This window comes from Pleuronectes platessa, chromosome 14 (genome assembly GCF_947347685.1).
Source record: "Pleuronectes platessa chromosome 14, fPlePla1.1, whole genome shotgun sequence".
NCBI lineage: Eukaryota > Metazoa > Chordata > Actinopteri > Pleuronectiformes > Pleuronectidae > Pleuronectes > Pleuronectes platessa.
Genome location: NC_070639.1, coordinates 8,320,253 through 8,464,431, shown reverse-complemented (window position 1 = coordinate 8,464,431; position 144,179 = coordinate 8,320,253). Strand labels below are relative to the sequence as shown.

The following is a 144,179-nucleotide window of genomic DNA, read 5'->3' as shown; positions in this document are numbered from 1 at the left end:
TTGCCCTTTGAAACGTCCCCTGCTCAAAAAAGTGTCAACTGGAGCAACTGCGTGTCCTTGACCATTTGGTGCACAGACCTGAAAAAGAGTGTCTGGACCTTGAACAGTGGAGCAGAGGGAAAATAGATAGAGCAGTGAAAAATGCCCCTTGTCATGAGACACTCAATCTTCCCTAGTTTGCGCTGACATATTAAACCACGGACCGTAGGGAGGCCATAAATACAGTGGCCATGTCCTGACCCAACACCGCTAACCCTTGACCCCACCTGAGTTCACGTCGGGAGGGCAAACAGGAGGAAGAAGCCGCTGTCAGCAAACTGAGCAGAATGTTGTAATTATAAATCTCTAGAGAGCAAAGAGGTGTGTTTAAAATCAGTGGAAACTCATTAAATTCAGAGCCATTCCTTAAGGTTGTTTATCAACAAGGCTCAGGATGTTTTTTTATTTTAAAGATTTTATGACTGCTTCAGGTGGTTTATGACATAATTGGTTTTAAAGTGTTTAGGGTGTTGGGTGTATAATGAGAGATGGGCACAGGAAAGCAAGGACTGCCAATTTGTCACAGTTGTTTTTTGCTTCATTGAAGACAACCATTATAAAAGGAGATACATTTAAAACTGTTGACCAGACACCTGCACACCTCTTATACACTCACACAATGGACTAGTTTATGGTGTGATTCTACTTATTTGCAGTGTTGGGAGTAACGCGCTACAAAGTAACGCGTTACTGTAATTCCACTACTTTTAGCGGTAACGAATATGTAACGAAGTATTTTTTTTAATCAAGTAGCACAGTTACAATATCTGAAATTTAAATGAGTTCGTTACTCGCGTTACTCTCTTTTGAGAAAACTGAACACATGCAGACAAGAAGACAAGTGAAGCAGATCCCCCGAAAGATGGTCGAGACTTAAACTGATGTTCTGGTCGTTTATTTGAGCCGTCCTTGTAACACCGTACACCTTAATACAACTTTGAACAACTTAGAAACACCTTAAAACAACCGTGGACACCGTAAGACATTTTGCTTCTTCGGAGGGTTGCTAAAAACATAAACCTTTTCCGTAGCGCCGTTGTAGTCATCACAGGATGTCCGCGACTCTACCGGAACCGTTTCAAAATAAAATCATGTAAGATTTTCACAATAAAACATTTTCACAATAAAATAACAGAAGTAACTTAAAAGTTACTTTGCCTAGTAACTAATTACTTTTGATATACAGTAACTGGTGAAGTAATTCAATTACTTTTAAAAGAAGTAACTAGTAACTGTAACTAAGTACTAATTTTCAGTAACTTGCCCAACTCTGCTTATTTGTTGTCATATTCATTGCCTAAGATCATTATAAAGAAGGTTTTGTTTTCACACCTGTTCATTGGTTTGTTGGTTGGTTTGTCAGCAGTACTTTGCTGGGGATTTTCACTAAACATGCATGGTAGAAGGATGGAACATGGATCAGGAAAGAATCTCTGTTCATATTCTTTAATATTACAAGATAGAACTAGAAAAATGTTCACCCATTGCAGGGACGGCTTTGCGTTAGGAGCGGTCTTCCTCTGTACGAATGTGTGTGTGTGTGTGTGTGTGTGTGTGTGTGTGTGTGTGTGTGTGAGAGAGAGAATGGCAGTAAACTGTACTGTAAAGAGCTTTGAGTGGTCATCAAGACTAGAAAGGCTCTATATAATACAAACCATTTCCCAAGGAATGTTTCATGGATCTTGATGAAAGAACTGAGGCACATTCAAGGAACAGATTTCTATGAGTGTGTGCAAGTTGATGTGGCTTGGTGAAGTGACTGATTGGCCTTGGCTATGTGCTCTATTGAGGGCCATTCTAGTTACTCTTGTGATTTTTTATAATTTGACACCTTTAATATTTATGTAAGTAAAACTGGACTATAGGGCAGGATAATGTTTAGCCTCGGGAAAGACGTATACTTTCTATTAACAAAAATCCAACAATGTTATTGTCACCAGGAGCAGAAAACACATTAAACCCACTTTATAATGCTTGATTCAAGGACATCTCTTGCTTTTTTAAAGTTTATTTCACAGGGCAACCAGAAAACTACTTTATTTGGATGAGTCACATGATCGTGCCTTAGAATGACTGGTTTCTGGCTTGCCTCATGACACAATTAATTAAAATGCTAAACTAGCAATAGCATGAACTATAATCCGGATTACACCCATAAATTTCTTCTTGCAGGTGGTGTGAAATTGTGTGATTCCCACTATTCATTCCCCAGACCACGAGATTAAGGGGCCCCCGCCACACTAAGCCAACGTTGAACATCCAGCCCAGACAAATAAGACAAACAAATACCCTGGCTCTCATTGCCTGACATCTTCTCTTAGAAGATGCACATTTAGAAAGCTGTTGAAGGGCTGAATAGAAGCTGGATACACACCACAAATGATAGAGTTGACCAAAAAATATCATGGCTCAAGAAATTCCAACAATTTTCCAACAGAATAAACCCGATGCTGCCCTAAACATTTGCAAAAGATGGAACAAAACCTCATATGCAATGCTGACAATTATTAGGTTCACTTTGACGACCAGCACCTTAAATCTAACTCTGTATATGAAAGGTGCTTTATAAATAAAACTGCCTTTATTGTAGTGATGGGAATTCCGGCTTTCTGGAGAGAGTCAGACCTTATGGCTCTGTTCCTTTCCAAAATCCCATCATCCATTTTTTAAGGGTTGGGGATTACTGGGATTAAGTGTGAAATAATTATAAATAAATCAAATTTAGATATCCATCAATTTATTTTTGAATGTGTTGATTAGGTTTAACAGCACTTGGTAACTTGTATTGCTGGATCCAATATCAATTATCTTCACATTACACAAGGTGATGCCATATTCTCGAGGTGGGAGTCCTGCCCACTTGTCGTTCTCAGCAATGGAAATAGTAGGTTTGGTTGAAGGAAGATGACTGACAGCCACCATGCCCCCACCCCCTGTTCGACACAGACACAGCGATGCAGTCTGCCACGCACAGACTATAATTTCAGTGTCAACTATAACGTAGAAAATGTATATTTATTACTTGTTTTCTGGGATTTCCCAAAACGCATTGTTTCCCTCCCCGACGATCAAAGGCAACAAGCGGCGCCACCAAACTTTTTTATGCCTGTATGGAGGCACACGTCCAGGTGATGAGTTCCAGCGCCGTGGGATGAAAGGAAGCTGTGACTGGATGACTCTGCAACTGAACACAACACCGACGATTATTTTCAATGATACAGTTGCAATTACTTTAAAGTAGGTTAAAAAGCCCAGTGTGCTTGAGTAAAAGGGCAAACTTAGTAAACCGGGAGACTTTAGCTTGGTTGTGCTCTCTGTAGTGTTTTTGTTTGCCGACAGCACCTGAAGGCAGCACCAAAAACTAGACTAGACCTGGGGGACTACAACTAATTGCTGCAGATAAATGGTGACAAGCTGCGGAGCTAACGCCACCGCACTATCACTACCCCGTCCATCACGATGTTTCAGTGCATAGATCTTCATATGCAAATTTAGTTAACATCACCCAACCCTGGTCCTCAGTGTTCAAGTGAAAGGGGTGGTCTGGCTGAAGGGAAGTAAAATTTGAGCTAAATCCCAAACAAAACAGCTTTAGTTTCCTTTGAAAGAGCCTTTGAAAAGAATTGTAAATGAATGTCACATCCACGGACGTAATTTGGGGGGGGACACAGGGGACATGTCCCCTGCGCTTTTTCAAAAGGCCGTTCTGGTCCCCTGCAGTTTTCACCGTCCGGAAACCATGTTACGCTATGGTAAACAGAGACACGTCAGGCACTAGGACCAAGCGGAAACGGCCGCTCGAGCTGAAGCCAGTTTGCTTTCGTTTAGACCTGCCCACAAGCTCCTCCATTGGCTCTGCATTCCTTGTGTGATTGGCCGTCCCCGCTGTCACTCCATCAGGTTATAAACAGCACCAGGACGCACACCGGTCTGCCAGTTGGGGAGGAGGCTGTGTTAATCTTCCGCTGTAAGTTGGGCGTTTGTTTTGCCTGGGCCTCGTCAGCTGGAAGGATTGTAATATCAGAGGTTTCATTTACATTAACGTTTGAATCGGTGTGTGTGTGTTTGGTAATTAGGCGCAGCCAGGATGTCTAAAAAAAGAAAAGTGGACATAAGAGACTTCTTTCAAAGTCAAAGTGTAAGTTACTCAAAGAAATGCGTTACACCATCCTGCGACACCTTCACTGGCTCCCAATAAAGCAGCACGTCCACTTCAAGATCCTCCTCATCAATTACAAAGCTCTCAGTAATCTTGTAAAGTGTATTTGAGTTTTATTGAAAGTGCTGATAAATAAAATGTATTGTTGTTAAAAAAAGGCGCGAAAATTTCTGGAGGAAAGCAGAGGTACCAGTTTCTATCAATCGCTCTAAAAACCCCATTTCCTAACTTTAGCCACATAAAATATATATGCAGACGTTCAGGAAGAGCTCAGGATGCTCACAGTGAAGCCGGTTCAATGATAGGAACTAACTACAGTTTGGCCAAAAATGCTTCAGTTTCAGTGGTTTGTCTCTCAGCGGTGTCAAATGTCACAGGAGCCGCTGCGGGTGACTGCTCTGCTCTGATTGGTGGGCTCCACCAGGCCCTGACAAAATTTCTTTAGAAATGTTCTAGTTGTTGTTATTATTATTATTATCATTATTATTATAACAGTAGAGCCTCAACAATGCAACGGATTTTAAAAAGCTTATATTTAATGCCAAAGAGATACACTTATTTTCATGTATTATTTTTTATGTTGAAAGGCAGCAACATGTTATGTTGTAAAACACTAACAATGAAAGATTTAGGGAAATATACACCCTTTCACACCTTAATTGCCACGATCATCCTGTAAGGCTTAACAAGACGAGAAACTACTATAACTGCCTAAAATGACAGTGGTTCTGTGTTACATTAATTTTAAATAAATTTGATCACTTGACTACTTACACTGAATTATGGACATTTTATTCAATTTCTCCCCACCTGTGATATTCCTGCCAGTTTGACCTGCCCACCACTGGGTAGTGCTATGTAAATGAGGTCTGTTTACCATATATTCCAAAAATAAGTGTAAAATTGGTGCTACTGAGATAGAGTGAAGTTGACTAACAAGGTGAAAAACAGAATTGGGTGATAATGTTTTGCTACATGATTTACAACCAGACAAACCAAAAAAGGGAACAGTAAACTTAGAAGTAGCAACAGAAAACTAGAAGAACTACTAGAAAACACAGTGAACTGAAGAGTTTTATAAAAAATATTTGTGTCCCCCCCACCTCTGAAATCAAAGTTTCGTCACTGGTCACATCACTTCATTATTGTACCAGTTTTACGATTCACTTCAGTACATCTCATTTTCATCTTCAACTCACCATTTACCGCTGTTTAGTTTCTGCCTCCTGTCTCCGGGCACATTTTTTCTTCGTCACCGCTCACGCACTCTCTCCATCCCTCTCGTACTCACTCTCATACTCTAAATCAATCGCTCGCTTTCAGCCATATGGATGTACTTGAGACCAAACAAGGACAGATGTTAAGGTGTTTAGAGGATGAGGAATCTGCTCTAGAGGCAGCGTGGGGCCCCGGAGACGGCGTTAGATTGGTGCAAATGAGGAAATTCACCGCAGTCACTGGTAATCCCTCAGCATTTAACCGAGTTTATCTAGGCTGGTCAGGTGTGAATGGGGGAAAGAGACCTGGACAGGTGGAGGAGAAGAGAAGAGCCAGAACAAAGGGAGTTTGCAATATGAGAACAGCCTCTGCAGTTTATGGGCCCAAATCACTTTACAGTGACAGGAAGACAGATTTATTGAGAGAGAGTTGTTTTGGACTCTAAAACCTTCAATTTATAAATGATCTCTTTTATCATTTCATCACCTGGAGGATTCTTCAAAAGCCGTCACACAAATGGGACCAAACACTGCCCACAATAAATATATAATAATCCCAAAAAGATTTGCGCCGCAACTGGCAATATCACTGACGCCATCTGTCATCTTCTTTCACACTCTGACCCGTAAGAATTTGAATATGCAAAACGTATCCTCACACCCAACGTGATGCCGCTCCCATCACAAGTACGGTCTTCGGGGGGAGGAGATTAGGGAAAGAGTCGGCTGATGATTTGACAGGCTCGCAGGAGGAGTGGGGAAACCTGCGGGGGAACGTTTCTGAGGCACCAGTCTAAGCGAGTGGGTGTTTGTTAGCATCCAGAGAGTGTCTGGGCTTGTCAGTGTTTTTCAGTTTTTATTACCTTACTCACTCACTCGCTCTCTTTTATGTTCCGTGTTCCCTCTAGTTTTTGCTTTGACGGGAGCAGCAGGACTTTGAGAAGGGTTTGTCTTTTAGTGCTCGTATCTGACCATTTCAAGGCTTCCTTAAGATCCAACAGCTCACAGGAGCCATTTACAAGGCACTATCCCACTTTAACTGCTTGCTGAGAAAATTCCACAAATAAAATCAGCTTTAAAACACCAGAACTTCATTTTGTCCTTTAACTGCATTTGATTTCCCTTTAAAAAACAATAAATATAGGTTTTGGCTACCAGATTCCTGTTGCTAGGTAACATGTAGCTAACTAGGAAGGGGTTCATAGGGCACCGATAGTAACAATCTTATTAAGCAGGGGATACATTTTACTGATTAATTACAGTCTGAATAATAATTAAAGAGAATAATTGATCAAACGGGACATTGTTATTAACAAATTCTCCAACCACATGATTATATCGTTTGTTTGTTCCTACCCTCAGATACAACTAGTACCAGCAGCAGGCCCATGGTCATGTTTTAGTTTGCTTTATGATTAAAGTTATCAACCTTTATGTTTTCCCAATGCACCAATATGATAACTTTTGTTTTACAGGATAAACACTGCAGAAAAGATGTGTATTTATTTTACTATTTAAGAATAATTTAATAAGTAAATTTCATTGTTAAACTGTAAAATATCAAGACTCACTTACATTACCTTGTCATAAAGGTTCCATAATGATGTCTTAGGAATAGACGTTTTTCACTCCACAATACTGGCATCATCCCCTAAAATGCATGTTCATCGTCTATGAAAAAAACTTCCCTGCAGTGCATCATTTTGTTTCATCAGTTCTGTCTGATTGGGGTTAAAATAATATTTTCTTCTCTAGCCATACATGTATATGTGAAGAATTACACTGAAAGCCCAGTCCTATCTCAAATACAAAAAGAAAACACGTTCTAGTTCACAACATGATCAAGGAAAATTGCAGGAAAATTTATGCAGGAAGAACTAGAAATTACTCTGAAGATGAATCGTGTCGCATCAGGGCTGGCTGCACAAAGCTCCCACAGCATTTGTGACACAGACAAGATTTCACATGATAAATGTCCATTACCACCCACAAGGTTTCTGCTGCACAGCTACCTGGTAAATCGTCACGACCAAACAAACGCTCTGCGTGCTCCACAGATGTTAACTCTCCATTTTTCAAATAAAGAGCTTTATCCATCACATTAGGGAATGTTTCCTGTTCACTTTGAATGAATGAATGAATGGATGAATGAATGTGTAGATACATGACCCCCCTACTCCACCTGCCCTCCAGAATTCAAGCTTTATCATCCCTCCCACTGGTAAACTTGGGTGATTTGTGACAGATGCTATTAGCATTTGCTCTTGCGGCTTAGGTTTACATGTCGAAGCCTGACGGAAGTTTGTACCGGAGAGGGGCCGACATAACGCTGGGCGGGCACACAGGTGTCACGCTCCAGAGCAGCTGCTCACTGTTGTCAGGACAATGTTTGCCCTTTTCTGGTGTGTCATCATCTCTCCAAACACCTGCTGTCCTGTCACAACCACAGATATCACTCGGAACACAGCTTTGATTGCATTTATAATACAGCAGGAATAATTCCGACTGAAATGTTTGGCATTAAAATGTGAAAAGGTACAAAACCAAGACGGAAGTTTCTAAGCCGGGATTCAAACTGTTGTCTCCACTCAAAAAATTGTTTATTAAATTTAGATTTGCGCCACTTTAAGTATTCGATTTTGCATTTGTCATTATCTGTCTTTTTGTAGGTAGGCTTGCCCTTGTCATTTAATTCAATAATTTCAACAATATAACTTCAATTATAACCGTGCTTTACCATATTGTTGTTTATTATCTGTTTTTACTTCAGCCTCCACATATGAGAACTGATTATAATTGTTTACAAATAAAATTAACACTTAATGGTCTCCTTTTTAAAGAAGTAAACATTGTTGAGCTCTAATTGATTTCTTTCTATCGATCCTGGTTTAGACCAAAGACCATTAACAATGATGTACCTGTACAACATCTTCCACGTCAAACACATTTTTAAATCACACTGATTGGTCAAGCATATTTACCTGCGGCACACTATGTTTGCTGATCACACACTCTGGTTCCAAATGAGAAACATGGCAGTGTTCAAATCGGGAATATTTTGACTTCATGACCGGATAGTGGGAGGAGGTGGAGACGTGCCGTCCATCTTTATAGATGGACTATAGTGGAGACCAAAAGTCCTCTCTGGATCTGTATTGCACCATAGTCCCTTAATGATGCCCACATTTAAGTGAGTGAATCAAACCTACTCTGAATTTTACTATAATCCCAACCCACTCGTTAAATGTGTCACTATGGAAGGTGAAGATGCCTCATCTTCCATTTCACGTTGAATCTACACCTCCATCCGGATGCAGCAGATCCATCAAACGCTCCTTAACAACAGCTGTGAGTTCCCTCACAGCAGGGAATGATGGCTCTGACCAGGAATATTACAGCCCTGTTACGACGCCAGTGTCAGTACTGGAAACTGATTGGTTCGGTATGTTTGGTCACACGAGAAACAAGAGAGACAGAAGCCTCACTGTCTTATGACCCATTTGCTTTGCGGTTGAAACTGCCATGAAATTGGTTAAATAGACTTTAGCACTACGGATGATTAATTAATCCTATTTAAATCTACCAAACAACAAGGCTTTTATAATTAAGTAGCTGCATTGGGAGCAAAACCTGTTATTTCCCTGTTTACAGGAATTGGCCTCTGTGGCTTTAGACTTTTTAGTGGCTTAGGGTTAGGGTTAGGCTTTTATATCTCAGGTGATGGCATAAAAGTAAAGCTATAGGTGGATCGGTTATCTAAAAAATGCAGGTTTAGGGCAATTCACAAAGCTGGATTGGCACTTTCAACCGAGTATCAGGGTTAGCAGGCATGAGGGAATAGGTAATGACCATTTAAATTACTAATTTTGCGATGCATGCAGTTTAGAAAAAAGCCATTACAAATGCTAGTCCCAAAAGGAAATCCTCCCCATATGATGTCCTATGCCGTAATAAGGTAATCTTATAAAATATCAACGAAGGAGTCGAGTCTAAATTAGCTTGGGAGCAGGTGATAGATTTGGTCGGTCTAGTGCTAAAAATGTATTGCCAATTAGTTAAACACAAAAAAGCTCTGTGATATTTAGCAAAGAGAGACATATTGTATACTAGAGGACTCAAATAAACATTCGCAACATGCATTATGACACCAAGACAGCGCATGAAAATCACTCACGCCACTTCAAGTGTGTATGGCTTTATATAAATAAATATGTATTTTCTATATAGCTTGGTGAATTTATATCAAATTAATCAGGATTTCATTATCATCTCTAAGCCTTTGAATAGCAAACGTTTCAGAATCATTACTGCTTGCACTTTCCCTCCCATGTGAGAATCATCATGGAGCTCCTTGACAACAAGAATAAGCTGCACCACCTAATCATAACTGACACACAGCCTACAGAGGCTCTCCTCCCACTGCGACGCCATACCAAACTGGCGAAGGTGGAGAAAATAGAAACTCTGGGCCACGTTAAAAGGTTATGCAAATCCTTAACATGAGCTACAATTAAAACACAGCAGTGGATGTTAGCCAGCTAAATAAAAGGTTATCTGATTAACCTTTTATGTGTTTCACTTAAATTCTCCTCATTACAATCTGGAAAGAGGATCATTTGAATGCATTATTATAAGATGGGTCATCCACGTTGAAACAGGAATTTTAAGAGATGTCTTTGCACCTCTTGCACTCTGGTCTTTTAATAAGAATAGAGATGCGTTCATTTCAAAGGATGTAGCACGCAGAGTAAAAACAGAAGGTTCCGTCCGTTTCAAGTTGACACTGACATGTCTGTGATGTCGACCGCGGCAATACCCAACTCTCCTGTCTCGACTTTCACCATCTATCATCTCATCACCCTAGCTGGACTTCTCTGGTCAGGGAATAGGGACCAACAGTCTCTAATGATATTATCCTGATGGGGAACATGGTGAAACTGTGCTATAGCTAATGATATAATCATTGTATCAGCCGAAGTGTATAAGGTTTGATCGTATGTATAATTAAAAAACAAACCAGTTTTATAGAGTAGATAGACGGAAATAGGATCCCTAAAATAAACCTCAATGAAACAAAGAAAAGTGATTACACCAAAGATTTCCAATTAAAGCTAATTGCCTTTTACCAGCTTTAAAAAAAAAAAGCGGTGAACGCTAAAGTTTTCTCTGAGAGTTTTTCATGCAACATGGCTCGACAAGGTCAGGAAATAACTAAGCAAGAGTGAAACCAGCGTGTGAGACTTAATAAAAGTGGGAGAGGGAACAAGAGACATAGTATGCTGCTGAACAGAAGATGAAACACCGCTGCAGCTCTGGTTAGAAGGTATAAGGGCTATAGGCTACTACCAAAGACAGAAGACACAGTGGGCAGCCTCGACTATTTGTTGCAAGTTTCCGTTGAAAAAACAGACAGTGAAATGATTCAAACTTGGAACAAGAATCATTTGTACAAACTGTACAGTGACTCATCAGACAAATGAAGGATGTTAAGTGGAATCAGCCTACGACCTAGAAAGAAAAATCATTACTGTCATTACTGCAAGATTAAATCAGGGAGTGTGATAATATGGGGCTGGATGAGAAGGAGAAGGTGAAGTAAAGATTGCATTAATAGATGGCTAAATGCAAGTGTTAAATGGTCTTTATTTATACAGCGCTTAAGTCTGGATGACCACTCAAAGCACTTTACAGTAAAGTTTGTCCATCCACCCATTCACACCGTGCATCTACGTGCAGCCTTCAGGCGTCAGGAGGAATTTGGGGTTCGATGTCTTGCCAAAGAGAACTTTTGAACATGGATTGGTGAAGCCAGTGATCAAACAACAGCCGTCTGGTTAGTGAACAACCCGTTCTATCTCCCCTAATGGATGGAAGTCTGTAAACCCAAACACTCAGTGATAAGATGAGTCTCAGGCTCAAGAAGATGGGCAGGACTGGAATCATCCAAACTTCATGAAATGTACAGGTTCTGTATTCCTTGACATTTAAGTCCTCGTGGAATTTTTTTGTCAACTGTATCTTGCACAGGAACAAAAGCAGCTCATTATTTCTGATTAGCTCCACCTTTTCATACTTGTTATTGTTGGCTTTGCACAAACTGTCACTGCTCTGCACACACCTCCATACCGCCAGAATTAGAAGATACGAATTTGAAAAAAGAGGTTGTACGACGACGTGTGTTGACATCCGAAGTTCAACGTTTTTCTGTTACTGTGGCTGAAAAAGGCTTGCTCTGGAAGCTGCTCTGTGTCAGCGAAGACATAGCCGAATCCAACACAGTGTGTTGACGTGTGGGGGGGGGGGAGACGACGGGGTCACACCAGAGGCAGGCAGATGAAGGGAGAGAGTGAGAACACACAAGAAGCCCAGGGGAGCTGAGAGCACACAGGCTAGAATATCAAGTTACCGAGAGGCCTCAGAGCTTTGACAGAGATGATGGAGCCGGCCCCGCATTGGCTTGAGCACACAGCAGCCATCCAATAAAACCTCAGGCATGCATCAGAGGACCTCAGCTCCAGATAAGGCTGGCAGCATTATCCTCCCCTTGACATGAATCTATAAGCTCATTCACTCGCCGTTATTCATCACACGCTACGCAGTTTGTCAAGATAACCCAAACTATACATGATATGATCATATGTGTTTTGTTCTTTTAATGTTGTCTCTGTGACTATTCATCAGCCAGGCCGAGCGTGGCAATGGCTCGGGGTGTTTGACTGGTTACAGCTAAACAGAGACGATGACAGCCGAGTGGCTCCGAGACAACTTATCGTCCGCTTTCACTTTCAAGGTCCTACTTTGCAAATCATCCTGGAAATAAGGGGCCGCTCTTCATTCACTGGGCTCCGCACCGTGCACCCTTTGGAAACCATCATTCATATAAAGCCATCAAAGCTGTTTTAAACGGCATGACAGACCAATCCATTCATTGATGTGCCAAATATGCCACAATAGACTTATTTATATTATAGTTCACATTTATATGCATTATGGCTGTGCCTCATCAGAGAACAATAAGGAGGGGTTCACACATATGACTGTGATAATATGATGCTGTGCCTGAAGAGGGGCCAAAAACTGAACTGGGATGGTTTTTCTGTGGATCAATGGGAGACACAATCCCTCTGTCATACAAGTCCTATTTTGATATAAGAGCTTGATGCTAATGTTTCCTCTTTCTTTATTCAAGGTGGCATGATGTCGCCTCACAGCCAGAAAGTTCTGGATTCAAACCTGACAACCGTGGAGTTTGCATTTTCTCCCGGTGGCTGAGTGGGCTTTATCTGGCCCGCTGACAAGCAGCTTCCATGAATAGGAGTCTCTAAATTTCCCGTTGGTATGAATGTTAGTGTAGATGGTTGATTGGATGTTGGGCTTGTGATGGACTGGTGACCTGTCCAGGGTGCACCCAGCCTCTCCCCCCATGTCAGCTGGGACCAGCTTTTACCCTGGACGAATGGGTCTTTCTTTATTTTAAACAGAATTCCATAAAACAGGGGGAAATATGTAACACAGGCAAAGATACACAAAGCAGCGGATATGGAGAGATGGACTATTTCACCAATTTCCAAGGGAATAATTTCGGAATTTAAAATGAAATTCTGGCACATTAATGGGACAGATATCTAGGAGTGTGTATTATTATAGTGCAAGTTGATTCAATTTAAGGGGACTGGTTTTCATGAGTGCCATTCTAGGTGGGACTGTGCTTTTATTAGCCAAGTAACAATGATAAAGAAAATATTCAAGAAGGATATTCAAAAGATGTAAATAGTGAATGTCCGAAAACAAATGCCAGTGCAAGCATTACTCAATTGCACCCCCCCCCCCTCGTGCTTAAAGTCACTTCACATTTCCTCTCAGACCGTTGTCCATTAAAATAACAACTCAAAACTCAAACAGCCTGTTTATCAGAGAGTGCGGTGGATGGCAATATGGACAAATTGAGGTGTAATTATAGCGTCGGGTTGCTAGAGACTTTTCATCACCGCAGAAAGCACTCCTCGCTAATTATTCAGGATGGAGAGGTGGAGAGAGAGGTTTCACTTGCTGATGCCAGGAAAACAAGCGCCGAGCTTTGCGGCTTCAAAAGTCTGCAGAGCGGGAGCCATTTGTAAACACGATCCCTGGAGAGGGTCATATTTGGAAAGAGAGAGACTCACAGGACAGAGTGGGAAACAGATATCAGATAAGCTCTTTGCATGAGCACACTGGAGACGTCTTACTTAGAAAAACAGCAGCTAACAAAGAATTATCAACATCCTCATGACAAATCAGAATGTATTGCAATCATCAGGAGGATTGAAAATTAATTTTATCCCGAACTTAAAATTAAGCAAAGGAGAGGACAGATCATAAGTAGATTGGTCCCTGGGCACCTGATGGACCAACAGACTAAAAGAGACCAAACAGCTGCAGAGGATTTGGGGGTTTTTTTCCGGCATTTAGCCTCTTTTTGGAAGAGACTCTTGTTCAGAAGGTCAAACATTAAATATGAAATTTCAGGCTACTTCATACATATTACATAAATGCTACTCATAGCAGATTTTCTTGCGTTTACAGCTTAACTGTTCAAATATTCATATTGAGTATTATGTGTAATGGGGGAGGGGTCGCTCAACGTGATTAACCAACTGAAAATCACAGATCTTGGATTTCTATTCAGCTCTATGTCATTGTTTTGGTTATAAGACCCATAACCTGCCATTGCCAGCCTTTTTTTTCTAATAATCACTGAGCTTTTTCCCAGCAACGAACATTAGGCAGATGAAATATCCAACTAGCTGGTGAACACAGACATTTCCCCTCAGACACCTCCAACTCAGCTTGAAGGGAAGCAACATTGGACTTAAAGTGAACCAGTATTATGTAAACAAAAAGGATCATCTGCCTGAAAAGTGACTTGCCATTCAGTGAAAAACTGGCTTTTAAGAGTTATTTTGCATCTTGTGGCTGCTGGTGAATGAATGTACAGTACCTTGCATAAGTATTCACCCCCTTTGGACTTTTCTAAATTTTGTCATGGTATAACCACAGATTAAAATTTATTTCATCGTGAGTTTATGTAATGGACCAACACAAAATAGTGCATCATTTGGAAGTGGGGGGAAATATTACATGGATTTCACAATTATTTACAAATAAAAATCTGAAAAGTGTTGAGTGCATATGTATTCACCCCCTTTACTGTGAAACCCCTAACAAAGATCTGGTGCGACCAATTGCATTCACAAGTCACATTTGCAAGTCACATAGTTAGTAAATAGGGTCCACCTGTCTGCAATTTAATCTCAGTATAAATACACCTGTTCTGTGACGGACTCAGAGTTTGTTGGAGATCATTACTGAACAAACAGCATCATGAAGACCAAGGAGCTCACCAAACAGGTCAGGGATAAAGTTGTGGAGAAATATGAAGCAGGGTTAGGTTATAAAAAAATATCCAGAGCTTTGAACATCTCTCTGAGCACCATAAAATCCATCATAAGAAAATGGAAAGAATATGGCACAACCGCAAACCTACCAAGAGGAGGCCGTCCACCCAAACTGAAGAGTCGGACAAGGAGAAAATTAATCAGAGAAGCAACCAGGAGGCCCATGGTTACTCTGGAGGAGTTGCAGAGATCCACAGCTGAGGTGGGAGAATCTGTCCACAGGACAACTATTAGTCGTCTACTCCACAAATCTGGCCTTTATGGAAGAGTGGCAAGAAGAAAGCCATTGTTGAAAGGGATCCATAAAAAATCCCGTTTGGAGTTTGCCAGAAGCCATGTGGGAGACACAGCAAACATGTGGAAGAAGGTGCTCTGGTCAGATGAGACCAAAATTGAACTTTTTGGCCTCAATGCAAAACGCTATGTGTGGCGAAAACCCAACACTGCCCATCACCCTGAGCACACCATCCCAACAGTGAAACATGGTGGTGGTAGCATCATGCTGTGGGGATGCTTCTCTTCAGCAGGTACAGGGAAACTGGTCAGAATAGAGGGAAAGATGGATGGAGCCAAATACAGGGAAATCCTTGAAGAAAATCTGATGCAGTCTGCATAAGACTTGAGACTGGGGCGGAGGTTCATCTTCCAGCAGGACAAGGACCCTAAACATACAGCCGGAGCTACAAAGGAATGGTTTGGATTAAAGAATGTTGATGTCTTAAAATGGCCCAGTCAAAGCCCAGACCTCAATCCAATAGAGAATCTATGGCAAGACTTGAAGATTGCGGTTCACAGACGGTCTCCATCCAATCTGACTGAGCTTCATCTTTTTTGCCAAGAAGAATGGACAAACCTTTCCATCTCTAGATGTGCAAAGCTGGTAGAGACATACCCCAAAAGACTTGCAGCTGTAATTGCAGCGAAAGGGGGTTCTACCAAGTATTGACACAGGGGGGTGAATACTTATGCACCCAACAGATGTCAACTTTTTTGTTCTCATTATTGTTTGTGTCACAATAAAATTTATTTTGCACCTCCAAAGTACTATGCATGTTTTGTTGATCAAACGGGAAAAAGTTTATTTAAGTCTATTTGAATTCCAGTTAGTAACAGTAAATAATGGGAAAAAGTCCAAGGGGGGTGAGTACTTATGCAAGGCACTGTATATGGGTGATTGATGTTGTTTTTTCAACGTTAAATGCACTAAACCTCAGGAGTACTGTTAAGCTCATTGTATCCTGTACAATGGCAATAAAGCTTTCTATTCTATGCCTCTTCAATTGTATGATATTACTGCTTTAAGTACATGTAAACTGAGATTGGTTACAATCTACAGCATGAGGTTAAAATAATGCAGGGTCCTAATTATTGCCTTATTATCATATCCCACCCCACAATATATCATGTCAATTACAGTCTACAGCTTCCAGATATTAAACATAGGCATCTAAACAAATATGTATCAGAAACAGCAGCATTACTTATAATCAAGTAGTCGGAATGTCAGGTAAACTGCAAACACTGTGATTATTCTTTTACAAGAAAAAATTATTTCAAACAGATATAGATTTAGTAGAACCAGGGACACAAAGTGAAGGTAAGTTCAAGTTCAGACAGCTTGAAGCCCACATTCAACAGGCCCAGTTTGATCACATGTCCAACAAGAAAACACATGATGCAAACATTAGGTCAGTATAATAAATCACTTGACCTGAAAAGTAGAATTTACCTGAGCTGTGGGTGTTTGATTCAATCTCACTGCTGCTGGATCACTTCAACTCCTGCTGCAGATCACTGGTACACTTCAACTCCTGCTGCAGATCACTGGATCACATCAACTCCTGCAGATCACTGGATCACATCAACTCCTGCTGCAGATCACTGGATCACATCAACTCCTGCTGCAGATCACTGGATCACATCAACTCCTGCAGATCACTGGATCACATCAACTCCTGCTGCAGATCACCGGATCACATCAACTCCTGCTGCAGATCACTGGATCACATCAACTCCTGCAGATCACTGGATCACATCAACTCCTGCTGCAGATCACTGGATCACATCAGATCACTGGATCACATCAACTCCTGCTGCAGATCACTGGGTCACATCAACTCCTGCTGCAGATCACTGGATCACTTCAACTCCTGCAGATCACTGGATCACATCAACTCCTGCTGCAGATCACTGGATCACTTCAACTCCTGCTGCAGATCACTGGATCATTTCAACTCCTGCTGCAGATCACTGGATCACTTCAACTCCTGCTGCAGATCACTGGATCACTTCAACTCCTGCTGCAGATCACTGGATCACATCAACTCCTGCTGCAGATCACTGGATCACTTCAACTCCTGCTGCAGATCACTGGATCACATCAACTCCTGCTGCAGATCACTGGATCACTTCAACTCCTGCTGCAGATCACTGGATCACATCAGATCACTGGATCACATCAACTCCTGCTGCAGATCACTGGATCACATCAACTCCTGCTGCAGATCACTGGATCACTTCAACTCCTGCTGCAGATCACTGGATCACATCAGATCACTGGATCACTTCAACTCCTGCTGCAGATCACTGGATCACATCAGATCACTGGATCACTTCAACTCCTGCTGCAGATCACTGGGTCACATTAGCCTGTCTCTCTGTTGCAAACATCTCCAAAGTAAAATAATGTGTTGTTTAATGATACAACGACACTGACAAAGAAGCAACTCGTTCCCACGTGTGGCATGAAAACCTGCGCACCTTCACTTCCTATAAAACCACACAGGGCATGGAGGGGTGCGTTTGATTTATTGTACCCATGTGGGCTGAATGTGGGGTTGTTTGTTTTTTTCACCTCCAAACCAATAACTTTATTGACGTCATTTTTACCGGACAAGGACAAATAAGAAAAAATCCAGACATTTGTTTCATCATCATCATCATCATCATCATCATCCAGAGACTTATTATCTGTTCAGCTGCTTTTAGTTAATTTAATTGTAATATTATTCTTCCTGAATTTTATTTAAAATTTGTGTATGATTACATTATTTTGCAGATAATTTCCTTCTCTCAGTGTCATAAAACATAAGAAATAAAACATCATAAAAACCACGTATCATGTAACTTTATAATGCAACAACCCTGCAATAACTCCACATTTATGAAGTTTATAATAATCTGTTTTTCTCGGCCTTGTCAAAGAAGTATTGATTAAACTCTACTGTAATTGCTGGAGGCTGTACTTTGAGTTGGTGTTGCATTAAATTGCATTTTACTGAAAGTTGTTTCGAGTATTTTTGCCATGGTATAAACAGACTATTTGATAAACCAGTGGGAAAATACTAAAAAGCTGTAAAATGTGAGTTTAAGATGCATGAATAGATTTGTCACAAGTTGATTTGCTTTACATTTTTTCATGAATAAAAATCATTCAGATTCAGCTTGATTTGTCATTTCCATAATACACAAATATACAAGGGAGCAAAATGAGCAGCGTAAAAATGTAGCAGGCAGTCAGAGGACATTTAAAGCGAAATGCAAATGTGAAGATCTGATCCTATATCTGCACTTCCTGTACAGTAAAAAAACATGATTATCTCTTATGAAATTATCTCTTTTTACCTATTATGCACTCTCATTGCAATTTGGCTCCTTAGACCCATTCAAAAAAACAGATCCCGTAGAAACAGAGACTGAATTATTTTCTTCAATCTCCATATTTAGGCTGCAGCTTCTCTTGGGAGTTAAAGGATATGTGGCAGAAAAGGGGAAACAATGTGTGAGTATGCATGTATGCATTTAATTATAAGGAAAAGAAAAAGAAATGCAGAGTGAAGGAGTATAGGGATGGAGGGATTCAGAGGAAGAAAGAAAGAGAGAGCCTTTGTACCTCTTAAGATCGCAGAAGACACAGACCTGAATATTAACTCACAGAGACCCTATGGAGCTTTAATTATTGATTAGCGATGAGTATTCTCTTCCAAAGCCAACACGTGCTCCACTGCCAATCAGCTGAAAGGATATTTTAAAGCGAGGGGATGTGAAGAGTACGGTACATAGAAATTCAAAGAGCAAAAGCCCTTCCTGAAAAGTTTTACACAAGACAGAAATCTTAAAGCAAAATCAAATGTAATCCAGTAAGGGAGAGAGGCCGTTCGACAGAACAGCAGCTCCACAAAGGGCTGGATTACAGCCTGCTGCCACGTGAAGGGAGGAAGTTGTTTGGATTTCAAAGCAAAACCGATTCCAGAGCGACATACAGTGAAGCTCTTTGCAATTGGGCCTGGACCTTCTCCAGTTCATCTTTCATATATGAAGCACACAGCAGGAGATTGTGCAGGTCTGACGTGTTTCTAACAACAGGAAAAGGTCTGGTACAGTGAGGTTTGGGTAAAACATGCAGGAGGCAGAACATGACATGTTGGTTCCACTGAGGCAAGAGGTTGCACCTGAGATTCTGTGTTCACATGCAGATAGGTGTAGCTAGAGATGAGGGAAAATGTCCTCTGGACCTAAAACACCTACATCAAGTATCACAGTTTGCGTTTCATGTGGAGAAACGTTTGACTGGTGCGAAAAGTCAGACTGTAGACAGTGTACGGTGAACAGACTACTGCAGCAATCTGATGTCTACAGTGGATGTCCCAAAGCCGATGGGCTCTGACATTGGCGCCTGAGTGGAGCATGCAGGAGGCCGGACATTACGCATAAATTCAACCAGTGAATTCACGTGTTTGTCTTTACAGCACATCAGTGGTGTTGGCTCTTATCCACAAAAGCTTTCAAATCTCGTTGTATTTCCAAGTTAACGTCTTTGTCAGCATCTGAATGGCTTCTCTTTTTCATCCTGATATTCTTCCAGCTTCAAGTCGGACGCATGAGTTCCATAATATGTCCGGAGCAACCGACTTGAACATTTGCATTCTCACATACAGCCCCCTCTGGAAATGTCTGGAGTTCAGTGCACGTCGGAAAGCAGTTAACACACAGAGGTTCTGATGGTGCTGCGGCGACATCACAGCGACTGTGTTCATCCCTCCGCTCTGCCTCTCGTTAGCCCACTGGTACTGTCACACTGCATCGTGGTGGGAGATTACTAACGCTTAATTTCGTTTGTCTAATTGGAATCTAATTCTCACGCGCTGCAGATGGAGGCTTAAAGTCACTGCAGTGGCCCCAAGGTAACTCAGTGGTAACCACTGCGTTTCATTCCTCGCTCGAGTTCAACTTAGCTCCAGTGACTTCATTTCACACTTCATCTCCCTTCCAGTCACATCCACTCGCACACACAAACAAATCACATATGTGCACCCATGCTTCTGGCTCTCACACACACAGAGAGAGAGAGAGAGAGAGAGAGAGAGAGAGAGAGAGAGAGAGAGAGACTTCAGCACAAAGACGGGACCAGTTGCAGTTTAACACATCTTCTAGAGAACGTTTGAATCATGATTAATCAACCTACACAAATTAGGCCGCTACGCTTGGCAGAGTAGAGCTTGATGCGTGAATTATTATATTACACAGCTGTGAGTGTATTTTCCTTGCTGATATTTTCCTCTTAGACAATGGTTGATCAATTTCATTTTTTTCTTGCCGCAATTAAAAATACAAACGGCGAGGCGAGTGGTATTTTCAGCTTCTTTAAGTCATGGTCTTCAAGTGTCAAACTTATATTAATTTGGCATGGTATTCTGTTTGAAATGTGTGAAACCTACAAACTGGGAAATAATGCTCAGTAGTCCCATTCCATCTGTTAGAGCGCTCGGAGTAGCTTGCACTTGGACTGCTCTCTCTCTCTCTCTCTCTCTCTCTCTCTCTCTCTCTCTCTCCTCATGATGCTGAGAGGCCTCCTGACCCCCGTATGGTCAAATCAAGAGGAGACGGCTCTTTACAGCACAGAGCCACTCAGAACCCTGACCGTCCAGCACATTAAAAACTCTGGCTGGGAGAAGTGGAAATGAAACTGTGTCCATAAACATGGAGCCCAGTCATAATATGGGATAATTTCACTTTAACGTGCCTGTTAATCATTTTACAGACTCAATAATACAACTACAGTATCAAAGGTGACAGTCAGCAATGGCAATCAATGGCTGTGAAACTGAGCAACAGATTATTATAACAAGGTGATGATAAATAATCTTGCATCGTGTTAAATAGATCACATAGAAAAACTTAAATAAAAAGTTAACGAGTCATTTTTCTAATTGTGTTGTCATATTTATATCTTGTTCAATAAACCAAGTTCATTTAAATATTGGTAGCCAGCCAGTAACAGGGAAATAATGTAGAAGCGCAAGCTAACCAAACTTGACCTAACTATTCCAAAGCCAAAAGGAGAACATAATAAAAAATTGTATTAAGTAGGAAATGTGTTCATCATGTTTGTATACGTCTAGAATACATACAATCCATTTTGGTGAGTAGCACTCAATATTAACCCAATCTTTGTTTGTTTATCGGAAAACTTTGCAAGGCATCTTTACAGCACATAGTATCGGGACCCTGGATTTAGCTTTGCCTTGTTCATGTTGCCTGGGATAACCACCACATATGTTTCACACTGCACTGTCTGTCATCTGGGAAACAGTTGACAGACAACTTTTTACCTCTCAGTATAAAAAAACAAAAAAATATATTTCCCCAAATTACAGACTATACCTTTAAGAGGATAGGTATAAGTAATTTTTTTAAGGATTAAGTGAGCTTTTGCTCTGTGGTGTTTTCTGAATGGTGTTTCGTGAATGCAAAACAGGCTCTTAGAGGTGAGAGCTAATCACTGAGAGCTCAATCAAGATTAGGAAGGTGAAGTGATGAAGTGTTTTAGTTTAGCACAAAGGCTCACAGTGTTGTCCTGTCAGTAGTTTTGTGGTTTAAGTCTGGAGAGCAAAAAGTGAGTCATATGGTGCCTGCGGAGTGTGTCCTTCAGGCATTTGTGTGTGTTTGTGTGTGTGTGTGTGTGTGTGTGTGCGTGTGTGTGAGTGTTTGAGTGTGTGTGTGTGTGTGTGTGTGTGTGTGTGTCTGTGTGTGTGCACGCGCCACCATCTGTGGCCTGGTCACCCGCCCAGAGTTCTTGATGCCAACGGCTCTTTTAAAGAATGATTGTGAGGGGCCATGTTGAGAATAATTGACAACTCACACACAAGCGGGCACACAAATCAAATAACAATATCTTATCTTACATCTTATCTTGCATCAGTGCTTTCGAAAGTAAATAATAAGACTGAAAATTGTTTCCGCAACACAAACTTCCAGGGGTCGGAGCTGTTTTTCGAAGCGTGTGTTTCGCACCCATTCTTCTCTCGCCTCTTTTCCTCCCTCTCTCTGAATCTCTCTGAATCTGAAAGCAAGACGAAAGAGTTTCACCCAACTATTCCTATTAGATGAGAGCGGATGAAAAGAGACGCATATGTTTTCTTTTAAAAGGGGTGTCCCTTCATTTCCATTTCAGAGATACATTTCTCCTGACAGCTTTGAGGCTGTGGAAGTGTTTTGCTGAGGAACAGGCCCGGAAATCACTGTAGCGCTGTGTTGGTTCATAAATAGTTGAATGCTTTAAAATTATCTTTTGACTGTTATGGGCTGAGCATATTTCATTATGGGTTTAAGGTAATGCTCAGGGCACAATGTTGCGAAGTGGCTGAGGTTTCGCTGCTGAAAACGAGAAAGGTCCCTGCGCTGTGTTGAGTTTGCTACAGTATGGTAATGGCCATCTGTTGGTGGTGCAGCAGTGCGGTAAACTACCTCTTATAGTCAGACAAGATGAGACACACACTCACACAAATGTCCGACTACTTAAATAAATCCAGACCTTCAAATGCACACAGTGTACGACAATGACCTCTCTACAGTCTAAGCAGTGTGTGTGTGTGTGTGTTTCTCCACGACTTGTGTACACTGCTCTTGGGGGAGTCAGACGGGGAACAGCAGAGGATTGAGCTTCAGCACGAGGACAAGGAGGGTTGTGAATTTACACTTTTGAGACCATAAAATGTTTAGATCACACTCTCTGTCTGGCCTGCACAAGACACTCAGTGGCCTAGAAGTTGGATTTATATATGACTAACTCGCAGAAGTAACATTGGAGGAAAACATTTTGCCACCACTATGGTTCAGCCTGAGAAACTGTACCCAACTCGACCAAAGCGGCTGTGGCCGAGGGGTAGAGCGGTCGTTCTCCATCCAGAGGGTCGGCAGTTCTATACCAGTCTTCCCCATTGAATGTGAGTGAATTGGTTAATGGAAAACTGTACAGTAAAGAGCTTTGAGTGGTCATCAAGACTCGAAATAGTCTATATAAATACAAACCATTTCATTTTATGAAAAAGAAAAAAAAAAAAGACATTGAAGACATTGAAGTTAAAGCGAATTTTTGTATGCTAACCAGAGGTGTAAAGTAACGAATTACATTTACTCACATTACTGTAATTGAGTAGCTTTTTTGTGTACTTTGTAATTTTTTGAGTAGTTTTTGAAATGGGTAATTTTACTTTTACTTAAGTAAACATTAAACATTACACTCACTAATTAGCATGATGGCATATCTGTTAGCCAACATTTTCCCCTTAACTTATAAACTTCGGATTATCTACCAAAATTCATTAAGAATTTGAATGGTTTTTCGTAACTAATGACAAATTGCTGCACCTCAGTGTGTTTTAACCAAAGACTGCACATAAAGATGGACAACACAACTGTTCCCTTAAAGTGAATCCAAAGCATCTTGATCGCCCCCGGGCGGCTGGATCCAGTAAAGGCCATGAATCTGGCCTCATCCATTTTACTGGAGGGGACATGGCCAAAAAGTATATGAAAAACACTTTTATCTGTTTATTGGACGTAATTCTTTCGTGCTGATGTTTGTTAGTACGAAGTTAGTTTGCTTTTGAATGGTTATTTAATGATATGAAAATGACTGATTAGTCCATTTTGGCTCCAAATGCACAAATTTGTATAAGTAGAGTTTGTATCTGGGATATTTTGGCTACTCTGGTTGTGTACCAGAGCAAAATTCAACACAAAAGTTAAAGGACCTTAAATGTAAATCTAGAAGAAAATAATCTTTTTTATGCAATCCGATGAAAAACTGAAGTGGTTTTAATGGCTAATTTTCTAAATGATAAGTGTCAGCTAAATGTAGTGGAGTATGGATCATTTATATTATACAATTTAATTATAGCATTTATTTTGCAGGATATAACATTTTAAATGTTGCTGTTAGATCTTAAATTAAAAGCAGTGATTATAATTAATAATCATAATTTTCTCCTTGGTTTATTCACCTATAAAATGCAATCATTATTGAATTTAACAGATTCAAAGTTTTAGATCAAGATTCAATATAGCTCCCACATCATATGACTGTGGGTGACAGTTTCAGTTTTCTGCCTTTTTGTCTTTTTCTCGTTTTACACAATAAATATATATACGTGAATAAATTCAGAGTACAGATGCAGCAGCCTCATTCCTCAGACATTTCAAATTTAAATTCCCTGTACCTGGTGGTGAGGAAAACGCAGCTTGCTCTCAGCAGTTTGCCTGGTTCATCCGTACTAGAGGCAAATATCTTAAACTACAGTGTGGTATTCTTACAGAGGGAGGTACTGCTTAACGGCGTGAGCACAGCAGTGTTTGGTCTAAATATGAAATTGAAGGATAAATATACTACGTGAGATATTCCCTTTATGCACAAATAAAAGAAAGATAGAAAGGATCGAGCATGTCGGCTGCACAATAGGATTTATTCTCTGGTTACTGCGTCACACAGAATTGATCCGTGCCATTGTCTGTGTAAATAAATGTTTGATTTCTCTAAATATCTTTTATTTCAGGGGCCACCTCCCACGTGATGATAAAAACATGTTTACGCTGCTGTTGGAATGTCACTGATGTGTCGGGAACAATGTGTTACAACCTGTTTCATCAGATGTGGTCATGTGGTCTCCCTGTAGGCAGTGTACAGTAAGAGGGCCAACCCATGTATATCTGATCTTAAGAGAGAGAAGAAATAACCCCTGCATCATTTTGTTTGATCAAACACACTCCCAGTAAACCAAAAGCATCTCACATCTGTATCCACAGCCCTCAGATGGAAGAGGCAGGTGCAGATTTATTGCTTCAGCTTATAAAACGTGAAACCTGTTTAGACAAATTTCTATATTTTTCTTTGATAAAGCTTTGAAGCTCGAGCTTGGTTCTTTCAAGGATGTCGTGAGTTTTGTCTCACGAGTTTTGTCTCACAGAGTTAAATACACGCTGTGGGATGAGATGACAGGGCGGGGGACATAAAATACATGCACATGAAAAAAATCACACACATACTTGTATGTACACTTGATCACACTTGCACATACAGTCAAGCAACAACTTCACACAAATATACACAATATATCATATGTACTAAAATAGATGAAGTAATTTAACTAAGTAACATTCTCTGGCTTCATAAAAGCTGAGTTTTGTGGGATTACGTTGTAGGCTGATGATAATTTACTGTCTGTTGCATTTGTAAAGAGCATTCTTGTGATTTAGACAAATCTTCCAAATGAAACTTATTATCACTGACTCATTAATTAAATGTCATTCCTTAAAGGGCAAACTTTTGATGGTCCTTTTATCAGGTCGACATTTATCTGTTCTTTCCAAGGGTGTTACAAATCACATTTGAATAATGAATCTGTTTTGTTAAGTGCAAACATTATGGGTAAATTTTGGTCAGGTTTGGAACCAAAAAGCCCAGATTTGCCTGTTTTAGGGAAACACAATGGCTTGGATAAAATGTCAATCATGTTGTTGGTCCATTAATCCAAACCTACAAACTTTGTCAGTCAATAACCCAATCACAACTCCCTCATTATGTTTCGTAGTGACTCCATAAGATCGTGAGAGGGCTTTGTCGTATGTAGTGCTATGTTGTATGTCGGATTTGTTCATGGATGTGTAGTACATTCGATGTACGCTTTATTTCATTATATTCTTGTATTTGTTATTGTGGTATACACCTTTGTTTTGATCTATTCTCTTTATGTGAAGAAAATCTAATTTCGAAATCCGCCTGTCATAACAAAGGTTTATGTCTACATGTGTGTTGGGTGACCGTGTGTACTGGTAAATGCTATTTGTGTGTTAGTGTGGTTTTGCCTTGATAGTGTGACCAAGCTGTTTTCTTCCAGGGAACCTCACTGTAAATAAACATCATCTGGCTTCAGCTTGTTGGGGTCAGCACAAAGTAATGAACACAAAGCTGTTGAGTGTGTGTTTGTGTGAGGGGAGGTTGCTGTTGTGAACACCTCTGTGCAGAGAACCTCCTGCCTTGTTGTGCATGTGAGAAAGGAAAACTCTGGGATAAACTCCGTAGCCAATTCTTTGGATTTTACCCGGCGGTCACGTCTGAAAATGGCTAATGGCTCAGATAAGAGGCTCCATTAAGTTTCATGTCTCATCACTGGGATCGAATCGTCATCTGACACACACATGTCACGTGTTATTTCACCTTGTCCTTTGATTCGAACATTGTACTCTATAAATATAAATTATAGATGCTTTCATGTTTTTCCATTTACGGCACAGATGTTCTAAGTACAGTAACAAAGAGAGTCTACAGTGACCTGGAATTGTGTTTTATTGATTTTGTGAATGATCAGAAATGATCTGCAGACAGAACGTTATGATTCCTCAACACCACATACTCCCCAATTCAGAGCTTTTACTTATCAAGGTACAAACACAGACCATGGATCAAAAGTTTTAGCAGGGATGATATTCAGTTTAGATTTCACCTCATGCAGTTCTTTGAGGAAGACTGCACGTCTCATTTTAAATGTCACTAGATGTCGAGCTAAAAACCTGCTGGTGAACTTCAGGACACTGTTTACCTCATTCACACTAACACACTCAGTCAACTCCTCATGGCTCCACTGTGGTTTCTAAACACCTTCGAACTGAACAGCAGGAATCGACACAGAAAATGTGGGGAACAGGTAAAGAGAGGGACAAAAACAATAGAGGCAAGTCCGAGACTAATTTCCCTTGGTGGGCTACGTACCTGCACTGTGCACGTATAGGTGATGTTGACTGATGAAGCCTGACTCTGGCTCACACGTGACGGCCTTCTCACCAAGGTTCTGAGCACAACACCCCCCAGCTCTCCCTGCAGTTCACACACACTACTGCCTTCATTAGAACCACTGCACATCCCAGTCACCGCCATCCCTCCATCTCCACTGCGGCTCCCAGTTTCTCTCTCCCCCCCCACCCTGTGTAATATCCGCAATTCCCATTATCATTATGAGCTCCACTTCTCCATTCAGCCTTTTTTTCTTGAGCACCAGCTCCCACTTTAACCCAGGCAATTTATCACATCCTTCCCCACTGTTCACTTTAATGTCTTGCAGGAATGTACCTCTATGCCCCTGGTGATTAACCCTTTGGAAAATTTACCATAATGATGAAAACATACACATCAGAGTCAACCACATATAATGATTCATTCAGAAGAGGAATATTTTTGATTTAATAATAAGGAGATAATCACAAATTAATCAGCATATACAACTTGAATTTTCCAGGGTCATTTGCCGTGTGTATAAACAAGATTATGTTATGTATGTATATCTGTCCTTCTTTGAAAAAAAACAGAAGCAATACCACATTTAATAACACACCTTATAAAGGCCTAACTAGTCATTTCATATTCTCAAGGTTGTTATGGGTTTTCGAGAAAGAAAAAGGGTAAAGGCAAACATCATTTAATTAGAATGGCTCTCAGTAAAGTGCATATCTCTACCAAGGACCAGAAGTTGATTTTTATTTCACTCACTCAGAAACATCAGTCCCGTAAACATGTTCGTTCACTTTATTAAGATCAATTAATTTTTCTCTAAGAAAATAATATATAGAAAGATCGGGAAAAATGCGATGTTAAAGAAAGTTAAATAAAAAATCCACTTCACACTACAATTCAATGGGTTCTTTCCTTATTAATATTCAGATAGCGGTGAAAAATAACAATTATATAAACAAAATGTAGCTCTATTAATAACAGAATAATAGATTCAGCTGGTGTCCGTTGATAGTCAGTAAAAGATCAGTTGGGACAATCAGTGCTTTTCCATTTCCATCACACACTGTCACTGGGGGGATCACAAATGGCAGGGAGGCAGATATACAAGGACTGAAGTGGTATGTTCAAAATAAAACAGGAGGTTATAAACTCAAAGTACAAACAACTGAGACACAAATTCCAAAAAAACAAACGCAAAGCAGGCGAGGCCAAAGTCCCAAAACTCTTAGAGGGCACAGTCACACATGCATGAATGTGAAGCAAATATCAAGGATCAAAGTTCACCAAAGCTGAAAGTTGAAAGGAAGGAAATGTTTTATTCACCTCCTCGCTTGCACAGAAGTGAACGGGAGGTGAAGGTTTGCCAGTGATACACTTGCTTACGTGTGTCAAACAAAAGATCTACAAAGAAATCAAAAGGCCACAAAGTCTAATGACGAGGGCAGAATCATGTGGAATTAGCCTTTAAAGACAGCAACTCAAAATACTGCATCGTGTGTGTTGACTGCAAATGTCAAACAAAGGACAAATACATCCATCACTGCTGATTGATAATTACAAATTCTAGACGTCGATGATCGATCCTGAAGAGTTAAAATTATTTTAATTTGTGTAATTTGTCTGTACTATTGTTCTCCTTCCAAGAATCCTATTTCAGAGTCTCTTCTCAGATTGAGTTTATACTGGAATTAGAGGTGAAAATGTGACTAGGAATAAATCGACGGCATCCTCTCACCCAGCAAATTGTATTTTCATTTAAGTTACCATCCTGATGATGTTTCCGACTTCGATCGCTGGTTTTGATTCTATTCATGCTCAGACATTTTTCAGCAAATGTGTTTACTTTTTGTGTTTACCTCTCTCTATGCATTAGTTCTCATTGTTAGCTGTGGAGACTGCGATTTCCAGATTGACTCAATTTGCCTCCTCCACACGGGGGATTCACAGGAAATAATGAATGTTTGTAATCCAGCTTTACTCTTTTTAATCTTGTTGACATCAGTCTCACTTTTCACACTTATACAGATGCATCATGCATATATTAAGTTACTGATATATGCCAACAGGACATTTTCTTCTGTTGCTGCGTCAAATTAGAAACATGCAGAACATGGGTGTTTTTTATACTATGAAGCAGTCGCTCAAACTCAGTGTATTTTATACTGAACTAATTTCAGCTACAATAACTTATCTTGTACCTGTTAAACAAGTCGTCCGTCATTTCCAGCATGTTTTCTTTTTGCGGGGAGTAATGGAACACAAAGGAGCTGATAAGTCTGTTTGTATTTCAATGATTTCGTCTTCTGAAAAGCTTATGGATGCTGACAAAAAAGAGGAAATTGTGCAGTACCACCGGAAACTGTATGGGGCAGCGTTGCCAGATTAAAATGTGATACGAGGAATACGTTTTAAAAATGGTAGAACTTTTTGAGGATAAGATTTGATTTGATAAGTTGGAACAACAGTGTTTAGAACAGCTTTTGCCTCTTTCTTAACATTATCGCCTCCATTGTCACCACGTTTGTCATTTTCAGAAACTTTGTGCTGCCCTCTAGTGGATGTACTGCTTAACATTCAGTGTTGGTTAAATCGTATATTTAGGGCCTAAATTTTAGGCAGTATAAATGAGCCATAAAGGGATAGTTCACCGAAAAATGGAATGGTACTCATTATCTACCCACCACTATGCCGATGGAGGGTTGGGTGAAATGTTTGAGTTCACAGAACTCTTCCCAGTTTCATGGGTTAACAGCGTTGCAGCCAAATCCAATACAATTGTAAGTAAATGGGGACGACTTCTTCAAATGTAAAAGAAACAACAGAAGAAAACATAAAATTCCTCCTTACTGCTCCTGTGGTGTGGTGATACCAGTTCTCGCGAACTGCAGCAGTAACTATGAGGAGGATAACAATTTAGGGTAAAAAAAAAAAGATATCCCGGGGCTAACATTCACTTGGAGGAAACCACTGGAGCAGTTTGGAGCAAATGCTGTCTATCCATTAAATTTAAGTTTTTGGGTGAACTATCCCTTATAGATGATCTGTAGAGTGCACACTTCCAATAAAGGAAGACAACCGGATCATGTGGGCAGTTTTCATTAGGAACTGACTTTTTAATTAGAGCGTGGGTTTTGCTGCTCTGTAAACAGATACACCGGTTGCTTCTCTGTTGTGTTACTAGCTGCTTAATCAGTGTTTGATGTTTTATTGAACTGTTCTGTCAAATCAACCAGGGCTTAAATCTTAAGGATACGAAATCCCCAAAAACGTTGATACTGCTTATCAGTTCCTGCAAGCAAGCTTTACAGCTGCCATCAATTATTCTACCATGCCTGTCAATTATTTGTAACGCACACACATCAAGTGTTGTGCGATGCAAAAGTCGACGTGCAGTTGTGAGTGTCTTCGCTCTCTCATCTTTTTGGTCACTAATGAGATGTCCAACTGCGGCAGTCATCTTAAAAGGTGCTTCCTTTGTCATGGAGATATGTGGAAGACAATTTTAGCAACTGAAAAAGACACGTGTCAGCAAGACAGTTGAGGAAACTGCACAACCACAGACACACACACACATACACACACCCCCGCACACACACAGCCATCACATCATCTAGATCTGATTGTGCAGTATGAGGAGGAAGGAGCTGCCCCTCTCCCTTAGCAGTATGTAATTAGCAGTGCCATCTGTATGCTGTGGGCTGTCAGAGACTCAGGGGCGAGGACAGAGCAGGAGGAGCACGCTTGTCCATCCTCATTTACACTCAAATCATTTCTCCGGCCTATTCATTCTCTTTTTTTCCCATTACTCCTCTGCTCCTTTTCCTCGACAAATGCTCTCCCAGATTAAGCCATCAACTCCAAACCGGCTCTATTTCCTGTGCGGTGCCGCGCCACCTCTCCGTCGTCTTTGTGCGCTATTCAACCTCTCAAATGTCAATTCACTGCTGCCGTTTTCACACCTTGCCACATTTCTCTCTTCTCGGCCTCCCTGTGCCATCCATCAAATTTTCATGCATGCGCTGATTTCAAATCTTTCTCTGTCTGTTTTCTCCCGGTCATCGTTTGGTCTCTCTCCCCTCTCTCTCTCTCTCTCTCTGTGTTTTATGTGTCTCTGTTGTTTGCTCATTCTTTCTCTCTCTCATTCCTCCACCTCTCTCTCTCCCTCTCTTTTGCGGGACTCTCAGAGGAGAAGAACAGGTTTAAATGACGGGCTTGTTAACGGGGTCACTGATAATTCTGCTAATTAGCTGGTGTATCACCTTGAGCTGTGGTCCCAGCCGCTAGATAAGAGAGACTGGAGTGAGTGAGCGAGGGGGCGAGAGAGACGATGGAAAAAAGAGAGAGACACCCTCGTATTCTGGCAGTATCGAAGAGCAAGACACCATCGCTCGCTTTTTTTTAAACGATTTTTCAAAAACAGGAGGGGTAGATATAATTACACCGAAGAAAGATTAATAACAACCGCAGAGCTGGTGGTGAAGAGAAAAGTGTTTTCCTGTAAACGTGTCTCTGAGAAAGTATGGAATTAAACCAATCAAATTCGAGTTAATTAAAAAGTCAAATAAAGTTGCTTTAAAAAAAGAATTGAAGTGTTACTTCAGATGGATTAGTTGCCACACTGACAACCAAAACCCAGGACCGAACTGTGGCTGTTAATCATATTGATATATCTATTTAAATGAGCGACTATAGGCACGATTTGTTGAAAAAAAAAAAAATATTGACAAACTGTGTCGTTACACCACGGGGCAAAATCATCCCATAATTAACCTGTTAGAAATCAATACACAGCAGACTGTATCCAAACTGAGAGGACATGATCCTTATTAGCAGCTGATCTCAAAGTGGATCCTCCCGTCGCACTATTGGCTGCTCAGGGAGTCACCAGACCTCCTATTGGTCCAGCAAATTGTTAATGAGCTTCAGATGTCCACTTCACGCAGCGGGATTATCGTGCCATTTAATATTGATATCAGCAACACTAATTACAGCCTATTAATTATGGAATAAATAATTGAAATCAAAAACTATACTCCAGTTAGTGTAATTAAAGAAGGCTAATTAATGCATTAATTGATTTTATGTTAATTTAATTTCCCATGAAAGTAGATGAATCCTGGGAGAATGACGCATACTGAAGTACAGCCCCGTCGAAAAGGTTGATATCATTCGGCACGTTGAGAAATAAAATGGCAGAAGTGTACAAGGTTGCATAAACAAAGGAGGAAAAAGTTATAGAAGTTTGAGTGATGAGGAAGCTCATGTCAACCAAGGATATTCTGAAGACGCACTTGTGTGGCGACCAAACAACAAACTGTATTTGTTAGTTTTGCCTTGCGCTTTTTCCTAATTGGGGAGCGTGCTAAAACCGGATAGTGCCCTTTTATCAGTTGGGCTCCGGAGAGCATCCTCTCCAACTTGGGGGATTTTATCTCCAAAACCCCAAACACTGATATAGTAGAAAATGGAGGAAATGCACAAACGAGTGGTATGGAGGAACATATCAGAGGGCTAGATGAGCCTTTGTTCTAAAAAAGAGAGAGAGAGAAGATGAAGAACCTTCATCGTCTTGGATCTGGGTCAGAGCTCGGCTGCTCTGTGTTGCAGCAGAGTGGTGGAGGTTTTTTTCCCGCTGCAAACTGTAATGACTGTATCTGGATGGGCTATGAGACGAATCACCCTGGCAGAGCATCACTGAGTAGATCAAGCACCCGCACACTCACAGTCTACTGTCATACGCAAACAGCAATCAGAATTAAAATGCTCCCACACACATGCACACGTAGTTGGTGCCTGGTCATGATATGCTGCGCTACAGAGCCAATGAGGCAAGGAGTCATGTTAGGTTATGAGCCGGTGAGTATCTGTTTGAGAATCTGCTCCCCCCTTGTATCGTCTGTTTCCCCACTGAAATACCACAACAGGGATTCTCAGAAGGATTTCTTCTCTCACCTCCCAATCAGAATCAGTCCCCATTACATTAGCAGCGCTGTGAGCTGGCCAACACCCCCCCCCCCCCCCCCCTACTCCAGACTGCATCATGAGATTATGATTTCGCCTTTTGCAGGTCACTGCACTCATTTTTCCGAGCGCGGGACGAAAACGCACACACACTCAAATTCGCTAACCTATGCCGGCACATAAACACATGCAAACACACAATCAGCTGCTGCAGTATAATAGAAGCAACAGAGGCGTTTGATTGACAATAGCACAGCTACTTTAGATCTAATTTTCTCGGCTTGGTGGAGAGGAACAGCATCGGAGAAGGCAGCAAATCGGCCTGTCAGTCAAAGGGGCTACCTGCTACCTGCCCCTGCCCCGGCGCTGTTAGAGAGCGTTCCCCGCAGCAGAGCCACGGCGGGAGAAACAGCAGCACGACAGGTACAACCGTTATGCTGTTCAAGCAGAAAAGATTAATCCACAGGTCGTTATGGCTAATTTATTGTTTTAATTGAGCCAATCACTTGCCGCATTTCTAATGAGTTCAGGAAGACAGACATATTTAGTGAATAGAAACAAACAAGGAGGCATTTATTCTTTACGCTTCACTGCCTCTGAACTCAGTTAGATCTGGTTCAACTTCTTTGTTTTTGAAAAAGATAAGTATGGCGTGGTGAATAAGAATTCGTGTATATTTTTTTATGAAATACACATTCAAACTTTATTGAAAGCACATGCAGTTGGTCCCCTTTATTGAAAAATACAGAGTTCATGAATATTTAAATATGTTTCATTTCAAAGGTTTTTGTGTTAACACAAGTCAGTGCCACCATCTTGCACTTCTGATCTCATTTGGAGCTTGGAGTTCGCAGGATTCCAAGCAGAGTTTTTATCGTAAAAATTAAAACTCTTGTGTAAAGAACTATTATAAATTATGCGTACTTTTTAAGACTGCTGCAGCCAGCCACCAGGGGTGATCCAGATGTTTGGCTTCACTCTTTGGGAACTAACATCTCCTCCATCTTCATATTCAGTCTATTGTTTGTACACTGAAAGTTTTAAGTGTCAACTTCAAGTTGCATGCTGGGTCCCGATTGGCTGCCAAAGTGGTTCAAATCATACTCGGACATAGTAGCTTAAACGTGTATTTAATACTTAAAACAAAACAAAGGCTCTGTCAGTCACACCTCTGGTCCGCTGTGTTGCAAAGCCAAATAAAAGAGTGGCCACTAAAAACCACCATAGGCACAACAAAATAGCAAAAAACATCAAAGCAGCAAAGTAAATTATTTATTTGGTAAATGTGTGCCACCATGTGGTCCGGCATGGTGGCAAGCAACTAGCATGGCTAGCACAGTTTGAGTTTAGCCCATAGACTGTATAAAAATAAGGTGAAGTCATGGTATTCCTGTGGTGGGGATCAGGAAATAAGGAATAAGATTTGTGTGTTAACCGAGATCTTTACATCTCTGTCGGGTCATGTCCACTGTAACTGGAGCAAAATCTCTTTAGGAACAGAGGAGGGCCGATGGTTTCACAGGGAGCGCCCTCACATTCACCAACGTAAACAAGAGCTTAGACTAGCTAGCCTTGTGACTTCATTCTCTGCTTCGGACGCCAACTCCATTGGTCGGGGGGATTCTTCTCCTTTGTTAATGTTTAAAATATTGTAATCTTTAATTTAATCCAATAAAATGTTAAGAATTTTAAAGTTTCAAACTGCACTTCATCAAGAAGGAAATTGACATAAAGCAGGATGTTTTAAGAGGAGGAGGACAAAGAGCTCAGCTGATAAAGAACGAAGCATGTTTTTTTTTAATCTTAAATGTTTATAACCAGGTTGTTGCTGTAAATAGGAACAATGTGTCTTTCCTTTTTTCTCCATGACATGAGGTTATCGACAGGCTTTAGGTTGGATTGGATCGTAGGTTAAGATTGTCAGTTGATTCCTAATCCTACAGACCCTTGGGGGGGGGGGGTTAAATGAGGTGTATCAGATTCATTTAGCTGCTCATAGAGAAGAACTAAGGAAGGAAAGAGGTGGTGCTGTGCGGCCTGAGGCAGACAGAATAAGATCTCAGCGCTAGGTATCTGCCAAATCTCTGCTTTGCTGGCGGGAAAGAGTTTGGTGTCATATGTGCTGTTATCAGCAAAGTAGGACTGCTTCCCCTATCTCTGATATCTCAGTTTCATCATCAGTATAAACAAAAGGCCCTTTGAACAATAAAAAAATGGTTTGCGGGCAAGAATGGCCATCTAACTGGTTTCTTTTCCTCTCGTTCTCTTTCCCTTTCTTTTTTCTTGTCTCAGTGAAGAGAGCGAGACAGGAAAGGCAGCCACTCCACACCGACAGCCCACACAGATTCTAATCTCTTCTCATTTATCTGTTCCTGTCTAAAGACCCTTTGTACCGGGTGAACACAGGTGAAGGACATCAGCTTCTCCGCTCTATCTTGTGTCCTTCTTTTCTCTTGTCCACTTTTATCATCTAATGAAAGGTCTGGATGGACTTTGCAGTCACAGCATGCCACCACATGGTCTTCTTCTTGCAAAATAAAATGTTTTAAGGAAGACTTTGTAGTGGCTTTGGAAATCTTTGTTGAAATCTAATTTTAAGTTGTCAGCTTTAAGAGGATCCAAAATAACTCAAGGCTTATCAACAAGGGCACCAGGGCCTGGACTGCCCGCAAAATCAAGGGCCCCCGAAATTTTTTTTTGGTTATAAGTGAACTGGACTGATTGCAAAATACTGGTTTTTGGATCAATGTAAATATTTAACTGAAACAAGCCCTTCTCTACTTTGGCTCTATCCAAACAACTAAGTTTTTGTTTAAAAATGCATCAAGTCTGCAGCTGATATGCACGAAACCCAGATAACCCTGCACAGAAATTAAAATGAATAAGTTTGGATACGCTGCTGGCCCCATTTTTAGTTTGAAAAATCCAGGACGAGTTTTAGTCCGAAACGAAGATGTCACGATACGATGACAGACACTCACAACCATCTTTTCTGTCAAAATGAGCCTTCACTCATTCGTTCGGCTCCTACCGGAAGAAATAACTGACATTGTCCTCGGCTACCAGTGTAGAGCGTAATAAGGAAAATCAATTAAAGCATTGCTGACCCTATTGTCTTTGCTCAAAGCTATTGTGCAGTTAAACTTAACCACTGTATGCATGCATAGGAGACAAGTTATTATCAAAGCAATCTGCCCAGTTTACCTGAGTGGTCACGTCATATGCATTTTCAGGCGAGTTAGAATGAGCAGGGATTAGACGATAAGGAGCAAAAACACGCGTTTTCAAAGGAAAGCATAGGGATGAAGTCATTATTCGCTTTTACAGTAGATTGTGCCTGAAAGCAGCGCTTTCCTCTGCGTGAACAGTTGTCTCCTTGACTCCTGCTTTCATTAACCTCCCCTTACTCTTCATCAGAGGGAGGCGAGCGTGCTACAATAATATCCTGGTGACGACACGTGGGTCAGGACCCCTCTGATCCTGAGAGGGGAGAATATCTCATTAAGAGGGAAAGCCTCTGGGACACTAAAGCAATTTGGTTTGCCCTCTGTTCTTAGGAACCAATTAAAACATTAGTCTAAACTATCGCAGCAGCCGCTGATGTTGATGCGCAGCCATGACAGTTGTGTGCGTAACACTGAAAAGTCAAAGCAGCAGCGGTGACTCCTGAGGCTAAAACTGTAAATGGAGATGGTGACAACTAGTCTGCATAACGTAAATTAAAACATTAAATTAAAGGAGAGATGCACTTTAGTTATGATAATACTTGTGACTTTTGAATGGCCTGTTTGTTAAAATTTTATAGACGCACCTCAATTAAATCTCTAAAAACGAATGTCTCCTGCAGAGTTTTCACTATATTCTCCATCCCATGATTTGATTCTAGGTTATTAAACTGTGCTTCCAGGCCAGCTGAGAAGTTTAAACAGCTTCATTTTGTGCTAATGAAGCAGAGGCAGTCTTTTTAACCAAATCTTAGTCTATGAAATTGCTAGATAATGCGTATAGAGCCCGGTCCTCATTCTTTCCTCCAATCTCTATCTCAGCTTAACAATTACATGCAAACGACCGAGAAAGGTAAAGGTTCAAAGCACGATCATCCATAGATCAGTTCATCCCTCCTTTAGCTGTGCCCCTTTCCTCTGGTGGGCGGGGGGCTGGAGCCAATGCCTGCTGACATTGGGTGAGAAGGGGGGGGGGGGTCCACAACGGCTCACTAGTCAATCACAGGAGGATCACCCATAGGTCAAAACTGACGAAACTATCAAACACATTTATTTATCTTCTCTAACGTTTACTAAAATTTAACAATCACTGTACTCCGTGTTATAAAGTCGGCACAGAGGATCTTTCCAGTCGTCTTTTCAGTCACACAAGAGATCGCTCGTCATTCTCGAAAATCTCTACGAAAAATCTGATTACTCATGAATATGCCTCCGATGGTGAGTGTATGCTCCGCCGCTGTGACTTTCACACGCTATAATCAGAGGCAGATCTGTCTTTCCCTGGAAAATTATGAGAGTATGCAGAGTCCTTGAGTTAACTCAACTGCAAAACCATGAGGACGTTTCTTTTCCTCATGTCAAAACAATATTTACAACTACTCAGGACGTTGTGACAGAGTGCGGCAAAGAGAAAACATTTAAGCATCACCTCTGACCGCGTGCTCCTTCCCAGGTGATGTGATTGACAGTGCATGAGTGCAGATATGCTGAGTCCACTGAGCGTCTCCCTGAGTGATGTCACCGTGAGGTCATGTGATGACAGTCCAGTGTGGTGGGTCACCATCCCCTGACCCCTGAGCTGAATAAACAGAGGAGATTCACGATGAATGCTGCAACTCACTGGAGTGAATGACAGACAGAATGTGGAGTTACTGGGTTATCCCTGCACCCAAGGCTGCCTACGAGAGCTACAAAATAAAAGCGCCCCAGTGGTACTGAACATTAAACACTTCATCAAACACATAAATTCAGCCAAGAGGCTGCGGAGCTTAGCTAACCGCAGCATTTTTATTATAATTTTTTTTTTTTCTTATCAGTACTGTAAAAAAAATTTGTGACTAGATAAGGTTCCATTATCCATGCAGTCAAACAGGCTGATCGGCGCTCTGGAGGTCACGGGTCCAATCACCCTCAACCTCGGGGGAGATTGTCAGTTGGATGCGAGCCAGTGCTGAGAGAGAGGCTGGCATTTCACCCATAGTGCCCAACATCAGTGCCAAATGTGTGGCTTAGTGCAAGGCCCTCAGCAGCTACAGATCAGTGCCCCAGACATGGTGGTTTTTGGCTGACCCTGTTTACTGTGACCCTGCGGTGGATGATACTGATTTGTGGATGTGATTGTGTATATTGTTTGTCTTGGTGGTAACTATGACTGAAATGTTTCACCAAAATTAATGTCATATACATCTAGAACCGCAGTCAGTCCAGCACATACCTCCAACAAAGCCCAATAGTCTTTCACACATCAATGGATATCAGTCCTGTAAATTTGCCTGATTTCTTAGGAATCAGGGTAAATTAAAAAAAATCGCAATCTCATATTATTTAAAAAAAGAAAGTCCAGAATCCTCCTCCTGACCCGGACCCACACCTACGTATAATGGGTTCCTCCGTGAACCATACCACATCCTTACACTAGGTTTTGTGGTATCCTGTCCAGTACAAATAACTAACCAACAAACAAACCAAAGGACAGGAGCGAAACATTGCTTCCTTGTGGGGGTAAAAATATTGTGAGAAGGAGCACAGAATAATAAAAAATACCACCCTGTAGTGTTATGCCTCCGCCAACCGGCGCAGTTTCCATCTACATACATTTTTTGTCCAGATTCATACGAGGTCAAGATGACTGAAATCTTTTCAGTTAATCTATTGGTCCAAGTGACAATTTAAAGAAACCTTCTCTCAAGGCGGTCTGGAGATGTCACTATCGAGAGGTCTAAAACCTGTTTTGTGAAGCCACCTTGACCTTTGACTTCCAAAATGTAATCAGTTTATCAGGGATAAGTGAGTATTCGTACCAAATTGGAAGAAATTCCTCTATGGCATTGTTGAGAAATTGGTTCACAGGGAATGGGACAGACAGACGGATGACATAAGGCCTCCAGCCACTGAACGTCACCGGCTTGGAGGCATAAAACTCTTTGCGGTATAGTGTTCACCATGTTCCCCATCTTAGTTTAGCTTGTTAGCATTTGCAAACACAATGTATAGCTGAAGCTGCTGGGGCTGGGATTTAGGGATGTGATTCGTTCTGCAGGAATCTGCAGGTATTCGTGAACCAAATTATTGGTTGAAATTTAGAGCAGATGGTGGTGGTTGATGAAAAGCTACTGGGATGTCAAAGAGAAGTGTATCCTGAGGGGGACGTGAATGTTTGTTCTGCCACAGCCCAGATAAAGTGAGTTGGCTACAAAGAGACCACACAGGATTTAAAGCGATTCAAGCTTCTACCTGAAACTAAGATAAAAGCAACATATTGGATGAAGTCAGTGGTGGTTGCTGTGTTGAACATGTGGTTCTATGTAGGAATAGGTACAATAACACAAAATCAAAATGGGTGATGATGGTGTCAGAGAGAGAGAGAATGACTTGACCAGATAAAAGACATCAAGTCAGTTGTCTCAAACAATATCTACCTCCAAACACCAAGAGCGGCAATAACAGACATAACAAAGAAAGAAAAAGTTTAGAACACCCAAAAGACTGCACAATTATTTTTCATTTTGAGATCGACTTCAACTCCTTTTTTCATTGCTGCCAAGTTATCATGTGTTGAAAAAGTTTTGTCTTTTATTATTATACCATTGTGCAATGGTTCTATGATTTGATGTCTTCTCTAAGAATTCCCCTTAAAACATGTTTTATTTTATGATGGATGCGGAGAAAGTTGGAGCCAATCCCAGTTTACTTTGGGTGAAAGGGAAGCTACCTTTCCCCAGCGTATCACAGGACCAACATTCAGAGACCAACAATCAGTAATCAATCAATCAATCAATTTTTATTTGCATAGCCCATTTTCACCAATTACAATTCATCTCATAGGGCTTTAACTCACATTCAAACCTATACGTTAAATTTAGCATCTCCTCTCTACCTAACCCCAGCTTGCATGTCTTCGGACTGTAGGAGGAAGCTGGAGTACCCACAGAAACTCTGTACATATTTAAAAATGCCCGTTAAATTGCTTAGTAACTTAGTTGTCCCATCGAATGACTTCTATTTCCTGCAGAGAGAATGGGTACAAAAGAGACAATATTAAAACCATAATTGGTTTTAATCAGGAAATCGGTTGTGTAACTGATACAGTGCACACACACGCAGACAGAAATAAAAAATCCCCAAGCAAACACACACGTTCAAAGACACATGCACACGGACACACAATACGATCCCTCTTGGCAATCTATGACCCAAATCCTCTATGAGCCCCTCCCTCTTGGCTCCTCCACTTGTGTTTTCTCTCTGTCTGTCTTTCTGGCAAGGGATTGGGAACTCATATATACAGTTACATGAACAGGGACACACGCATTTCTCAACCAAACAATGAACATTTCCTACATCTCTCCGAGCAGAAATCCCTGTTGGTGTCGCGAAAATAGATCCACGATTTTCCACGTGTAGAGACGCTGTCTTCTCGTCTATGTGTAGGGGGAATGTGTGAGAGGACAAAAAGAGCAGCGTCCCTCTCTGTGTGTCCCTGATTGATCTTAATAGTGCGAGATAAAGACCTTTCTTACCCAAGCAGTCTGCTCTCCAGTTGAGTGATTTCCCTCTTCTCTTTCAGAAACATCTCAACCTTTGCACCACATCTCTGGTTTCACCTCGGAGTCAACGGCTGCCTCCCCATGTGAAATAAGAACAGGTGTCCAGGAGGGAGAGAGGCTGCCGGGGCTACAGAGGGTTAAATGCTGGCTGTGACCCCGACTGATCACCCTGCTGGGTCTATAATGCCACACACAGACCAAGGTCTTGGGGAGACACACATGGTTCTGCATCGAGAATATAAACTAGTCGACATCTCAGTGTGGTTGCAGGGGGAAAAAAGGAGGGAAGGGATTTCAGAGAAAGTCTTCTGAGAGATGCCATATGCTCAGTTAGCCCTTTAACACCTGCACTCTTTACCACACAAGGAGGATACTCGCAGAATGAAGAGACACCTCCAGCCTTCAGAACCTTCCTCTTTCATCGCCTGCACAAGATGTATTTTCAATGCATATATATTGCTTCCTCTTTTTCCTTTAAAATGAAATTGTTTGTTGCTCTGGGGGGTATGTAGGAGTAGAAGGGGGAGTTCTCAGTTCCAAGTACTGATATTACTATGTAAAAGTACTCCATTACAGGTCCTATATTCAAAATATTGTACAGGAGTATCATCAGCTAAATAAATGTCAGAAGAAAAAGCTAATTTGCATCTACACAAGTTTACTTTTCTCTGTCCTTCGCTTGGTTGGTGAAAAAGTGTTAAAAAATGCAGTCTTCATACTGTCGTAGAAGCTCAGAGAAGAAATGTGTCAAAAGCTTAACCTGCTTTCAGACATACACTGAAGTCCGGACATTTTCCTGAAGCGGCTGTAAGTGAGGACGCAAATGTCAGAGTCAGGTACTCCGGATATTTCTGTCAGAACCCTCTAGTAAAATGTCCAACGAGAAAGTGGACGTCTTGATGACTTTTTCAATACAAGACACGAAAATGGAAGAATACAAATATCTCAGGATGAAATAGTGGGGGAATAGAGGTAGAAGACACAGCCTAAGATGTGGACATGGAAAGACAATGACAAGGGCCTACATCAGTGTTGACATGCTGTTATCCAAAGCACTTTCCGCAGCACAAAGCAGACGTCATGTCCTGCCTACTGAATGCTGTACCCAGGCACCACCCCTCGAAATCATTCAATTCAATGATGTGTTTTTTAAGATTTGAGTTCTAAAATAGTAAAAAGTGCAGTATGCCCCTCTAAACTGTGGTGTACTAGAAGTGTTATGTAATTTTCTTAGATGCAGTATGTAAGAAGAGGTTTTTCTACTGCATGTGGGCCTCTTCCCAACTTTAGTGATTGCACAAAACAATCCCGACACACACAATAGGTCACAGCAGATCTCAGCGTCCACAGAAACAACAGCAGAAAGGTCAGACTGATTCAACACAATGACTCGCGAACAAACACGAGCAGACCCACAACGAGTCTCTAATCAGCGGCTCTCTGGAAATTACTCCATTACACGGGAAACTCTGTGATGAAGTCAGGAGACGAGCAGCGGGGAGATAATACACCTCCGCACGCTGTTGTACGATAACTAATATCCACTCTGGACTGGCAATGATAAATGGGATTCCTGGGCTGTGTGGAGGTGTATTGAGCGCGAGGTGAGAGAGAGAGAAGGATGTGCAGAACGGCAGGAGGCAGTCGGGTGATTAAGCAAAAGTTGCATGAATGGTCCCTGTGATAGTTATTTCAAACATGTATTGTTACTCCGGTGCTCACCAGTGTTTGAATGAGGGGGTCTTATTATCCTCATGGCAGATATTCATACACGCCAGCAGAGGGAGGGAATTCATTGTTTCCCCCAGACAGTCTTTTCATTGGCCGGCTTCAGTATTAGGTTTTTCATTGTGCTTACAACAAAGCCGTTGTTTTATATATTCACTCAGTAGCGAGCAACATTTTATCACTCATCTTAATTAAACTCAGCCATGAAATTCTGCACAGGGTCTAGAGATTAATGCAGCTTCCGAGAGTTGGAACACCTGCATTATATGTGTAGGCCTCACAGTGTGATAAAGGTTGATATAAATTGTTGAATCATCCACACAGCAAGCCTGTGGTAAACTCAGAGGCAATTTTCAGAGGGAAAATATTGCACTTCTTTTCCACTACTTTTTTAAATCAGTACTCATCGCTTGTAACTTGAAACATTATTGTCGGAAGTCGTCTCTCAAAGCCAAGGACGTTGCAAGAAGACAATTGCCTGGGACCCCGAGAACCCCTTTATGGGAGCACAACAAAACCATGTTTGGAAACCAATGAACGCGGCCCCATGCCACTAGTTTTCTGCCAAAAGCTTTTATCATTTTAGAGGTTTGGTTGCTATAGAGAGACAAACATTTCTACATTCATCTGTATAATGTGACTGGGATGGTGGTGGAGGTTTTCACTTTACAATTATGCACAGTTTTCACATGGCCCAGGTCCCGTTTGTATGTGACCCCCAAAGTCCCTTGAAACACTCCTGCTCGAAGCTAACATTTATCAGATGGTTTAAAGCTTTATCCTTTCTTTGACTATTATTTGTTAAGTGTGTGGAGTTTAAATTACGCTGTATTGTACCATTTGCTGTCTTCAAATACTATTGAATTATTTTGCTTTTTGTCTCAGATCTTTTGTTTTCTTGTTTTTATTTTTTACTTCTTGTTGAAGTACTTTGTAACAGCTGTTTTGAAAGATGCGATGTAAATAACGTTCATATTTACTGTTATTATGACACAAACTGTATTAATTTGTCATTATATTATTTCTATTAAAAATATGTATTTTAAGCATGTTAAATACAATTTATAATAAACAACTTTTGGTCATTTATATTTCTGAAGTCCCTTTGTCAGGTTTGCAATGTCTATGAATTGTTATTAGACCGAACTTTGATTTTACATTTAGAATTTCAATTCATTACATGTCTGAACTGAGAAATAAGACATAGTCGCTAATATATAATAATAATAATAATATACAATATACAGTGGCAAATATAGATTAACTTCATTATCAGAACTGTGGATTAGTTACTAGTTATTTCTATTTCTATGTCTATAAAAGTCCTGAGGTGACATATTGTCTGACCAATAATCCCAAACTGAAATATAATTTATTTGTTATAACATAAAAGGGGAAAAGCAGCCCACTTCATATTTAAGAAGTTTAAACCAAGGATTGATTAACACTTCTGCTCGATGAATAATTAATCGATTCTTGAAAATGTTGCAGATTAATTTCCTGTATATTGACTTCTGGATAAATTGACTAATCTTTTTTGGCTGCACAATTATATACCTCATTGTTTGTCAAAAGCAGCACAGCGTTGGTTTTCATCGCAGCCCTGGGAGACATACAGAAAAGAACCATCCAAATACCTGCAGCAAGTGAGTAATACAGTGTGCAGTGGATGGTAAATGAAAAGAATGTGTCATTCGGTTTATTAGAGGGGAGATGGAACATGCTGTGTGGAGTGCTGCATATTTCAGACATGTGCCTGACACACTTCTGTCTGCTTAAAGTAAAGCTCTTTTCATGTGTGACCTCATGGCTATTCTAAGGATGTGAGAGCACCTTCTCAGATCTATAAATGGGAGCCTCATAATGAGTATGATGACACCCAGCAGAAATACTCCTCTGTTTCATCAGGGAACTCACACAATCTGATTTGTTCTCTTGTTCTGTGGCAGATGCACCATAAGGAACGTCCTTTGTGCAAAAGGGACTTTAAATCACCTTTGGTAAAAATCTTGGAAATTGATGTGGGAGCATCAGCCTTTGAGCCCTGCGCAACAAAGAAGTAGATTTCCAAAGCTGCGCCACGCCGCTATGTTGCATCTTTCAACTTTACTGTGGAGAAGGTTGAATCATTTGCTGCCTTGTGATTGAGGGGACGGGTCTGATGTGTTTACCTGAATCCCGATCAGCTACAAAGGTGTTGCTCTCCAGCTCAGTCTGACCTCTGACCCCTGATCACAGGGGGGAGAGAATGAAAGCATCAGCATCAGAGAAGTCAAACTGTTCCCTTGTTGCTATAATGGTTATATGTGCTGTGGTGATATGTCGATGTTGCAAGTACGCATATCATCAACATTATATACCTTAGGTAGCAGAAGCAATGTTAAAATGTTAAATCTATAGCAAGAGACAATATTTGATAAACGGTTTTTGTATGTGTGGCACGGTGCTGTTCCCCCTGTTCCACGGTGGGTTTTGTTTTGGTACTCAGTGCAGAGACGTGCAGCTCAGGTTAATTGATGGCAATTAATGGCACGTGTTAATGTGAGAGCGGATAATTGTTTGTCTTGTGCTGTTGTAAGTCCGTCCTGTCTGTCTTCAGGTACAATCCTAAAATGACACGTTTAAAATTATATATATATATAAAATTCATTCCTAAAAGAAATAAACTAAGTGAAAAATAAAAAATTGCAAACATACACACATGCTATTATTGATGATGAAAAAAAGAACAGTGGCATCTGATTGAAAACCAACTGCTGACATGTGACACAACAACTGAAAATAATCAATTCATATTCTCACAATCAACTACTCAAAAAACTACTAGTATAATAACTAGTAACTGAAAAATCCACGAAGTACAGTATCTCCCTAAATGTAATGGGGTGAAATTATGCAGCAGCTAATTATTGTCCACCTCTGTGTGATGAAGCTTCCCAGTTAACAATTAAATGAAACAAGAGCGGGGACAGTTATTATGAATGTATTATGCCTCCTCTGTAATCCAAAATTAATATACATGAAGAAAAAAAGAATTATCTACAAAAGGCAAACCAAAATAGAAAATGCTGTTTTCATTTCTAAGCCCGGGGGACACTGTGCCCATTATCACATAAATAAATGAGCTACAGTTATTGATAAACTTGGCTTCAGTGAATGAGAATCACAGTGTTTTATTTCCATCAGAGCAGTTTGTGCATGGAGGGAGGTTATGATTTTAATATTGCCTCTGCATGAACCTGAGTGATGGCGCTGGGGAAACAGGGAGACAAGGACGGGACACCAGTGCTCCGCTGCATGTCTGTGTGGGTCAAGCCAACAGCCACACAGGTTGAGACAGAGGGTGAATGTAAATGGGGATATAGGCCCCTGTGGAGCTTTGTTATCCAGGAACCTTCACTGTCAGATACTGTATAACTGCTTTAAGACATGCCCTGAACTCAGGAGATCCTCTGCACTTTCGCTGCAGGGGCTGTGTGTGTGAACGCAAATGTCTGAGTGAGATCCTCCAGACTTTCTGTGGACTCTCTCCACCTGGGGACCTTGTATAAAGTCAGCAGAAAGTCAAGAGGAGCCGATGTGAGAATGCAGCAGGAGATTCCACCATGGGATACGAGCAAACACCAGTATCAATGAGCTATACAAAAAAAAATCCTCTTCCTGCTGCTCCAACCCTCATCTGAATCCTGCAGAGGATATGTTCCTGTTGTAGAAGCAATATGCATTGTGCATGTGTGGAAGGGAACCTCTACAGAAAGTCCGTACCTAATTATCCTCACTTCTCCTCAGGTCATGTCCGAAAATAGCTCATGTTGCATCAAGACTAACTGTTGTGTGCTACTGGTTAATTTAAATGTTGCACACAGTCCTATCCACAGGTTTAAAAACACACAGAAAGCCGAAGGGGATGGCTGGAGTGGAGAAGTTGGTGTACCGAAGAAGACAAGATCAAACAAAGTCCACTGGAAGGAGTTTTTCAGGGGATAAGTAATGACACAGCAGTATTTGATTTTGCTTCCAATTCTCTAGTCCACCTGTAGCAAATTCAATAAATTGGATGTAGTTTAGAAAAGCACCAGTCCGAGGAACTCTCTGTAGTCTCTATCTGTACTCGCTGAGAATTATGCCAAGGCACAGATCAGGGTTATGGTTTCAAAGCATTTATAAAGCTTTGACGGTTCCCAGGAGAACACTGGCCTTGATTATTGTAAAATGCAAGTGGAACCATCAGGACCCCTTTAAATTTAGGACTCACCGAACTGAGTGAGATGGTCCTCAGTCTGGGATGTGACCAATATCCCATTGGTCGCTTTTCCTCTGTGGGGATTAGAGAACATGGCAGAGATGTGGCCATCTCAGCGCCGCTCCATCAATCACTGAGGCCTGTATGTTAGAGTGGACAGACAGGAAGTGAAAAGCATATGCTATTAAAAGCTCTGTGAGAGCATGGGGAAATTGATGGAAGTAGATTGATGATTAAAAATCATCAGGTTAAAGCTGATCTATTCAAATTCTAAAGGTGCGTTCATGTGTTGTCAGAATAATCAGAAAAAATTGTTTTAGACTGTGAACGCCATCTCAAGTCGTAGCAACAACTCGGAAGGACTGCAAAGATTTTGGTTCACAAGTTGCCGAGTTGCAACATAGTTTAACAATCAGCTTTAAATTGTAGTTTCTAAGGTAAACTTGTCAAATGTTACACTTTTGTAACTTGCAATTAAATGTTTGTGTCTCACTACCACCTGACACCCGACTTTTCAGCCAAACCAGACTTTTTTGTGATTAACGTGCATACATTTAAATAATTCACATGCTGTCCCACCTGCTCTTCTTTATGATGCAGGTATCAGGAAATTGTTGTCGTATAAAAGCTTTAAAGTGATAAACGACATATTTTGTTTACGGCGTCAATATTTTTTCCATATTACGACTGGATAAGAACTTCACAACTCGTGAAAGGGGACCTTCCGAAGGGCAGATGAATGTACAGTTTTACTACCAGGAAAATGAAACCTACTTTACTTATGTAGAAAATCAGTGTACTTCTTCAACCACTCCCCACAGGAACAAAACACTGGTCAGATTAATCAAGTGAAGTGCAATAATTACACTTAAATAATTAAGTGTAGTTAATTATTTATTAATTATTAACTAAGCGCTGCTGGATCTGGGCATTGCTACATCATTATACTAACAAAAGTGCAAACTTCAGGAAAATTATTTTCTTTATCACGTTGTCAACTGCATGTAGAACAAAGGAGAGTAAAGCCTAAAGTCGCTATAAGTGGAATTGTTTGATTATGGGTCAACATATTTCAAACGTTGCCTTCAGCTTTATGGAGAGAACAACTGTAGTTTCTGTAGTGACAATTTGTGCCGTCTTTGTGTTGCACTCGTATTCATAATTCTCTGTAGATAATTCTAAAGCTAAGATCATGGCCCAAAAAGACCGCCTCCTCCGGCGGCTGCGTACAACTTGAAGGCCAATGCGACGGTCTGGTCTACCGAGAATCTCTGTGATCTATTTCACCAGCTCAACCCGCTGGACATGAGAAAGTTTTGATGCCCTTTTGTTTTTTTACATGTGCAACCTTAGCTGTTCGTTTGAGATGAAACGTTAAACTCAAGCATTGGACGTCTTGAAGCTTGCCGGGGCCTTTGAAAAAACGGTTTGTCACTGAACCGTAATGAATCTTAGGATAGGTTGGGCTGGGAAGGATCCACACCTTGGTGCTTTCATTCCTCGACGGATAGAAGGATGGACTTATCTGCCGCTTTTGAGGGAGCCTTTCGAATGGGGCAGCCTTATCGTGCAATCGGTCTTCAAATTCAGCCTGCGAAGGATGCAGCCCGTGAATTGAAACACAGCTCTGTCATCCTCTTTACTCCTGTCTTCCTCTGTCTAAGTCCTTGCTTTTTAATGCATCCCCCTTTTCCCTCGGCATTCGTCCCTCAGTGCCTCTTCATCTCTCGCACAGCAGTGGTTGGTTTCTTTCTTCTGGAAGCCAAGTGTTTCGATCTAGGACAGCTGAGAATTGGGTCACACAGGATTTCTGGTGCCTCAGGCCTGCGTGGACGCCACCTCGGAAGTTTCCTCCTCGTTGTGTCTCGCCCAAGTTTGTCAACAATGACTCAGCAGAATGGACGTGAATGTACAGCCAAGTGTCAAGGTGAGATTGATATAAAAGACAGCTGTCCCGTATAATTCTCTATACTTTCTCGCTATTTAAATCAATAGCATGGCAGCAGGCCAACTCCAAAGGTGATTACAGTGGTTTCAAGTGACAGCCAATTTACTACTGTCTGCATCTGCTTTATATGAAAACATAAATATATAAACTGTTTATTCATTGATTCTTTTTGGGGATATTTTTAGCCACATCTGTGCTTGGCTTAATGGGCAAGACAATATGGGCCTTAAGGTGCTTTGGACCTGACTGAAATATCGCAACTACCATTTAGTGAATTGCCATGAAATGTGGGAAAGATATTCATGTCCCTCTCAGGATGAACTATAATAACTTTTATGATTCATTAACTGGGGATTTATCAGAATAACATTAGGTCAACATTTTAATTATTGCCATTATTTCATTAATTTACTGAAGGACATTTTGCGGACAGCATACCTCCACCAAGCCTTGTTTTTCTGGACCTTCACCAAAATGTAATGGTTTGCCTTAGGTCATGCCATGCAAGATTTCAGTCTATTTCAGTTATTCTGGACTGTTTTTATTCAGACTAAACTGAACAATCTAAAGTTCCTAAACAAACAAAGTAGATTGAAAGCGCCTTTGGTCAAATTTGCTGTAACGTTTGTCATGACGGATTATTTGTAGAGTTTGTGAGCATTTATTTAAACTGTTCATAAAAATAGTGCATGTTGTGAAAGCAGGAAAATGAGTCACAACACCAGGGATTATAAAACAGTGTATTATATTTTGCCTGAAGAGCAGATTTATGGATGTGATTGTATTTGTCCAAACTGCTCGAAATGACCATATTTAGGCTTTAAACAGTTGTTTTCTTGCCTGACCATTTGCCTTTTCAAAGTAACCAAAAAGTCTGGAAATGCACTTAGCTGAAGCAGAGAAGTTTTGCCGTGACCCTCCCTACATGTTATGTCACATTTTATATAGAGATCGCCTGCAGGCACGAAGCAGCCGGATGCTCTAAAAAGTAGAAATCCCTGCTGATCAGTAATGTAGAAAGATAAAAAAAAGGAGAGAAAGGGGGGGAATTTTTGCAAAGCAAAGCTATTGTGTCATAATGAAATGTTGCAGTCTTTCCAGCTACTCTCATGATGCTGCTCTGCTCTGTCCTCACTCCATCATGCGGGCCACCAACAGATCGCGCACTGTGGCCAAGGAGACAGTGATGCAGTGATGTCAGAGAGCACCGACGCACATGGGCTCCCACAGATGTGCCGGTAATTATGGAGGAATGAATAGTGATTTTTTTTAAGAGGAGATCAGAGGCGATTACAGTGATTTAAAGCAATTGAGCCCGGCCCCGAACACACACCTTCTAATTACCAGGCACCATCTCCGACCTCACAGCCAGCCCGACACACTTGTCATGTTTGCAGAATCAAAGTCTGCTGGGTGATATTTATCTTTCAATATAAAAAAAAAAGGACCTGATTCTGCTGGTGCACGATAGCGCGTCAGCTCGGCGTTGTGTTTGTTTCTGCTGTTGTAGCCGTTAATGACTTTGAAGAGCTTGGTGATATATTTAGCTGCTAATCAGACTAAATTAATCTGAAGTCGTTTGGAAATTTTGTTGCATTCCAATAGCTTGTGGGAATGCGTTGGATGGGAGCGCGCGAGAGAGGGGTATCCACAAGAGGCCACAACAGGGATATAATTTCATTTGATTGCCACACTCATCAAGTCTAAATGAAGATTAATGAACGCATGATGGAGGATTGAAAATAATAATATTCCTGTTGTCTTTAGGGCTCTAATTTGTTTGAGAACATGCTGTCACGCTACAGAGGGTTTATTGGCATTTGCTAATGGACTGCTCATTGTAATGGAGACGGGGAGGAGGGGCATCTGTGTACACTACTAAGGCCACGAGCGATGAGGAGTTGAGAGTAGAAGGCGATGCCGCATTCAGATTTATGTGTTTTATAAAGGCTATTCAAGGAGACCGTGATGAAGAGAAACTTCAACATAAGAGTGTGTGAGCAGGAATGAGTCAGTGAGTGAGGAGGGGGGAGGCCAATTCCCTAAATAACTTGTTCATTGATCGCAGCAAGTAGATGCAGTATTGATAGTGTTGTTCGCCCAAAGGACCCAGATCCACTAATAATTAATTGCAATAGAATAAGGAGGCCGAGCGTCAGTACTGCAATGCAGCTCTGCACAGAGCATCGAAGATTCAGTATATAACACTGCATGTGCAACACTGTGAAGACATTACATAAAAAAAAGATAGAAAAGTAATGCAATTATAATGTTAGTATTATTATTATTATATTTTAGTGATGAGTCTACCAAATTGTAATCTTTTTAGATTTTTATTGCATATTTTAAAAATATCCACTCAGGAAATGGTTAAGATTAGAGTTTAATACTGAAAAGAATCAACAGCTACATAACAAGTAACCAGGATCTTTTCTAAACCTTGCATTAAGGTAACCGCATATGGGACTTGGGATCCGTATCCAATCCTCTGCTGCAGCGTCAGACTTTGAGATTCAAGATCGCAAACAATGTGTTCCCCTCGAAAAGACACATTTCATCTGTCGGACAACATGTAGTCTGCTCCTTGGGAAAGAGTGGGGCTGCACTGTCGGTCGAAAACAAGCATAGCAAAAAGCCATGCCAGCAGACCAGAGAACAAATTGGCCTTTACTGAAAGCGAGTGGTGAGAGTTGGCTGCGACGAACTGAAGTAGCTGCAGTGTTGAAGGGACTAAATGGGACCTTCATTTGTTTCTTATTGTTTATTATATATTGTTTTAATGGACTAATGCTGTTATCTTTTCATGTTAGTTCAGCTACTTCTTTCTACTGAAACTGTCGGATTTAGAAATCGTTATTCTGATAGTGATGTCAACGTGATGAAGGTAGTGGCTAATTAAAGGAGCAGCCACTGTAACTTCAGTATGGGGTGGATTTAGAAACTGCTCAATATAATTGACTATTAATCCTGATCAGGCAAGTTAAGCTTAAGATATGAATAGTTGTTGAATAGAAGAGTATACAGTGAATAGCAAACCTGACTGCACATCTGGTCCGGATCATTGAAATGTTTGGTAATTAGACATCCTGAATATTTAATAACATTTTCTTTGTTTTTGCCAAAGTAGCATATTAGTAGTTATTAGTATGAACCTGATAACCACTGCTGCAGCTGTGTTTCAGAGTATGTTCAGTAGCTTGTGGATGATCTTCAACTCTCTGCCAACGTTATAAAGTCTCTCAATCTGTTTTCACATGTTTTCAGGTCATTTAGTTTCCATCTGGGGACATTAGAAACGGTCCAGAACAAAACTGAATCATCGGTGGTTTTCACACACTATTTTAATACTTTGGTCAAGTACTTATCCTCTAGGGGGAATTGCAGGTTCTGAATTACTGCATTGAGGTTGTACTTCGGGGCCGTATTTTCAGAGTTAAGGTCTATCTAACCTGACAGTTTTTATTTACATATAAGATAATATATCCTACATACATTTTGACGATTTAATCTTATTATGTTTTTAAGGGTTTGTTTGGTTACTAGATTCTTATTATATTAAGGTGCTAAATTGTTATTGTTCTAATTGTTCTTGTCATACCACACATCTTTCCACTGCTTAAATTGTTGTTACAGTTATATGTTATATGGTTACATGCTTTATAACCATATAATGTTTAAAGTTATATGCTACATGCTATAGCAGAAGAGTCTGAAAGTTGAAACAAAGTATGTTTATTGTTAATTTCTATGCAACAGAGCTGCATGTTGACACAAATTTAAACAATAATCTTCTCATAATAGACATGTCTTTAATGGCTTTCAAAGGTAAACTGTATTAAAAGCGCAATAGAAAGGCTTTAGGTTTTATCTCAGTTTCTGGGGTTATATATATATATACGATTGTGACGTGTGTTACAGCAGTTTGTGTTTGCTCAGCTCTCCACCCACACACAATGTCACAGGTGATCTCTATTGTAGATGAAGAACACGTATTTATAGAATATTTACTTCAGCGTGACCCTGCTATACTTTACCACAATCGATAATGCATGTGTACTATTTGGATCTCCAGTATTTTTTGTGTAAACCTTCAATACACAAAGTAATGCCCTATTTGAGATCCTGAATTCTAACTCAGGGTCGTTCACAGAGATAAAGCTCCCTATAATGGGCAACAATCATTGTCTCCTTCGTCACATTTATTTAGAGTAAGTGACATTCATTGTTGGAAAAGTGTCACAGCTCAATAACACCATGCTTGTGCGTTATGAATGACAGTGTGCTCTTGATACACTTGCTCTCAGCACTCACTGGCTCTCGCCGCCGCTGCAGCTATGTCTTATTCCAAGAAACATTGTCCGAATGGAAAGCAGAGGCCCCTGAGGTTTATGAGTTCTGTCACAGTCGGGGCTGGGAGTTCACGTCCGACACGCAGCTCAGATGAATAGTGTGATTCGAGAGGAAAGAGATGACATCCCTATTATTTCCTGAGCCATCAGGTATCCACTCCAATACCTTCTGTCTGTCCTTCATCCCATCTCCAGCCCCCTCGCCCTCGCTGTGTGTTTAAAAGTGTGAGCCTACCTCAATTACTATTCTATTAACTTTTCGGTGTATAATCATTGGTCATACAAGAGAGAGACAGGACACAGTGTGCAGAGCTTATCTGCTCTGAGCTGAGTGCTGTGTACAGTGAAGTGTTTATACAGTCTGCTCCAGCCAAAGGTTTATACAGGTTGACTCACACATAAGCGTATTCACAATTATGCACAAAGAGCAAGATTACTATTGCTACCTGGGGATAACGTGTGGGTGGACCCTCTGAACAATTTCACCCGAGACAGAAAGAAAACGTGAGAGGAGGAGAAACAAAGCATTCTGATGAAAGCTTGACATATTCATCACAATGGACATCACCTCTGTCCGGGTTAAATATGTCAGTTCATTCACACACCAATCTGTATTAAAGGGGGTTATTATGGTTTGTTAGTGTTTCTCTTTCCTCCATATGGGTTTTTGATTTACGTAAACGGTTTGAGAAGCCCAAAATGCACTCTAAGAATAGTCCCTCTGCTCCTGAAGTGCCTCGTCAGTAGTCTGTCCAACCTTCCATGAATCACACCCAAAGCAAGTCCCCTAACCAAGCCAAGCAAATCGAGAGCAGAGGCCGACATGTCCTACTCGCATTGGAAGCAGTTGACCAATCCAAACAGAGTGGGCCAGCTGGCCAATAAGAGCGGACTGGACTTTATCAGGGCCATTAAATAGACAGGAGCTAAAACCAAGAGTTTCAGACAGAGGCTGAAAAGAGGAGCTGCACCAACTATCAGTGTGAGGACAGTTACGTGTTTTCTGAATATTAGAGCATGTAAATCTTTTCAGGTACCCTGAATTAAAATGATGAAAATGAGCAGATTATGAAATAAGATAAGATACAAATATTACTGATCCAAACACCAGGGAAATTCAATTCAAAACAACTTTATTTGGAGGGCAACTCTAAATAATCCATGGGCATATGGACTTCATATTTTTTTTTATATGAAGGGTAAATTGGGGTTCAGTATCTGGCCCAAGGAAACTTCAGCATGCAGATGGGCAAGACTGGGATTGAACTACTGACCTTCTGGTCAGAGGATGACCTCTCAACCCCCTTATCCACTGCTGTAGCCCATCTGCTTCAAGGTTCGACGTGTCGTGCGTTCAGAGATGGTATTCTGCATACCTTGGTTGTAACGAGTGTTTTTTTGAGTTAATGTTGCCTTTCTATCATCTCGAACCACTCGGCCCATTCTCCTCTGACCTCTGACATCAACAAGGCATTTTCGTCATCACCACTGCCGCTCACTGGATATTTTCTCTTTTTCTGACCATTCTCTGTAAACCCTAGAGATGGCTGTGCGTGCAAATCCCAGAAGATCAGCAGTTTTTTAAATACTCAGACCAGCCCGTCTGGCACCAACAACCATGGCACGTTCAAAGTCACTTAAATCCCCTTTCTTCAGCCTTCAGTTTGAACGAGTGCAGATTTGAAGCCAACAGTTGACTTTCTAAAAGGGCACAGGAGTTCATCGATGCCCACAGCAACATTAAGCATAAGTACTCCTCCACGTATCCATCGTAAAGGACATGATTTGTCTCAAGCTTGCTAATGAAATGCCACAGCACTGTTTAAGGGCAGCAACTCTTTTGGATACGTCGGGCACTTGCTCCCACTCTTCATTATTCTACTCCCCTCTACCCCATGATTTCCTTCTTTTACTGAAGCCCTAGTTGTTTCTCGCCTTCACACATTGCTGCATTGCATTTGTACAGCACTTCAAGCCCAATCATCTGACCAGCCAGAGGAAAGTTGCAAGCCCTGATTCATACTGAAAAGGCCTTTTTCATCCATCAGAGAGGAAATCTGAGTCCTACATGAAAATGTGTGATGACCCACCTTCAGGGAACCAACACGCTTTCTTAACCCTGAGGTGCTGCTTCACACGATTACAATTAATGTTTTTGTCGACGCTCACACCTCGGGTCTGGCGATGTGCGATTGGCCCGAGGACCGAACAACAGCATACATCAAACCAACAAGCATTTTCAGTAACTCGATATTGATTTGGATCCTTGCCCAATAGAATGATGGTATGTGTCTGTTTGGTTTGGCCGACTGAAACCAGATGGATTCCTTTTTCTTCTATTTTACTACTCCCTTATTTCACTCCTTCTGCCGTCCCGTCCAGGCCAGACTTCCCTGTCTGTCACTTCTCATCCATCTGAGTGTCTCCTCCAGCGTGGAGGGGAACCTGGGAGAGTGGAAGGGGCATCTGAGACATGGCATGGAGATAAGGGTTAGAGTGCTCAGCAGACAGTGTCCGTCTCTAAACGCCTCAGCCAGATGGTCACTGTCTGCCAGGGAGATGGTCGATCCCCGAGGGTCACACGCGCAAATTCAAACACACATAAACACACGCCGAATAATTATTCTACTATAATACTATACTGGAAATATACTACACTTTAGCATAGTACTGACGTGGGTATTTTTAATCCACGTAATTAAAGTACCAAAAATGCATGGTGAACTGTTAAAATACCATCGGATTGGAGCTGCTACATTAGGCGAGCTAAGGTAATGAAGCTCTGCGACAGTAAAAGGTATAAAGACGTCACACCATATGTGTTTCTATTGCCATATGCGGTTTGGTTGTCAGTCCCGTCTTTGGCAAACACTGTAACATATCACATGCTGTAACATAGCAACCACGGAGCGCAAGGCCAGGAAACTGAGAAAGTCTGTGTTCAGTGAAACCTGCCCAAGACTCCCTTCTCTTCTAGGGGGAGCTGTAACGGTCTGTGAGCCCCCCAGATCCACAGACAGATGGAGACTCTCATCTTTCCCTCCTCCTCCTCCTCCTCCTCTCACCATTCTCCCAGGCGGAGCCGATCATCCTGCCCCAGGGAACATATGTGCTGGTTCTAGGAGAAAGTGCAAAATCTCATATGCGGGCCAACTTTGAGATCTGGCATATTTCCCGAGGGGCTGTTTATTGTTCTATTGGACCTTCTGTTTTTGATGGACAGGGTTGGATTGGATGCCCGTGTAAGACAGGGCACACTGAGACCTCTGCTGCGGTGCCAGCTTCAGCAAAAGTGTGTGGGCAACACAAACTAGAGATTAGAACAGAATGACTAAATCAAACACAACACAGAGAAAAGGCTGTAAAGAAACTGTCTGTCAGGAGGTGACCATGATGCAAGTTGCTGGCCCTTTCAAGTTGCTGTTAAAAGCCAATTAACTCAGCTATAATCACATCACTTTTATAACGACAGAGGATAATAACATGGAATTTAAATAAAGGTAGGGGGCTATTAAATGGTACGACCTCTGCCACTCTACAATCAGCTCCTCTGGTTTCTCTCTAAAGAAGAAAGAATAAAAAGGGAGGAATTCAAGTGCAAGATTACTTTCAGAGGAAATTGTGAAATTGACCCAGCTTTGACTTCTGATAGAGGAGGTTCCTTCTGCTTTATTCTCTTTCTATTTGAAAATGTCTCATGCAACTAAAATAGATGGTCTTGTGTCATACATGCAGTTTTCATAAACATTAATAAACTATGATGGACTGTCTTCCCTCTAGTGCCAATTAGTATTTTCAGTATTCAGTGCTAATGATGTTACCGTAACATCAATGATCTTGACATATACCTAATAATCAATAATAATCAATGACAGAGAACAAAGAGAATAAATTGACAAGAGAATGTCCGTGATTAAAATTAAATAAAAACCCTTAGGAAAGCAAAAGGTTCAGTGTCCATAAAGCGAGAGGAGAAGCTCTTAGACACTTCAACATCAGTGTTATTTAAACATCTGCACATTTGCCACAGTTGAACACCGAATGCTTCAAGTTGATAATTCATGCGCTGGTACAACGAGTCAAGTGTTTGAGGATTCTAATCTTAACCCGACTCATTACTTATGACATAGGTGCCCTATAAAGTTCATTATCTGTTGGCTGTTCTGACACCTGTGGCTGTGGTTCATGACAGTTTGCGAATTTGTTTCAGTCGAAGTGAAAATATTTAATTCATGAGCTGCTCAGAGTTCTTCAGTAACGCGGAGATCTTCAGAAGTTGCCTTTCCGTTCCAACCAATCAGGGAGAAGGATGCCGTGGGAAATTCACGACATCAGAAGAAGAATTCCTACTGAACTTCGCTTCATGGTAAACTGGGCTGTATCTGCTGGATTATGAGCCGAAGCATTAAATTATGTAATTTCGTACTTTGGTATACCCTAACCCTACTTAGAAAAAGCTTCCATGAACAAATGTGACTTTTCATTGCGTTTTATTGCAGCAGTGCATCATTTAGTCATCACTGTGGAATCCATGTTGCCGTAGGGCTGAGGCAACAGTAATTGTACTGATCTCGAAACATGACAGTGAAAAGCATCTTCAAACTGGGGAAGGAAACACCAGACACACAAACGTCAGCTGTTGACATATTTATCTCTGACATGAATGCATGCTAACAAACATGAAGAAAGGACAGATTCTGACATTTTTTCTTTTTATGTAATGTTTTATGTTTATGTTGTTGATTAATTTCTTAATATTTATCAAAGCTGTAATTAGCACATACTTTTCTGGAAAAAAACATAATGTACTTCTTTGAACCTCACTGTATTTGAGAATGTGGCTAACTGGACCAAACATTAAAAGTATCAACTGTTAAAAGAGCATGAGTAAAAATATGTTTAATAATATCTTTATGTGTATAACATTAGTCTTTGTTTATAATTTTTTCTATGCTGCACAAAGGTTTAATATAACACAATGTTAAATATGCATTGAGTCATTGAAGTGTGAATTTGTGTTTTTAGATGATATTTTACTTTTTGGCAGAGATAACCATTCTAATTTAAAATGAGATGGAATAAAAGCTGTTCAGATGTCAAAGTTTGGGTAAAAATGAGCAAAGCAGACTCTATTAGTAATATTCTTCAGGTACAGTGGTTTAAAAGATGTTACCGCTGTGTACGCAAGTAAATGCTATTATATATCTTTAAAATCTTTAATAGTCTTACAAATAAGATGTAATGTAATGTTACAAGAACAACCCAGAATTCTACTCTCGATCCCTTTTGCTTTTAGAAAAATAATCAGGAACCAAAGGTTATTAATTTGCCTCAATCGGCCGACAGTGTTGCTGCGCATCAGAGACGCATGAAGGAGAGCGTGTGGTGGGTTTGCGTCGATGAAGTGCGTATGGAGCCTCGACAGATTGAGAGAAACCCTGTGTGTGATCCAAGGGCAGACCTGGGGTGATTACAGATTATACGAGTCATCATGGTTCATGACGGAGTGTGATGCTAAGAGGGGAAAATTACCACACAGCAAATTAACTCGGCAGAGTGTGATTAAAAATATTTTTTTTGAAACTAATTTGCACTTACTGTAGCATAAAATGAAGGTTGCATTGGAACAGTTGGTTCAGTTTTCAGAGGACCATCAGGACTTTTGAAATTTTAATGAGAATCCAAATTGCCGCTTTCTGTCACATCCATATTATTTATTTGTGACAACCAAATGTTGTCTCTATCTGTTAAAGAGCCACACAACAGTTTGGTAGAAAACAGGAAAATATAATAAGCTTCTAGTTGCTGGCTTCAATTACCTTTATTGTGTTTTTTTAATTACTATTCCCAATAGAAATAATAGAAAAATAGTCATTAAAATATGACCAAGTCCCTCCGCTCAGTCTCATGGTGTCAAGAGAATCCCTTGGTTTGAGGGTAGAGGTGAGAGGTCAGCGAGGGGTTAAACGATTGACCTTTCAACTCGCCACTCCATTTTCACCGGAGAGGGTATTAGTAATTAGTAGCACTTTGTTTAGGAATCAAACCACTTCATCATTCGTCCCACTCACTTATTTTTCCCGAATGGTCAGATGGGGTTTCAGGGGAGGAGAGTAAAAAATCCATAGTGAAGGGAATATAATCTTAATGAATATGAATGTAATCAGCCATCGGAAATGGTTCTTTGGCAGAACAATTCTCAGTTATCACAAGTTTTTTCAGGGATGAAGAAGTCTGTCACTCTGGTTCAGCACTGAGCCTGGCACTCGGTGTGTGTGCGGTACCTTTCCCTCGTGAGGCTGACACAGGGATTAGCCTACTTGAAGCGGACGAGAGTGGATCTTTATGAGCTCTTCACAATAAGGCAGGGAGACGTTTGGGTGACGGGTGTTCTAACCCGTCCTCCTCACGGTCACTGTGCGGAAGAGAAATGTTAGAAGATGACAGCAGCGAGAGCAAGCAGAATATAATGATCCTTTACCTCAACATGGCTTCCGTCCAGTGCAGTGGCTGCATGGTCTCCATGGACGTTCACAGTCTGTCTGAAATGACAGAATAAGAGGCCTTGACTGACTTTGATTTGTTACAGGAGAGCTGAGAGCCTGTCTGCCAGCCTGCGCACCGTCTCCGTCCACATCAACAGGAGCACAGTGTGATTATAACCCATTAGTGGTGTTTAGTCTGGATCTATGGGCTCAAGGGGCAAAAAGATCTTGAGCTTGTACAGTGGTGTTGAAAGAGTTTTTAGTTGTAACTCCACCTTTGTAAATCTGCAAGAGAAAGATCTTCTGTAGCGATGACTTGTGTTTGTACCCAGTGCTTTTATAATGTGTATGTCGGGGAGCTGGGTAATTAACTGAAAATTTATCAAACCATTTATAACCTCTCACCGACTTAATCTTGCTCATGTTGGTTGATTCAGTTAATACTTTCCACAATGCCTTCATTCATGAACTGTTGCGTTTCCATTACGTTCATTTCATATTTCTTTATTAATAATAAAACATGAGGTTTATTTGAACATTTACTATCCTTCTATGTCTATGTCTCCACCACATCACAATATCTGTCACCCTTAAATGCGGCTCATGTTCTGGACAGGTAGCGCAGAAATAAGGTCATGAACCATAAAACCACAACTTGTAACCGCAGATCCTGTATCAAATAAAAATGACATTCTACAATGTTACTGACTGATCGGGGCAAAAAAAAACAAACAGAGACATTAGCTCATATGACCATAATGTCGGACTGATTGACGGAAGTGAAACAAAGTGGCTATTCAGTCCGATGATCTAGTTAGTGAGGGCACTCAGCTAAACCACAAACATCAGTGTGTGATCGTGCCACTCACGTCATGTAATGGTTTTTATAGATTTCTGCACAGTACCTACCCCAGGGCTGTGGTGGATGAAGGATTTCAGGACCTGACGGCAGACATACGTGAAGGCAGGTTGGTACAGTGTGGATATTTCATTAAGAAATAAAAAGGCTTACAGATGCTGCGGCTGACAGGTTGGCAGATGCAAATAGAAATCCTAGACTCAAAAGACTCAAAAGCACAAGGAAACGCAGGGAAAGTGAACAGACAAACTGACGAGTGAGAGGAAACACGGGGAATAAATACGCACAGCAGGCGAAGGTAATGAGACACAGGTGAAACACATGTGGGGTGGAGCAAGTAATCACGGAACAGCGAAAACAACAGCAGACACTAAAGATAAATAATGAAATAAAAGAGGGAATACGTCAGCCAATATAAACGGCCAATCTAAGCTCATGTCTTTGTCAAGTCTGTAAATCTTGCACTCGGATCAAAAGTAGTTGATCTCCGCTCTGTGGTTGTGAGTAACCTTGTGCGTACAGTGAGCGAGTCACAGGAGGGCATGTTTCTGCCTCAGGCTGGACACCTGTAGTTGAAAGAGCCGTCTTAAAGGGATGGATATGAAAGCCCGGTGCTATGAAGAGGAACTATTAAAGCGTGTCAGAGGCAGCAGGCCGCTCAGAGGGAAGGTGTCCACTGAAACTTGTTTTACAAGTCCTATGGTCGATGACGATTAACACACAACAGAAGTCAAACTGGAAGAATGAAAATATCTCAGGATGACAAAGGGAAAAGAAATCCTCAAACCAGAAGTCCTTTATTAGACGTCCCTCATGCAATAAGTCTGTCCTGGTTGAAATTCCATGTGTTTAAATGTGTACCCTTGTTTTTTTTACCTTGTCATCATGCAGATCCATTTCTGATTGTTAGTGTTGATTTTGTTTGAACTCATATCTTCTTGATAGAAGACACTGTGTTACAACCGGGAACGATATATAAAAGCAGACGACTCGAAGTGAACCCAAAGCGTCTCAATCCCCCCCTTGTGGCTTGCTGCAGTATAGGTCAAACACAAAAGTTCCAGTGGAGAACAATCTTTACAGTCCCCACAAACTCTGATATTTTCCCCTGTCACACTGTGGTCACTCCACAGGCCTCCCAGCTACAGGCCTGGCTGATTTCGGCTTTTCTCCTCTGTGACTAAGGCTCTTCAACCAAAAGTAAATTTTTAATGACACACTTTGTTATGTGGGTCCATTGGGGGCCCTTAGTGGCTGTGCTTTAATAAAGAAGGTCTCTCTGCCTGCTCCCTTCGGAGAAAGCTTCATTAAACCCGGTGACTGAGAAAAAAAAAGGTCTTTGAAGTCCCAGATTTGAGCCTATCCAAACTTTATATCTCTATCCATCTGTCTGTCGGGTGTTTTATGAGTTTATTTAGAATTTAACGTCAATGGGTCCGATAAACAAACAAGATATTTTGAAGGACAGATGATGTGACCCCCTAAGGGCCACCTCATAACTGTAATGGACACTGTCCTCGGGGGACAGTGTTTGGATCAGAGAGAGAAGGAACAAATGCACCATCAGTCTTCATCAATAGTCATTCATCGTCATCTTATAATATCCAATCTCACAGAACCAAGAGATGCATGACAATGTTTTCAAAGCTGAACTGAAGCCAAAATCGTCACCAAGCTTTTATAACAGACTTCTGATGAGTTTCTAATATAATGGGTGATTCAAGATAGCACCAAGAACTTTTTTACTTGTATATAATATATTTTATATATTAACACTGAACCCAATCACTGCTTATAATATGCTAGGGCTTTTATCATTCTACAACCCCTACAAATGAAGGCAATCAGCCTAGATAAAAACATTACCATCTTGTGCATTTGGAGACAGAGTCTGCACAGTGGCAGTCAGGGGATGGAGCCGCGGTATCGAGGATCGATTTCCGATACACACACTCGACCAATCGTGAGTACATCTCAACTGTCATGACATTCACCCTTTTTTAAAGCAAGTAATTGAATTCAAACTTACTAGCAAAAAATGGAAGTGTTGTAACATTCGTCACAAGCCAATCTGACAACTCTATGAAATAATGAGTTTGTGAAAGTGGATGATTTCATACTCTGAGGAAACCATCAAGGAACAGCAGGAAATTCATTGTGTGCTGCCATGGAAACAAGTAGGCACCCAATCGGTCAGTGGGGTTAATGCATCGTTGCTGTTTTGAATGAAGTGAATGGGAAAAGTGCCAAATGAAAGACAAACTAGCCTGAGCTTTACAGTCGCAGCCGACCAGTACAACCTGCTAAACAGAGAACCTTGTATGATCCTTTTCATCCAAAATCTGTGAGATATGGACTGAACATAGTTGGTTTATTTAATTTATAGATATCACGAGGTGAGTAGCTCACAAGATTAAATACAGGTTGCAGTACCTGTTTTTAATGACTAAGTCAAGTGGAGCTGGTAATTGGTCTCTAATGCTTCGAAGAGTTGTACTTGTTCCCTGCTAGAATGAACCCCTGCCTCTTGGCTTTTTGCTTTAAGAAGTTGTATTTAGTCAGTGAATTAAAAAAATAACTTCTCCAACTGCACAACTGCCTTTAATTGCTGAAATTTATTAGAAGGGTTGTCAGAAGTATCTCCCTTCTCTTCTCTCATCCGTAAAATTATGTAATTTTTTCCCTAATTTCTCTATCAGATTGATGAGAACATTTTATGAATGCTAGTCGTAACCTGGTAGAGAAAATGTCATTATTTCAGGACTGGACAAGTGAGTGGTCTAAGTGAACTAATGGTACAAGAGGACTTTGTATCAGTGGTTGGATGGTTGTAGTAGAAGAATGTTGAGACAACGTAAGCACAGGCTTCATTATAACCTGCACCACTGCCAAAGATGTCATGTTTCATTGCTGTGATGTTGGGTCAAACAAGAACTACATATTCGATTTTCTCTTTTTGGGAAGAACCCATTGAATTTTGCCGCGTAACCTGACGAAGGGGCAGATCTGGGATTTTTTAATAATTTTCTCTAGCATTGCAAGATAATGCCTTTTATGCTGTTTTCCCAGATTTCCCAGGGAATAACTCTGATCTTGAGATGCAGAGTTTGGATATTATACAAAAATGATCTGGAGAGAGCAGTTGTCCAAGTCATTTGATTCGGACATTATGAGTTTGAGAGTGTATACAAAAACTACAAATATCTCTGAATGAAAAAAAGATAGGATACACGTGGACGCCAAAAAAGATGTCAACTTGAAACTATCTTCAAGAGATAAGGGCCGATGCCAGTGTCAAAACTCTCTACTCGTTACAACCGACGAGGAGCATCTCCTGCTGTGTTCGTTATATGAAAACGGCTCAATCCTGTTAACGTACGGACCAAATCGCACAGATTCTGTATCTGTAATTCATCTAAATTATGTTAAAGAATTTCAGTTCAGTCTAAATGTTACAATGTCGGCTTCCTTGTACTGGTCTTTGATTAAAATAAGTGTGTTTTAGAGCTGGAGAAAGGCAATGAGGCATATTCAATACCTATAATAGGCGTCACGTGGCACATGCAGGTTTGCGTGTGCTGCACAGGCACAGCTCTGTGTACCCTCCTTTTATTTCATGTGATTTTGCACTCCCTCCTCGCAGGAGGGAAGAGCTGATTGCAGTGTTCTCCCTGTCTTTTCCAATAAGCCCGGCACTGTCACCTCCTCTTTCCCTCAAACTCATGTGTGGAGTGACTGTCAAGCCGCCAAGGCCCGTTCACTCCAGCACGCTTCCACATCCGCCCGGCTCCCTGCGCTCCGTCTGCACCGCAGCTCCTCCCCAGCTCTCTCTCGGCTCACAGTCGCATTCTGCCACTTTGAACTAGAATTTAGCTCACCTCCAGTCTCTACCCTGCGGCCCGTTTCCACTTCCCCCATGCATACCCGCTCTCCTCCCAATCTTGCACACACACACCCCCTCCCATCGCCACCACCCCCCTCTCAGCTCCACTCGGGGCTACATGATAACACACTTTGGAGGGAACCGCTTTCCCCCCAGAGCGGCCCAAACTGTGAGCATATTCATTCCATCATAACAGCGCTGTAGCAAAACTGCTGTCACGCTGAGTTTGCCATGCTAATGTGGCTCCAGGCGCCACTATCCTGCCTTTAAAGTACTGTGATGGAGGTGTGTGACTGTTTGTGTGTGAGTGTTTTGTTGGTGTTGAAGGGGGATGGAGGTGGGGTTGGGCGGGTGGGTGATGTTTAGAGAGGTTAAACAATGGACAATACATGGGGTTCTGAGGTGGGGAGGGGGATGTATGGAGGACGGGCGGAGAGAAGGGTATCGAGATGGTTCATATCAAGGGAGCCATTCCTCTCAGAACTAAAAGCTGTTAACTCCCAGTGAGGTAAACGCTGAGCGGTGTAAGGAAAAAACACTTGTGCCCACTCCCACAACTCCCACCCTACCCCAATCCTCCCCCCATCAAGCCTTTGAGAGAGGTGAGAGAAGAGGCTTCAAAGGGCTCTGCTGATGCCGGCTATTGCTTTGAACTGTGTCCTTGAACTGTCATACGGAAAGACAGACACTCCCTCTAAGCACACACTTGCAAACATCATGTATCAAGACGTGTACTCAGATGGTACCAACATCTCTGTGCTTCATTCTTCTCCCAGCATACACGCCCACACACAATTCTCTGTTGCTGCAGCGAGCAACTGATGGGACTAACGAGCATCCTACCTTCCTCAAATTTTTCCAAATGAACAATTACTTCCTGCTGACAACACGATGCTGTTGTCTGCGAATCTTTGCGACACCAACGAGGGCAGTCGGCCATTTACCATTATCCCAGTTTTCCAACTTAAGGCCGATATATGCTACTCTGAATCCGTTACGGACGGGCGGACTGACGGATCCGACGGACACTTTTTCATTTATAGTTCTCCGAAGGCTGTGGATGCTGAAAACAATTCACCGCCAGAACAGTAGGTGGGGCAACGGAAGACGAGCTTAGAGAAGCCTACCTCATGACGTTTGTAGAAGAAGTCCACGATAGATTATTTACCTCCTCCCGGCTTTCCTCACACACAGTGAACGATGGCAACTAACAGACAAAGGCTGTTGATGGAGCTGGAGCTGCTTGACATGGAAGAGGACTTGCTTGAGACGTATTTTATGAGACGAGAACACCAACAGAAGAGGAGACGGAGGGAATGAAACAGGAAGTGTTCGGTCCGGAAATGTGAGATGCTGGGAAATGATGTTGTGCGGAGCAATCACAACCAAGGGCTATCCCTAGGCTCTCCGAAATGCCGACGGATAGTTAGAAAAATCAGAGGTGCACGGAGAGGGCGCTCCACGGCCGCGAAGCCGCTCCCATGTGTCCATGTCCGTCAAAACGGAGTAGCATATATCGGCCTTTACAGTTACCCATGTAGGGAATGGTCTCACACACACTCAAATGCAGGCAAATGTCGAGGGGGAAAGTTCACCAAGTTGGACATCCACACGACGCCACACTGCGGATTTGCTTCACGGAAGTGAGTAGGAGGTGAAGGTTAGCCACTGAAGCATTCACATATGCCAGACCCTGTGAAATGCATGAAAGGGATTATGTCTGCCAAGGAGATTTTGTTTTCATCTGCATTGTTAGTACGATTACGCAAAAGATACAAAATATATTTTCGTGAAATTTGGAGAAATGATGTGGTATGAGTCAGAGAAGAACCTATTAAAGTTGGTGATGATCTGCATGGATAAGGGAATTTCCCTCAAATGGTTTCATAAGGGGATTGTTGGGCTTGCTGGAAGTATGTGCTCTCTGAGTGTATTCTAGTTCCTCCTGTGTCTGTTTGCCTCAACTTTGATGTTTCATAAAAGTCAAACTCTGCATGTGCCTCTTGGATGATAGCAGCTTTGTTTCTCGTGTATCACCCTGTAACCTGCTCTGTGCTCTAGGACTTAGTTCTGTTTTCTCATGCAAACAGGCCTGTTCTGAAATGAGTAGCAGAGAGTTGTTGGTTAGACTATTTCTTGGCGAGGCACAGTAACTTAACTGTACAAAGGGCCAAGAAATAATCTGGCACAAATCCAGCAGTGTTGTTTTTACACTTCATTTCAAACATAATACCAAATGTTAATTAATGAACTTTAGAGAGGTTGGTGTAAGCGTATATAAAAAAAGGTATTTTAACCCTTACTTGTTTCATGATAAACAGGGACGGATCCTTCAGGGGCTGCTTGTGAGCTCTTGTTCAGTAACTTTTTAATATTCAACCACCTCCAGCAGCGGTTCATCAACAAACCCAATAAGTCTACCACAGTTTTCATCCAGTCTATATATTGGCCCTCTCATTTCCCTCTCTTTCTTTTTATCCTCATACTGTAGTTACCTCTCTTTTGTTATTTATTATTTTTCTCAAATAATTCAACCAACCATTATGTAAGCATTTAACCAATCATTTTCTTCTTTCTGAATTTGTACTGAAACCAACAGCATACTTTCTTTGAAGAAAGAGTAATTGAAATAGGGTGTTAAAGCGTTATTAAATAAATCTTTACCTGTTGTGTGCACAATAAAACACAACATGTTAGGAGCTATTTGCAACAAGACTTGACTTTGACGGGTTTGATGGACCATGACCCACCTGACAATTAGGGTCCTTGTGTCCTGGTTGAAACAGATTAGAAAGTATGGAGAATGGCCTCCGCACACAGGTACTGGGACTTCCACAAAACGTATGATTTATTTGACCTTAACACTTTTCAACCATGCCATGGCTAGTTGGATGGTTCCATCATATCTAATATAAATAAAACATACAAGTTACTCTGGGGATGATGGCAGCAGGAAAAAAGATGAGCTCCTCTACCTCCTAGAAAATGCAGGCGGATGATGTTGCGCCTCTTGTAACAAGGTGACACAGTATGTCTTAAAGGCACATTTCCCATTTTCAAACCCGTACACCAACTCATGCTTTACAACAAAATGCATGCATACGCATTTATTTTTTTATTTTTATGTGGGTAAACCTGCTTAAAAAAAGCTGTTTTTTCCTCCGATGCATCATGTTCGACGTCACAATCGCACCAAAAACTGAGAAGCTTGCCGACCTCACTGCTTTGCCGTAGGCGTAGTGCATTCAGCTGAGTGTATCATTTCCGTCACTGCCGATAGGAGCCGGAGCCGATAAAAACCTGTGACCACTGCAGAGTCATTTGACCTGGGACTGACAGCCATTTGAATCCATTCCCACTGCAGACAAAAGCCAGAAGTTAAAAGGTGTTATGTGTTCTTTGACCAGTGGAAAGTGGGCTTTATATTGCCGATGGAGTCTGTACAACTGCGGTGGTAAAAAGAATGAAGCATCATTAGGGTTGAAGATTTGGATGGATGTAACGAAGAGCTGTATTTTTGAAGAGCTTACTAAGCACCCTCTGGACAGCTGATTGTGAATTTAGCTAAACGTTAACGTTATGCAGGACACGGCGAGTGGCTCATCATCATAACCCTTCTACTCATCACTTCCACTTCTCTGCATCACCCTTCAGTTGCTGAAACCTCAGAGTCACTGTCAGGGCAATTAGGCTTTTTACTTCAAATCATTCAATTTTAATCTTCAGTCGGACTCCCCTAGTTAAATTGTAGGTGTTATACAACAGCAACCAGACTGTGCAACAGACCGTGTCCATTTTCTTTCCAGGTTGGGTTTCCCGGGTCATTGTGCTGCTCGATGTTAACACCGTCCTCTTTCTGTATATTGACTTGTAGAGCTTCCCACTTCCCGTGCATCGGCTAATGTGTTTGCGTGATGCACAAGCAGAACCAGAAGCAGGTCAGGAGTGAAGTAAACCATCAGGTTGTTGGTGCAATGGAAAATAGATGATTTTTTATTCATGCTGCTGATGAATAAGTGATCGGCTCTAGCGTTGGGGGCCAGGCTTAAAGGCACGGGGCATATGGGGAATGATGAGGGGCACAGATGCTCCTCAGGGCCAGAGGGCTGATAGGCAAACTTAAGAGGGACACAGAGAGGAGAGAGGAGACATTGGGGCAAGCATGAGAGATATAGACAAAATGTAGAATGAGAGGAGAGGCATGTTTACTCTGCCTCAAAAGCAAACTCCGGTCCCACTGTGCAGAACTAACCCCCTAAATCAGCCCCTGAACCCAGCGTATGAAGTGCCAGTTCACTGCAGGGGCCTGAAGAGATGCTCCTTTAAGAAGTTTGCCTCTGAGAATTAGGTCCTGTCCTACTCTGACTCCAACAGAAGTAAACCACTCAAAGAAGAAAACTTCGACACCCATGTGAATGGCAAGCCTAACCTCATGGGAGTGAAACTGAGAGGCGACACAAACACACTGTAAGGGCAACACGCGGATACTGTTATTAAAACTTCCCTCTCCCCGCTTTAAAAATCCTTTTAAAAAACATCAGTGTTCATAATCGCACACATGCAGCAGACACACACGCACACACACACACACACACACACACACACACACACACACAAATGTACACACTCTGCAGAGCTCCAGTGCCCCTGAAGCACTGAGAGGATCTCAGCTCCATCTACTGGTTACACTGGGAATAATCTGCCACACTACATGTGGCCAAGGGGAAATAAACACCAACAGATTTCGCTAAAATCATTTTCTCCACAGTCTTTGCCAAGCCACCGCCTTTCCATTTATTCCTTCTTCAGGCCAAGAAACTAATCTGACATGATTAGTAACAGTTTGCCAGTGCAGCACTACAGTATCTATTATCATCAAAGAAGACCTTCTATTACAGCACAGGAGGAAGGAGGTAGTTTTAAAAATTGATTTTGATCCAAAATTTGATCTTGGGCATTGCACACAGTGACACCTGTTTACAAAAGATTATTGAAAACACACAATAAGCCCCCAAAAACTCACATACTTTGTGAAAGAGAGTAGCCATTGGCTTACATGAGGTATTGGTTATAGGTAAATACCGAACTTCACTTAAATCTTAAATTCGTCTTGGTATTTTACCATTTATGGGGCGCAATTTAGATTTTGTCCTAATATAAATTTGAAGGGCCACTCAACAGAATTAGTGTTGCATTTCCATAATGTTTCACACGGTGACTTCCAAGAGAAATTCAAAATATGGGTTAAAGCTAAAGCAATAAAGCCTGAAATATCCATATCTTTAGTATCACATAGATGTCAAGCCTGAAAAACACTGGATACGTGCATCATAGAAGTCAATGGGGTCTTCAATTAGAGCCTACGTGTCTGGTTGAATGAGAACTAAAGTGAAAACTCAATTCAAAATCCCACTGATATTTGTAATAGCTTTAACAACTAAAAAAAGAGTATAGGTCACTCCTAAACATAAGACTTGAGTCCATGAGCAAGTTGAGTGATCGTGGTTTACTCATTCATTCTTGACCTTCTATGTAAAGTACCTTGAGATAATATTGGCGCTATACAAATAAAATTGAATTGAATTGCATTCACGTCTTTAATAGGACAAGGACAGACTAAACCGTGTGGACGTTACTTAACATGAACATTTGACAATTAATTGACTTTGGTGAATTTTATATATATGGACAAATTAAATTACTATTAACAAGAACATTTTATGGGATCTGTAGTTTTGTTCCTTTGGTTAAATCCTTTAGGTTTCAGGATCTAATAGTAAGAGTTGAAGAACTGATTTGTCCTAAAATATGGAAAGCTTCCTTCTTACACACCGAAAAACTAAGATTTTTTGGCTTCCATCACCATTAGATATTATATTGGGGTTTCTTTTGTTCGTTTTGTCAGACTAGAACCCAAATTTATATAATATCTGGACAGATGTCGATGTGTGTTTGCTTGTTCTGTGCTTGTGTGAAATTAATGATAAGTAAAATGGCCATTTGTCCCTTTGCAATAAATAACAAATCAATCACAAAATGAAAAATCTGTTTGGGGTCAATCAGGGATCAGGAGCTTGATCCCACAATACACTGAGTGTTGATGGAGCTCCTGTCTTTGAGGACAAGGAGATGTTTAAATGTCATCTGAGGTCACAAAAAGTAATTTCCAACTCTAGCAGGACGCTACTGTTATAAACGCACAGCAGAGCTACAGTCGCCTAGGGAGGCTTGAAGCTGCAATCCTAATTATTTTGACTACACTATGTAGATGTGGCACCATTTCTGGTGAGATTCTGCTGGCAGTGTGCTTCTCCTATTCTTATCACCGCCGACAGCGGAACAACAGCATAATAAAATCTATTGTGCAGCTACTTGTAAAATTCTCCTCCCCACAGCAAGAGCTTGTGGGACATTTCCAGAGATAAACTTTTTTTAAGTTGACACAGGGAAAATCCTGCATGACACTCAACATTTGAATGTAAAGGGTTTCAGATAACACTCACGGAAAATGTACACGGGTAAAGTGGGGACTAGATAACCGCCTCTCGGAATCAGTATATAGTCGTTATTAGTCTGTATGTGTGCGCATGGTACCAGGTTCTCTCATCTGCCTAAAATTACAGACAAATACATCAGTTTGTTATCGGTGGAAACAGCTGCTCAAGAGCTGCTTGTTAAATGGTGTTCAGCCAAGGACCTGCAGCAAATGGCGAAAAGACAAATCTACCTCTCAGGAAGATCTTGTCAGAAAACCACGACCTGGTCTCTCACAGGCTACTATCTCCACCTAGATCAGAAAATGAATTGCCGCTGTACATGTAAAGGATTCCCCCTCTTTCACCAACAGTCCTTCACACTGCATTGTTGAACAAAGCATAGCCTACAGCAACACACTGGTCTTCTTTATCCTTCATGAATGCAGGGCAACAACACAGCAGGGTCGAATAGTGTTGTTCGCTGAGGAAGTTGTGTATATGTGTGTGTGCATATGAGAATCAATCTTTCCCTTTTCTGATGAGAAGAACATGATGTACTGGAGGAGCAGAGATTTCCTTGATAACATCACATTTTGCAGCATCACACACACACAGACACACACATACCCACATGCAAAGTTACAGAGGGTGGTAGTGAGGGGCTAATAGCTTCTCTAAGGATGTGATCCAACCTAATTTGCATCATGCTAATTCCCTGTGGTGACTTCACCTACAAGACAACCATATTAATGTTTAGTGTGCATCTGTGGTCTCATTCAGAAATAGTGTTGCTCTCAGGGACAGAAAGGTAACAGTGCACTGTAAAGAAAGAGGGAGAAATAACAAAACGAGAAAGAGAAGTAGAGCGTGGAAAAAAGATGTGATTCAATGATACTAATCTCTTCGATATCCACAGTGAAACGTCCAAATTATTCTTTTCGTCTTTTATTCATGACCTGCGGGAAATCCTGACTTTACCCTTTCACCGCTTTGCTGATAGTCAAACTCGATCTGCATCCCTCTCTCTGCACCTCTCCTGCATTCTCCTCATTCTTTCATATCTCATCTTGTCATCCCCATGTGTGATACCTCACTGAGCTCGTGCCTTCACGAGTGATGGCTTATTTACATAACGTATATAATGTAGGAGCAGTATTGGGGGTTGGGGTAAAGGAAGCAGCCCTGAGAGCATTGGCATGTTTGCTTCACCTTAATTACTGGTGATTATACTTTGATTGAAGTCGTGTCCACTTGAGAAATTGATTATGAGGACTGAATGGATTCTTGCTGTTACATTATAAAAGGACAATTAGCTTCATTAGCTTAGTGTACCCTGTCTTATAATATACTGAAGTTAGACATGACTACATAAACATTTAGTCTGTTATGAGGTTATTTACAATTGAATTAACCAAGAATTTCAGCACATTAGCACATTTGGGATTTACTATTAAATTTGATGTTTGTTTTTTTCCCCCCCAGATTTTTCTGATTCTCATAGATTTATTAGGGGTACATAGAGCAGCGATTATTTCAGGTACAAGGTAAATATTTGACTGCTTTTCTCTCACAACCTGGTGTTACTGAACGTTTTAAGTCATTAATCTATCTTTAGGATGGACTGTGAGGTGAAATCAGGTATTTAAGGTTATACTGTACATACGATATTCACTACCACTATTTTCTCGAAGCACAATGAATGTGGCCCCTCCAACAAGAGCTAACACAACTGAATAAAGCTACCTGGGTGCAGCAGAATCAATGAAAAGCAATCCAGCTATCCGCCGTGGCGAGTCGTAAAATGGCTGTGTTGTTTCTAATCGGCTTAAGTGTGACATAGGGTATGGCGTAAAATTCATATCCGGGTCAAAACCGTCAGGTCACAAGCAAACAACAATGGCAGAACCTGTGAATTATGTGAGGCATCAATACATTCACGTTTTTTTCAGCCAAGCAGGAGCAACTCATTTATTCAATTTAATATCAGTCTTCGCATAGTCATGTCTTCTGTGCTGCCTTGCTAACCCTAGCTAGCTAACGTTAGCAAACATCAGCAAAAGACAAGCTTTGTGTCGCATCTAATCCCATCAGTTCCAACGTCTGTCTTAACGAGCGAATTCACATGTTGGTGCTCCCCTTCAGTGTCGGAGCGTCCACACGTGATGTTTCAATCGATCAATGTGTGTTTTTAAAATTCTTGCAGCCCCAATCATCATACACAACCCTTCCATGCGAAGTAGTTTCCAAACTAAAAGCATCGTGGTGGGCATGTTTATCATGTTTGTCTGTTCTTTGGAAAAGGGCTCAGACACTCAGACCAGGAACCAAAACAAAGGACGAAGAAGATTGGGTTACACCAAAACCACATTTTCTATATAGGACTCTATTACTCCACTGTATCTCGCAGAGCTACTGCACAACATGATGTAGATGGGCTGTCTGGGCTAGAATATCCTCTGGCTATGTTCCTATTGACTCCACAAAGTTATCAAATGAACACGTTCAATGTTTCATAACTGCATGTTCATGTGTGAATACTGGAAGCTTCTTTGTTTGTGCCGTGCCTCAAGGTCTTACAGTCAAATGTGATCAATAGTACACAAGAGTAAACAGAAGTTTAGAAACACAAATATTTATTCAAATGCAACGACTGCGAAAGTTGTTTAGAGTCACTTGAGAAAATGTACATATATACTTCTTTTACTTATGATCAACTATGTTTTCTAATAAGTTTAAAGCTGTTTTGAACCAAGTTGAAGTTTTTATATATGACTTTGCTGATGATGTTATGAAACTATCTCAACTCAAGGGCAATTCAATAGCTGTGTGGGAGATTTTGATCACATCTTACTGAGAAGATGGAGTTTGCCCAGTTCCAGTGGTGGAGGACATTGTCACATTCTTTATTCAAGTCAAAGTTCAATACAGCAGTGTTCAAATAATGTTACAGGTAAAATCTCAAATAAATGTAAATATGTGGCGAAGAAAATTCCACTGTTCAGGTGTCTCACTGCTGTGATAATCTCTACCTGACAGGATGGAACCCTTAGTTGGTGGTGTCTCACTGCTATGACCTTGACAAACGGGGTGTTTCTGTGATGTTTTCCTCCAACTGCTACAGCAGAAAGAAACAGATGATGATCTCATGTCTTTTTTTCATATTTTGTTTTTTGAAACGCCTCTTTGTATAAGTACTGGCTTTTTTTTACTTGCGGCCAGTTCCACTTTGAGCACCCGTGCTTGTAGTGTAACCAACGTATTATTAGTAAATAAGATTTCAAGTGTAAAATGTTTAAGTACTTTTTCTTTATGACATATTATTATCTCTTACATTATTAAACTGTTAATGCATCAGTATGTAAGCTATTGTGGCTGGATGGGCTGGAGCTTCAGCTCGACAGTTTACCTATGGTTTGGACCCCCTACAAATGGCCACAACATAAATCTGAGGGTCATTATATGATAATCGAGTTATGCATCAGAAATTCACTTTTTGCAACAGATGATTCGTTCAGATGTCTCTTTTCTGGAACTATAAACAATTCCTAGATATCTTAATGTCAAAAATGTGAGAGGGAAAGCTGCTTTTTGTAGGTAACTACCAACCATAAATGTATAGAACATGTTTGTTTTTTTACCTTTAACTTTAAATATCTTAATATGAAAGTTACATGATTTTATAACGATAACATAATAGAGAAAACCCTCAGATGCATAGTAAAGGTAGTCAAAAAATAGGCCTAAAGCATAAAATGAAAATACGGGGGGGAAAAAGACAAGTATATCAGAATTGTAATTTAAGAATATTCCATTTTTCTTCACACCTTTTTCAATGACAAAGACACTATTGAAGATTAAAAGTAGAATTGAAATAATATGTTGTTATCACCCAATCTTTTATTAATGTTGTTTAATAAACATAAACTTAAATCCACGGGTCTGCAACAATGGACTGAATCAAATTTGTGCAAATGTCAACTCTCTGTTGTTGACTGACAATCGATGGAGGCAGACGTTTGAGGCATTTGGTCTTTTCGAGTTTAATTCAATAATGTTCACACTGAGCTCCTCAGCAATTGCTATTGATGGCTGCTAAGAGCCCGGGCTCTCACAGACTGCTCAGTAGATTTGTTGCTTCAGAAGGGCTTCAAATATCACGAGAGTGCACTACAGTATATCAGCTTGTTTCACTTTCTCTCTGAGACTTTTTTTTGATTTGACAGTGGAGGTGATTGGATTATTGGATTGTGAATCAGGTTTCCTCAATACAGTATAATATCCACACAAAAGCCTTTGGAAAAAACAAAATGATTCCAAGAGTGAATAAATGCCATGGCATGGTTTGCTTCTGAAACATTTAGAATATATTAATATTAATAACAATATTACAAAATGGCTCTTTGTTTTGATAGTGCGTGGGAGGCTGGTTATCATAGCAGGGGGTCTTGATGAAGCAATATACTGTCGCCATCTTTTGTATTTGTCCCTAAGGTTTTTTTGGGCGTCTCAAATTGCCTTAGCAAATGTGATATTGAACCTAGAATGGCAGTAGAGCGCATACGCCTGCTAGGGTCCAACAGTCCCATTAAAATATTTAAACCATCACTGAAGACCCTCTTCAGGAATATACCGGTTGGGGATCAATAAAGTATGATCGTACTTGGATGTCTGTCCTTTATCCATCTATCTATCTAGTTTTCTCAGTTTTTTTATATTATTATTATTTTATTACTTTTTTAAGAACTTAAGGTCAGACTAAGACTAGAGTTGACTTGACTGGACCTAAACGCGCCTTTCATCAAGGTCCATGAATTATTGCCTGTGAAATCAGTAATTCATCTAACAATGTTAAGAAAGTGATTAAAAAAACTTGCCCAGATCCAATCAAAAATTTGATTGGTTCTTCCCTAGCCCAATCCTTCCACAAAGGTTCGTGGAAATATGTCCAGTAGTTTTTGTGTAATCTTGCTTTTGAAATAAACACAAAACCAACCAACAAAAAAAACAGACAGGGTTGAAAACATAACATTGGCCGAGGTAATAACACCACATCCACCTTCACCGCAGAAGCAGTAACCGATTCACGAGCAACACGTCTCATAGAAGCCTCGTCTCATTTAGCAAACAAGGTGTTTGATCATTTTCCAACTGTCCTGGCCATTCCTCTGCTGGGTCACACAGCGTCACACAGGCAGCGATGTCCCAGTTGACAGGTGTGTTATCCAGAAGTCCCTTCTCACCTTGTTTTGTGCCTCTGTGTCCCCTCTGTGATGAATGCGCTGAAGCAAAAATATGTACGTGTCGCTAAGCTCCTGCCTGTGTGCCCGGAACTCAGCCCTTTAACGCTTTGACTCTCCACGTACCGTGATCAGAGAGGGGGCGAGGTGTCATGTCATTCAGGCCACCCAGTTTCTGCTGTCCGCAGCGCCATCAAGCTGTGTCCATCCACTCCGAGGTCTCACATACACGTGGGAGCTGATCTCCTGTCCCATCTGCTGGAAATAAAAGGTGTGAATAAGAAGACACGTCGCATTTGATATTAAAATGTACAATCCCTGAAGAACAAAGGTCAGTCTTGATCACAACAACTGTACCAGAGAGCTAATAGGTCTGGCAGCATCATCTTCTTTATTTTATTGTTAAGCTAACTGTCAGATACATGACCTCAAAATTTCAATTATAATTTGACAACTGTTAATGTTTCAGTGGCAATGAAGGAGGATCTGAGAATGGGGAGTGGAGGTGTTACTGATAAGAACAGCAGTCTACATAACATTACTGCACACGTTTTGCACATTTGGGCATTATGAGGCTCATTCTGTACAACATTTATTAAAAGCAATTAAATTAAATACCTGAATGTGTTTTTACACAAAAACAACTTAACGGATCAGCACAAAACTTGGTGGTAACGTATACAGTGGTGCAGGTAAAGAAAGAACCCATTATATTTTGTTGCGGATCCAGATCAGGGGGAAATAAAAGCTTGTTTTCTTTTTTTTTTCTTTATCATTTAGATAGTAGTGTTTTTTGACATTGTCTCCATTTTAAGGGCATAATTCATGGAAGTAAAGAAATCTGACATATATAAGGAACTGATATCTATGGGTGTGTGATATTTGGTGCAGCTTGATTGAATTTATTGTGACAATTGGGCCTTGGTGTAGGTGTGTGCTCTATTGCTCTACTTCTATTATTATTTATGGTTCTTAACTGGTTCAGCTCACTCAGTCATGATGGAAAGTTTTAAAAGAAGGGGACCAAAGGCAATATAACATTCTTCTTGCCAAAACCTGGTGGCCACATTACCCATAATGCATCTCACCTGCCAACAGTTATTTCAAAGGGTGAAATGTTAAGTGGCAAGCAGCTAATGTAGCCTCCAGCCTCAAGCAGAAATATGGAGTGCAGTAGTAAAGTCTGTTAAACTCAAGTCTTTCTGACTCCACACTTGCAGATTTTTGACTTCAGATCCAGCTGACATCACTTGCGGCAATTTATCACATCTTCCATATCACGTTCTGGAGCTTTATAAGGCTTTATAACTTTCTCTTAAGTATAGTGTAGCATGGATAAAAAAATATGAAATAAATAGGGCGTCTTCAATCTCTAAGAAAAAAATTAAATTGTTACTATACTTACAACTTCACATATGCAGTCACTGTGAAGAATAACCCATGTTGTCAGTGTTTCCAAAATCCTGGCACTTGTTTCCATCAGCAACATTTCAGCAGCAGAAACACATGACAACATCTCATCATCTTCTCTGCTTTGTGAAGGTGTAGAAGTCGCTGACTGAGAGCAACAGCACTGACCTAATGGAGTTTTGAAATGCAAGCACTTTAATTTGAAGATTCAGCTGGACAGCATCTCATGGGCTGTAACCTCTGAGCTGTCGCTGTACTGACGCTGTACAGTGTGTGGCCTTAAAACTTCTATCAGCTGCAGCCTGACCTACGTGGTCGGACAGTTGGTGAAGCTGACAGTAACTGGGACCTTTGCCACAACGATGCCTGCGCTGAGATAACTTCTGTCCTACCTCTAAACCCCTGACACTTCGACAGGAGGGCAGTCACGCACTAATCCCATCTGTGGCCACAGACGTGTTTACGAACATGAGCAAAACTGATGCTAACAGACAGAAAACTTCTTTCAGACTGGATATATCAATTCAAAGAGGAAGTCTACTGCTCTGGTTTCACATATATTGAACATTGTTTTTACTAGAGTGGTTAGTACTGTAGCCTCGCAGGAAGAAGGTTGTTGGTTCGAATCCAGGGTTGGCAAGAGCTTTTCTTTTTGGAGTTTGAATGTTCACCCAGTGCCTGCGTTGGTTTTCTCCAGGAACTCCTGCTTTCTCCCACAGTCATGCAGATTGGGGTCAGGTTGATAGTATAGTAGTGTATAATGCCCCTCGCCGCTAAACTGATGATGATGGATGGATGTTTTTTTGCCGATTTTGAATATTTCCAGCTTTAATGTCTTCGTTTTTTCATTACAACAGAACACGCACAAAAAAGCCTCAAAAACCAACGAACATGACAGAAAGCAACAGAACAAATGAATATTTGCCAAGTGTTTATAATGCAGCACATCTCCATGCAGGTCAGGCTCAGCCAGCTGCTCATGAATACAGTTGTAACTTGGACTGGAAGTTGTGTGTGATGAAGTTTTAGAAAGCTCAAGGTCACTTCCTGTTTATTTGCGCTCTGTAACATACTGGCTGTCAGACCATTAAATACCTGGCTGACCCCTCCGTTCTGGCTGTGGCACGCTAACATGACAGTTACTGTATTTCATTTCATATTCATTTGAATCATCATTTTCTTCTTTGTCTCTGTAGTTGACTTAATGCGTAACTCTCCTTGGGTTGTCCACTAATTATATGAGGTCACTGCACAATTAGGAAAGTAATAAAATCTTTTGCTACTTTGTGGACTACAAAGAGGACGACCAAGGCATCAATCAAAACAGTTTTAAATTGCCTGCAATCTGGGAGATGTTTTTTGGTGGAAAGACACTGTAAGGATTTTAGATAAAGAAGATCTTTACCTAAGGGCCTACTTGAAAACACAAAGCATGAAAATAGGTAGGAAATAGACAGTTTTGTGGATGTGTTGTAATTAGCACTGAACTTCTTCTAAGCCATAATTAGTCCGTGTCCATATTCGATCGCTCATCCTCCCTCTCGTTCTCTCATTCAACAGAAGGAAAAAATACACTCAGTAAAAGAGAGGAGGATGGCAACTGAAAACAACACAAGTCCTTTAGATCATTAAAATGAGAAAGTGGAAGAACAGCTGCTTACAACAAAATAAACACATTAACACCAATGCTCCGCAGTGTGCAATCACAGGAGCCTGAAGAGACAGCTGTCCGCCTTTAATTACAGTGACGCTTATTTTCTCTTTCGCTCTTCTTCAGCGTTTTCTCAAGTTCCCAGACAGCTATTGACAGTAGTTAGGTATTTTGGCATCTTATATCTTTTTACTTTGTTGCTACCTAAAAATAAATGTGAGACTTTAATCCATTTAAGAAGAATTTAGTTAGAAGTGACCACCAACACAATTCTTGTGGCTTTCTGTTAGATTTAGAACTCCAGTCTGTTAGTTTAGCTTAGTATAGTTCTGGAACAATGGGCAACAGGTAACTTGTCTTTGTCATAAAGTAACAGCTTGACACTTAAACGTGTAACTACTATGGAACTCAGTAGTGTCCATACCTCCTTCAATGCACCTTAAAATTCAATCAAGCAGATTTTTTTCCATCAAAATCCATCAAAATCTTTTCCTGGGAAATTGGTGAAAATGTCTCAAAACACCCCATCTTGCAATGGTAAAATGTAATGGTCTTTTTCTTGGCAAATGTCCCATCCTTTAAAAAAGTTTTGTGGAAATCCGTTAAGTTGTTTTTGCGTTATCGTACTGGTATCAATCTTCTCAATTAACTTTCAGCAAAAAAAACTTGTTCAAAACTTGGAAAAGAATTAAGGATGAAATAGAACAACAGGACAGGGTCATTCAAAAAAATGTAGATAACAAAATATATATTTAACTCTGCATCAGCAAATGCACACAATCGCAATTTTCTTCCATTATCGCCTCTTCAAAAAACCCATCGGTGTCTTTTCCAACCTATCTTTTGTATCTCTCCTTCATTTGCACCAAAAGATCTTTTTTTTACATTATGAACCATCCTCCAAACTTTATCCTTTCAATATGCACTTTTTCTCTCGCACACATGTTGGCTGATCAACAAAGGAAAAACCAAATGTTACAAAATATAATAAGTCTCTCTGAGGTTTAGAGCAAAAGCATTGTGCTTTTTGTTCGGCATCTTGTTTCTAGTAAAAATGCAGCCAAACATTGTGGGAAGGGGACACGAGGAAGAGGCATGTGTTTTATAGGAATGATGCTTAATTACATTCAAAGCTGCCATTTAGCGTCCATTGTTCTGCCTGAATGTTGGCAGACCTCAGCACAATGTGTTGACTGCATCCTTCCTTTCTCCTTCTTGATTTGTTTTTCTTCCCCCCTTTTAGAGTTACACAGCATAACCATCCTCAACCCTTTATAATTTCCCCCAGTAATCAGTCTGTTCTCTTTTTTTCATGGCAAAGCTTTAATCAAACATCTCGTAGCCTCTACCAGCCAGAAATGTGTTGTTCCGACTGAAACACAAAAAAGCATGCAATTACTCCCAGAGGATCTGTCCCTCCTCTCCGCTACAGCTGCAGAAAAGAGGGCACTATTCCAAACACGTCCTCCTCCGTTCTCTCCACTTTCCTCTCTTCTGTGTGTTGGAAAATGAGATCACCCTGTCCAGGCCGTAATGACAGAGGACGTAATGTTTATTTTTTCTTTCCAACATGTAGAAGCACTTAGTTAAACACTAGGTTACTGCTATCTTCTTCTGTGGGAACCTCACCTTATGATAAATAAAAAGGGTTTATCCTGCAATTTCATTTGCCATTTTTAAAAAGGTAAACATCTGATGTTTATAGGCTAAATATGTATAATTAAATGTTAAAGAAAGGAACAGCATCTGAGGTAAAGTGATGTGACTGCAGTCCTTTTTCATTACAGAAAATCTCTTGTAGCAGGTATAATGTGTGGGGAATAGAGTCAAACTAGTTATTTTCATGTGTATTGCTAATCACCACAATATTACTAATCCAACACGATCCATTGTGTCTCCAGTCTTCAGATGATTGAATAGCTATTGAATAAATAATTGTTACCACAACATGTGACAATGTGCTAACTGGAGGGATAGTCTCTAATCTAAATGGCTCTCTTTACTGAAACATGTCCTCATTTCTTTCAACACCAAATACAACAGGGAACGCATTCTGTCTTTCATCTGGCGCAGGATGGAAACAACCTTGCTCAGAAAAAAATTCTTCTTTTGCGCCAAACTAAATTATATGCAAGCAGGCAAAGTATTTAGCATAGATTGCTGCTCTTAAACATTATCATTATTATTAATGAGGTTCTATTTAGGCCTGTTTAGAAACACTGGGCACACAGCTTTCTTTTTGCTTTTAAATATTGGAGATGACTTAGCTTTTTCCAAGCAACCATGACATTAAATATCCAATTAGGAATTCTCGTGGTGAAGACAAAAACAGACTCGCAGCATTGTATATGTGTGAGTCAGATCCTATGTCACACAGTACTTTGCAAATGCAACCACCCATTGCCTTTAAAACAGCAATGGTTCTCCTGGGTACACTCGTACAGTTTTGGCAGGTTGGTTGCTCCAAGGATCTTTGAGATCTTTCCACTGTTTTTCTGCGGTTTTAGCCTCAGCATCATATAAAATTGTTAACTAGAGAAATTTATATTCAGTACGTAAAGTTGTCTAATGCTGTACTTTTGTGGATTTTAGAGATAAGTCTCGCACTGTGTTGCATTTGCTATGCAACCATGATATTAAATGTCTCATTGGGAGATATTTTCTTGCACATCGCATACATTACTGTGACATTGACATTTAGCTGACGCTTTTATCCAAAGCGACTTGCAATAAGTGCATCAACCCCGAGGGTACAAACCCAGAACAACCAGAATCAAGAAAGTACAATTTCTTCAAAAATAAATTAAAAAAAAGGTGCTATAAGTAAGGGCCATTAAATTGCTACTAAATTGTTAGTTTAATTTTTATATATTATATTTTTAAGACTTTGATGCAGGCCAATTAAAAATGGAAGGCGGGCCGCAGTTGGCCCGCGGGCCGTAGTTTGGACACCCCGCGTTTATACTGTTCACGGTGGCGCAAAGCCTCCTGGGATTTTGAGTTCATGGTTCCTGTCTGTGTTTGTCAGCGTGCTGCTTGTGAACGCACCCTGTCGCGCCCCCTCTGATTGGACACACAGCCGGTGAAGACGAAAATGGGGGACGACCTGGGAGACGAATGGTGGCAACACGAGGGTAACTCATTCATCTCATTCAGCCCCGTTGTCGCTACATTTTCACTGTTTTTAAAGCCTTGTGGTCCGGGAGGCTTTTGCTGCATCACGATAAGCCGGTTCTGGACGTTAGCATGTTGCTGCCGTAAGAAAGAATGAACTGTAGCTAACTGCGAGCTAATGTTTGCTAGCCACCTCTGGCTGTGGCACGTTGGGAAGTTTCAGGTCTGTGTTTTACCATGGTGATAACTGTGAAACTTACAGTACCAGGAAGTGTGTTTGTGTTTTTTCTTACCTGCGAATTTTAGACAAAGTTGGAGTCGGTCACACACGTTGTTATGAGCAGAAGATGTGTAACACGTGTGTGTCTCTGTCTGTGTGTGTTAGCTTCACTCTCACGTCCCCTCTCCCTCCACCGAACGTCACAGACAACTGTTTCTCATCCACACACTCAGATGTCGGGTTTTATTTTGGAGCATTTTACCTTCATCTCCACACAACAACAAGAGGAAGCTCCCTGTGGACACTCCACACAGCCTCATGCACTCTGCACACCAACAGGGGGCACTCCAGTTCTTCATGGACTGTTCACCTGAGCATGTTGGGACAGTGTTTTTAAGGTTCAGTGCGAAAGGAATCTATTGGCAGAGATTGAATTAAAAATACTCCTAGTGATGTTCTGACTAGTGTTTCATTTAAATTGTACGAATTGTTAATTTCTTTAGCCTAGAATGGACCCTTCATATTTGAATACTTTTTATTTACATCAGGAGCGGGTCCATGATTTTTACAGTAGCCCAGACTGGACAAGCCAAACACCTTTTTGAGTTTTTATGACAACATAAGGCTACCACAGGTTCTCTTTCCTGATTGGAAGCGAAGGGTGAGGTGTTTCAGCTGGAACCTGCAAATTCTCCACTAAATTCTACACTCTGAACCTTTCAGTGCCGTATTAAAATTATGCATTTATATTAAGCTTATTTAGTCGTATTGTTTTTCTATTTCTGTCCTCTTTCTTTTTCTGTAACACACACACACAGATGTGTCTGAAGCGATCCTTATCATTATATTTCTGAATTACTGTGTCTCTTGACACCCTAAACCTACTCTAACCCACGTTGACTTCCATTAATTGTGGACAGCATGGCCAACACCTTATACCTAACCTTAACCAGTTCATGCCTAACCCTAAAAGCCTAACCACATCTTACCCCTTACCAGGATCTCTGAAATGAGGTTTACCTCTTTAGAATGAGACTTTGATCATACTGAGGTCTACTGCTCCTGACAAAGTCTGTGTTTATTTTGGAAAAGGTCCTACAGAGGTAACAAAAAAGACCACCAATGCATGCATTCAAAACCCACGCATGACACGCATGTAGCCTAGGACTTGAGCACATACATTCAGCTGGTAGTTTATAAACCCTCTACTGCACATCGTTATACCAGCATGGGAAACATGTTAGCATTTTATTTCTTAATCACTTAAAGGGAATTTAGGTTGTTTTTTATTTGACAATGCTATGGTAACATTTCGGAACACAAGTAGTATAATTATAGGAGAATTTCTAAAGGAGATACAACATGAAATTCATACAGTATGACACAACTTTTTTCATGGATTTAATCTCTTTCCACTCAATTTGATAAATTTGACAAATACATATTGGACCTTTTTAATTAAATGCAATGAAAATTATTATTACTGCATAAACATGCATATTTCTAACTGCAAGTTTATGTTTTTCAACCTTTTAAAATTTATTTCAGCATGGCTCAAATACACCTTACGTAGGTTCAAAAACAGAGAAATCGAATACCTCTTACTGCTTGTACTACTTTTTCTCCTTTGCATTATCTACAAAAATTCACATTTCTTTCTCTGTCTTAAAATAATGAGCATTTCTTATTTTTTGACTTCTCGCTGTAGTGCTACACATGATATAGTTGCAGGCATGTTGCAAAGTGTTTTCCTTGTATGCACTGTGGCAGGTTTTCTGTTTCTCTGTCCTTGATCGAGAGCTGTGCTGCTTCTCCAATTAGTGCCACACCCTGTGATCTTCGGAATCCTTGTTTGGCCAGGCTTCTGTAGCGACCCCAGAGGAATCTGATTCAGGAAAAGAGGCGTAACAATTTGTTATGTTCACTCTCACAGTGCCGATTTATCACTTATTTCTTTTGTTAAACCATGCGTTGATTGTGTGAAGATGCGCTAGTGTTGTGCTTTCTAAAGAGGAACATTTGGCTTGTTTCCATTGGCTTGTTGTACCATGCTTTAACCAACCCATAGTGCAATGATCATGTGCATATTCATTACTGATTTTGTGGTCCATATTGGGAGAAAATTCTTAAAATCTTTGCATTTGCACCGTCACTGTAAATACGTCTGCACCACATGGAAAGTTTATGCAGTTTTAGATTTTACTTGGCATTATGAGCTGCCTTGAGGCATGACAGTCCTTTGGTCTGTGACATGAATAACATGGATTTGCAGGACCGACTCGATTTTGTATTATTATGTTACTCTGCCTGTGAGGTACTGAATCCTGATATCACATCCTGGACAGAAAAGACTGCACACTGATGTGATCCCTGTTTGTGTTTGTTTAAGAGGTAATATGTCTGGCTGCATTTATGTGAGGCCTTGGAAGTAAAGTGGACCGGGTGTCCCTGCTGGGGAGCTAACACTAGCTAACGGCTGTCTACTGAGATCAGGCTGATGTCTTGTCAACACAAACAGTGCAGATGAATTAGTGAGCAGACTCTAACTTTCTGCTGTCTGTGATAATTAAAGTGGATGTGCTGTACTTAGGTGAAGCTTCTGCTACTGACAGGCTGCGTTGCTGCATGGGATAGAGCTTATTTTTCAAACTATGCATATTAATGATACCCCTGTAACTGGTGTAAGTTCTTTCATTATTCTTGCTCTACTGTTTTGCACAAGTCGGCCGAAGAAATATCGATTGTTTAGCATTTGCCAAGTAAAATATATCCTTGGCCCATGGTTTTGTAATTGGGAAATGTGCTTCCAATTTAGCAAGGAAACAACCGTGTTGCTCACTTGTTGAATGTGGAAGAAAATGTGAGTTCCCAGAATAAGTCCTGAAAGTGATTAATGCAACATTGGCATTGAGCTGATGTAAGTGATCATCATTAATCGAAACAAGTAAAACAAATTCTGGACTTTGTAAAGCAAAATCAATTGGCCCCTCATAAATGTTGAGTGTACTAAAAATGTAAGTCGATTTGGACAAAAGCGTCAGCTAAATGACATGTAATGTAATGTAGATCTGTGCTTATATACACCCCTATTCAGGATACACACAGATGAAGTATAATTAGCGGGTGCATGTTTCTTAGTTGTTGAATTTGCCCCATCATAAAACTGTAATTAAAAACCACATACATCCATACCAAGCTCTAACTGGGTCAGCTACATATGTTTCATCATGTAGAAAGAATGTATTTACAACATTCTAGACTCAAACCTTTATGAGATCACTCATTTAAACCCAGGTACAGTTTGTACTAGGAGCTTTGAGCAGCTGTTTCTTTTTCTAGGTTGGCCCCTCTTTACCCTGACTGACATCCCATCCGTACTCACATTTGTATCAGAGAGATGCCTGACAGAAATAAGGCTCTGATGCTGACTTAAAACTGACAAGACAGGAAAGGAGAGCAGACGTCTGTAAGCTGTGATTGACTTTGAAGTTTTAAGAATGAATGAGGCAGAGAATTGTGAGAAGCAGTGTAGCGTTTATGCTGATGTGTCTTGTGGCTAAATGCCCACAATAATAACGAGTCTAATGAGAGCCTCTTGACTTTTAAGTTTTAAGAATGAAGCGTAGACCTTTTAGAAGCTGTATAATGTTTATGCTGAATTTGTCTTGTGGCTAAGTGCTCACAACAATGATAACGATTCCAATTACAGCCTTTGTCACATTATAGCAGCTCCAAATTGTCATGAATTGAAACGTCTGGTTTCCATTTTTCCAATGGATGATGTTTGGGTACTAAATGTTCTCCATGTTTGTAATGATATACTGCAGTGTTGGCTCTCTGCCATGAGTCCCCTTAACTGTCAGCTAGTTACTTATTTAGATGGCAACTCATTACAACTTTGGCAGCCAGATAGAAATTAAATATTAAAGCTATTTACTAGCCAATTATCTTAGTCCATTTATTTCTGTCACAGTATATTTTGTGGGGTTGACCTTTAAAAGTTTTATATGATGCTTAAAGGTTCAGTGTGTTGAATTTAGCGACATCTAGTGGTGAAGTTGCATGTTGTAGCTGAATACCCCCCACCTGACCCTCCCCTTTCAAACAAAAGAGAACCTGTGACAGCCTTCAGTTGTCATAAAAATTTTCCCAGTTTTGACGATTGTAAAAACTTGATGGCCTCCATAGAGAGGACCTGCTCCAGATGTAAATATAAAGTATATAAATTGCCCATTCTAGTGGAAAGAAAACTACAATTAGTACACAATAGTGAAAAAATGACTGGGATTATCTTTTATTCAATTTCTGCCAATAGATCCCTTTCACCCACATTTTACACACTGAACCTTTATAACTCTTAATGCCCTGATGCAAATCGATTTATTATAAAAAATTTGGCTGACCTAAATATAAGATTGTATTATTTTAACATTGTTTTCAAGACTCTCTGTTGTTTTAAGTTGAACACACTCTTTATATTTCACCAAAATGGATTATTTATATTGCTGTGATTACCACTGCTCACCTTCAGTGATGCACACTTTTTCAAAAATGATTTGCTGCATCTATTTATTTTCCATTATATTTGTCAACTGTATCCTTCTTTTAATATTTAGCTGCATGTGTTACAGAGCATTTTACCAAGTGAAGGTTAAACTTGTTAAAATGCATGGGAAAACACTGGCCATTTTCCCATGTAGAACATTTGATAAAGAAAATCAGAAGTCTTCATAAAGTAATCAAATAAATTAAACTATTTGTGTATCACTTATTTATGCATTCGGAAGTTTGGCATGTGTTAAATATTTAACCTTCTGTGGCAGAATAAGTGGCAAACAAGATTCTTTTAAAGGTAAAAGTGAAAAAGACACTTTATTTGCATAGAGACCTTTGATATTAAATCCTCAATGTTGTTCAAGTCGAATAAGTAAAAACAACAGAAATGATTTTAATGAACAGAAAAAAAACATTAACAAAATTTATGAAAAGTACATAATGCATTTGATTGCAATGATATCTCAATTAGCTCTTGGATAGGTACTACACACATGTCAAACCAACAATAAAGGGTTGTTAAAAACTAAATACTAATTATAAAAAACAGGTTTTCATCTAATTCTCTTTGAAAAATCTTTATATTGTCAGTGATACTAAATACAACAAATTTTTGGTTATCAATGAAAAGAGGATGTGGTTATAGTTGTGTAGTCCAGGAATATAATTGAAAAACCTGTGTTGTACTTTCACCTAGTCACAAAGGCCACTTACTGTATTATTATATGAGGAATGTGAGGCCGAAGAGCTACCAGGGGATATAGTGATGCTACTTGCAATCTTTGCAGCACCTTTGACCTGACAGCCATTGGCGAGTACTTGAGTCCTTTGCTCATGTCGAACATAGTACGCTCCATCTGGTTGTGGGAGGCTGTGGGTCGTACCATTGAGAGACTGGATATATGGGCTCCCTAGATGGATATGTATCTTGTTATCCTCCGTGGTGATGATACTGGGACTTATGTCGACACTATTGGACATCTGATGGTGCCAGCCGTTCTGCCACTCTGGACTCTTGCAAAAAACAGCCTGATTTGCCGCTTCCATTGGCTCTGGAGAACAGGTCCTGACTGTTACGATCTGAATGGGGGAGCCATTGAGGTCGGGTGTCACAGAGCGTGATGTATTTGGAGTTAACACTCGAGTTATGGTTGTCCCGTGAAGCGGGGAGAAGGTGCGGTCAGGGCTTGATGGGGGGGTTTTAGTATTGACCGCAGGCAGACCTGAGCTCTGGATGATGGTAATTCTCTGCTTGGGTGAAGCTCCACTTGTTGGAATGACAGCCGTGCTGGTGTATGATGGAGCTGTGTCTCCAGTGGGGCTGCTAATCTCAAGTGTTGCTGTGTTGAGTATATGATGTGGTGTTACCTTGATGTGCAAGGGCTGCCCTCGTGTGTGTGTTAACATCATCACCTCCCCATTAACTGTTTGATGCATATCTATGCCATTGCCAGAATGGCTGCTGTATTGGCAAATGTTGTTATTTGCACTGTTCAAGCTGTTGAGGTTACTGTCAAGAGAGCTTCTTCTGTTTATGACTTGTGCATTGTGGTTCGGGTCCTTGTCATCGTTTTCTTCATCTACTTTCTCGCTGTGCTCACTGTAGTCAGGAGGCTGGCTGTCTTCTTGCTCAGTTTGTACCTCTTTGGTGGTCTGATGGAGGTCTGAAAAGAGTTTTCTGTTACTACCAGGTGTCAGATTCTTAATTCGTTTATATCTGTCCAGCTCACTACTCAGTTCCTTCATCTCTCTGGCCAGCTCTCTGTTCCTGGCCTCTTGCTGGGTCAACTTCCTCTGCAATGAGAAGTGATCTGTCTGCACCCTGCAGATTGATGCCTCAGTCCCCATCAGCTTCTGGAGTTTCTCCTTCAGGGTATCTACTTCTCTGGCTAAGAGTCTGGACTTAACCTGTTCCTTCTGAAGACGACAAAGAAGAAGGTGTTCCTGGTTGATATCCGGCTTCTCTGCCTGCTCGTACCTGGAAAGCTCCCTCTTTGCCAGCTCTAGTTCCTCTGTTAGAGCCCTAGACCTCCTCTGTTCATCCTTGAACCTCTCTTCCAGGGACTCAAAGTCCTCTTCCACCTTCAACAGTTCACCCTCAAACACCTCCTTGTCCCGGAGTCTCTTTCGCAGCCTGTCCAGCTCCTGGGTCAGTTCTTTGACTTGGTTGTCCTCTGTTTGGCAGTGATGGCTTATGTTGTTTGGAATAGAGCCGTGCGTGTACTTCTCCTCTTTTTCCTTCCTATTTTCCATGATCTGAAATCTTCTCTTCATTATTATTACTTTATTCTGTAGCTCTATATTCCTTCCCTCCTCTGTTTGTAGTCTGTCTTGGAGCTCTTCTTTTTCCTTTGCTATGTCCTTAAGCTTTCCCTCTAACTCTGCTTGAGACCTCGGTGCCTGCTGCTTCTCCTCTCTGAGTCTTTCTGTCATTGTTGACGTAACGCTTTGCTCATGTCTATTGCCCTCCTTCCTGTTGAGTTTTCCCTCAGCCTGCCGTAGCCTCTCAGCCATGGTCTTCCTGTCCTCCACCAAAGCCACAGTGAGTGACCTGAGCTGGGCCAGGTCCTGTCTAATCATTGCCTCACACTTTTCCATTTGTCCTTCAGCTGCCTCAAGCTCTCTCACCTTGACTTTCAAATTATCAAGCTCACTCGACAATGCCTTGCTAACCTCTCTCTCTCGCTCCAAGCTGCTCTTCAGAATACTACGGTCCTGTTTGCTCTTAATTAAAGTCTCCTCGATCCTGTCCAATCCACCGATTCTGCCATTCAGGTTATCCACCTCAACTTTGAGGCTACGGCCATGGCTGATCTCCCTCGCTAGTCTGCGGTCCAGGTCGCAACACTGGTCCCCCATGCGTATCAGCTCCTCGTCCTTCCCTTCCATTTCCAGTACTCTTCTTCTTAGTACCTCCACCTCTGACAGCAGACTTGGGGTCGTCATGGTGATCTTGTTTTGGCTGAAGATTTAAACTTGGTTGTGGGGCTCCACCGGTGAATGGAGTGATTTGACCTCTTCCTTTGCACGAGAGTAAGCAGTACCCACGTCCTGCTTGATGTGGTCAGTGATGGCCGTCAGTTCTTTGACACAATGCCTGTGTTCCTCCAGCAGCTCACTCAGACACTGTTGCTCCTTCACAACTAGCAGTGCAAAACCCTTCAGCTCGGTCAGATCCTCTTTCAGGGCAGATACTTCTCTTTCATTTTCTCCACCTTTATTCCTTGGTATTCTCTTTCCTTTTCAATCAGTAGCTTGAGACTGTAAAGAAAAAAACAAATGACACTGATGAAACAGGAAAGTTGTGGTCTAGTTTTATTGGGTAATTTACTCTACTTTCAGTCTCCAAAGACCCTCTCTGATGTTTATGCTAAACCTCTTCAACGGAGCTTTTAAACACAAATAATTCCCTAATTGTCTATTTCCAGCATAAAGTTTATTTTCATTTTAGGAATGAATCAAAAAACGTTGTTCTCCTTATGTCAACGTCTAGAGAAGCCAAGAATACATTATTTTTCATGTGTGTGCGCACGCCTACCTTTAATCCCCTAAAACATGTGTATGTATCCATGTACTCCCATGTTTTTCTGTTCTCTCCATGCAGCGTTCTGTGTGATGTTTTGACTAGCATGGCAGATGGTCCCTTGGTGGGGAGTGTTTGTTAATTAAGAAGTTCGTCTACTCTTGAGTACCCTCGACACTGCAGACCAATCACCCTCCCTCTGTGCACCTCGCATGCTACCCCATTTCCAGCTACGTGAGGCAGGAATTCCCCCCTGATCCATAAGTAATTACAGACTGGCTACATTTACGAGGTGCTGTCACTCCTCACATTCCCACAGATGCATACCAGCAATGTAAAAATGCGTTTAATACACGCTATACGTTTTTGTCATGTTAATGCAAGGAGGGGGAACTTGAGACATTTCTCACCAGTACATTTTTACTATTTAGAATCCATCTACTCCATTCCTTCTGTCAGTGTTGCATACTGAGTTCCCAAGTTAATTCCAACATTTAGGTAGATTTGCATTTACATGTGTGTTCAAAGTTCAGATATGATGTTTGTCTTGTAGATTGAAAAGTGAGAGTTGGCGAGATATTTGTGGCTAAGATTTGTAGGGAAGATGATGTTAAGTGTAAATTCTAAACGCACATTTGTATTTAATGTTTGTAGGTTAACTGGATGGAATGGTTGACAGGTCTGGAAAGATAAAGTCAGCATCTCTAACGAGTAGTTTAAAAGCTTTCACAACTTAACTGCAAGATTTGTTTATCGAGTCCCACTTTTATTTGTACGTTTTATCTTTCTCAATTAAGTTTTCTTAAAAAAATCAAGAACTGGGCAGTTGGAATAAGAGTTGCAATTAAACGTGTTAGTTTTCAGAGCAAGAGTTTCAGAGGGAGACTTAAATTAATGTATTTCTATATGTCTGTTCCTTTTACTTGGATCGATTTAATCTATGGAGAATAACCCAAAGGTTACCTAACGCTGAACAGCTCATCTTGTACTTACAAAGTTTTCTTAGTCATTAATGTTTCTAATTACACATTACACTTTTCCAATGTTTGCAAGTTTTTAAATGTTCCTACCTGTGCCGTGTAGTTGGCCTCCTGTCCTTTAAAATCCTCGGAGAATAAATTCTCTCTCAGCTTTCACCTCTCCCTTTCCCGGAGATCCCAGTGATGTGGACATTCCATCCAGAAAACCAAACATTATGAGAAGTGCTCTGCACACTGAGTCTCACTCGCAGTCAGTGGCGCCCATTACATCATCAGCAAGTCCTTATATGGAACTCTACAGGCTCAACGGCTCTCTCTGTGTGTGTGTGTGTGTGTGTGTGTGTGTGTGTGTGTGTGTGTGTGTGTGTGTGTGTGTGTGTGTGTGTGTGTGTGTGTGTGTGTGTGTGTGTGTGTGTGTGTGTGTGTGTGTGTGTGTGTGTGTGTGTGTGTGTGTGTGTGTGTGTACTGGAGTTCAGCCCATTCCAGATGAGGTCATTGTGCAGCCATGCCAAAGAGGCTAATGTGAAGGACAGAGTGTGTGTGTGAGAAAACTAAAGCTTCAATCACAATTCAGACTCAAAAGACTAACACTCTCAGTTTGTGGTGGGATTAGCCCAAGCAAACATGTTAACCATGCTACATAAGTACTAAACCTAATTTAGTATGTCCCCGCTCATCTAATAGCATGCAAACTGCATTACTTGTGTGTGTTTTTGTGTGTTAATGTTCTCATGTTTTAAGGAGAGACATGTTTTGTGAGTTGCTTTGCCTGGGGCCTGATAACCTGACTGGGAGATGACTTCATGAGTTCATCGGCCCTCAATTACATCCATATGTTCTTTCGCTCTCCCGCGCTCTCTCTCACCCTCACCCACACCTATTCTCTATCTTGTTGTCATTTCTTTCTTTCTATCCTTTTTGTTGCTTCAATGTATGGAGTGCAAGTTTTTTGTGCAATTTCATCTTTACCATTGCATTATCAATATCTTTTGTAACTCTGTTTTTTTAGTGGCACTATAGTTGAGTCCATGTGTACAGTGAGGCAGGGAGGAATGACAGATGATACTCATGTTATTCTCACTGATAATCTTGTCTGTTACAACATGAATGAACACTATTAGAAAAATGTATTATATTTTATCTTGCTAGGGGATGGTACTACTTGAGCTGCAGGACAAAATAAACTTGTAGGTCTGTGTGTGACGCATGTTCCCCTCTGAGAACACTGTCAAGCCCTGTGCCTCCTAGTTCCAGCTTTCCCTGCAAAATGTACTGATGGTGGTATTTCTTTCTGTCAAGCAAACCCATCCAGTCCCCAATTAAAGGAGAACCATTTCCCCTGTGTCATGTTGTCATCACAAAAGAATTTGCAAAGCAGCCTAAACTTCACTTTTTGGACATTTATGTTCACAAGCCTCAATATATAAAGTTACAGTCTGTGCCAGATACACAAGTTAATGATGCAAGGCCTCAGGTCTGTGCTTTGTTGGCATTCTCTTTAATCCATTAATTGATTCAGCACAGCACTGGCTGCCTGTTTTAAAGTCAGAGATTATTGCGTTAACATTTCATCTCAACTTTCTTTTGGTCTGTGATGGCTATGTCTTGATTTTGAATAAAGTCAAATGTTGTAGTTGGGTTGTCGCTATGGAAATGTAATGTTTTGTCGAAACTGTTTTTGTCGAAACAACTTTTGCAGGCTGTAATTTGTGGTTCTGTTGAATAGTATTGCATTATACTGGGCCATGTTTCTAATATTTAGTCCCCACTAATGATATAAATTGACTAAAGTAGGATTTATGCATGCTGCTCTATGAGACTTAGTTTAATCTAAGTGTTCTTAGTAAAATGGCAATACTCAGAGGCATATACACCTATCTGGAGTTACTTTCCTCACTCTAAGTAAAGAAGTTGAAAGGCAAATGGTGACTCAGTAGACTGCAGTGGTTAGTTACAGATCACAAACAATAATTACAACATTAGATAAAATGGGCACCTCAGGCACACTGCCAGATGTTCCTGAGTTGTGGTTTATTGCAGGTTACTGCAACTGGAGAACCAGTATCTTGTATCTTATTTTTTCTTTTGAGAAATTTTACGTTAAGGTGAAACATATAAATGCAGAAAATTTGCACCTAAGTTTCACTACATTGCTTCCATACATAGGTTTTGGTCAAAACTCAATCCGTCCCAACCTGAATCACAGGACTTAGTCCAAACCAATCCACACGTTTTTTCATTGTGAGCTAGATAAACACCATTTGATCATTCTTTACACGCTAGCCTTAAAGCGCAGCCCAAAGAGTTTTGTTGCTCTTGCTTTCCGTTTATTCAGTGTTCACGTGCTGTTGTGGTTTGTAAACTGCTCTTAAACCGAAGCCTGCTAATGGTTGGAGATGAAGAAAGGCTGTTAAAATTCTCTCCACCTTTAAACATTAAGAAATTGATCTTGCCAGCCTTCATTCAAAACCACTTGCAAATTCATGATCAGCCACAGGTCCTAGAGGGGAAGGAAGGTGTGGATATTTATATAAATAACCTGTATAATTATTCTGGCTTGACTCTGAAGACTCTTTTGTGAGAAAAAGTCTTGTAAGATGAGAGATTTCTCTTGGTGTGGAATGTGAGGGGGAAAGAAAATCCTCATTCCTCGCAATTTCTGTCCACAGACCAACTCCCAAACCAGAATTCATGAGGTCCCTTAGAGGAGGGGCTGGCATCTGCACCGCTCGTCCTCAATTACAAGCATGATCCAATTCCTCAGAGCCATTTCCAAGAAAACCCTCAGACATTGCCCATGTGTAAAATCCCCCCTATATGAGAGGAGCAATCTCTCTTCTTTTGTCATATCTCCTATTTTAAACCAGGGGTATAATGTTAAGATATCGATTATTTTGTTCTCCAGTTGTGAAAAACACTGCTGTATTGGGTCATGGAAAAGGCTACAGAAGATGCAAAAAGAAAGGAGCTTCTTATGCACTATGTGCTGGTTTCTTCTCTTTATTTGTTGGCATTTAATAAAAATGAAGAAATTACCAAAGTGACCTCATATGCTAAGGCTAGTTAGGAAATGGTCCCAACAGTTTGCAATGAGCACAGGAGATCTGCTCTAAAGCAATGTGGTGCCAGACTCCTATGGTATATTATGGATATCTTCTCTTAATACATTATTGGCTGATGGTGGATATGTATTAGTGTTAGCGGTTGATAGAACAGCTTTGGGTCAGCAGATTATTTAATGGATTTGTATCAGTTGTACAGATATTCATGTTCCCAAGTAAATAATGTAAACTTCATTAAACTTTTATGATCTGTTTACTTTTCTTCTAGCACCACGAGCTGGTTGGACTTTTAGTGTGATGTCTCGACCACTATCTGATCAATGTCCATTAAATATGTATTAAGCATTCATGGTCAGTAGAGGATGAAATATAATGATGATGGGGATCCTCTGACTTTTTACTCCCCTCCGACTTTAAGGTTGGCGATTGTGGTTTTGAGTGAAATAACAGCAATTATAAGATTGTATTTTAAATTGAATACAAACATGATTTTCCCCCTCTCCAATGTATTCTATTAACATTGGGGATTCCTTATTTCTAACCAAAATCGGGTCAACTTTTAAAAGGAGATTCAAACTTAACGTCGATATTTATTATGATAAATGCTAATAAGCAACTTTTAGGATGCTAAAACACAAAAATACAATGTGAAATGTAATAGACATTGTACCTGATTAACTTAAGAATGTTTGCAAATCGTCACTGCGCAAGTTAGCATGCTCACTCTAGTATTTAGCTCCAAACAATGCTGTGCCTAAAACCAGGCTCACAGCTGTTATTATTGCTTTCGAGGCTTAGTCTTGTAAAATAATCTTTTGTAGATCACATGCATTCTTTTTCTACACATTATTGATGACATTCTGTATTGATGAGAAGGCCACATCTGGTGCTGAAAACATGATGGAGTTAAAAAAGTGGTTTGGGGGTATAGCACAGAGTCTGTGAAGTGTTTGTGATTCAGAACACAAGTGGACAGATGAGAGCATGGATGTCTTTTGTGTGCTGAACATGTGTGTCCAGTTAATGCTAAGATGTCGTCAGCCTATTGACAGACCATAGGAAACACATGCAGGCATAGAGCATGTTCAGATAGCTGAGGTTGGAACAATCAGATTGCTGCATAGTGATGTGCAGAGGTAATCATCCTCTGACACGCAACAGAGATCAAAACTTGGCATAAAGTGATTATATGTCGTGACTAGAATTAACTTTATACGTCACAGCTAACACAGATCATCTGCTGTGCACATTGCACCTTGTGAAATTTATTTTTGAGGAAATAAAAAAGAAAAGTGACCTGCACACAGGCGTTCTTTCGAACAATATTTTTTTGGTAAGCAGCCAAACACTATTACATCGCAGACACTATGGAAGGACAACAAAGATTGCAGTTAAAATCTATTCACTATAACATTTGCAGTCCCAAAGTTATTTTGTGTGGTGCACAGTGCAATCACTCACAAAAAATTGATGAATTACTTAAGGACATAGTGCTCACTTCTAGCCTGGATGCCAGACGAACTTAGCCCCGCCCACAACAATTTGGTCGGGCAGTTCGGTCTGGAGTCGCTCCATTGGGAAAAAATTATGGCCCGACCGGGCCAACCAGATTGTCAGGGCGGGCTTTATACGATGATTGACAGATGATCAACGGTAACGTAATCAACCACGTCATCACAGTGCCCTTGGGTTGAATTCGTTTTCAACAAACATGCCTGCCGCTGGCGAGCTGAGATGTGTAGATGCTGCCATTGAGTCTGTTTTAGAAGACATCGACAGCGCATTCAGTTTGAAAGAGGAACACAGAACGTGGAGGCTACGCCAAAGCACCGCGCTAATCCCTATCACCCCGGCGCTTGGCTGTTCACAACGGACACTGAAGCGACGCTGAACCGCCGGGCAGCGCTAATAATATCACCCGTTGATCCAGTAGATCGCTGCACGGCTTTGTGCCAGTCACACCGGAGGCTGAAGCACCGCGCTGCGCCAAGGCTGCCTCGCGGTGCTTCAGCCTCCGGTGTGACCGGCACAAAGTTTTAACATGGGAGTGGATGGGAGCCAGCTGTTATTTAAGGCTTGGCGCTGCGCTGAAGCGTCCGGTGTGAACCCAGTAAATAACTCACAATGCGTTGCTTAGCATACGTCACATACTACGTTGCTCTGATTGGTTGTAGGTCTATCCAATTGAGCGAAGAGGAATTTTACTTCCTGGTCAGTTGAAACACGCCCCATCATTTTTTCCCAATGGAGCGACTCCAGACCGAACTGCCCGACCAAAATGTTGTGGGCGGGGCTAAGTTCGTCTGGCATCCAGGCTAGCTCACTTCAACAGTGATTAGAGTTGTGCGATAAGACTGAATTATCACATTCTGATAAATGCAACTTCCTCATTATCCATTACACCTGCTTTCACTAATCGGTAAACTTGGGGCCATGTCTTTGCAGCTTTCCATTTGCTTACCTCCTTACATCATCATAATTCTTTGCCATATGGTGTAACAGCCAAAAATCCTGGTAACGTCTGAACCTGGGGTTTCTTTTGAGTTCCCCACTGTACTGTTGTGGTTTTATCTGCAGACTCTCTGCATACTGTTAGACATAATTCTTGGTTAGGTGGTAAAAGAGGTTGGCGATGGTCTGTTGTGGCAACCACTAAGCAGAATAGTAAGTAAAAGTGTGTTTTTTTCCGTCCGGGTCAGACTATTAATACCCAAACCACATCCATGTGACTGAAGTAGCCCCTCTTATAGGTATAATCTCCTTGTTTGCCAGAAATAGTGGAAATTTAGCATATGTGCTAGGAGGGGGGGGGACTATTGTACCATGTTGCGATTATATTTCCCCCTAGACAGGGTCGTAACAGTTATGTGATTCAACTGCGATGTTTAGATGGATGGATGATCTTGTCGGCACATAAAGGAGGGCAGGCAGGGAGATCAAACCCCTATGTGTTTGAGCAGTTAGGAATGTACGAGCCACACAGGGTGCACGCCACACCACAGAAATGCTGTCTACTTGTGTATTAATCATCATTAGGCTAAGATGAACCACAAAGCCTTATGTGTGCATGTTTAGGGTTTCCACATTGTATTTGAATGGTCAGAATTCAAGTAAACTTAATCGCTTTACTGGCATGACTATTTTTGGTCTTAAATTGTGTGTGTGGATCACTAAAGAGTTTTCACTTTGGCACTCAGATGCAGACAACTAGTCTCCTCCCAAGGCTACAAGCCCAGTATGGATACAGTCTCTGTACAGCTAGATTACAGAGTGGACTGTGGCTGTCCATGAGCCGAGACAACCATGGACCTCGACACAACAGCCCTGTTGTAGGCCTCAAATTGCATATAACAACCAGTGGCCACCTTCATATTAGACTCAGCTATACTCCAGAGTCCACATCTAAATGTGCACTCTATTTGAGAACCACCAGCAAACCCTCAACCCATTAACTTAGTTTAGAAGAAGGCTTTATCCTTTGCTGCGCGGTATTGTTGAAATTGGGAGCAAGGTGCCAATTTAGACTGTACATGTAATTGCATGTGAGTGCATGTTTATGTGTTTACAAGGGCGAGTGAACAGGGCCAGGCTGACCGCAAGGTCTAACCCGGTCCAGGATGTAATGGACTGTGTCTGAGTGGAATAAGTCTAAGTACAGTCTTGAGGTCACATTCACTGTCTGGTATAAATGCAGCAGCCAACAGTGTCTTTTCTCTGTCACTCAGCCATAAGAGCATTGCAAACCGACATAGACTAAAAGAATCTAAATGTGCATCACAGAGCTCAGATCTGGTTTGTTCCACTGCTGAAATACTTTAATCCCTTATCCTCTTCTACTCTAGCTGTAAGTCCTCAACTCTTGTACATCAGAAGGGATTCTGAAAGGCATGGCTGGATATTTCTTCAATGCAGGCTACCGATTTAGGCAATGCAGTTTTTCTCTGGTATACATAATCGCCGCTAGGGTCCGGTGCACCAACCTTTCTCTGTCCTCCTCAAGTAGAGTTGTAAGGCAGTTGCTCCTATGGATAAAAGCCCTGTGGCTTCTCTCCTGCTTTTCTAGCCTGTTTAGGGCAACACTGTTAGAGCGGGACACCTCTGCAAGCTGTTCAAGCATCAGTTTGGATGAACGCTTTTGGGCTTCCAGCAACTGGTTGACCTGAAGGATAATAGGAAACAAAACACAGAAGTTGTCAGATGTGAAGAAAATATTAGTGTACCTTGACCAGGAGAAGGGTTGTTCAAGGTGAGGAAGTAGTGCTTACATGTAAATATGGCAACTCAAGCTCTTACATTATTACTTTAATAGCCCAATACCTGGCTCATGCATCTTTGCATAACTTGTAATTTTAAAAAGATGAATTGACAGAGATTTATATTCTCATGCAGATAGTTTGGTCTGTTGAGCCTTCGAGATTTAAAACCTTCACCATTGTTGTAGATGGTATTTCATTGAAGCAAGGCCATGGTCACTCAGGAAAATTATATTCCCCTTAAGAAATAGTCATCACAAAAATTGTTGTCAGGGAGGTTGATGTAGATTAGTAGAAAACAAGCAAAAACAATGCTACAGTTGACAGATGCATTGTCACTTGCAAAGAACAGATTCAGCACATGTTACACCTGTAGTGCAGGGAAAAAAAAGATTGTGCAGTGAAGCAGAAGTATTAGATGCTTTTTTGTCAGACATTAATGCATTCATCTCATTAAATTTGATTAACCGCTCCATATGGTGTCTGTTTTCTAAGTTTTTTTGTGTTGGTACTTTAGCGATTGGTATTTCGTACACATCCTGCAGGTGGTCCTGCTGGGCCTGGAGGGAGTCTCTCTGCAGGGCTCGGAACACCTTCTCCGGTCCGCTGAAACCATAGTGGGCCCCCAGTAGAGCCAAATCTATCTTCTCTGATTTCAACACAGTGATTACCTCATCTCTGGCCTTGTGTGACAAGTAGAATAATTACTTAACCTTAAATGTACTATGCAAGCTGTTTTTACGATCATATCTGAATTTTTGCAGTTTATTTGCCCGTTTCACATGATTTACTCCACAATAGATTTGAACAAATCATCCTACCTGCAGTTCACCCTCCAGGATACTGAGTAGAAACAACAAGTCATCTCGAGACAGGTCCTCTCTTTTGTGTCTGCCTCCCCTCCACTTCCTCTTGTCTTGCATATTGCTACTCTGGATAGTGATTTTTGTACGGGGTGGAAGAAATGCTCTGATTTTTGGCTCTTTGCAAGACCTGGCTACCAAGAAACCCTTTTGCTGCCTTTACGAAAGTAGGGATGTGTTTTCTGGCCCGCCTAGAAAGAAGTGGAGATTTAGAAAAGATTGGAGCTGTCAGCTGAATAAGGGGAAAAGAGAAATGTTGTGCTTCTGATCAAGGAGGTTACACAAGTTCATGAATTGTATCCTTACAGCACAAGTGGTTATTATGTGGCCTTAATATGCGACAGGCTGATGCAGATTATATAAACCATTCGAAGCTAATCCAAAGTCAGGAGGCATCTTGTCATAACACTTACTGTTGCTGAAACGGATAAGTGTGCGCCTGGCATTACTTTATATGAGGCTTATGTCATGTCATAGTCTTGGCACAGTTACAGCAATCACTGTCCGCTTGGCAGACAAAAGTACAAATAGTTGCCAAAAAGTAGGAAGTTGATTACTGACCACATACGTAAGGGCTAAATATGTGTACCATTTGTATGTGTGTTATTAAAGCAAATCACACCAGCTAAACAGCGTCAGCTTGTTAGCTTTCTCTAACTCAATGTTTGCAACACAGATTTAGAGCGAGAAAGCAAGCAGGTTCATATTAGTGAAAGATGATGTCATCTCTCACTGTTATTCAGCTCAGCCTCTTTCGGCTAAGCTCTCACATAAGCCATGAACGCCTCTAATTCCCAAGATCTTGTTCAAGTTTTTTAAGATCATTAAAAACCCTCCCTTTTGTGTTCCTGCCCTGTGGAAGTTGAGAAATGCAATTGGGTGATGTGGTAACATCCAGAGGTTGTGTTTTTTAGTGCAGTTAAGATCATTAAGATCTCCTCAGAAGTTTTTACTGGTGCTTGTGAGAAACTATTTTCCTGAACAGCAAAGCAGCCAGAGACACAGTCTCTGTCTTCAAGGCCTGATGCACATCAAGATAAAGACATGTGAGTTGATAATCTTTGGCACATTGTATCTGTGTTGGTCTGAGGTCTGGTGTGTTTTTTGTGTACATCAGTGTGCTGTATATCATTTTTATCTCTACCCATTCAGTGGTGTTGCGAATGTGGGATGTCGGGCCGAGACACATGCGACTTGGCCTTCAAATGACTAACACTGATAGGGACTGACCATTTCGAAATTGTCTCAAGTACAAACATAGACACTCGTATGCACACACACACAGGTATACACGCTCAGATGGCATGACTCAGACAGTGTTCTTTCTTTGGTGTGTTCGTATTGTCTAGACAAGCACATGTATACTGATGTGTAAGCACCCTCCCACATAATGCCAGGCATGTGAAAATACCTCCTTAAGTTAACAGATGGCTCAGATGAAGCCAGAAGCAGTCTTAATAATGGTTGCCAGGGTTGCCCCACCGAGGACTGTCCACTGGCAGGCAGGCTGGCTGCCACACATGTGGCTGGCTGCCTCTGTTTATTTGCACCTCCCATGGCTGCATCCCTCCTGTTTACATAAAAGGGCACTGGAAAGCCATGTTGCTAACGCTACCACCATCAGCCAGAAACAAACATCGATGACTCATTGTTTGATAATCTAAACAAAGAACACATTTACTAGTGGTGGCCGTTCTAAACATGAATAGTGGTGAAAATCATTTTGTTCTGTTATGATCAAAGAGTGGATGAAACAGAATCCAGTCAGGACAGTTGCGTCAAATGAATCGGCTGCTCACGCTTTCTTTATTGGCTCTGGCTCCAATTGGCTGTGATGGAAACATGACACCCGGGTATATGTGCTAATGTCTATACCTTTTTTATCTACTTATTTTGTTACTTCGGAGAATTGCAGCACTGTGCTTTATTTTTCTCTTTGTATCGTGCAAGATGCAACATGAATTGATTGCCGATGTGTTGGTTTCCTGTGCAATCGAAGGTGACTCATTGTGGGGGGGAAAGAGAGTAGTCGATCCTTTTTTAGAAAGTTTACTTGCAAGTTTTGGTGTAGAATAGGTATAGATGTGAGAATATGCAGATCGGGTGGGTCTAACCATTTTCAAACTGACAATCTGACATTCACACACACGTCAAATTGTGAGAAAGAGAGCCAGGCATAAAACATCTCTCTCTAGATCTCTTTTGTCATTTGTTACACTATTTAAACATTCACTGAACAGCCTCAATGTCTGTCTCGAGAGTCTGTCTTAAAATATGTGTAACTATCCTGGGTTTTTAACAGTCTCACGTCCCTCACCTCTATCACGGCCAGCTTTTCACTCTGTCCCCCAGTGTCTTTTTGGAACAACTATAAACTATATGATTTGCAACAAGTTCAGTCAGCATGTAGGAAGTGGATCTTAGAAACCATAAACCGACTTCTTCTCTACCAAGCACTACCAAGCACACTGCTCTGTATATGCTTGGTAGAGGTTCCTCGCTGGAGTGAATAAAATGGTTCCGATTTATTGGCCAAAATCGCTGAAAATTTTACTCTGAATGCCTCCCCTCTCCTGTAGGAGCTAACAACCAGGCCTGTGGCCCCCAGATAATTCTAGTTTGAGACCCCCTGCTCTAGCTATCCATTCCCAGCAGGCAGCTCATATCCACTTTGGATCCACCTGTCATGGGAGGCTGGTTCCGTCTGTGCCCTGGAGTCATCCTTGGCCTCCAGTTTCCAGGGTCAGATTGGCACAGCACCCTGTAATTCATCTGTATGGCTGATGTATGTTTTGGCAGCAGTACGGTACTGCAGGCATGGTTGGTAAGAGTGTTTTAGTAGAGAAATTATACATGTAGCAAGCCAGCTAAAAAGAGCTGGAGATGCTGAATAATCTATAAATTCCTTTAGTCACCAGCAATTGCAAGATCATTTACGTTACCAGAAAATTTGTATTAAATAAAGTCAGTTTGCCGATTAAAAACCTGCAGATATGAGCCTTTCACAGACATAAACATATGTTTGCTGATATACAATAAAAAAACTAAAAGCCTCAATTACATGTCTTTGTCAAAAGGGTTTAATAACGGTATTTTTCATTGCCAATTTGTTGGATGTGCCTAATAGAAAGTGTTCACTATTTGACTTTGGCTCTCATTTCCCTTGTATCGTCTATGAGAAGTTTTGAGCACCAGCTGTGAATGTGTTTTTCTGCTGTCTGTACTGCTAAGTGCCAAAGGCTTGCAAAACTTTGGGGTTAATGAAAGAACAAGCATTTTCTTATGATATAGATTTATTTAAAGGCTTCATTTTGATCGGAGCGTTTGGCTCCACTTGAAATCAAATATTTCCCCACTCAAAAGATCTATGAAGAAAGAACGCTGTAGTGCCATCACACAGCTGAAGTGATCTTTGAAGTCTATAATATAGTGGTGTTGGCTGGACTAGAGCGGTAGTAGGTTTTAATGAAGTTGTACCTACCTAAACACATTTATAGTAGTACTAATTTAAATAACCATTTTGGAAGTGTGCTTTAATAAAATATGGTCTTTATTGTTACTCTGATATCATATGGTAGATTCCATGTGTATTACATCAGTGTTACGTTGATGGTCGATAGAGAATGAAGGATGAGCACAGTGTTATTAATATCATCCATGTGATACTTGCCACTAGGGGTAGAGAGCGAGAGAGGAATAGATGCAAAGATAAGGATTAGCCCTGTGCAAAAAAAGTAAATGGGACAGGAGACAGATCTGTAATGCGAAAAGGACAAGGAGCCAAAACCTAATTATTTAAGCTGTAGTTTGGCAGACCCAACTACTTTTGGCCAACAATACCCACATTACACAAGTCACAATATGCTGTTAAGGTGAGAAAAGGGTTTCCTAGTTTGGTGCTTGTGAAAGCTTAAAAGCTTTGAGTTATGCCTTTGTACATGACCTTGTGTCTGTGATTAGCATCTCCTGCGAGGACATCAGGAGCTGCTATCACAGTCTGGCAGGGAGGATTGGCTTCGCTTCAACATATGAATGTCAGCACGGACCAATATGAATCGGGAGATACCACAAAGATCTATCAACCAAAAGACCATAAAATAATTTATATGAGATTTAGGCCTGTTCATTTTATGACTGTCTGTCTGAGCATCCAATACTCCTCCTGCTGGTGATGCTCCATCCCTGCATCCTTTGTCATGTCTAAGCTTTGAGCGCTTTATGTGTATATAATGTATATATATATTCAAACAAACTAACAAAAGCAGCATCAAACAGTAAGAGGTTGGAATGTGGGAGGCGAGGTGGATTTGTAACCATTTCATTTAAATGTTTAATCTTTATTGTTTCCTTTTGCAGGGACAGTGCACAATTAAAAGTAATTGCACCAGAGTCGGCTAGTAGATAATTTGCAGCTGTTATCCCTGGGCAGGTACACAAAAACAAATCTCACAACAGCAAATGACATAAAACAGCACAACACATAAACGTCCACAGATAAATAAATTATTTATGATAAACACAGGGCCATCATTGGTCGCGACAGATTTGTAACGATTGAAGCCAAAGTTTAAAGCTGACTTTAAACATCGCAGAAATTCCAGAGTTTCTAATATTTGTAGGTATTAAATTCGACTCACCCACTACAGAGAAAGCAGATTGAACAATGGCTTTGTCTCTGAAGTGCGGTACCCAAGCATTTTTAATAAATGCTGTAGTCCTATTACTGGCACAGTAACTTCCTGGAACGGCCAGGCATCCTCTTGCAATTTTCAACTCAAAAAATGCATCAGAGTATAATAGGAAGTTATCAAATCTGAGCAAATATAATTTCTCAGGATGCTGTAGTGATGATGTACTTTTAAGATTTTTTTTTACAGAGTGAGCCCACAGTTACTGACCTGAGTCTGTCACTATACTGCACTTGATTTTGTGCTTGCAGCCTTAAGTCCCCATTGATTTAACAATAACCCCTGCTCAAATAGTTGCTTATAGAAGCAGAAGCTACAAACCTCCAAAATCATAGTGCTACACCCACCCACACCACTCCCAAGACATGTCTTGAGATGAGTTATTGATTGTTGACACAAGTGCTGCATTGGCCTGCTGACAATGGATTTAATGGAATGAATCATTAGAAGAAAAATAAAACAACATAACCACCACACAGTGTCTTTGGGCATGGACATGCCTGTAAATAATTAGGATGTCTTGGTTTTTGCAGGAGGATAAAAGGTGTAATTGGTTTGTCTTCCCCCTCAGCACAGGCCAGCGTGTTATCTTTAATCGGACTAATAGTTTAAGCTGCAGCGGTGATTAAGAGCTTTTGAGGTCATGGCCGACAATGTTTTAAGCAGCCGTGTTGGCAAATCGCCAGTTTACATGAGTGAGGCCATCATCCAGAACCGAATCTGAGAGCCTTTGTGTGGAACTGAAACATGCTCTGTTTCCTGGTTCCAGACAGTAAATCCTCATTAAATCCAGTCACCCCCATTGACCAATCCACTATAACCAGTCGCCTCTATTGATCACACATTAAAGATGAGAAGGAAGCCCCATTTGCCTGCATGTGATTTCTCTCAACTGCCTTTGACTTCATTGATCTCTGGTTATCTGAGCTGTAAACGCATTGCTCAATATGCATTTAAAAGGATACTCTTTTCCTCCTCCACCATTTAGATCAACTTTAGCATGGAGGATATTGGGAATCAGTGTTTGGGGATGGTGAAGATATTGGTTTTCTCATGGTCACTGTCTGCTTTCTCTAGACTACACTTTTCCTCGCTGCTGTTTTACTTATTGGAGTTGGAATGTCTTCGTCACAACCTCCACTCAGTCAGCTCAGAGTTGTGCACGTTATAATTTTTGTTCCAATTCTTATTAATTCTGATTTTCCATTCAAATAAAAAGAATCAAATATTTAGATGTGGAATAGATAGATTTAAGCTGTAACCTGACTTGCAGCTAATTAACACCCTGCATTTATGTAATTTAGCCTTGTTGTCCCTTTCTCTGTCATAGCAATGCCAGACATTTGACTGTGTTGTGCAATAGTAGTAGTAGATTTGACGTTGGCTAATTATTAATAATCATGAAATATGATTATTAAAATAAAAATTATTTATTACAAATAATTAAAAATTATAAAGCTATTAATAAGAATAGTAAAATAATTAATTAGAAATGATACGGTTATCAGTGAATAATAGTTAAATAATTAATGAAAACAATAAAATTATCAATTAAGAATTAAACAATCTGTAATTATTACTTATCGTCGCGGGGCACCACCCTGGTTACAGGGCCCAACAATTCAATCTTTAAATATCAGTCTCTCATGATATAAGATATATTAATAATTTCAATATTAAAGATTTTATAATAAACAATGAAGGGTTTTAAGTTCGAGCACAGGCTATAGTAATCCAGCTGTATTCACATACATATGCACAAATAATCACAGAAATACAAATACTTTAATTACAAAAGTATTTATTAAAGGGAAATAAAGTTAATGTTATTCCATGATTCTTCATTTAACAAACTCCAATATTTCAAAGATGGCAACAACAGCAGCAGCACTTATCACAATTGTCACACATGTGATACTGAGTATCTGCGCGTGCGCGTGTGTGTGTGTGTGAAAGAGAAGGGCTATGGCGTAATGACGAGATCACGTGGTGACGTCGTCTGGCCGAAATCAAGAGGTTACGTTCAAGTAATCTCAAGATGGAGGTTTATGACCTCTGACGACATGAGGTCGAAGACAAGATGGCGGTCGGTCGCCAGTTACACAAAGGAATATTTCTAGACAAAGAGATTTCTTATCTCCTGGTTCTGGCGCCGAACGGCGCCGAGATGAATTTAGGCTCTTTTAAACAAGATTTAGCTGTGTAACATGAAATGTATGGAAAAGTCGGGACGTGTATAAAATCAGGTTCAAGAAAAAAAAAAGAGAGAGAGATCAGAGGGAGAAAGACATCAGAAACATCGTCAGAGACAGACTGTAACACGTTAAAAGGAAGCGCCGGCTTGTTACCACGCGCATCTCAAAACACAGTAGACAAAGGAACCGGATGTGACGTCTCGGCTCGTCGTGCGTTACACGGCTGAAAATAGATCCGGCGATCTTCATAATACATACACTCAAATAAAATGACAAGCTAAGTATTTAAATACTAGTCTCTGCCCAGACAATAAAGCCTCTTACTGTGACCTTCGCAGTTTTGCATGCGCGTGTAGCGCGGATATTCCGGAAGTCCAGTGAATGATCGTGGCCGCTCAAGCTCGGTGGCGCTGGTTCCTCGGTGGCAGCGGTGTTGGCTGGGCCGGAAACAGAGCGAATTCGTCTCGTGCTCTTGGAACGGGATTAAACGCCGTTCGTCTTCTTCGAAAGGATTCTGCTTCGTCCTTCTGTGACAAAATGATGCTTTGTCCTGCAGGGATTAATCACTGTGGCGCAGTTGTGGGGATCGTGAAAAAGAAAGTCTGTGATCTCGGCCTGCGAGTGGACTTCCTGTGGCGATCTCTTTCAGGTTAAAATAACAAAGAACTATCAAAATAAAACGTCAACTGAATAAAGAAATAAAAGAAAATGAAATTAAAGATGAAAAATAAAACAAACTTTTGTGGATGTTGCCCCCTTTAGCAACTAAATCATCTGGAAGACCCGGAGGGGTCCTGGTGACGTCTTCAGTGCAGGGTAAATGGCAAAGATTTTTGGGGTGTCAGTGCTTTTAAATTACCTGAGAGGTCCTCCTCCTTGAGGAGTTGGTCATAGGACATCGGCCAATTGAATTGTCAGGAATCGATCTGAGTGGGCGGGGCTTGGAACTCAGCGGGATCCCAAGGGACCGCCAGGACATTTTCCACCACCAGGGGGAGACTCCTTGGCCTGCCGAGGTGTCTGCTTCTCCACTCAGAGGAGCACTTTATGATAATAAAAAAATATATACGTTTTATAGAGATAGTTGACTAGTGATAGTCCTTTATGTTAGCGACTATTTCCTGTTTTAATTTAGGTTTCTACTTCCTAAGATATTGCATTGGACAACAATGTGTACATGCCGGTGTTAATTTCGTTGACGAAAACTATGACGAAAAATATTCGTTAACGATCTTTTTTCCATGACGAAGACGTAACGAAAACGGATCTTTGAAAATAAAAACTATGACTTAATCTATTTTAACTTTCGTTGACGAGACGAGACGAAAATGTTGGTGGTTGACTAAGTCACAATCATTTTTTTAAACATCAGCGTATCAGGCCGTCATGAAGTATCAGGAGCGTGTGTGTGTGTGTGTGTGTGTGTGTGTGTGTGTGTGTGTGTGTGTGTGTGTGTGTGTGTGTGTGTGTGTGTGTGTGTGTGTGTGTGTGTGTGTGTGTGTGTGTGTGTGTGTGTGTGTGTGTGTGTGTGCGCATGTGCGCCAGATAGCGCACCGGTCCCGAGGCTCCGCCCCCCGCCTCGCTCAGAGACACAGTGAGACCAGAGCTCGTTCACGTGAATGAGTCCGTCACTGACTCACCGGATGCTTCTTAACAGTGGAAACAGTGAAAACATAGTTTCTCTGGTCTCAGCTGCTCAGAGATCAGCGCAGCAGCTTCTTGATCAGAGCAGAAGCTGCAGTTGGTTTCTAAAGAGCTTCAGTATCTGTGTTCGCCTCCAGTCTGACCTGCTCTTGCTTTTTGTTTTCACATTTAAAACCAAATATATATTTTTAAGCTATTAGGCTGCAGCTATATGTTTTAATTTATTCTAAAATAGGCTACTTCTTATTTCATACATTTCCCACAAATACGGGGAGGACTCAAATAGCCCTACATAGTTCTGTGTTTAATTAATTTCAAAGTAGGTCTACACTTGCCTGTGCATTTTCTTCTCTTCATAAGCGTTCGGTGTTTTCCTTTGTTGTAACAGGTACAACTATCAATAAAATGTCAAGAGTTTTCTTTATTGTCGTTCTATAATTTCGTAAATGCAACAAACTATAGTTTAGTATAGTGTAACTTTATATTAAACTTTATTAGCTTTGTTATCAAATATGTTTTGCGGCTCCAGACAAATTTTATTTGGGGGAAGAGGGGGCAAAATTACTCTTTTGAAAGTAAAGGTTGCCGACCCCTGCTATAGCCCTATGCTAGGAGGGATATCTAATGGACAACCTAAGTACTGCAAGCTAGACTATTTTGCAGTTTTAGACACAACGGTGTCCCTGGGCCTGAGAAGGGAAGAAAAGGAGTTTAATGTGGCTACTAAATGTGACTAAAACTAGACTAAAATGTAATTCGTTTTCGTCGACTAAAACTAGACTAAAACTAAGAAGGATAAAAATGACTAAATGTGACTAAAACTAATATGCATTTTTGTCAAAAGACTAAGACTAAGACTAAATCAAAAATAGCTGCCAAAATTAACACTGGTACATGCACTGTTATACAGGAAGTTAACTTTATCCAAGCATGTTTGTCCTCACAACAGTTTAGTTTTACGTTTCCAGTTAGAATGGGGCTTGAGATTGGACTTTTTCATCCCTGCGAGCACGTCCCAACAAACTAGGCACACTGGCTGGCCTGTCTTTTACTTCAACACAAATTGTTTGTCCATTTGCTGTGGAAAATGTGACTCTGCATCTTTTTGCAGAAGAAATGTAATTGCTTTCATGAGAGTATTTTGGTGTTTATGAATTCCGACCGGAGGCTCGATCAAACAGTCTAGCGGCCCCCGGAGGCTGCATGTCCCCCAACCCTGACATAGAAGAAGGCCACAGCAAATTAACAAGATATACTGAGCGTAATATTGCTATTCTGACATCCACAGGGTGCAAGCATTCACTGAATGTTCTGACGAGTAAGAAAATGAGGCAAATCGTCGGCTGTGGCTTCACAGTCCCTTGAACTCAACCTAATTGAAGACCTATGTAAAATTATGGACTGGCATGATTGACGACACTACTGTCAGAAAATGATGTAAACTGGAGTTCATCCCTCCTCCTTCACTTGTGAAACATCCTAAGAACGATGGGCTGTTTTGCTTTACAGATGATGTATGTCCAGATGCATAAGTCCTTTAAGACTTACCATTGGCAGGAGCATCATCCTCTGTTTGGTTGACTTATCAGTAGATGATCATATGTGCCTCTTTGAGTGCATTTTCTGAGGCTCTAAGAAGTCAGGTGCTAATTGCGAACAGACTGAATTTGCAGATTGTACTTGACATAAATTTTGGTCTCAGACTTCAGAAACGTTAGATCTCCCCCTTTGACAGCATTTACAAAGGTAAAGGTAATCGCCAGGAATTATTAGTCTATTACTCTGCTTCTCTTACCCTGTCTTCAGTAAAGATAGCTGTCCACTGACAAATAACTGAGTATCAAGACTATAATATCTAGTCAAATACGTGATACCTGGGTCGATGGTTGTTAGTTAGTGGCCAGCATAGAATTGACTAGCACGCTTTTGTAACTGTGCATGATGGGGTCATTTGCTATCATCACGTACTAGTTTCAATTTGAAATCTTTAAAGACTGCCAAACAACATTTGCGCTACTTTGTGACATTAACTAGTATATTATCCATCTGTTTTAATTAATAACGTAACCCCAAACTTCCTTTACCTCTAGAACCTATCCATGTGTGTTATTTTGGTATAATTTTAACTCGATGTGCTGAAATAGTTTTCCCCCCAGACCAGGAGAAAAAGAGGAATTTGCATTTAAAAAATATAAATGGATTTATGAATACTTGTTAGTTAATTAATTAGTTTAATACCTCATACAGGGAAATTCCCAACACTGCACATTTACATTCAGATTCACCCCCTTAACCCACATCCGAAAAGAGCAACACCTTGCATACACTACACATCATTGGACAATAATTACAATAACAAACAAGGACATCTTTAAACACAACATATTGACAGACAGTAAATAGGCCTTAGTGGAAACACACAGTAAATTAAGATGATAGATTAAGTTATTTCTACAGAGTACAACATATATCATATTCCATAGTTCTTTTGGTCAACCAACCCACGAATGGCCATCCTTCTCCTCTACAGAGGTTTTTCATATTTAAATGTTGAGGCAGTTGATCCCCAAGGGAAACCACCTCTGAAATTGGTGACACGGACTTAATATATGTAAACATACTGGATGTGCTTTCTTTCTATTAGGTGCGCACACACATTGATGAATTATTCTAACGGCCCATTCCTTACAAAAAACGAATCAAAATAAATGCTGAATCAGCAGCTCATCAACCTCAGGGTGTTGCTGATCAGTTCCTTCACCAGTGTGTTGAGGTTTTTCGTTATGCTATTGGTGAGAAATGAGTTTTAATACTTAACGTCAGTGTAGCTGCCCTGTCAGCACCTTCCAGTCATCTGACAGATTGGTTAATTACTTGAATTTTTCACAGCTCATTGAACACAGAGCACCGGGGACAGGTGATTTCATTTTTTACTATCAATGCAGGCACATACATTCTACCTCTAGATTCAAATAACATCAGAAAGATGAATCAATTGTAAGATTTATTTCTTATAAGCTGAACATTTTACGATGATGATCATCACTAAAAATGCATTATTATAATTCTATTGGATAAATGTTGTGATATATTATTAATACCATGCTGTTTGTATATCCTCATTAATTAGTGAACACAGTGAAACCAAAGCCAGACTAATACGACCATTGTCAATACCAGCGAGGGGGGGGAAACACTGACCTGTTGCAGATGGGCAGCTCTCTGGTCATCTATAGTCTTGGTCTTGTCTTTGATTAGTCCTCCTCACATCTGTAATTAATCGTTTATTTTCGTCCTCTCTTCCTTGGTCATTGGCGCCTCACTTTCCCTCCAACAGTCCAGAATAAGAAAATGACATGATGAGGAGCAGAGGAAAGAGAGAGTGACTGGTGAATGGTTGGCTTGGCCGATCAATATTAGGGGTGGTCTTTCAGCACAAGGGGTGTATGCCTGGACAGTTGACTGTAACAGATACAGAAAAAAGGTCTTGGAGTGAGGGATGAAGGGGAGTGGTTATTGAATTTAAGAAAGATTAAGACCTGAGGGAGAATGAGAGCGGAAGAGTGGACAAAGATCCCCCATCCATGTGTCACAATATCTTTCTGTTACATGGTTGTTGCCTATAATGACACCAAAGGAGAAGTAAACAGTAGATGGGTTTCTTGATAAGGATTGGATGAATAATTTGAGGGATAGGAAATCTGAGGACAATTTTACGCTGGGTTGCTAATTGAGACAGCATGGCTACCCCAAATGCCTTGTATTCATATTGATAAAAAGCCTTAAAGCTACATTTGCCTTACTTTGAGCTGTTCTCATTAAATAAAACTAGATACAGAGAAAACCACATGTTAATTCATGTTGGGTTTAATTTTGATAGAACTTCCAACTGGACATGGCTTGCTGTAGTGTTCTTGCCCTTCTGTACTTCTTTCACCAAGAAGGACATATCATCATATAGGGTTATAACTAAAAATGTATCTTCTGGCGTTTTTGTTTTCAACCAAATCATTTCGTCTTTGAAACATCCCAAATTTCTATAGTCTAAGGTAATGCAGTCTATTTGGAGAAGGTCCAACAAGAAACCTTTGGCAGTTTGCTTAACAAATACTCGAATACTAGAATGATTGACTGACCATGAAATAGTCATGTATACATTTTTGTCAACAAATTACTACCAACCTCATTGAACCAACCAACTTATCCTTGCAGTTCAAATTGTCACTGTCAGAAATGTCCTGTATCTTCAACTCAGACTTACAGCTTGGAGCTGGACAGTTTAGTTTCTCATGATTTAAACAGTCTCTACAATATGATGTAAAAGCAGCAACAGACACACGGAGCGTTTTCGTTGTATTTAGAGTTGATAGTGCAACAACCTCTTATCAGTTCTGAAAACTGTTTGTTCTTCTCAATCTCTATGGTTTAAGAAGTTGAAGCGTTTTGTTCCTCTGGCCTTTTCTCCAATCTGTGACATCCCTACAGTCATTTACCTGTTGTGATGTGACTGATTGAAACTTCTCCTGAATGATAGCCTTTGTCCATAGAGTCAATGTCGGCCTGTTTGTTCTTTGATATTGAAAAATCACAGAAAGAACTTCCAAGTCAAAGTACTTTTTTTTTAGGCCAAGGCAGTGCAATAAAACCTGCAGATTTATTGCAGAGTTCATTCTGGCATCTGTTTTTAAAGTATCTTGAACAAGCATGTGTATATATCAAAAGGTCTGAGCATGACATCATAGCATGAAACCAGAGGTATGCACTGAGAAGTGGTAGCAGCGGGGAGGCTAAATATAACCAGATGCTTTGAGCTCTGCTGCATTGTTGTTATCGCAAGTCACTTTTGTGTATTTCTGTTTCCCTGTCGTGACTGAAATGTGTACTGGACAAACATTCTGAGACATGATTTGCAAACACAAAATCTGTGGTTTAGGGCCAAACTATGGAAACAGATTGTAGCTCTGTAAGCTTGTATCATAAGAGGAGTTTGTCTGGATCCCAGATGTCATGGTGGTCAGGCATTTCTGTTTCAAGCAAAGCCTGGTTTCTACTGATCTGAAATGTGGTCTTTGCTTTGAATTGCCTCATCCAAACATTATCATTTTGCAGATTAAACCTTAACTCCATGAGTCCAGATAAATAGAGAACATCGCTCTCTTTCATTTTCAGATGCATCTGAGGCGGAGCAGGAGGAGGAGACGGAACAAGAAATACCTCCGACAGACAAAACTATCACAAAGACAAAACCAGAGAAAAGGAAAACGATAACTGAGACGACAGATAAAGCTAAGAAGAAGAAACAGATTGAAGAGGTATCAATTGTGTTGTGTTATTACTATGTCATACCTGCTCACCCAGTAGATCTTTATTCTGTGTCAGATCCTCACAATGTAATTTGGAGTGCTGATTTCACACATGAAAAACCAATGTCACCCACATTCCATGTGCCTTGGATCCCAATTCAGGGATACAAGCTTATCAAGTTTGAACTTTTTTGGGAGACTGTGACTTTGACTGGTCTCAGATTGTTCTTTTCTTCTCACATTGTTTAAAGCTCTTTTCAGCTTCATCTTCATTTAAACAGTTCGCGATCCGGTATTGGAAAAATAACAGTATTATGAGTGATTATTACAGTTAATATCGAAGTACAAAAAACTTTCACCAAAGTTACTTTATAATGTCATCAAGACCTCAATAAAGTTTGGTCTTTGGTTTTTGAGTTGTTGTAGATGTATTTCTACAAAAGCAGCAGTGGAAGCTGTTGGAGGAGACCAAAGTCTGCTACAATCACAAAGAGATGAACCACAGATGCTAAAAAGCTCTAGTTTGTGGTAACTTAACGTTTATCCGAAAAACATGTTTATTTCAAACCCCTAATGAGAGAAAACGTATGTAATCAGGTCCAATAGATTTCAGAAAATCAACTTGTGAATCCCAAAAACTGCTTAGAATGCTATTTTATCTAAATATTGTAGTGTGCGGCATCTTGATGGATTTTGAATGCTGTCTCATGCTAAATATTGGAAAACGCAACTAGAAATGTGTCACTTCTCTCATGGAATGATGTTTTTTTCACCTTTACTATTTAATTACACTATCAACATATCAAATATATAAGTCGTTTGCCTGAAATGTGTGTTCTGTCTGTACTCTCATCACAGAGTCGGTGTGTAATCCCTCAAAAGACAGAGACTGAGGATGAGAAGTCAACTAAACCCAAGAAAAAGAGGAAGGTGAGTGTGGCGACACCTGCTGCTGCAAAGAGAAGCGGCAGTTGTTGCTCAGTGCAGTGGTGAACACAATATGTGTCGGTGAGTATTGCACCCAATCATACTTTGTTTTGCAGAAGAAGAAGAAGACCATCACAGACGTGTTGGCCACCTCTGAGCCGAAGCCGGGCTGTGCGGCGGACCTGCAGAGCATGGTCTCTCTCTACTTCTCAGACAAGCGCTCTGTGATCGAACAGGAGGAGCTGACCCTGCAGGGTGAGTCAGGGCTCCCGTCCCCTTTAGCTCCAAGGCTCAGTCGATATCTGCTGATGTGTTGATTCACCAAGGTCACCGTCTGTCCTCCCACATGCTCCAGACTCCTGCTTCCTGTCCAGTAACGACTTGACGCACACCCTCTCCTCTTACCTCAAACTGGGTCAGTGATGCTTCTAAGTTCCCTTTGGACTGATCTTTTATCATCTGCTACTTCTAAACAAATATTACATTTTTGTTTCATATTCTTTTTAACTTTCATCATTAGTTTGTCCCAAATGGGCAAAGATTCAGAAGCAGCACACAGAGAAGAGCTCTGTGATCCTGCTCATCGTCTGTAGCTCTGCTCTCCGAGCCATTGAGCTCATCAAGTAAGTGAAACAGCGACACATTCTGAACTCTACAGCTTTTAATCAGACCTAACATTGTGCTGTTTGTTTATATAATTCACAGGCAGCTGACCACATTCAAGGGTGAAACCAAAGCAATGAAACTGTTTGCAAAACATATCAAGGTACTGGAGATGGCACATGGTTGTTATGATGCCTGTGGATTCTGTGCAATGAACAGTTTTACCAGAACAGTATTTTTGCATGTGTCTTTCTATTGTACAGATTGAGGAGCAGGTGAACCTGCTGCAGAAAGGCGTCACACACATTGGCGTGGGGACACCAGGCAGAATCAGTGCTCTCATCGAGAAAGGTAGGTCACATCATAATAGATTCTGTTTGAATTTTAAGTTTTTTAAATCGTCCTAATCTGTGGAAACTCTTGTTTATTGTTATCAGATGGTTTGACCCTGAAGTCACTGAGATACGTGGTTCTGGACTGGAACTTGAGGGACCAGAAGCTCAGGAGGATGGTCGACATTCCTGAGGTGAGCTACTGCCCCCTGCTGGACTGAAAACATAATTAGCTTCCTCTGACCAAACACATAAGATGAATTAATAAAGTATTTGATAGTATCAGCAGATATTTTAAGTCCTGCTGTTAACAAAAATGTATTTTATATTATCACTCTAGGATATAAACTTTTCTGTACAGAAAATGTTCTGTTTTTTTTCACATCATCTGCTGAAGGTTACATGCTTCATTGTTTTCACCTTTAATCTGCATTTTAAGGATGTACATTCACTTAATTTATCAATTTAGTAACCTTTTTTGTATTATTTCTGATCAAGTCTGATTTTACAAGTAAAATCTTTTTCCAGCTCCTGAAATGTGAGGTCCTGCCACTTCTACTTTTCAGATGTGGCTGTGGATTGTTAGTAACGCAAAAGGAATTCATTTATAATATGAATCATTCTGACATTGTACTGATGATTGAAGGATGAATTAATTATGACGATAATCAAGATTTGCAGCCCAACATCCAGGCCTGGCCTTGTGTCATTGAAAGTGAAAGTGTTAAAACGAGTTATATGGAACTTGCACCCTTCACTGCACATTAACCGACTGATTTTTTTATTTTTATTATTTGTATTAGTGAAGAAAGACACATTTTGTGTTCAACAGTTAAACCTTTAAAATAAATGTGGAAATATGCACGTTTTGCATATGTTTATAGATTTTCTGGGTCATTAAGTAATAAGCTCATCAGAAACAAATTAGTAATCAAAGCAGCATATTTTCTATTCTTTATACTTTAAAAGATGCCTGAACACAGTTTTTAAGCGATGGATTTGTTTATTTTTCCAGATCAAACTGGACTTCATGAAGCTGCTGGAGGGCGGCATCCTGACTGGCTGCAGAGAAGGCAAACTCAAAATTGGACTTTTTTAACTGCACATAATAAAAAACTTGCAAACAATCCATGTGATGACTTGATGTTCAAAGTGATGGTGGACCTGACAACAAGCCGAGGGGCCTCTTCCTGTTTGATTTCATTTTGTGTCTGTGTGAAACCTGTGTTGTGCTTTTAACTGTTCTCAGAGGCCGTGTCGAATGTTTGTTCGCTCTTGTAGTTCAACACAATGACCCAGTGTGATGCATTGAATAAACGGACTCCGAATGGAACCGGCGTCCCTCTGTTTGTTTACTCTGACCTTGGGAAGTCCCTCCCACTGACAATGTGAGATCATGAGTTTACTTGCCCACTAGGAAGCCTCATTTATCATAACATCCTTTAAAAGAGCATTTTAAAAGCAGCACAAACAGGACCAGAACAAACAGATGATCTCCCACAGCAAATTACAATAAAGATATAAAATGATACTTTGTGTGATTTAGATGTAAATAAACAAAGTGTGTGTGTGTGTTTTCTAGTAGGAGGGAAATGGTAGAGAACAAAACCTAATCACAAAGAAAATATAGAAGTAAGAAAAACAAAAAGAGGCAGTTACGTAGTAAAGAATTGTGGTTAATAAGTAACAGGCCACAATAATCTCCCCGCCCTGCAAGGCCTGCTGGGAAAATCTCTTGGCAAGCAGAATGTGTGTGCGTGCGTGCAGGGAGATATCGCTGAAAAGCGGAACAGGAAGTGAAGATACTAGAGCCTCCTCGTACACAACTTCTCTGCTCTCCCGCTGTGCAGCGAGTTCCTCTCCCGTCCTCAGACGAAGGTCCCCATCATGGGAAAAGTGAAGGGCAAGCCTGGGCCCTTGGCCCGGAGGCCAGACAACTCGGCTTTCAAACAGCAGAGGCTACCTGCCTGGTCTCCCATGCTGACTGCGAACACTGTGCTGCCTTTCTTCTACTTTATGGCTTTGATATGTATGCTGCTGGGAGTGTGGCTGCTTCTCACAGTTCAGAGAACACAGGAAGTAAAGGTGAGTGAGTGTGGTTGTTCAAATTACACTTGCCTTTTCTGTATTTTTTTATGTGGTATTTAAATACTGTGTATGAGTGTAAGATACAGAGGAAGAACCTGAGTGCCTCATGTGTGCAATAAAGAAAAGGGAGTGCCAGAGAGGAAAGGTCTGGGGTCCGCTTGTGAATTAGATCAACAATTATCTCTCCTGTCTTTGCAGATGGATTACACCAAAGCTGGGGAATGTTCCAGGTGTTTTGAAAAGCTTAAAAATGAGAGCAACGCAGGACAGAGCTGCATCTGCACAGTGGTCCTCCACATCGAGAAACCCTTGAAGGTAAATAACCTTAAAGTTTGACAAACGGAGTGGGACGAGGTCATCCTACTCAAGGTTCACGTAGAAGCTTCAATCAGAGCTTTCAGCTGCATGTGGTCCTCAAGTTAGTTCAGCTGAGAATGAAACCTTTGAAGAAGAAGATGGTAAATTGACCTCTTGTTCAGATTGTTGTCCCCTTGAAGTCAAAGTCAACACCATATGCTGTAACTCAAAGATTGAGTTCTGTTTCATTTCTGCGCTGATGATCTTTTCACCTCTGCTGCTCCAGGGAGACGTCTTTTTCTATTACGGCCTCAAGAACTTCCACCAGAACCTCCGCAGATACATGGACTCCAGAGACGATGGACAGATGGTCGGCAGGAAGACCAACTTAAAGGTAGCTCCGTGTATTAATTGGCTCGGCTCTGGCTAAACCGCCCATGATGGCCCTGATTGAAAAGAGTGTAAGCACGAAACGAATGTGTGCGTTTGAAGGTGTGAATGTGACATGTTGTTTAAAGCACTTTGAGGTACTGCAGTAAATGTACCATTTAATTTACCAGAATATAACGCTTCACTTTCTATTAGATTTATTAGAAATTTCCCTAAAAAACATCCTCTTCCCCTCCGAATGCAACTCTGGCTCTCAATGTGCAAAATGGCAGCATTCGTATCCGCGATATTGTGGCTTCATTTCAGGATAGTGAGAGGATATGTGACGTCCATAATTATATATGGTGAATGCTTCAAACATGTACTTGAGGTATTAAAATGCTCATATGTTTAATTTGTCTATAGTATGATATCAAATGTTTATTGGTATTATCACTGAATGATTTCTATGTGAGCATCATTTTCCTGCTGTAGTTGGATCGAAGCAAAGCTGACTGACGGCTTTATATACCACTAGGTATTTTAATCTATGATAAAAATGTAGTTGAGGGAGTCATAATCATTATGTCCCTCTGAAACAAAGTAAATTCGTTGATAAATTGTAATTAGTTAAATTCAACCACTGCTCTTTAGTTTAAAATGGTATAAAATGCTAAATAATGGTCGAGTGTTTCTTGGTTCACATCGTTCCTTCACCAGAACCCCAGTTCTTACTGCATGCCGTTCGATTACCAGAACGGACTCCCCATCGCCCCCTGTGGTGCTGTGGCCAACAGCATGTTCAACGGTAAAACGCCTTTTCTCAATCACTCCATCGATCATCACATCCCTTCTCCGTCTTTTCATCATCTCATTTCCCTCTCATCTCCCAGACTCCTTCACTCTGTACTATAATAAATTGGGAAGCCCAGTGAAGGTTCCATTGCTTCGGAGAGGCATCTCATGGTACACGGACAAAAATGTCAAGTACCGCAACCCCAAGATGGACAACTTGACCCTGGCTCAAGTGTTTGAAGGTAAATAAATCCAGATGTAAACCAACACAGAATCTGTATTATTCCTTTCTACTCCATCATTGTGTCTGGTTTGAATTTTTTCCCCCAGGCACAGCTAAGCCTCTGTTCTGGCAGAAACCCGTGTACGAGCTCGATCCGTTTGATCAAACCAACAACGGCTTCATTAACGACGACCTGATCGTGTGGATGAGGGAAGCAGCATTCCCCAACTTCAAGAAGCTCTATGGAGTTTTACACCGAGGCGACGACCCCTTTACTAAGGGGCTCCCAGCGGGGACTTACACCATCGAGATATCCTACAGTATCCTTTCACTGCTGTCGTGGTTAAATCAGATCACACACTTACCATTGGGTGCTTTTCTTTCCTGTGTCTTGGCAACTATTTTCAGACCACAGGCCAGCCATCTTCCATCGAGCTTCACTTTGCGATCGTTTATTTTCATCCTTGACCTCTGCCTTCCCAGACTTCCCTGTGCAGCATTTCCAAGGCAGGAAGGAACTGGTGCTGACCACGCTGACCTGGTTCGGAGGTCAGAACCATTTCCTGCCCATTGCTTACCTTGTGACCAGCAGTCTGATCCTCCTGGTTGCCATCGTCCTCACGGTGGTGTGGTGGAAGTTTGGAAAGACCGGGATGAACATGGAAGAGTGAAGGGAAAAGCATTCAAGCCGTTGAAGATCGATAATTGCTGTTTTTAAAATACTTGAAAGGAAAAATGGTTCTAAAGAGGTTTACAGGTTGATTTGAATTGGTGAACTTTGTTATTTTTAACACACCACACATCATGGACTGTTAATATTTATAAGATAATTATATTTATTTTAATTATCACATTAAAAGTTAAGACCCAGTCACTCTGGTGTTGAGGCTCCGCAGTAAATGTGATATACAAAGTGTGATGTATAATAAAGTGAGACACCAGCCGACCCAACCTTGAAACTCCCAGTCAAAAAACTGAATTGTTGTTTTTAATTTAATATAATTAATGAGATTAATCTGTGCAATGTTGTCTTATGGCAAGAAGGTCTCCGGGTTCAGATCCAGGAACGGCCGGGCTCTTTCTGTGTGGAGTGTGTGTGTAATTGAGGAATCTAAATTACCTATAGGTGTGAATGGGAATGGTTGTTTGTCTCTATATGTTCCAGTTTACCCTCCGCTACCCTCAAATATAGAAAACGGATAGATGGATAAAATGTTCAGCTCGTGCTGTTTCTACGTCAAGGTTTACATGATCTAGATGTTGTTATTCAGCCTGAGACTAAAAATCCACAATCATGTTAGCAGCTGTCTCAGGGTTCAAGGCAGCTTAGAGCTAAATGCTTCAAGTAAACATGCAACATGCTGTTTTGCAGGTATGTTTATTATGTGCGCAAGCTCCGTGTTTGTCTGGCAACACAAAGTACAACTTGAAAATGTCATTAACTTAACAGATATTTAGCTGTGATCGAAGAAAATGACTGATTCTGTTTTAATGTGTTTTTCCATAACGTTAAATATGGTTGTTGATTGAGAAAAAAAAAACTATTTGTAATTGTGAACTCTGCATGTCTGAGACGAACGATAAACAGACATGAATCATATGCAAGTTGACTGCACTTAAAAAAGAAAAATGTTTAAGAACTTCATTAAAGGAAAAAACTAAGTTTCTTCAAATCCAAGATTTAATTTATGTCAACACAACTTTTTGATTGTAATTTGAACCCAATAACTTTGTGTTAGCAATCTGCATTTATTCGGTTTGTTCAACAACTTTTTGTCAGTGTGTAATGATTTTTACTGTCTTGACGACAGCTGAAGATTGAAATAAAACATCTCATGACGTAATAACTCTTTATTTCTCTATGTACAATCTGTGAGAGCCACAAACACAAACCCTCTGACCAGGGAGCGAGCACCAAAACCCTGCGTATCGATCGGCCTGGTTACTGAGCAGTAAATCAAAGCCCGACTGGTGGCACAGCTGTGAGGGAACAACACCTCACACTGGGCAGGTCGCTGTTCGGTAAAAAAAAGTTTCAAAGCAGCTCGGCCCATTATTCATTTTTCTCCATAGTCACTCCTGCCACGTTGTGTTTGGTCGGGTCAGTACCACAGGTGGACAGGAGGGGAATGCAGTCTACTGGTGCTACAAAAACTATCATCACACAACACAAACACACACACAGGACTGAAATATGGAAACAGCTTTCCACGCATACAGATGTCGATGCACATTAATAACAAGCAAGGAACACGTCGCACCCATTTCAACATGAGACAATCATCACGATACAGGAAACTTATCAGCTGTAACAGATTCACCCAGATACCTCTGCTTTCTGTACCTTTTTCTACATCTTATTTACAATGTTTTTTCCCTATGTTAAGACTGTTTCACTGTTTATTTGGCTAAACCTGCGCTGATTGTGTTGTGTTCAACATTTGGTCTCCAATACTACAAAAAGTATTTTCTCTTTGGAGGAGTTTGATGAATGAATTCTCCCAATCAGCTTCTTCAAGTTAATGTACATCTCTTGGGGGGGGACACTCGTCAGTAAGGCTTCTACTACTACGGAGTATCAGGGCCAAGTTGAAGGAGAAGTGGATTTCAAGAAGAAAGTGGAACTTTAACGAGACAATTTTGTCATACATGTTGCAAAATGTTATGGGGGAATAGCAGAAAATCAGTCTGTGGTCAGCGTTAAAGTGAAGAATGTAGAACATCCTGTTAAGTTATAATTTAGTTTGTTTCACAAATAACAAAAATTCACTTTTATCACAACTTTGAAAAGATGGTGTAAGAAATTGAGTCTCTCCTAAAGAAATTCTCATTCAGTTCTCATTGCAGCTTATTTCCTAAATATTTTGGATTTCGCTTTATTCTCGATCTATTTCTTTTCTTCTCAATTACCACTATATTCTCGAAATCTCAGAACTTACTTCCTCATGTCCGTAACACTCCATCGTAGTCTAAGACAGTGTAACCACAATTTCTCAATCTGTAATCAGTGGTTGATATGGGGTTTTATTTGAGTCTCTCCTCATCAGCAGGATGTGAAATAAATATCAGTAAATTGCTTTAGAGTTTTAACAGATTCTGCATTAATGGGATTAATATAACTATACACAATTTCAAGTCATGCTTTTAAACAAAGTCAGACTAAGAACGTACCATGAAAACTAGAGTCTGTCTAGAGAGGAGGAATTATTTGACGTTGAACCTGTGGAACAACTTGCAATTCATTAAAAAAGAGAACCATTAGATTTGAACCTGGTTGAGCGTGTAACAGGGTAAAAAAAAAAAAATGGAATAGTGGATATCACAGTTTCACAGAATGAAAGAACTACTAAGAATCACAGAACAGGGACAAAGTCTTAATCAAATAGTAGTCAGCGTTCTCCGTTTCCGACCCTCCCGCCTGGCACTAACACATTCATCTCTGTGCTTTCAGTGATAGGACTGTAATGGCACTACACAAGCAGATCGTGGCCATGCAGGAACAATTAGGCAATACAGACATCTCCGGATGAATCTAAAGCTAAGGTAGTGTTCTTTCAAGACTCAGGCCCAGGCTCCAGGACTCACAGGTTCACGCCTCCTTGGCCATTGACAAACCCTCTGTGTTTGGCCCTCGGGTTGTGCTGATCAGGGAGGGGCGGAGTCAGGCCATAGGCATCCCAACTCCTCAGCTTTGTCCCGTCTGCTTCTGAGTGCAACTCTGAGGTACCTGATAAGTCAGATCCTCACTGACCTGTCCAGTGGCGTTCTTTGGCGTATCATACGCTGACCTCCCCGACTGGCCGCTGTCTGTCCTTGTGAGCAGGGAGGCGGGCCCGGCCCCCATGAAACCGCACACAGCTGCGGGCTGGGCCAAAGATGTCCCACCTGAGGGATGGCAACCCATATCGACCACGATGGGTGTAGCATACTCGGATCCCGAAGCTGGCAGGGGTTCTGCGTATGCGTGGTACACGTCCGGTGAAATGGGGGCGTCGTACAGGTCTGGATCAGAGTACCCTGGGTCCGGACCCTCGTCTGGTTTAAAAGTGGAACGTGCACCCAAAGTTGTAACCCCACTCACCAGCGGCTGGGCGTATTCTGAAAAGAAAGCATGTTGTAGTGTATTAATAATTTTAAATGTCCCCTGATGTGCACACAGTCAGGTCCAGTGTCTGTGAAGCTGTGCAACCAAGGAAACTATCATATTAAAGGGCAAAACATAAGAAACCTGCAGAGTGTATTGTATTTAAAGAAAAACATGTGTGCAGACGCGGTTGATTTTGGATGATAACTGATGTGACATTACAACTAATAATTAAAGAAAAAATGCTGTGCATGTCCACGATCATGTAGGTGCCAGATTCATCAACACATGGGGGCAGGAAGTGAACTCAACAAATGCTGCGAGGACGACGACGACGACGACGACAAACTGAAGCAAAAACAGATGTGAACAATGGAGGACGTGCACACACTTTTGTTAGAGCTCAAAGCTAAAAACAATTTGTTTTGTAAGGACAAGTTTTCAAACAAGAAAATTCACTGTATCTGTAAACCATCGAATGTCGTGGCCAATCTTACTGGTGTTTATCTCAAAGACTAAACATTTCAAACAAGTTGTCGTAAATTTCCTCATTTCCACCAGGATCTGTGCAAACAGCCGACTAATGGCTGCAATGTCAGACTGAATTACTGAAGAAAATGTTTCACAACAGAAAGAAAGGTTTTGCAATGTTTTGTTAGATAAGCGGAGCACTCAGTTTTTTGTTGAATACACGCATAGCATTTCAGTGACCAATACTGAATCTGAATCTAAAAACATATAACAACTAGACGCTGAGAATAACACCCTATCTTGTCATTTTCAAGAAAACAAACTCCCGAATCCCTCCAGAACGCTCCAAAACTGTCTAAGTTCTACCGTAGCTCGTGCCCCCCATCCCTCCCCGAAGTTTCATGGAAATGAGTTCACTCGTTTTTTGCGTAATCCTGTAAAAAAAATTCCCTAGCAGAGGTAATTAAATCACCTTTAATGGCTCCAGATTACCATACACACACAGAATGAAAGCAGAAACCCACAGCTGGCTCCATATTGAGCAGTATTTACCTGCAGGCTCAGCGTGTAATCTTGGTACAGCTCCTCTCCCCGTCAGGCGGCCCACCTCACTGCTGCTGTACCGAACTGAATCCTCACTCTCCACCATCTTGGATGGCAGCAGCTGCTTCATGCTCTTCCACCAGTCTGCAGCAGGAGCACAGTGATATGACTCCTTCCAGTTTAACGCTCACAAGTCACATGCACAGCTAAGCGCCGATCAAGTAGAGTGATGACATACCTGTACGATCCCAGTGGGGAAGATCGTAAGTTCCCTCTGAGCTCTTTTTCCTGTCAACAGGGGAAAGTTACTAATGGAGGCCAAAACTGACGTTTTTATTTTGCACGTTATAATGATAACAATTCATTCATTCACCTGTTCCTCCAGTGCCAAGCACAAACCACAGTCAGGATGAGAGCAGTCAGAACCATGACCAACACAGGAACCAGAACTGCAGCCAGCGCCACATCTGAGAGCAAAGACAGGACAATAAGCATCACACAACAACCGTCTCATCTGGAGATCAGAACAAGCTTTTGCCTTTTTTTAGTCTGACGCACCTTTGCTGTTGTGTGGAGGCATAGTGGTGTTCCTTATTTCCGGGGTGTGTGTGGTTTGGCCGAGGCGAGGGCGCTTTGTTCCCGCAGAAGGGGGAGCATGACGAAACGTGGGTATCAGCCCGTGTCCTGGTCTGGCGTCGGTCCTCGGCCTCGCTGCGTAAAGAAATTGCATCTTATAATCTTGTATAATAAAGCTCCTGTTATTTTTGTTCAGCTTCATCCACACTACATTCTATTTTCAAAAGGGTCAAATCGCTAAGTTTTCACGTGCCTTCTATACTACTCTGGAGTTTTTAAACCCCCAACCTCGCTTTTAGAATTTCTGACTGGCATTTGTTAACTGCAACGTTGAAGTGGATATTCTCTCTCAAGGCATTGACTGTTTATTTCAATCACGTCTCATCAATAAAAAGGCACATATTGGTTATTCATCAGTGTGTTTCCTTTTTTTTAATGAAAATGTATTTAAAGGCACCATATCTTACACCTTTCTTGGATTTAATTTGAGGTATTGGTACCCCTACAATGATATATCAGTGGTTTAAAGTCTTAAAGACTACTGCAGTGTATTTCCATGTCCTCTCTTTTGTCTCTCTCCGGAGCTGCCGACAGAACCGGCTGTTTTCGCCTGCCCCTTGAGCCCCTCCTCTTATTGGCTGATTGCACTTTGAGTGACACGCGACCAGGCCTATCACCGGTGTCATTCTGGCCCATTTGACGACCTCTGGCTGTAAACAGCTGAAAGTCAAATTATGTTTGGATACCGCTACAGAAGACGGGCCACATATTTTACAGTCGGTTTCAACAGGACGTTTCTGAACGGTAGGTTAAACCGTCCTCGTGTTTGTTCAAGTTTTAGCAGGAGAGACGATCGATGTAAGAGTAACGCCCCGAGTTACAGTACGGAGTTTCACAACGGGGTAACCTAGACTTTACTCCGTACTGAGCACTGCGACATGGCAGGTCACACAAAATAAAGCGTAACCACCGGTCTCCAACAGTAACGTTCTTGGGAGGAATGTGCACGGACACATTCTCTTCCTTGCATCCCTCCACGCTGCAGTGTTTCTTCAGTGTTGTCTGTTGTTGTTAGCCTGTGTTAGCTAACAAGCTGCTAGCTTAGCAACAACTCAGCTTGGCGTCGCGTTCGGTGTGGAGGGGTGGTGATGGGGAGCGGGGGGGGCTGGAGGCTGAACTGGGAGACTAGTGCGACCCCATGTGACTCATACGGGGGAGGAAGTACGAAACGTGGCGTTTAATTAACATATTTCTTATAATGGACTGAGTGAGAAAAACAAGGAGCGACTGTTTTTATACTTTGAGGGTCCCTGCTGACTCCCTTCAAGTCATTACGGATAGTAAAATCCCAGAAAATGTATTTTACACAATATGGGCCCTTTAATGTACCTTTAGCTGCTGATTAACCAACGTGGTTTACCTGCAGGGATTTGGCAGCCAACCAGCTCCAGCTTCAGTGCGATTCTCTGGTGCCATAACGTTGGATTGACCCTCACAAACCGGGCCTCGATGGGAGGAATGAAGTTGTTCCTGACTTCCTGCAGGTAGTTCATATTCCCTTGGAAAATCTGCCATGAAATAGGAAACAAACCAGGTTTTTTGAACTGTTCAGAATAGTAGTGAAGTTGAGGAAAAAGGTTGTGCAGCGGAGCAATTCTTGTTTCAGACTGTGATCAAATGCACTAAAAGCCTTAAGCTGATTATTTTTCAACTTGCCGAGCTCATAAGTATTTCACTTTACCCATAAGAGGCGGTGAGAGTCCCGGCAACTTGTAGACAGCAGCAGTTCCAGCCTAACAACCCGGCCACTCAATCCATATCCATTCATTATTAATGCCCGAGTGGCTCGACTTGTCTACCACAGCACTTAACTCAAACCACTGACTGTTCGCATTTCCTGCCACAAACATCTGAGTCAATACCAGTTGCTATGGAAACGGGTCCCTTGGCCTTCTAAAGTGACATTTCTGTCCATTTGCACTAATTTAAAGAAGAAGAAGAAGAAAAAAAAAAGCATAAAAGCCAATGATGTAATTGTTGAGCAGGCATGGTTTATTGATTTAGTGATTGTGTTACCTTGTCTTGTGTGGAGTTTGCTTCCCTGTAGCTGTACCACTGCTGTGCATCATTACTGTACAGGACCCGGTACGCTGAGGCATGGTACCGATACTCCCTCAGGGTGGAGCCTGTGGTGGTGATGCCTGCTCGGAGACAAACAGCAGAGACAAAAGATGATGAAGGGCTCAGTTGACGACTTAACAAGACTCGGGCTGCGGCCAGTATCGCTCCCTGTTTTCTGTAAAGTGCAGTAAATTTAATATCCACCCCGATGAAATAGAGTGTAAATCATATGCTGCCTTCATCCTCTAGTATCACATTTAAAACTGTTTCATGAGGAAGGTAATTGTGATTAAGACCCATGTGTTTCATGAGTCTTAATTTGCGGTGCTGCCACTTTTTGTCTTAGCTCAGGTAAAACTATTTATTGTTTGTATGAGACATCCAGGCTGAATAAAAGAAACTGATGTAATATATAGTGTCCTCAAAAAAGAAGTTAAAGGAATATGAATTAGAGTTAATGGCATGCACATTTCTTTCTGCTTAAAATCCCACAGTTGTAAGTTAAATTTTATGAAAATGAAAAATATCTTTGTGCGACTCGCTCAGTGTTCACCAACTCATATGGATTTTTAAGGGCCAGTGCCAATACAAATACAAACATATGAGCTGATATAAAATATTTTCAATCATTCCGCTCTTTAACAAACCCTTATGACATAGAAATGTAATTGAGGCTTCAAAGTTAAACATTGTTACAAATCTATAAATAATAAGAAAACCCAAATACACCCAAATATATCGACATGTCAGTGAAAGGCCGACATGTCTGGCTCTCATGATGACACAAGATGACAAGTGTCAGATATTTCAATTTACTGCAACTACAGAAATCTAGAAAAGACCCCAGGACCCCAAAGTCAGGAAGATCATCCTCTGGAGACTATGAATGTAAAACAAAAAGATGATCAACCCATCAGTTATATGTTAGGATATTTCAGACTAGACAAAAGTGGTGGGTCAACTGACAGCGGTTCTACTACACAGCAAAAATTCGAGGCATTTGACACAGAGGTGTGATCATTGTGATTGTGTGCATGTAGTTGTGTACCTGTGATTCTCTTCTCCCTCTTCAGGTCGACCTGCAGCCACTGATGCTGGTCGCTCTGAGCGGGCGCCCAGGGCAGCCCCGCCTTTTTGAGGCGTGCCCCCAACGGGCCCCACTGACCAAGGTTCCACTCCCACACAGAGGAAGCCGAGAGCTGAGTGTCCGCAACACTGCCAGACTCTAAACCCAGCGTCCCATAGCAGCCTGCGAACACAGAGCCCATCATGAATAACGATATATAAAAGTATGTAGGAGGTGTTAATGGGATGTTTTTAAGATCCCTCCTCGTGGTCCAGACATTTACAGTACAGCTCCCAGCAAAGATATTCTACCTCATAATGGTGCTTTATAGAAAAACTCACCATTGGTCCTGAAGGTGAAGAGGCTGTTTGACAAAGTTCCTCTGAGGAGAGAAATGAGGGATTAGAGGATCGGGATTGAAATGTTTTGTTTTAGTCCGTTTTTAACAAATCAATAATTACCAATATTTTGACTCCCTCAAAGTTTTTCTGCTGAAACTATATTTAATATTATTGTGACCAGTTTGTATCAATGATGAAGAATTAGATTCACATTCTGTTCAATTCAAAGGTACATAAACATAAATATGATTAATTATTAGGTGAGGCAGGGTTTTTATGTGAGCAGGAGTTCTTACCCAGTGGAAGTGACATTGTTTGCCAGTGTGCCCTCATAGTGAGGGATGCCTTTGCTGCTGACCACACTGATCATCCCTCCCACAGCGTTGGACACCACGCCTGCATGGATGGCTGCCACGCACAGAGGAGACGACTGCAGAGACCAAGAGGGGGACAGATTTACTTTGTATAGATTTCTATTTTGGGGCTGATTCCAACACCAACATTGGGGAGAAGACATTTTCAATCAATTCTATAAAAATAAAAAAATCTGATACTGGAATAATGACAAAAATATAATAAAAAAGGCATTTGACAATATTCAAAAATTGAGGTTAACAAACCCTTATGACCAAGAAATGTAAGTGAGGCTTTATATTTGACAGTTTAACTATACATTTTATTTTAGATAACCACGACTAAAAAGAATACATTACAACCAAATACATAGAACTTGAATAAGTAACATCAACACTTTTATGTAACAAAACAAATATAAATAAACATCCTTTCTGCATTGTTTATTCTGTAAAATATAAGTTTTAATATCAGTGTAAATCAGCAAAAGATGAATCCCATTACCAAAGGCCAGTTTTCATCAAGTATCAGATTTATCAATAAGGATCTAGTATAGAATTTCCTCTTTGTGGTTCTCTAATGAGCTGCAGTGAAAGTAAGTAGCAGGAAGATATCTACTTGATGAGTCTCTAATTGTTGATGGTCAGATCAGCTTCAGATAAACTATTCAGTTTGTTTTCTCACAGACTATTCATTTTGTCGATCACTTGCATTTCGAACCGTCTCTGAATGGACATAATGAGTTTGAACCATGATGGAAGCCTTCACTGTCTGAATCTGTCCGTTAATTAAATGGCGCTCCACCATTTGGTACCATGTGCAGGTACAGCCCGGAACAGGCCGTACTGTCAGCGCTTAACCTTCAGACTGAGGAGAGATAAAGGACGATGAGTCAGCGTGAAGTCACTTCTCTGTGGAGAGAGAACGCCAAGTGGCATCGGTAATGATTCACTGCCGACTGCATTCCTGTCCAAACCTGCTGCCACATCACTGAGGAAGGACAAAAAAAAAACCTGGATCCTCTCTGGCCACAGGCTCCTTCCCATGAACAGCTGCTCGAGCGAGTTGGAATTTTATTACTGGAAAAGACCCACACTGGAATTCACAGCCGACACGATTGTGGGAAAACTCCAGTGACCCAGAGAGTGACGAGCACATAATGTCTTCTCACACACACATGCACAGCAGTCGAATGCTGCCACGAGCAATCAGCACTCACCCTGTGACTCTTAAACTCCCCAAAAAACACACACCACATCCTAAAGGGAGTCATACCAAACCACTAACACAAACACAAAGCAGTGCTCCAAACCGCCGCACCCTGCCTCCAACTCAGGAATCACACACACACAAAGCTGGATGTGGAAATATCGAGACCAGCATATGGATCACAGTAAAAGATACTGAGGCAGAATAAGAAAGAGAAAGCTGCAGAGTGTGTGGGTAGGTCAGCAGATTCAAGTCCCACTTTATCAGGCTTCCACTGTAACACACACACACACACACACACACACACACACACACACACACACACACACACACACACACACACACACACACACACACACACACACACACACACACACACACACACACACACACACACACACACACACACACACACATACATACATACATACATCCAGACAGAAACAGCATGAATAAATCAAATGCCTACATACACACAAAAAACAGGCATGTGTAAGCAAATGTTTTCTTCACAATCACACGAGTCACTCTCCAGCTACAAAACACACACACACACACACACACACACACACATACACACTGAACTCACAGCTCGGCTCAGCACCCTCTTGCAGCTGGAATGGATTAGAGCGTTATTATTATTATTATTAACTATTATCTCACCTCCCTTTCACCCGCTGACCCTGCCCCTCCTCTGTTCCTGTGGGGCGCCTCACTCTCCCAAGCACACCCCGATACTCCTCCCTGTCCTCCCATCAGCCAGCAACATCGCCCCCTTCCCTCCCTCCCTTCCTCCCGCCCTCCTTCGCTTCAACAAAAAAACCTCAAGCTCTGAGCATGAGGTCATCAGCCAGAGACTCTGCACCCATGACCTCACACGCAGCGGGGGTGCCGTGAGGTCATCAGACCCGGGCCTCGCATGCCGAGGAGCGGGGGGAGCGTTTACACAAAAAAAAAAACAGGCCTTGCTGAATCAAAATGAAAGAAATGTAAACTCGCAGCACGGCAACGGTAGAGACAAATAATGAGTAAGAAACGACCCAGTGATGTGTTAGTTTGGTGCGGTTACAGTGTGGAGGTTGTGACCAAACTGCAGGAGACCAATGGGCACCGTGACTCACGTGGAAATGTGATGCTGGAGACAGAGGAAAACATCTGCCTTGGAAGCACATACTGTACGCACTCACCTCTCTGTAGCCATTCGGTATAGTTCCAGAAATCTCCTCGGTGGACGTCAGGCAGCCTGCTGGGCAGTATTTACTACGAAGAGAGATCATACACAATAAGCATCGGACAACTTGATCGCTGCACAAATATCCGCACAAAGCAAACGTTATTTACCTGAACTCTGCCTCTGGGAAATCAGTTCCTTTGTCCAGGCAGGTGATTAGATCTGAAAGGGCAAACAAACAATGTCAGAACTGGTTTCTCTGCACGTTCCTGTCAACCGCTTCCCCTGAATACTTTTAATTCTTTTCCTCTGTATAGAAAACAACTGTCAAAGGTAAATAAATAGTGACAAACTACTCGGTGCAACTTCCCAGAGTCAAAGGTGACGTCTTCAAGAAGTCTAGAACAGTCCAAAAACACTCACAACATTAACCAGTTGCTCTATAGATACAAAGGTAATGGAACATTTTTTTTGATAAACCATAAAGTTTATCATTAGTTTAGTTAACCATTCATTTAGAAAACGTGAAGATCTGTGTTTTCTTTGCACACACAGTGAATTGTTTGGGAGATGTCGGACACAATTGAAAAATGTATGTCACCAAACGTTCAAGGGCTCAAAGTGAAACATTCAAACAGTCCAATCAGAAATCTAAAAAACCTTTTGTTCGAATTTGTTGGAATGAGGGACTTTCATTTTGGTAAAAAAATATATTATAACCATTTAATTATCATAATGAATAATAACTCAAAACATTAAAGTTATACAGCCTTAATGTGAACGCATGTTGAGGGTTCCTAAAGACATGAGTGTTTGGGTGATTAGAGACGTACCACATGCAGTGGGATGTGTGGGCTGCTCGGACTGTATCTACTTGGACCCTGTGGTGGAGGTCACTCTCTGTGAGTCATGACCACATGATCAAAACTCCCATATATCTGCTAAACCAACCTGTGAGTTAAACTGACAAATACCCCTCAACCACCACAGCGTAGCTGGTGACTGATTTACTCAGCTCTACCAACCGTTCACCCGTCAGTTACAAGACCAAAAAAACATTGCATCTGCACTTTGGTGAAAACATGAGACGGACTCTTCAACAGACTTTTTTTTGCCTCCCGATGTGATTCACTCACACAGATGACCACAAGACTGAATTATTTTCCTCCTGCACACACACGTCACAGCTTTGTGGCTTCAATTAACTGAAGTCACTGAAGTTTTCCCACCAGACAAACAGGACCTTCAAAAACACAAATCACAGTGCTACTAAAGAGATAATCCACCAACTGTATCTGTTCCACTGCCGTGTGGAGAACCACATACAGCACAATAGCTAGAGGTGCAGATTATTGTAAGATATGAATTACACCTGTGCAATCATTTATTGACCCGCCATTGGCAAAGCTTGGCCATAATAACCTTTTTTAATTTGTTAATTAGAGCAGTTCTGATATAAACCATTTCCCTTTTTCTATGCAACGGTCCTCCGAGGTCATTTGCACTGAGATTTACTAATTGTTCTGTTGCTGCTGTGGAAAGTCTGCACTAAGTATGCAAATTAAAAAAAAGTGCTAACACCATTAATCAATTTATAAATAAGCAGAGCGACAAATTTTCAACAACTTTCATAATTTATTGTGCGGTCCAGTGACTTATCATGTTTCCCAAATGTGAGGATTTACTGCCTTTGTCTGGGCGCATTAGACATTTCGACCTCAGGGGAAATTGTGACGGCCATTGTTCCCCAGTTTGTGACATTTTGGGGACTTGCTACTTGATCAAAAAAATAAACCGACATTAAAATATAATGAAACTAATTAGTCACATTTTGGAAACAACTGTCTTCTTTATCAACTGAAAGCTGGGCCAGACAACATGCATCAGGAGACACGATGGAGGGTGATAGTGAATAAACAAACGTGTTCATCATCATGTGTTTTGGTTCGAGTCCTCTCTCTCTCTCTCTCTCTGGAACACATCATTCAGCTTTCTTTTATCTTATTACTGATGTTACCAAAAAGAACTCTCCCTTAACATTTTACATTTTCAACATTTCCTTATGAACACTCATAGCTCCACTACAGGTGACTTATGAAATGCTTAACAGGGAAAAAACTCCCCATATATGATTACATGGATATACCAGGGGGGAAATGAGCAAATACCTTTGAGCCCGCTGTCGGAGCTTACAAGTGGATGCTGGAGGGGCTGAATCGACAGGCAGTGATACAGACGCAGGGCAGCAGAGGTATTGACAAGCAATGGGAGCGATGGGAAACCTTAAATAGTCCGCCACATACGGAGGGTGGAGGGAGCACAGCAGCAAGAGTTGACTTCCTGAACGAGCTCGCAAGCATCACTCCTTCGATTTTGCACCATGATATAAACAGTTCAGATCGTGGTAACTGAGCAACTGTCTGATCTGCCGTCCGACACTCTTGAAAAACTAATCCCAATTATCTACCTACATACTAATTAAGAGACGAGTTTCCATTAACATGTGTTTAAATATTCAAAGCCCCCAGATGATTAATCTTACTGACTAATTACTTAGCTTCTCCTCTGTCACCAGCAGGATCCAACATTGGCTTTGTCCAAGATATTTGTTCTATGACCAACATGACAGAGAAATGAGGGTTGCAGTCAAAACATTTGTTAGCTCGACTTTCCATTATTTAATGTTTCAACTTGGAAAAAAACAAAAAAAGATATATTGTGGCACTGACTCAAGCTTGTCCTCAAGAATTCTTACAAAGCCTGAGAGCAGGAACCTGCTGAAAACCACAAACTGCACCACGATGGAGCAACAGGCACAATTGTATTTGATGGTCCTCAGGGCAGAGCTGAATGTCAAATTCTCACAAAACCGTGATTAAGTTTTAGAATAATAAACGCACGCATTAATCATCGTTTCTTTTCAGGACGATATAATAACTTCAGAACTGTTACAAACATAAGGTGGTGCAGAAATATTTCAAATAAGCTGTGACTTGACAGTCACACACAAGCGACTTTTACAACCAGGACCAAAACAGAAACAACACTGAGAAATTGTTCCTGTAGCCACCTCTGGCCAGGACCTATGTATGATGGTTACCTGTGTGTTCAGTGGTGGAGTAGGACAGGTAGAATCCATGTCCAGTGTGATGGGTCCCACTCATGAACTGGACAGTGACCTGGTTGCCGGTGGAATTGATGAGATCTTTGACTTTCAGACCCAAACCGCAGTATTTCACTGTTAAATAGCACAAGTAGAGACACGGAGTCTGGTTAGTTACACACGCTGGTTTAGTTTAACATTTACACCCACAAACTGACCATTCGTTGTAATAATATAATACAGAATAATAATACAGAAATGATCCTTGTGTGGTGGTTAGTGTAACAAACGGAGCTGTACATAACAAGAACCAACAGCTGGGTCTCACTTATAATCTACTGCCGGATGAGACAGCTGAAATGGACTATACTCCCGGATTAATACATTTTTGTGCTAGATTGTTTTTTAAATTGTTAAAAATGTCAGGACATTTTCCTGCTGTATTCTCAAACTGGCTCATTTATCCATTTCCATTTTACTGGGGGGTTGGCAGAAAAAGGGATTTGGACATTTGCGTTCTCACACACAGCTTCTCCAGATCCTTTCAGGAGAAGGTCCAGACTTCAGTACATGTGTGAAAGCAGCAATATTCTCACAGTGAAATTCAGTTACAATCGAATTCCCAGTACCAAAATGGGACCATTTAAACAGGTTATTGTGGCTCATATTAAAACATTATCTGACTAAACGTAATTTCTTTGAGTGCTCTTGCCTCACATGCATATGTTCAGTCAAGTACTATGAGATAATGGTACACATCAGTTTAGGAAATGGTTGATCACACTGAATAAATAAAAACAAAGGGTCCAGTCCGGTATCGACAGCTCTCACCACTCTCATTCCTCTTGGGCCCAATGCCGTTGAAGAGGCGGAGGTAGTTGACCTGGCAGTCCCTGTTCTCTATGTCCAGCTCCGCAAAGCGAAAGTGGATCCTGTGGCCACGCGGCACGCTGATCTCCCACTCACACACCGTGTTGTTTGGGTATGTCCTCGGGTAACCCAGAGAGGACAGAGTCCCACTGCTGGGGCCAAGCACACTGGGACCACAGCCGTCACCTGCAGGGCAACACAAACAGAGTTGGGAAAAAGTAGGTGGGAGGAACAAAGACTAAAGACTTTTGGATCAAGATTTTTGAATTGAGTACTTTTCTAATTTAACAAATAAGTTACAATAATAGGAATTATAGCAAGGTTCCTTTATTAATCTTTCATTCAAAATTTTATGAAAAAAATGGGTCTGTGACTGAAAAGGTTGACAGGGTGACGCTTGTTTTTGTCCTATCATCAGATCAGTTGTCATTGAGAAGAAAAATAGTGGACGACACAAGCCTTAATTTACATGTCTTTAAGTTTCTAGCATCAACTTGTGTTGAGGCCAATCTGAGAGTTTAAATGTACACAGTTTGTGCTTCTTCTAGTTTATTTACCACTATACATATTGTATCAGTGACTTTAGTTTCCTTAAGTATACACAATAAATAAAAGGGTAGCAGAGTTTAATCAATCTAAACAGGGTTGGAAAGACCATTGATTTAGTATTAAGCATTTCCGATTGATTTTCACAAGCAGGGGGACCTTTTTTTTTCTTCATTTGTATAATCGCATAGTGAATATCTTTTTGGTTTTGCACTTTAACTCTGACAAAATGAGCAACCTGATGACGTGACCTGGTAAGGCATTTCATATTTTGTTAGACAAATCAAGATAATGTGAATAAGTAGACATAACCAACAGATAAATTAATGTTGAAAAAAAAAACTATTAGTTGCAGCCCGTATCTTACATTATCTCTTTAATGCAAGGCTTGGTGTGTTGGGAGTTTATGTTTAGGGTTATTTCTGCAGTTCAGGACATCAGGTAAGTGGAATTGTTGATTTGTCCCACATTTTGTGTGGATGTAGTGTAAAACAGATGGTATTTGCTTTGCATAGAAGCATCTGCCAAATTAATGTCACAATAATTCAGTACACTTTAGGTTGGCTTTGCGTTTTATAGCCAATCAAACCTTTTGGCTGCCCTGTGAAGAAACGGCGACTAAATATGACTAAAACATCAAATTTAAGAAGCCGCTATCTGATTTTATTCGTGTCTGGCCATTAACGACCAAATAATTCAAATTTTAGACAATTTAATGACTCTCGACTTCAATTTTTATGGCCTTGTGACCTTTTTACAACAATTATGAGAGCAGAGTTTTGAGGAAGGAGATTTGAATTTGGCGTGCATCTCTGAGCTGTCAGAAAGCACAGACGTGGTGTGTGTGTTGATGTTGTGGGTTCACAGCTCTGAGATAACATTCAGCAGTCACGCTCCGTGGTGCTAAGTGGATGTTCTGTCCAGCCTAGAGTTATGTAAGAGGCCCTCAGTGGACACTATCCAGATGAACAGGACAAAAACAAAAAGCCTCACTCTGACTCACTGACGCTCAGGGACAACTGCATGGTGTTCTGGAGGAGTTCCTCAGGGCAACACCTAAAACCATCCAAAACACACTCTTCCTCAAGACGGAAATTCACCTTAAAACATCTATCCGCACACCACGTGTTCAGACACTTTACATTTAAAGTTATGACAAACTGTGTCCACGTGTTTACACTCATACCCCCACAGGCTGCGTCCCCCTACCCCCAATCTCTGGCCACCTGAAGCTGCCTGTGGCCTCTAAGGAAAACTACTAATTCTACGGTTTTGGGCACATAAGTGTGTAAAGTTATCTTTTAATCAATCAAAATATGAAGCATTTACGAGACTGTGTAATCAGAATCTAGGTAAAAACGGAAACTGAGCAACCTGGAAGCACAACAAGGCCACAGGCTCCCAAAATGTGCTTTTTGTCTCGCGCACAGGAAACTTAAAAACCAGACTCCGTTGAGAAGAGTCGCAATTTAACGTTTACTGGCTTATTAGAGGAGGTAAACAAAGTTTAAACTGTGGTTTTAAACTTTTATCACACCGTTTTAAAGCTACGTGTTGATTCTGCGCGTATTTAATCCTCAGAAAAGCAGTTATTCGTTTACAATCAGTCTTTTCAGAACCGGTTTGCCTGGTTTAGCTAGTCCCGTCCTCCACCTAAAAAACACCGTGGCGGGCGGCGGCAAGCGGCGAAAACCGAGCGGAAGCCCGTGTCCACACGGACATGCGAGGCGGGCTGAGGTGTGGAGGACAACAACAACACAAAAGCGTTTCCCCGCATCACCTCAACCCGCCCGTGTTCACGCGTTTTTTTAAAGCAGCATGTCGGCGTCTGTGTGTGTGTGTGTGTTTGGTTGTGCTCGGTTCCTCCGGGTTGTCTAGCGGAACCAACCTTTCTGCGCTCGACATGTTTCCGCGGTGAGGATGATGAGAAGCGACAGGACCAGGACCCGGGCCCCTGTCGGTCTCCTGCCCACCATTACCGCTCTGCCCATAGCAGCCTGCAGTCTGAATGCATACTGCTGCCCGCGTCAGCTCCACCGGCTGCACCGCTTCGACCAGGACCGAGGGTCGGCCACTACACGGACACAATCTGCGGTTGTTCGGCTTCTTTCCTCCCCGGGATCTTCCTTTATCTTCCCCGTTTACAGTCCAGTGGTTAGCGACTCTCTCACTGTGGAGGTAACTGCTCCTAACACACAACACATACACACACACTCAACACACACATCCAATCTGTGGCGCTACTTCCTCCAACTGAAGCTCCTCCCCCAGATCCACAGTCCCCCAAGTGGTCTGAATGATCACAGCGAGGAGAGCTGCACCACTGGCCTGGCAAAACATGGCCCGACATCCACAGGGACCCAGATCCACAAAGCCCCCATATCAGCAGGCCCCAGAGATCCAAAGTGCCTCAGATCCACAGTGCCCGAGATCTACAGGCCCCCCGAGATCAAAAGTGCCTCAGATCCACAGTGTTCAAGATCCACAGTGCCCGAGATCCACAGGGCCTCGATATCAACAAGGCCCGAGATCTACGGCCCCGAGATCCACAGTGCTCAAGATCCACAGTGCCCGAGATCCACAGGGTCTAAGATCCACAGTGCCAGAGATTCACAGGGCCCTGATATCAACAAGGCCGGAGATCTACAGGCCCCCAGATCCACAGGGCCTAAGATCCACAGTGCCTGAGATCCACAGGGCTTCTTGTTAGTTTCTGAGTTTGAACCATTACATTACATTACATTACATTTAGCTGACGCTTTTATCCAAGCGAATCAACCCCGAGGGTACAGACCCAGAACAAAAACAATCAAGAAAGTACAATTTCTTCAAAGTAAAACAAAACTACAAAGTGCTATAAGTAAGTGCAATTTAAGTGCTACTAAAAGTGTTAGGTTCAAAGAATTGTTAGTGTTATATTTTTTTCATTTTTTTTTTTCATTCAAGGTAAAGTCGGAAGAGGTGTGTTTTTATTTTTCGGCGGAAGATGTGTATACTTTCATTAGTCTTGGTGTCCTTGTTTCGTAGAGGCTCAAACACACACATTCAGTTAAAATGACGGGGGGGATAAACAAGAGTTAAGACTTTAAAATCCAAACTTAAAAAATTGGTATGTTTGTACTTTCACAAATGAATAACTTGTAATGCTAGTCATTATTTCACACTCAAAAACCTGCATACCATTTCTATATTCACACTATGTTTCATACTATTGTTAATTTATATATTTATATACAACTTTCTCCAGCTTTCCTATACAAACTATACTGTTTTTACTTTACTACTTTACTTATTATGTGTATAACATGCTATACTTGGGACACCTCTATCCCAATATCTCCTTATACTTATGTACTAACACAGTTTTTAAAATGTTCATGCAGTCATCCTGTGCCTGCATGTGAAAGGTGTATATTATGTAAATATTCTCAATTTTTTTAATTTTATGTTTACTCTTGCACTTTTATATTTTTACTCTCTCGTCTACCTCATTCTGACTTGCAACAAACAGGGCAAATACACAACCTCAAACTCAAACTGCCCCGAAACCCAACAATTCAGTTTACTATCAAACAAACACAATGCTGGCCAAGTTTCTGAAAATGTGTTATTTGTTACAGTTTCTAGTTACATCTCTAAAAACCCTTGAGTTACGTTTAAATTCCTTCTTCAGCTCTCTTATACAAACATAGCTTTACTATACAAGTGTTGCTGATTCTGCGACACTGTGGGACAAAACAAATGTCAAATCTTATCTATCATGTGGCCATTAACACTGTGATGAAGAAAAAAGCGGAACAATAAAATGCAACAGACATGTTGTAACATGCCTTTTTGTTGTAGCCTCGACCGGCTTCAAATCAAACACAACGTCAGTAATACTGTCAGTACTCCGCCTGTCTGCCCTTGTGTGGGCTATGGCTGATTTATTGACTCACTCATTGGTGACAATGTTAAGTCAGGTGATGGTTCAGTCGTATAATATTGTCTGCAATGGTCAATTTCATGGACAAAAACAAGTATCAGGCAAGTTGGAAATTTCAATATTTATAACTATGCATTAGAAGTAGTTACTGGCAAAAGTAATGACCAACACAGAACCAATATTTCGATTATTCGAGGAGTTAGTACCAGTAAACCTTTCCACTTTAGCCTAAAACTTTAACATTAGACCCTTTCTGTGTGCTTGGGGTCGGAAGACAAAACAGTTCTTTATCCCTGGATGGTTAATCCTGGGGACAACAACCCTCAAAGTCACTCTTGAAAACCTCTTGAAGGTTTCCAAATCCTGACCTTGTAAATATCTGCAAACATAAAAAAAACAACACTCAACATGTCAGACGTCTGTCGTCTGTCTCTATCGCAATCGCTTATAAGGGCAATTATAAACATTTTTGAGAAAAAAGTTGAAGCTGTACAAGAAAGAAACGTAGGATATTATGAGCATGAAGTCATTTCATTTTTAACATTTTGAAAAATAAGAAAATGGGTTTTAACTGGTGAAACATGTATTACTTCAGGGTATCTACATCCCCATTTATAATCTCGATAACCTTTACAACATTTGTTTTATAAAAAATGTTGTTATTCAGGAAAAAGAAGTACAACGCTTGAGATTGACATAGCAATTGCGTCAACATCGGGATTGCGCTTGTTGCTCATTCTCTTGGACTGAGCTAATAAACTGCCCACCCTTCATTACTCCCTTACTGGGTTGTCCTTTCAGCAGTGAGGTCTGAACCCAAATCCAACACAAGAGAATTTACAATAGGTGCAGGGACGTTGGAATTGGAGACTATACATACATACATTTATTATGGTTGATTAATGACTCAGCCTCTCACATCATATACGTGCAGGTTTTAGCCAAACCCTTCCGTGCAGCCGAGCGACGTGAAGCGACTCAACACATATCCACTTATTGTTTTTCGACATTACACCCTGACCTGGCGAAGAGCTTGGATGTAATGCAACTGCCAAGAGTAACCAATAGTAACATGTAGCAACAAACACAGTTTTTAGCCTGTAGCCTGTGAGTAATATGTCGAATGATTCAGAGTTTTTTCATTCTTGATGGATGGCCCAGTGTGTGTTTGTGTGTGTGTGACTTTATTTCGACATATCTGTGTGCAGACGGCAGGCAGACGTCCACGAGGGTGCATGGAAGTGTAATGTTTGGAGAAGCAGCCAGAGAGAGTCACTCATGTTCAAATTGTCCGCTTCTTAATTCTCTCCCACACCCGCCCCTCGCCACCCTTTTTCACTTTGCACGTTGTCCGTCTGTGTTTTTATGACACATTCACTTGAGGGGAATTCCAATATCCTAAAAGTGGCAGGCTTATCCCCTAAATCCTAGATAACGTGATATACACAGGTCTGAAGTCAAATTCACCTCAAAGTCAAATCCCTGCAGGATAGTTCTTTAAAGACATTAGTTTTGTAGCATTTATGTGGCAAGAGCAAACCTACTTTTTCCCTTCATATGTTTGCTTTTCTTTGATTCTTATCATACAAAACGCTGAATGTCACTTGTTTCCTATATATTTTACGACACCCATACAGTCTATTGCAGTTCAATGCAACAGCTTTGCCATAAATTCCAACCATGCAAAGTTTCTATGGTTCAGTTTTAGGTGGCATTGTTTGTTTTGTTTTGATATATTTATAAGTTTTTTTACGTGTATGTTTGTGTGTTCTTAATGAGTTCGTAATCAAAGTATGGGTCTATTATATTTTGAGGGGTGACTCTTATTGTTTTGTACTCTTTATTAACATACCCGAGTGGGCAGTCTTCAAATATATCTCTTTTTGGCAGAATAGATATATATGATTGTATTACATTAAAGGGAACCTAATTAAGTGGCCTACTGTGTGTTTTCCCATATTATACATCTACCGAAAATCATCAGCCAGGTCAACTAAAACATAAAGTTAAAAAAACTCCAGTTGCAAAAATGCAAATAGAAAACAGAGGCCTCACAACATGAAAACCCACTGTAATTAACCATTTTACAGTCGGTTACAAATATAAGTAATGCCTTATTTGCCATATATATATAGATAAACCATCTTAGCAAACCAGATTTGAATTATTATAAGTGTCCATGTGTCTTGCAGCCACATCTGTGGTTTCCATGCTTTAAAAAACAGGTTTAACATTTGCATTTAACCCGCTGTCATCAAGAGGACATGTCAACTGTTGCTGTGAGGACCTCTGCTGGAAAGAGGCACAGTTAGTGAGTCAGCTTGACCAGACTCACACCACAGAAATGAGACTGTGGCCCCCCCGGTGGTCAGAAAGTACCACAGAACATTCACAACTGCTGGTCAGTTGACTCTGTTTTAGATGCCTTTGTTTCTTATTATGTAAGCTTCAGTGTATACAATCAGAGTGTGTGTGTATGTGATAGTGACAGTAAGTCGAGTACCAGTGGAACGTTTCTTTCTCCTCTAATGTCAGATGATTTCTTGGAATCATGATGCAGCCTTTTCGCAAAAGAGACCGTTAGTGAGAGATTAGTCATCACAGTCCTCATGTCTGTACCTGCAGCGCCAGGTGAAGACGACAATCAGCTCAGGAACAAACACATGAAGTGGTTTCAAAAATACTCCAACACTCGAGCAGAAGTACAGAGGTGTTATCAGCTAGATGTGCTAAAAGTCTCAAAAGTAAAAATGTTTGTTCTGCTGTAAAATGTTCCCTGTGACTGATATATTATCATATACTGTATAACAACAAAAATTATGCAGAAGTATTGGCTGTTGTAGAGCTATTTTAAACTACATAATATGCACTCGAGTAATTTAGTCCAGTGGTTCCCAACATCAGGTTCTTCTTTAGTGGCAGGGTGTGTGAGGAGATGTGAGTTGATTATAGCGATAGCAACCAATTCAAAATTTAAAAAATATTCTGCCGCTGATATGTTTTTTTATTTGATGTAAAATTATTATTATTTTCAATAAAAGTAAGTTATCAATTATTTAATAAAATTAAATGATATTAGGTCCATCAAGTTTTTATTAATAATATTAAGTACAGAACGAGCGTCTTCAAATCATTGTAGTGTGTTGTATGTTCCTCACCACTATCAATCTATCCACCCCAACAACACTGCTCCTATGTGATCACAGATATTGGAGTTTTGTCTCTGTGGAACTGTTAATCTTACTGTATGATTTATCCACATCATTAATCATTAAATACCTTCCCACTGCATGTTTAACAGCAGCCACCAAGCAGCAAATAACAGCAGTATACTTAAATATTTAGAAAAGATGGGGTCTGTGGTCCTAAATTCCCTCGGACATGGACAAACATAAGGAGTAGCACAAGGCTGTAACTGATATCGATCTGTTGTGTGGGAAATTAATGGAATTTCTTGCAAACTTCAGAAATCTCAGCGTGTAGCTGTTCTTGACCGGGCGGCTCGAGAAGGTCAGCAGATGCAGGGGGAGACCTGATCGGTATTCCAAATCACTCAGCTGTAAAGGGGGGATTGGACTTCAAAGAATTCAACCAAGGTCCTGACAGTGACCACGGGGTCAAAGGTTTCCATGGGGATTCCAACCGGGGGGTGCTCTGGAGAGGGGACTCTCACTTGTTATAACTGGACCTTCACGTTGAGCCCGAATTAGTGGGGATGGTGTTGGTGCACAACATTTTCACACAGTAAGTGATGAACATTCTAAAGTTTCGATTCATTGTATCAAACGTAATTAAATATGTTGCAGTGACCTGCTTTGCTGCAGTTCTTATTACAAACTACTGTATTCTTAAGAATAAAATCGGTGCACTAACTAGAATCTCCACTAGAAGTCAGTATAAGGCTCAGACAGGAGCAGATGAACCACCATCAGCTGCACTGACATTGATTCAAAAGCATCACACAGCTTCTGGCTGTCTCAGGTGAAATGTGTTTTCAGATGTGAACATGATAACCAGTGGTACTGAGAGACAGTCTGGACTGATTGAGTGAGAGTTTGTTGAATTCGAGCCTCTCAGGCAAATGTAGACATAGAAGTTTTCTGGTATGATCTTGGGAATATATGGGGGTTCATGTCTGGTTACTTCCACCAAGGAGGTTATGTGTTTCACCTGCACCTTTCCTTAATGTTGTGAGAGAGGGAATAATCCATGGATATTTAGGGTTCTGATATCTATGAGTGTGGGATATTTGGTTAAAGAAGTATTCAATTTAAAGGGAATGTTGACAGATGTTTGTGCTCTACTGAGTCCTGGTTGCTTAGGAGTTGCTTGTCAATGCTTAATGAGGTTTGAATTAGTGCCATTTTAGGGGAGTCTGTGATAGATTTTTTTAAAAGTTTTTTTGATTTATATGTTTATATCATTCATCGACTAAACAAAATCATTCAAATGCAAACACAAAATCTCAAATCTTGAATGAAAAGGAGCAGAAAGAATAATCATTTTAGTAGAATCGAATCTCTAATCTTTCACCAGTCTAATTAACAAAGGAAATAATTCAATAAAATGAATGTCAGAACAGATGTGACTGAGAGAGAGAGAGGGAGAGAGAGAGCCTGACTTCGTTTTTGTTTTAACATCGAGTGTTTTTCTATGACGCTCTTCCAGATGGAACTGTTAATCAGATCATAGATTAAGTAAACCTCTGTTTGATGTCATCTTTGAAAGCACTTTAGATATCGTATCGCTGCATTACACTCTGGAGCTTCAACCATTACTTCCCACTGCTAGATTTGTGATCAACACAATAATTATAGCTTTGGTTATTTAGACAACAGAAGCTCTTTTTTGT

At 41.0% G+C, this 144,179-nt stretch overlaps 4 protein-coding genes across 5 annotated transcripts; 2 read left to right on the top strand and 2 right to left on the bottom strand.

Annotated features, from left to right (window-relative positions):
- The first annotated feature begins 81,908 nt into the window (after positions 1-81,908).
- Positions 81,909-116,508, top strand: cmss1 (cms1 ribosomal small subunit homolog). Of its 2 annotated transcripts, none has more exons than XM_053440689.1 (10): positions 81,909-82,048; positions 113,180-113,322; positions 114,172-114,243; positions 114,357-114,495; positions 114,596-114,655; positions 114,761-114,863; positions 114,946-115,006; positions 115,107-115,194; positions 115,281-115,369; positions 116,191-116,508. In XM_053440689.1, exons 1-10 carry the CDS (start codon positions 82,009-82,011, stop codon positions 116,272-116,274), a joined length of 879 nt encoding a protein of 292 aa, XP_053296664.1. In that variant the 5' UTR covers positions 81,909-82,008; the 3' UTR covers positions 116,275-116,508. The 2 variants fall into 2 exon arrangements, with proteins under 2 accessions (XP_053296664.1, XP_053296665.1); XM_053440690.1 differs by lacking the exon at positions 81,909-82,048 and adding an exon at positions 100,376-100,529.
- Positions 87,173-91,562, bottom strand: LOC128456492 (filamin A-interacting protein 1-like). The gene is made up of 2 exons (XM_053440685.1): positions 91,396-91,562; positions 87,173-90,063 (listed from the first exon to the last, which is right to left on the bottom strand). Exon 2 carries the CDS (start codon positions 89,746-89,748, stop codon positions 87,496-87,498), a length of 2,253 nt encoding a protein of 750 aa, XP_053296660.1. The 5' UTR covers positions 89,749-90,063; positions 91,396-91,562; the 3' UTR covers positions 87,173-87,495.
- Positions 116,509-116,919: 411 nt separating the features above from the next.
- On the top strand, positions 116,920-120,794 carry tmem30c (transmembrane protein 30C). The gene is made up of 7 exons (XM_053440687.1): positions 116,920-117,260; positions 117,462-117,578; positions 117,847-117,954; positions 118,650-118,737; positions 118,823-118,966; positions 119,055-119,267; positions 119,431-120,794. Exons 1-7 carry the CDS (start codon positions 117,063-117,065, stop codon positions 119,616-119,618), a joined length of 1,056 nt encoding a protein of 351 aa, XP_053296662.1. The 5' UTR covers positions 116,920-117,062; the 3' UTR covers positions 119,619-120,794.
- dcbld2 (discoidin, CUB and LCCL domain containing 2) lies at positions 120,784-137,701 on the bottom strand. The gene is made up of 15 exons (XM_053440686.1): positions 137,291-137,701; positions 134,818-135,042; positions 133,984-134,121; positions 131,054-131,105; positions 130,900-130,972; positions 128,446-128,579; positions 128,150-128,190; positions 127,791-127,991; positions 126,698-126,822; positions 126,042-126,189; positions 124,604-124,756; positions 124,419-124,512; positions 124,284-124,333; positions 124,055-124,189; positions 120,784-123,045 (listed from the first exon to the last, which is right to left on the bottom strand). The coding sequence occupies exons 1-15, from the start codon at positions 137,391-137,393 to the stop codon at positions 122,633-122,635; spliced, it is 2,085 nt and encodes a 694-aa protein (XP_053296661.1). The 5' UTR covers positions 137,394-137,701; the 3' UTR covers positions 120,784-122,632.
- Between the last annotated feature and the right edge of the window lie 6,478 nt (positions 137,702-144,179).

What these genes read in the sequence shown, in the direction of transcription:
- cmss1 (XM_053440689.1), top strand. Translation starts at nt 82,009, where the DNA reads ATGGGGGACGACCTGGGAGACGAATGGTGGCAACACGAGG. An exon ending in AACCCAAGAAAAAGAGGAAG is followed by an intron (nt 114,244 to 114,356) that starts GTGAGTGTGGCG and finishes TTTGTTTTGCAG; the next exon opens with AAGAAGAAGAAGACCATCAC. An exon ending in CAGTGCTCTCATCGAGAAAG is followed by an intron (nt 115,195 to 115,280) that starts GTAGGTCACATC and finishes TATTGTTATCAG; the next exon opens with ATGGTTTGACCCTGAAGTCA.
- LOC128456492 (XM_053440685.1), bottom strand. Translation starts at nt 89,748, where the DNA reads ATGACGACCCCAAGTCTGCTGTCAGAGGTGGAGGTACTAAGAAGAAGA.
- tmem30c (XM_053440687.1), top strand. Translation starts at nt 117,063, where the DNA reads ATGGGAAAAGTGAAGGGCAAGCCTGGGCCCTTGGCCCGGAGGCCAGAC. An exon ending in ACATCGAGAAACCCTTGAAG is followed by an intron (nt 117,579 to 117,846) that starts GTAAATAACCTT and finishes CTGCTGCTCCAG; the next exon opens with GGAGACGTCTTTTTCTATTA. An exon ending in CACCATCGAGATATCCTACA is followed by an intron (nt 119,268 to 119,430) that starts GTATCCTTTCAC and finishes CTGCCTTCCCAG; the next exon opens with ACTTCCCTGTGCAGCATTTC.
- dcbld2 (XM_053440686.1), bottom strand. Translation starts at nt 137,393, where the DNA reads ATGGGCAGAGCGGTAATGGTGGGCAGGAGACCGACAGGGGCCCGGGTC. An exon ending in AACATGTCGAGCGCAGAAAG is followed by an intron (nt 135,043 to 137,290) that starts GTTGGTTCCGCT and finishes GTTGCCCTGCAG; the next exon opens with GTGACGGCTGTGGTCCCAGT. An exon ending in CTTCACCTTCAGGACCAATG is followed by an intron (nt 127,992 to 128,149) that starts GTGAGTTTTTCT and finishes CTGTGTTCGCAG; the next exon opens with GCTGCTATGGGACGCTGGGT.